General features: G+C 37.6%; 15 protein-coding genes across 16 annotated transcripts; 4 read left to right on the top strand and 11 right to left on the bottom strand.

The window, feature by feature from the left end:
- Window positions 1-25,768: 25,768 nt before the first annotated feature.
- LOC137728619 (arogenate dehydratase/prephenate dehydratase 1, chloroplastic-like) lies at window positions 25,769-27,156 on the bottom strand. The gene is made up of 5 exons (XM_068467350.1): window positions 27,061-27,156; window positions 26,408-26,473; window positions 26,248-26,312; window positions 26,013-26,094; window positions 25,769-25,825 (listed from the first exon to the last, which is right to left on the bottom strand). The coding sequence occupies exons 1-5, from the start codon at window positions 27,154-27,156 to the stop codon at window positions 25,769-25,771; spliced, it is 366 nt and encodes a 121-aa protein (XP_068323451.1).
- An 8,557-nt stretch (window positions 27,157-35,713) lies between these two features.
- Window positions 35,714-38,253, top strand: LOC137727641 (lactoylglutathione lyase GLX1-like). The gene is made up of 7 exons (XM_068466464.1): window positions 35,714-35,869; window positions 36,001-36,190; window positions 36,682-36,894; window positions 37,142-37,189; window positions 37,324-37,431; window positions 37,535-37,687; window positions 37,937-38,253. Exons 1-7 carry the CDS (start codon window positions 35,748-35,750, stop codon window positions 37,979-37,981), a joined length of 879 nt encoding a protein of 292 aa, XP_068322565.1. The 5' UTR covers window positions 35,714-35,747; the 3' UTR covers window positions 37,982-38,253.
- A 455-nt stretch (window positions 38,254-38,708) lies between these two features.
- LOC137727640 (arogenate dehydratase/prephenate dehydratase 1, chloroplastic-like) lies at window positions 38,709-43,409 on the bottom strand. Its single transcript, XM_068466463.1, has 11 exons — window positions 42,771-43,409; window positions 41,606-41,670; window positions 41,409-41,501; window positions 41,112-41,312; window positions 40,486-40,566; window positions 40,308-40,403; window positions 39,819-39,896; window positions 39,638-39,727; window positions 39,479-39,546; window positions 39,247-39,328; window positions 38,709-39,060 (listed from the first exon to the last, which is right to left on the bottom strand). The coding sequence occupies exons 1-11, from the start codon at window positions 43,048-43,050 to the stop codon at window positions 39,004-39,006; spliced, it is 1,191 nt and encodes a 396-aa protein (XP_068322564.1). The 5' UTR covers window positions 43,051-43,409; the 3' UTR covers window positions 38,709-39,003.
- A 3,417-nt stretch (window positions 43,410-46,826) lies between these two features.
- On the top strand, window positions 46,827-49,921 carry LOC137729338 (uncharacterized). The gene is made up of 2 exons (XM_068468264.1): window positions 46,827-48,426; window positions 49,297-49,921. Exons 1-2 carry the CDS (start codon window positions 46,927-46,929, stop codon window positions 49,687-49,689), a joined length of 1,893 nt encoding a protein of 630 aa, XP_068324365.1. The 5' UTR covers window positions 46,827-46,926; the 3' UTR covers window positions 49,690-49,921.
- A 9,701-nt stretch (window positions 49,922-59,622) lies between these two features.
- Window positions 59,623-61,724, bottom strand: LOC137727606 (autophagy-related protein 8C-like). The gene is made up of 6 exons (XM_068466437.1): window positions 61,580-61,724; window positions 61,404-61,466; window positions 60,660-60,715; window positions 60,526-60,578; window positions 59,932-60,050; window positions 59,623-59,846 (listed from the first exon to the last, which is right to left on the bottom strand). The coding sequence occupies exons 2-6, from the start codon at window positions 61,438-61,440 to the stop codon at window positions 59,752-59,754; spliced, it is 360 nt and encodes a 119-aa protein (XP_068322538.1). The 5' UTR covers window positions 61,441-61,466; window positions 61,580-61,724; the 3' UTR covers window positions 59,623-59,751.
- Window positions 61,725-62,752: 1,028 nt separating this feature from the next.
- LOC137727605 (probable beta-1,3-galactosyltransferase 1) lies at window positions 62,753-66,404 on the bottom strand. 2 transcript variants are annotated; one of them, XM_068466435.1, is made up of 12 exons: window positions 66,079-66,404; window positions 65,842-65,975; window positions 65,362-65,443; window positions 65,207-65,262; window positions 64,890-65,101; window positions 64,719-64,782; window positions 64,324-64,396; window positions 64,115-64,235; window positions 63,906-63,993; window positions 63,693-63,818; window positions 63,453-63,562; window positions 62,753-63,286 (listed from the first exon to the last, which is right to left on the bottom strand). In XM_068466435.1, the coding sequence occupies exons 2-12, from the start codon at window positions 65,958-65,960 to the stop codon at window positions 63,129-63,131; spliced, it is 1,209 nt and encodes a 402-aa protein (XP_068322536.1). In that variant the 5' UTR covers window positions 65,961-65,975; window positions 66,079-66,404; the 3' UTR covers window positions 62,753-63,128. The 2 variants fall into 2 exon arrangements, with proteins under 2 accessions (XP_068322536.1, XP_068322537.1); XM_068466436.1 differs by having other exon boundaries at window positions 62,753-63,283; window positions 66,079-66,403.
- Window positions 66,405-67,518: 1,114 nt separating this feature from the next.
- On the bottom strand, window positions 67,519-68,511 carry LOC137727604 (protein S40-4). Its single transcript, XM_068466434.1, has one exon. The coding sequence runs from the start codon at window positions 68,411-68,413 to the stop codon at window positions 67,844-67,846; it is 570 nt and encodes a 189-aa protein (XP_068322535.1). The 5' UTR covers window positions 68,414-68,511; the 3' UTR covers window positions 67,519-67,843.
- A 7,536-nt stretch (window positions 68,512-76,047) lies between these two features.
- LOC137729030 (starch synthase 3, chloroplastic/amyloplastic-like) lies at window positions 76,048-82,758 on the bottom strand. The gene is made up of 16 exons (XM_068467849.1): window positions 82,524-82,758; window positions 81,992-82,058; window positions 80,682-81,893; window positions 80,305-80,519; window positions 79,749-80,019; window positions 79,502-79,677; window positions 79,284-79,391; window positions 78,761-78,870; window positions 78,439-78,544; window positions 77,903-78,073; window positions 77,623-77,751; window positions 77,278-77,460; window positions 77,011-77,142; window positions 76,799-76,910; window positions 76,474-76,597; window positions 76,048-76,375 (listed from the first exon to the last, which is right to left on the bottom strand). Exons 1-16 carry the CDS (start codon window positions 82,632-82,634, stop codon window positions 76,243-76,245), a joined length of 3,360 nt encoding a protein of 1,119 aa, XP_068323950.1. The 5' UTR covers window positions 82,635-82,758; the 3' UTR covers window positions 76,048-76,242.
- A 2,618-nt stretch (window positions 82,759-85,376) lies between these two features.
- On the bottom strand, window positions 85,377-86,866 carry LOC137728766 (ATP synthase gamma chain, chloroplastic). Its single transcript, XM_068467524.1, has one exon. It carries the CDS (start codon window positions 86,691-86,693, stop codon window positions 85,569-85,571), a length of 1,125 nt encoding a protein of 374 aa, XP_068323625.1. The 5' UTR covers window positions 86,694-86,866; the 3' UTR covers window positions 85,377-85,568.
- A 327-nt stretch (window positions 86,867-87,193) lies between these two features.
- Window positions 87,194-94,222, bottom strand: LOC137729276 (uncharacterized). Its single transcript, XM_068468149.1, has 9 exons — window positions 93,863-94,222; window positions 91,992-93,633; window positions 91,523-91,883; window positions 91,283-91,367; window positions 90,973-91,029; window positions 90,594-90,653; window positions 90,146-90,367; window positions 88,093-89,562; window positions 87,194-87,888 (listed from the first exon to the last, which is right to left on the bottom strand). Exons 2-9 carry the CDS (start codon window positions 93,532-93,534, stop codon window positions 87,445-87,447), a joined length of 4,242 nt encoding a protein of 1,413 aa, XP_068324250.1. The 5' UTR covers window positions 93,535-93,633; window positions 93,863-94,222; the 3' UTR covers window positions 87,194-87,444.
- Window positions 94,223-96,681: 2,459 nt separating this feature from the next.
- Window positions 96,682-101,403, top strand: LOC137728739 (tRNA wybutosine-synthesizing protein 2/3/4). Its single transcript, XM_068467492.1, has 9 exons — window positions 96,682-97,432; window positions 97,646-98,048; window positions 98,139-99,326; window positions 99,522-99,651; window positions 99,789-100,024; window positions 100,397-100,532; window positions 100,686-100,762; window positions 100,907-101,013; window positions 101,102-101,403. The coding sequence occupies exons 1-9, from the start codon at window positions 96,736-96,738 to the stop codon at window positions 101,218-101,220; spliced, it is 3,093 nt and encodes a 1,030-aa protein (XP_068323593.1). The 5' UTR covers window positions 96,682-96,735; the 3' UTR covers window positions 101,221-101,403.
- A 2,574-nt stretch (window positions 101,404-103,977) lies between these two features.
- LOC137729439 (peroxidase 42-like) lies at window positions 103,978-106,280 on the top strand. Its single transcript, XM_068468385.1, has 4 exons — window positions 103,978-104,299; window positions 104,586-104,774; window positions 104,956-105,121; window positions 105,470-106,280. The coding sequence occupies exons 1-4, from the start codon at window positions 104,057-104,059 to the stop codon at window positions 105,880-105,882; spliced, it is 1,011 nt and encodes a 336-aa protein (XP_068324486.1). The 5' UTR covers window positions 103,978-104,056; the 3' UTR covers window positions 105,883-106,280.
- Window positions 106,281-113,550: 7,270 nt separating this feature from the next.
- Window positions 113,551-117,210, bottom strand: LOC137728969 (calcium-dependent protein kinase 2-like). The gene is made up of 8 exons (XM_068467785.1): window positions 116,438-117,210; window positions 115,808-115,951; window positions 115,563-115,715; window positions 115,026-115,141; window positions 114,729-114,896; window positions 114,522-114,649; window positions 114,076-114,175; window positions 113,551-113,996 (listed from the first exon to the last, which is right to left on the bottom strand). Exons 1-8 carry the CDS (start codon window positions 117,192-117,194, stop codon window positions 113,922-113,924), a joined length of 1,641 nt encoding a protein of 546 aa, XP_068323886.1. The 5' UTR covers window positions 117,195-117,210; the 3' UTR covers window positions 113,551-113,921.
- A 6,105-nt stretch (window positions 117,211-123,315) lies between these two features.
- On the bottom strand, window positions 123,316-124,516 carry LOC137728030 (protein S40-5-like). Its single transcript, XM_068466905.1, has one exon. The coding sequence runs from the start codon at window positions 124,365-124,367 to the stop codon at window positions 123,750-123,752; it is 618 nt and encodes a 205-aa protein (XP_068323006.1). The 5' UTR covers window positions 124,368-124,516; the 3' UTR covers window positions 123,316-123,749.
- A 13,711-nt stretch (window positions 124,517-138,227) lies between these two features.
- Window positions 138,228-139,718, bottom strand: LOC137728618 (uncharacterized). The gene is made up of 7 exons (XM_068467349.1): window positions 139,628-139,718; window positions 139,426-139,538; window positions 139,277-139,342; window positions 138,981-139,100; window positions 138,840-138,892; window positions 138,474-138,598; window positions 138,228-138,369 (listed from the first exon to the last, which is right to left on the bottom strand). The coding sequence occupies exons 1-7, from the start codon at window positions 139,716-139,718 to the stop codon at window positions 138,269-138,271; spliced, it is 669 nt and encodes a 222-aa protein (XP_068323450.1). The 3' UTR covers window positions 138,228-138,268.
- Window positions 139,719-140,629: the final 911 nt, after the last annotated feature.

The raw sequence follows: 140,629 nt of genomic DNA, 5'->3' as shown, positions 1-140,629 counted from the left end.
TGTTGCCACTTCAAAGTAGCATTCGAAAAAACTGCTTGTAACAATTAGCCACTAAATGGCCTTCTCTCCACACTGCCCTGAAAATGACATATACAAGACACTTGTGTAAAATTTAATTGTTCTTATGTACTGCAGAAACATGACATTATCAAAAAAATATTAGACCCCATGGAAATGTGATAGAATCAAGGCCATATGTTATTGGTGCACCGAAGGTGTTTGAACTACCATACGTCTCGGGTTTACAATTGAGTATTATATGATTAGTTTGAAAATTTTCTAATTTATTCAGTTTATAATTGGCCATAAATAAATAAGAGTTTATAATGTGCGTAGAAATCACTTTCCAAAAATATAACGTATGCATAAGATTCTTGTAGCGCCTTTGGTTGCTAGAGTTCAAACTTCTCCAGTCGTCATATGTATTTGTCCAATGTTCAATCCGGGTTAAGCAATTATATTTGCATTCAAATTTAAATTCGTTGGTTTTGTCCAATCAACTCTCATATCTTTTCCCACCACAACACTAACACTTGCAAATAGCAACATATATAGCAAAAATCAACAACAATGTTAGTTAGGTGATAATGTTTTAGCTCAACTTTCTGTATGTAAGCTAAAGAAGCTTCTAAGCCACACACGATTGATAATATATAATGTTACATGTTTCCTCCTTAAATTCATTTTTTCAGCATTTTTATTTAATATAAGAACACAATATTTGTATTAAGTTCATAGTTTTTATATGCATCAAATGAATGTCTATCTCATATACTATGACTACTTTCTGGTAGATAATTTCCTTAATTTTTGGTATTAATAGCATGGAAAGGATCCTAGAAATACTCATATGCTAAGAGCACTAGTAGAAACAAGGTTAGTAACACAATATTTTTCAAAGCACATTTACTAGTTAAAGTATTGTTGGAACTACCTGGTGTATAGAGAAAAAGAAAATGAACAAGATAGTTATCTCCCTTGATTTTACAATTTCAATTTCGTAAATGAATCACATGAAGGATCTACATATTATTAATTCAGTTTACATCATGTTTAAGAGCAAGGGAAGGATTGCAATCGAAAAAACATAAAGAATTAATATCAATTCAAACCTGATCTGGTAGACGATTTTGAAGAGAGAGATGGAAGACGGAGGTAGCTGCTGCAACTGGGTTTGCAGTTTTTGCCTCCCAAACTAATCAAATTAAATAAAAAAAGTCGTTGACTTTGCGCGACGCAGGTGGGCATGCGTCGCGCAAAGATGTTTTGCGCGACGCAGGTGGTCATACGTCGCGCAAAACATCTTTGCGCGACGCATACCCACCTGCGTCGCGCAAAGTCAACGAAAGAAGCGGTAAATCCTTTTTCGTTTGGCGCCAAAAGTTTGGCGACGAATGACGGCGTCGCGCAAAACTGCTTTGCGCGACGTATGTTCACCTATGTCGCGCAAAGGCGTTTTGTGTTATACGTCGCGCAAACAGACTTTGCGCGACAAAATTTTCTCCGTCGCGCAAGATTCCGTCGCGCAAACATGTTTTTCTACTAGTGCACGTACCACAAATTCACTCTTGAGTACTCTTGAACAAACCAAATCAATATTTTTCTTGCTGCAAATATTAAAGCCATGTTTCCGGTTGTGCCGCCGACAAAGGTGTGTTCTAATACGAGAAAAACAAAGCCAAAAACGTTGATGGACCTGCCTATTAGTATCCTTGTCGACATCCTTATGAAGATGCTGTTGGATTAATTGGCCAAGTGGCCAAGTGGACAAATGTCCAAGAAAACTTTAGATTAAACAAACCAAAAGTGAGGAACACCTTCCTTGTTTTAGGGAGGAAAAAAGGGAAATGTTTGGTTGCTTTTGAAAAAGGTTTTGAAACAACACCCGTGAGTTTTGGTTTTTTCATAATGAAGGGTTTGGTTGCTTTTCCATTCGGTTGTGTGGAAACAAGAGAGAAGGGAGAGTTGCAGAGAGTTTTGCAGAGAGAAAGAGGGCAGAGAACAAGGGGTGCCGCATCCCCCATTTGAAAAGAGCTCATCTCTTCGGTTAGTAATCATCCACCAAAGTAGTTGTTGTTGTAATAGCTTTGAACTATATGTATAGAGAAGAAATTATTCATTATATTTCTTTCTCTATTTGTTTCTTTGGTGTGTGAGAGTTATTGGGTGTATTGGGCTTTTGGGTTGTGAGATTGCCAACACTTTGTAAACTCCCATTTGGTTGATAGTGGATTATTGGGTGAGTTCCTACTGCTCCGAGGACGTACTCCAGTTACACTGACTGTGGAGGAACCTCGTTAAAATCTTTATGTCTTTTATATTTTGTTCTTGCATTTTATTTGATATATTTCCTGTGGGTTAGTTTGAGTTGGTTCCAAAAATTGATTTGGTGCTATCCTAGCACAACAATTAGTATCAGAGCACTGGTTGCTCTTGGGTACTGTCTAATTGCCAAAAATGTCAGACGGGCAAGATGAGAATCCTTTTGGAAGCAGCTCTGGATTTGCAAGAACTACGGTGCAAAATGCAAAGTTCGAAGTTGAAAAGTTTGATGGCACAAACAACTTTGGGATGTGGCAATGTGAGGTCAAAGATGTGTTGGCTCAACAAGATCTACTTGCCGCTTTGGGAGAGAAGCTGGAAGCTATGTCGAAGCCGGAATGGGAGAAATTAAATTTGTGGGCTTGCTCTTCAATTCGGTTGTGCCTTGCAAAAACTCAGAAGTATTTTGTGATGCGGGAGACATTGGCAAGTGTGTTGTGGCAAAAATTGGAAGACAAGTATATGACGAAGAGTGCAGAGAACCGGCTACACTTGAAGAAAAAGCTCTACCGCTTCCAATACAAAGAAGGTACAAAAATGATTAGACACCTTGATGCTTTTAATAAGTTGATTGCCGACTTGTTAAATTTAGATGAGGATATTAAGGATGAAGATAAAGCCTTAATATTGTTGAATTCCTTGCCGGACTCTTATGAGCATTTTGTTACCACTATTATGCATGGTAAAGAAACTGTGAAATTTGAAGATATGTCAAATGCCTTGATGAATTATGAAATAAGGCATAGAGATAAAAATCATGATAGTACCTCGGAAGCTTTATTTGTTAGAGGTAGATCATCGGAGAGAAGATCATCTTCTAGTAGGAAAAAATCACAGTCTCGACCTAGAGGAAACTCTAAAGGTAGAAAACCTTTGGAAAGGGATGAATGTGCCTTTTGTCGTAATAAGGGCCATTGGAAGAAAGATTGTCCTAAATTGAAGACCAAAGGTAAAGAAAGTTCTGAAGCTAATGTTGCTGAAGTTGAAACAGATTTTCCTGATTTTGCTTTAACCTCTTCTTCATCATTTGATTGTGCTACTAAGTGGGTGTTGGATACGGGTTGTACTCATCATATGACTCCTCACAAGGATTGGTTTTCAAGCTTGAAAGAGTTTGATGGCGGTGTTGTGTTCATGGGAGATGACAATCCTTGCACAACAAAAGGGATTGGTACAGTTCGTTTGAAGTTGCATGATGTCATGGTTAAAGAGTTGACAGGTGTTCGGTATGTACCGAATTTGAAGAAAAATCTTATTTCTTTGGGAACTTTGGAAGCCAAGGGCTTCAGGTTTCATTCAGATGGGCAGACATTGAAGGTGACTTATGGTGCACTTGTTGTGATGAAAGCTCCTCGATGTGGCCATTTGTATTTATTGCAAGGAAGCACTGTGACAGGTGAAGCATCTGTAGTCTCAGAAAATATGGGCACATCCGATTCTGATACTACTAGATTGTGGCATATGAGATTAGGCCATGCCGGTGAGAAAGCTCTACAAGGGCTTGTGAAACAAGGTCTTCTAAAAGGTGCCACGACTTGTAAGCTTGATTTCTGTGAGCATTGTGTCTTGGGGAAGCAAACTAGAGTGAAGTTTGGTACTGCTGTACATCAGACGAATGGCATTCTTGATTATGTGCATTCGGATGTTTGGGGTCCTACAAAGACTCCCTCTTTGAGTGGTAGACATTGGTTCGTGACCTTTGTTGATGATTATTCAAGAAGGTCTTGGGTCTACACTATGAAGCACAAGAGTGAGGTGTTGAGCATTTTCTTGGGTTGGAAGAAAATGGTTGAGAACCAGACTAGGAGAAAGATTAAGATTTTGAGATCGGATAATGGTGGTGAATACACATCCGACCCTTTCTTTAAAGTTTGCAAAGAGGAAGGGATTGTGAGACATTTTAGTGTCCGGGGAACTCCACAACAAAATGGAGTTGCAGAAAGATTGAATCGAACCTTGCTTGAGAAGGTTAGATGCATGTTGTCTCAGTCGGGTTTGAGCAAGTCGTTTTGGGCAGAGGCAGTTACTTATGCATGTCACATCATCAACCGATTACCCTCAGCTGCTGTTCAGGGTAAGACGCCAATGGAGGTATGGTTTGGAAAACCCTCTTCTGATTATGACTATATTCGTATTTTTGGTTCACCTGCTTATTTTCATGTAACTGAAAATAAACTTGATCCTAGAGCCAAAAAGGCTATCTTTCTTGGTTTTAGTAGTGGTGTCAAAGGTTACAGGTTGTGGTGCCCAGAGATGAAAAAACTTGTAATCAGCAGAGATGTGACATTTGATGAAGAAAATATGTTTAGAGACTCTGAAAAGAATGTGAAAGATGTCCAACAGGTGGAGCTTAAGAATGTTGCCTCTAGTACTTCAAATCCTAATTCCGCTGATGTCGAAGCCACTACAAGTGAAGAAGTGGGAGACCATGAGGATGTTGAAGAAGTTGAACTTGAAGATTCTATTCAAGTTGAAGAGCAAGTTTCACCTCAAGAGTCTATTGCTAAGAACAGAGGAAGAGAAATATTACCAAGCCAGCTCGGTATAGTGACTATGTTGCTTTTGCTCTTCCTATTATCACTGATGAGATTCCATCCAATTTTGAGGAAGCCATTGAGAGTGAGGAAAAGGAGAAGTGGTGCAATGCCATGGGTGATGAGATGAATTCTCTCATGAAAAACAAGACTTGGGAGTTAGCTAAATTGCCTAAGGGTAAGAAAGCTATTGGTTGCAAATGGGTGTATGCCAAGAAGGAAGATGCTGATGAGAAAAGCAATGTCAGATTCAAAGCAAGATTAGTTGCTAAAGGGTATGCACAAAAGGAGGGCATTGACTACAATGAAATCTTTTCTCCAGTTGTGAAGCACTCATCAATTCGCATTATGTTAGCTCTTGTTGCACAATATGATCTTGAACTTGTGCAACTTGATGTGAAGACGGCTTTCCTACATGGTGATTTGAATGAAGAGATCTATATGTGTCAACCGGATGGGTATAAAGTGAAAGGGAAAGAAAATTTGTTTTGCAAGTTGAAGAAATCACTTTATGGCTTGAAGCAATCTCCAAGACAATGGTATTTGAGGTTTGATAAATTTATGAGAGGCCAAAATTATTCTAGAAGTCAATATGATCATTGTGTTTACTTCAAGAAGTTGCAAGATGGGTTTTTCATTTATTTGTTGATATATGTTGATGATATGTTGATTGCCTCAAAGAATGTTGAAGAGATTGAGAAATTGAAGAAGCAAATGAAAAATGAGTTCGAAATGAAGGATCTTGGTGAAGCAAAGAAGATCCTTGGCATGGAGATCACTAGAGACAGAGAGAAAGGTTTGATATGCTTGAATCAAAAACACTACCTTGAGAAGTTGATTCAGAAGTTTGGAGTTCATGACTCAACCAAACCGGTTAGTACCTCTTTGGCTCCTCATTTTAAATTGAGTTTTCTACAATGTCCTAAAACGGATCAAGAGAAGCTACAAATGAAAAATATACCATATGCAAATTTGGTTGGTAGTTTGATGTATGCAATGGTATGCTCTAGACCGGATATTGCTCATGCAGTTGGCATGGTGAGTCGATATATGCATAATCCTGGTAAAGAGCATTGGAATGCAGCTAAGTGGATATTGAGGTATCTCCATGGTACTCGAGATGTTGGTTTATGCTTTGAGAGAGATGACTCTGGTATTGGTCATTTTGCTGTTGGTTATGTTGATTCAGATTATGCCGGTGATCTGGATGGAAGGAAGTCTACTACAGGCTATGTATTTACTATGGCTAAAGGGCCAGTTTGTTGGAGGTCCATTTTGCAGTCGTCTGTTGCCTTGTCTACTACAGAGGCTGAATATATGGCAGTTGCTGAAGCTATAAAGGAGGCCATTTGGATACATGGACTGATTAGAGATTTGGGGGTTGATCAGAAGCAGGTGGAGGTGCATTGTGATAGTCAGAGTGCCATTTATTTGGCTAAGTATTAGGTTCATCATGCGAGGACCAAGCACATAGATGTGCGTTATCACTTTGTTCGTGAAGTTGTTGGTGAAGGAGAAATCATTCTCCAAAAGATTCCAACTAAAGACAACCCCGCTGATATGTTGACTAAGGTTGTTGGTGTAGCCAAGTTTGTTCATTGCTTGAACTTGGCTCACATTTTGCCTATATAAAGAAGGCGTTAAGCAGTAGGAGTTTTGGAGCATTTGGCTCGGCATGAGTTGTTCTCTTGCTAGTGATTGGGAGTGATGTTGTGTGTTAATTGTGTTGTTTGGCTTATCATGGCGTTTTTCGGAACTTGGCCAAGGTGGAGATTGTTGGATTAATTGGCCAAGTGGCCAAGTGGACAAATGTCCAAGAAAACTTTAGATTAAACAAACCAAAAGTGAGGAACACCTTCCTTGTTTTAGGGAGGAAAAAAGGGAAATGTTTGGTTGCTTTTGAAAAAGGTTTTGAAACAACACCCGTGAGTTTTGGTTTTTTCATAATGAAGGGTTTGGTTGCTTTTCCATTCGGTTGTGTGGAAACAAGAGAGAAGGGAGAGTTGCAGAGAGTTTTGCAGAGATAAAGAGGGCAGAGAACAAGGGGTGCCGCATCCCCCATTTGAAAAGAGCTCCTCTCTTCGGTTAGTAATCATCCACCAAAGTAGTTGTTGTTGTAATAGCTTTGAGCTATATGTATAGAGAAGAAATTATTCATTATATTTTTTTCTCTATTTGTTTCTTTGGTGTGTGAGAGTTATTGGGTGTATTGGGCTTTTGGGTTGTGAGATTGCCAACACTTTGTAAATTCCCATTTGGTTGATAGTGGATTATTGGGTGAGCTCCTACTGCTCCGAGGACGTACTCCAGTTACACTGACTGTGGAGGAACCTCGTTAAAATCTTTGTGTCTTTTATATTTTGTTCTTGCATTTTATTTGATATATTTCCTGTGGGTTAGTTTGAGTTGGTTCCAAAAATTGATTTGGTGCTATCCTAGCACAACAGATGCAGCCGGCAATCGAATCACTCAGCCAGTTCCGATGAGTTTCCAAAACCGCCTTAAATTTCATTGATTCCCCCTTCTTTGCTCAACTGCATACTTCACGTTTGCTTAATTCTACTGCCTCTTGTGCTGCCACTGTCCAAGTACCCCAACTTATTCTTCTTGCTGAGTTTGATGGTCCCAACCTCAAACGCGAAATAGGCTTGCAGTTGCACCCATTCAAATACACTCCTGACGCTCGTCACGACGACGCTAGTGCTATTGTATTCAACACGCTCTTCCTAACTGGAAGATTTTCTGCGGGGCCTTTCTCTACGATGTTAGTTTTGTTTTCTGCAACTTGATTGGCTTTAAAGCCAGCCAATTCACAAGTTCATGCTATTTGTTTGATGCTCTTAGGGGTGAAGTTCTACAGCTCCCATTGCTCCCCTTGGTGTTGAGGAACCCCTCACCCTTCAACACGGGGTCATACACGTTTACGTGGTACGACATGGGATTTGACAATATATCTTGCACCTACAAGATTGTTTGTGTTTCCACATGGCGGAGAGGTGCGAATCTGGAGGCCCATATTTATACGTTAGGTACAAGTGCAACAACCTCATCATGGCGACAAATACACTCAGTTCCTACTCGTGATTTAAGTAAGAAGAAAGTATCTGCATATGGAGACATGCATTGGTTTATTGACCCATCTCAATCACAAAATAGAAGTTATAGTAACCATGCTGAGTCTTATATAATTTCTTTCGACTTTAAGAAGGAGGAATTCGTCTGGACACCTCATCCAAATTTACATGGCTTCGTTAATCGTTTATGTGACATGCATTTGCTTAACTTGAGAGGACCTTTAGCCATTGTGGATTTTTCTGATCATGGTCGTGGTTATAGAGGCGAAAAGTACGTTGATATATGGGTGTTAAAAGATCATTCGAAGAAAAAGAAAGAGTGGACAATGGATTACAAAATCAAGACCCCAAGGATTGTGACAAGGTGGATCTCAGCTATTGGTGAATGGGAGCATGGCATATTTTTCACGTGCTTCATCTTTCCTGATTGCTACTTTTTGGATCTCAGAAATAAATCCACGAAATGCATCCAAATGAAAGCGTTATTGCGGAGCTTCTCAAGATACAAACACAATTACTGGAGTGGGGAGATGAATACGAGGATGATCATGTACAGTTACACTAAAAGCCTGATTTCCTTAAAAAATTATGGCAATTTGCTTGAAAGAAAAAAAATGTGCAAGTGGGCAGTTTTTGAAGCAGCAAAAACAAGTATGTGGCACTTTGAAACTTTACGGCGGAATGAATACCAAAAAAAGAAAATTATGAAATAAAAAGGTCATAAGCCCAACTGTTCACTCTCTTATATATTATGAAAATTTTGTTTAATTTGTAGGTTGTTTGGTTATTCATATGTGTTGAACCACAAGTAAAAATGTGACTCATGTATTCATGAAAGACTCATACTATCTATTGGTGAATGAGGATAATACCTTAACATGCATGCTTGTAGAAAACTTCTTTATTCGTTGAGGGCCGGGGAGGAGGAGCTTCCTTCACCTAGCAAGTGTCACAAGTTCTAGCTCTATGCTAATTGACAAGTCAACTAACATGATGAACAATATATAAAAAGCTTAAGACTAGTCACAATATAGCAGTCTAATTGAATCTTGTAATAAACTCAAAAGGAATTATAGAATATTGTCGGTAGTCAAACTATTAGTATGTACTAGCAACAGTGACGGCATTTGTTGCAAGATTGAAAATTATATTTAAGATAATTCATTCACTTCATAAGCGATGTTTGAGTCAAGAACTAAGCATTACAATTGCAAAACAAAAAATGAAAATGAAAATTTAACTTGACAAAGAGATCTCAATAATCTGGCTTAATTTATCAATTCATCATTCAGCATCAAACAAGTAGCGTCGAAATGTGACAATCCGCATGCATAACCTATGAATCCATCGTCACGGGTTTCAGCAGAAATACTATATTTTCATAATCAAGGATGATTCAATGTTAACCTAAAAACCAAGACCATCTCCGGTTCTTGGCAGATCAAACTTCAATAAATAGTCACACATGTGAAATAACAAACAAACTTAAAAATTAAAAAAAAAATTAAAAAAAAAAAAAAAGGATCTCAGAGATTAATACTTACCGTCAACGAAGATCTCCGTGAGCAACGGCAGCCTAGACGCAGTTAATCATGCGACGGCTCCAAAATATCGACGGAGAGTACAGCACCAGCAACATCACTCAATCTCAGCTATTGGTGACTGGGAGCATGGCATATTTTTCACGTGCTTCACCTTTCCTGATTGCTACTTTTTGGATCTAAGAAATAAATCCACGAAATGCATCCAAAGGGAAGCATTATTGCCGAGCTTCTCAAGTTACAATTACAATTACAGGAGTGGGGAGAGGAAAACGAAGATGATCATGTACAGTTACACTAATTATGGCAATTTGCTTGAAAGAAAAAAAGTTTGCAAGAATGTGGCACTTTGAAACTTTATGTTGAAACATTATGGCGGAATGATTACCAACAAAAGAAAATTATGAAATAAAAAAGTCATAAGTGCAACTGTTCACTCTCTTATATATTATGAAAAATTTGTAACCACAAGTGAAAATGTGACTCTTGTACTCATGAAAGACTGAGATTATCTATTGGCGACCGAGCATGTGATTCATACTTTCGAGGGACAATGCGTGGCGCAGTCTCTGGTTTCGAAAGCGATTGCTTGCGGGTTCAAAATTCTCTGGTACTGACGATCAAAACACCATTGCCAGCTGAACCATGTTGGAGAGCGACAACAATTCGAATTTCACCCTGACCAAAAATACGAGTATTCGAAATCAAATTATACGCAACAATCTGTAATCGAGCATGCATCAATCCACATTAAATAAAAAAAATCCCAATAAAGATCTTGCAACGAAAGTGGTTACGAGCATTTGGATTTTTTTTTTCTTTTATTATCGCTTGTGTAGCAATAACTCGTATAATTTAAGAATGATTGCAATTTAGTACTTGGACGTGTATAAAAACTAGTTCACTGTCTGTTTTTGATAAAAATGAAAAATTAGCAATTGATAGGTAGTGAATATTCATTCTATCAGTCATCCAATCCACATACGTCTGTTTCTGTAGATTCGTAGAAGACCATCACATTACATTACATATAGAAGAATCCTAAGAAAAGTAACGTTCCAATCCTCTGAATGATGAAGCGACTCTAAGTATCACAAATAGGACCAATACTGCTTCACCGAAGCTGAGAATCTCAAAAAACAGCAGTGCCACAATAATAGCCACTATCGCCTGTTTCAAACCCCCGGGGACAAGGGAGAAAGGTGTCTCAGAAGGCACCGGAGGTAGCGGCTGCGGCACACGCCTTAAAGCTGCCCCAACACCAACACCACCACAGTTAGTTTCACTCCACATATGCATATAATCAATTAAACTTTCCACTTTGTATCTCGCTAAATGTTATTCCAATTTCTAATCCATCCTCTGGCCCGTGCTTGGTCTGGTTTGCTTATCCAGAATCAATGAAAAAACGAATTAATTGCTATCTTCTACTACACTAATGAATAATTAACTTCCTGAGCCAAACAGAATAATTATCTTGTTTCTTGCTGGCCAAACAAACAGGATACTTAAAACAGAACAAGGAGCCAAACAGGACAATTTTCTTAGCAGCCAAACAAACAAGATAATTAAAACAGAACAAGGAACCAAACAGGATAATTTTCTCAGCAGCCAAATTAACAACAAGATAACTAAAACAGAAGGATCCAAACACGATAATTTTCTAACCAGCCAAATTAACAAACATGATAATTAAAACAGAACCAGGAGCAAAACAAGATAATTTAGAAGATGATCAGAATACATACCAAGAGTCGAGTCGCTGCCCCATGCTCGGAGTCGGAGGTTGGATGAGAAATCCGAACCAGATCTGCCACCGCCACCGCCAACAGAGTAATCGGTGGTGTTGGTCGCAGCACCAGCTGAAACAGAGCCTGCATTAGAAATTAAACTAATTAAACGGTAGTTTTTTCCTAAATATTATTCCAATCCATCCTCCAGGACATGACTGGGTTAATAAGAAAAGAAATTACAAAAATCGATTTAATTGCTAATCTTCCTGATCCAAACAAACAATTTGACAGAACAAGAAGAAAAAATAAATGAAAGGTGCTTAATCAGATTACGTACCACAAGTCGTGTCGCACATACAGAAAGTGGTGCGTGCTCGGAGTTGGAGGTTGGATGCAAGATCCCAACCAGATGCGACGCCGTCATCAGAGTGGTGGTCGGTGTTGGTAGCAGCCGCAGTTGCCGCAGAGTGGCGTTCGGTGTTGGTCGCAGCACCAGCTGTAGCAGAGTAATCGGCGGTGTTAGTCACAACAGCAGCTGCAACAGAGACCACATCACGGTTAAACTAATTAAACGCTAGTTTTTCCCTAAATTTTATTCCAAATCATCCTCCAGGACATGACTAAATAAGAAAAGAAAATGCAACGCTATTTTCCCTAAATATTAAAATGCAAAAAACAATTTTACTATACTAAAGAATAATTAGCTTCCTGAGCCAAACAGAATAATTATCTTGTTTCTTGCCAGCCAAACAAACAAGATACCTGAAACATAACAAGGAGCCAAACAGGACAATTTTCTTACCAGCCAAACAAACAAGATAATTAAAAGAGAACAAGGAGCCAAACAGGATAATTTTCTTAGCAGCCAAATTAACAAACAAGATAACTCAAACAGAAGGATCCAAACACGATAAGTTTCTAACCAGCCAAATTAACAAACAAGATAATTAAAACAGAACGAGGAGCAAAACAAGATAATTTAGAAGATGATCAGAATACATACCAAGAGTCGAGTCGCTGCCCCATGCTCGGAGACGGAGGTTGGATGAGAAATCCGAACCAGATCTGCCGCCGCCTCCGCCAACAGAGTAATCGGTGGTGTTGGTCGCAGCACCAGCTGAAACAGAGACTGCATTAGAAATTAAACTAATTAAACGGTAGTTTTTTCCTAAATATTATTCCAATCCATCCTCCAGGACATGACTGGGTTAATAAGAAAAGAAATTGCACAAATCGATTTAATTGCTAATCTTCCTGATCCAAACAAACAATTTAACAGAACAAGAAGGAAAAAAAAATGAAAGGTGCGTAATCAGATTACGTACCACAAGTCGTGTTGCACATGCAGAAAGTGGTACGTGCTCGGAGTTGGAGGTTGGATGCAAGATCCCAACCAGATGCGACGCCGCCTTCGGAGTGGTGGTCGGTGTTGGTCGCAGCACCATGTGCAGCAGAGTAATCGGTGGTGCTGGTCACAGCAGTAGCTGCAGCGCCGCCATAGCTCAGGAAGGAGAGCACATATATAACCGAAACCAGTGCCTTCGCTTTGAATTCCATCGTCATTTTCCACTTTCTGAGAGACGAGTAGAAATTGATGGCATGGAATATGAGTGAGCCTACTTCTGCGGTATATAAACACCGCCACGAAATCCCAGGCTTTTCTGTTAATAAAAAAAAAAAAATGGCAGCCTTTTAATCCTAGAGAGAGAAAGAAGAGAGAGATTTTTGTTGCTGAAAAAATTAATTGCCCGACCGTACTACATGGTGGTGTGCGTGCACAAAAGGCCTCAATCTGTAAATCAACACCATCTTCAAATTTTTAGGACTTTTTTGGGGTGTGGTATTTTTTTTTTATAAAAAAAAAAGACTTATTAAATAATCTAAAACATCAAATGGATTAGGTAAAAAAAAAATTGCTTATTTAAAAAATTGTTATCAATAATAATAGAAAATCATAGAAAAGCAAAAATAGAACAACTTCTAAAAAAAAAAGTGTTTTTTTTCAAAGCATAGTGAGTAATGTCCCTTTAATGAAATTTTCAAATAATAATTATATCCCGCATATTTTACAAAATGACAGTATTTGGTTCATTATTTATTTTGGCAAATTATTATACAACATTAAATTTCATATCATTTTTAGTCATTTAACTTATTTGCAATTTAGCTCACGGCTTTTTATTTTGCAAATTCTATCTCCTTCTGAACATTAAAAGTTAGGATGTGCTATCCACTCTTTTTTTTTATTTCTCTCACACCTTTATAGTTATCAACCGTTGAATCAGATTAATTGAAAAATATCAACAAATAGAAATTAACAAGGGGTGTGTGGATAGCACACCTCTAAAAGTTTATAAAACTCCATCACTTTTCAACTCTCTCTTTTACCTTTGTAGTTCAGGTTTAGTTTTATAATGAAATGTGAGAGTTGCTTTGAGAGCTTGAAGAAAAATTCGTTAAACATAATTTGAGGTTGTACCCATAAAATAATTTTCTATTTTAAAATCTTATAAAGTCTATGTGACATCCCACATCGTCCAGGGGAGTGATCCTTAAATGTATATTCTCATCCCTACCTAGCACGAGGCCTTTTGGGAGTTCACTGGCTTCGGGTTCCGTAGGAACTCTGAAGTTAAGCGAGAAGGGGGCTAGAGCAATCCCATGATGGGTGACCCACTGGGAAGTTGCTCGTGAGTTCCCAAAAACAAAACCGTGAGGGAATGGTAAGCCCAAAGCGGACAATATCGTGCTACGGTGGTGGAGCGGGTCCGGAAAGTGATCCGCCCCGGACCGGGATGTGACAGTCTAAATAGTCATTTTATAGAACAATTTAAAACTAAAATTCAATAATATGTAGTCTGCTACTAATAAAATTATTCTCTTTGCTGCACTCTTCCCTCTCTATTTTATAATTGTCAACAAGAGATGCTCTAACTAATGTTCTACTGCTCTTTATTGTCCCATTTGCCACGTGTCGTCAAGTCCCACATATTTCATCCAGATGCTGATGTGGCATGCAAAGAACGTATTTATTTTCCGATTTAGAGCTCGTTGGTATCCGCATTATGAGAATCCTAAAGATCCTCATATCTTAGTCGTTTATGTACATTATGCGGTTAGAAATTATTTTAAATTTTTTATTTAAAATTAAACCAGAGCAAAACCTTCACACGATGATGATATTTGCTTGATTGAAATTGCCAGTCACCTTCAATATTTCAGTTATACTAAGATCCTTGATTTCATTGGTATTGACTGGGAATACTATGACATCACAAAATGTAGTGGCCTCTCATTTTTCCTAAATTCTGATCCAATAGGGTTTGTTATTTGGTTTTAATTGAGAGTATTTAGGTCTATTTAAAGGTTATATATATATATATATATATATATATAATAAAATAAAATAAAAACATTTATGAAATTAAGTATTAAATTATGGTAAAGACTCCTCTCCCTCTCTTCTTTCTCTCTCTCGGATTAGAAGCTGGCTGCGGGAAATTCAAAAGTGTTGGCGGTGTATATATAGTGCAAGCTATCAAATTTCTTCTCCTCCTCACATCGCAGCTCGCCTTCGAAGAATCAAGATCCCGAAGAGGTACGTGATGCTCTTCGTGTTGAAATCAATTCCTATTTTTTGTCTCTGCAAATTAACTGTTAAATCTGGTGGATGTGACTGTAGATTAATTTCTCTTCTTCGTTCTACGTAATTCCAGAGGTTTCTTTTCGTTATTAATCACTTTTCTCAGATTTTAATTTTATGTGATGTTAATTGTTTGATTGAAATACAGATGGCTTCAGCCCAACCCGCAGTCCGATCTCAACCCGAACCTTCACTTCGCCGTATCCTCGATACCCTCAAATCTGTCGACGACTGTCACGGCAAATTAACGGAAGTGAAGGAGGCCGGAGGATTGAAGAATATGGAGACCATACATGTTAGCCAAGCTCTAACAGGATTCGAGACCGGACGATCAGGACTCCTTTGTATCTTGAAGAGAAAGGCCTCTGAGGAACTGAAGACTAAGGGAGGAAATTTGGAAATGCTGCTTACTGGGAGTCTCCAGTCTGCCACTGACTGGGAGATGGTTGAGGCGGTGGTCGATGTCCTTGACCCACAGCAGCAGCACCAGCAGCAGAACGTCTCTGCCGGAACGACCTCTGCAGCTGCCGTCTCTGCCGGAACGACCTCCGCAGCTGTCGTCTCTGCCGGAACGACCTCCGCAGCTGCCGCAGGAAATCCGCGACCCCTGAAACGATGGTTTTTCGACAGGGCATTGGTACTTCTTGGGATCATTACTGTTATGCTGGACATATGGGTTGAAGATTTTGTTTTCTCAGGAATTGCTCGTCTGAAGCCCGGACTGGTGAACTTTTACAAGGAACGGAACTTCTCGCGCAATGGTGTGTTTGCGTGGACACCTAATTGCGGTAAGTAAACGTAGTTACATGTTCTAATTCAGTTGTATTTGCACGTTGCAGCACTAGCCATTGAGCTCATTATTTCGGTTCTTGACGTTGTGCTTGCAGGTCCTGGTTGACAACGAAGATTTCTTGAAGGAACTGCAGCCGGAAGCAAGAGTAGTTGCAATAAAGTGAGCGTAGTCAAGATGTGGATAGAGAGTCCATCACCCATGAATAACATGATCCAGTTTCCGTATTAGTATGGTATGCTTGTTCGTCTTTTGTAATAGGCACTTGTGTTACTTTGGTTGTAATGTTTGATGGGAATTCACGGCTATTACTCTGTTTGTCTAGTTTAACATTGTTGTTGGACTCATATGGTTAGAAATTGCGTCCGTGCGAATTTTGTGATCGCTGATATTTTATCACGCATATTATGAATATTAATTGACCTTCGCCATCTAGTGGTAGGAATTCTTACATGCGGCAGGCCCTTCTGTAAGTTCTCCATGACCCGGGTGAGGGTGAAGATCAAAGTAAGTTTAACAGCAAAAAAACCCAAATCATACTCCAGAAAATTCTCCTCTTACAGAAAAGATCAAACCGTTGTTAATTAATCCGATCCTATCATCACCACCACAGCGGCCGCTTCTTCCCTTGCCGGCTCTGCTGATTCTGATGCCTCTGAAGTTGTCCCTCTGGTGGTCGCCTCGTCCCCTAATCTGGCTTACCTGGTCTGGCATCACACAGATCGGACACTTACTAGCATGCTTGTACTGCTCTCACTGAACCAATCATTTCTCTGATAGTTGGGCTGTCCACTTCTCATGAAATGTGGGATCATCTTTCTCAACAGTTCTCTCAGCAGTCTCTCGCTGAGTCTACCCATTACTGTTTTCAGTTGGTCACGGATTTGCAACCTCGTTATCAATTACTATATTTCTCTAGTCGTATGAAATTTGTAGAGCTTCAGAATTTCAAATTTTCTGAATGGACGGGATTGCAGGGCGAACGCCTAAGAACCAAGTGTAAAATGATGACAGACACAAAGCAGAAAGCATCACAAACTGTCTTTAGTCTTAACACACATATCTGTCTTTCATGAATCCTGCGGTATTGTATACAGATTGTACTTTGGGTAGTTGGGAGGGGACCCTCCCGGTGTTGTATCCAGATATCATGACAGTCCAGAAACAGTAAAAACCCCCGTTTGGAGGAAATAAATAATGATATAGAGTCGAAAAGGAAAGAAAAATGAAGCTTTGCGAGGAATTATCTCTTCATTTGACGCTTGATCTGTGCTTGCGGCTTCAAGGCGCACAATTTCAGATATATACAACAATGAAACTTGATCAGTGTTTTCATGTCCGGATATCCAAAACCACTACGAAATTGAGCCCAAGAAACGACTGCCTTCTATGGAATTGTGTCCATTGGGTAGCTACCATGGACACGAAGAAATCTTGCAAATTCCTGCAAAGGAAAGCAATTCACCCTTAAATCACCAATGCTTTATACTGAGGGGGTGGAGAGGTTTCGGAAGACGTTGTAATTTCAAGCTTAAGTGTGTCACCATGTGGCAAAACCTCCGGCACAAAATAAAAGTTGAGAAAGTTGAGAAAATAAAGAACATGCATCTAAATGATACAAGACCGACCTGCAGATTTGTTAAAAAAACCTTTCTAGTTTTTCATATTTGTTAAAAAAACATTTAACAACATGAAACTTAAACAACATTTAAGTTGTACTTTTTAAATAATAAAATGTTTGGCCCCATGGCCCTCGGTTGGAGACGGTTTTTTGTGATAAGGCTAAAACGAGCCATTTGGCCCTCAGTTGGAGACGGAAGCAAATATGGTCATGTACTGTTCATTAAAATATTAATATCTTGGAGAATCTTGGAGGGCCAGAAGGCTAAAACGAACCCTCTGGCTAAAACGAACCCTCTGGCCAGCCATCGGTTGGAGATGGCCTGATCCCGACCGTACTACATGGTGGTGTGCGTGCACAAAAGGCCTATATCTGTAAGTCACCACCTCCTTCAAATTTTTAGCACTTATTTGGGGTGTGGTGCTTTTGAAAAAAAATAACTTATTAAATAATCTAAAACATCAAATGGACTAGGTAAAATAAAATAAAAATGTTTATTTAACAAATTGTTGACAATAACAGTAGAAAAGCAAAAACAGAACAACTTCTAGAACAAGTAATTTTTTTTAAAGCATATTGAATAATGCTCATTTAATGAAATTTTCAAATAGCAATTATACCCCTGCATATTTTACAAAATGATAATATTTGATTCATTATTATACCACATTAAATTTCATATCATTTTTTCGTCATTTAACATATTTACAATTTAGCGCAGGGCTTTTTATTTTGCAAATTCTATCTCCTCCTAAACATTAAAATTTTATAAAACTCCATCACTTTTCAACTCTCTCTTACCTTTCTAGTTCGGGTTTAGTTTATAATAAAATGTGAGAGTTGCTTGTGAGCTTGAAAAAAAATTGAAAAAACGTTAAACATAATTTGAGGGTGTATTCATAAAATAATTTTCTATTTTAAAATCTTATAAAGTCTAAATAGTCATTTTATATAACAATTTAAAAATAAAATTCAATAATATGTGCTAATAATGAAACTATTATTTTTAAGGAAAACTAATGAAAATGGCTTGAAAACTTTGAGTTTTAACGATAAGGACAAAATAAAGGATAAAGTGAATAGTATCAGGTTTGACTTTTTAGTGTACAAATGTGGTTTTTCATTAAAGTGAACAGTACCGCGGACTTTTCATTAAAATTCCATTCTTTTTACTGCACTTTTCACTCTCTATTTTATAATTTTCACTACGAGATGCTCTAACTCATTGCTCTCTATTGTCCCATTTGCCATGTGTCGTCAAGTCCCACCATATTTCATCTAGATGTTGATGTGGCATGCAGTGAGCGTATTTATTTTCGGATTTTGATTCCATTCGGATTTAAATTATGGGAATCTTAGAAATCTTCATATCTTAACTGTTTATGTACATTATGCGGTCAAAATTTATTTTGAATTTAAAATTAAACACAAATAATTTCTAACAAAAATTAAACGTACAATATATAATGAACAACTAGAATATGAGGATTTCTATGATTCTCACGTTGAGAATCCAGAGGGGATCAACTGGGCTCTACACGTGTAGCAATATAAATAAATAAAGTTATGAATATCCAAATACCACGTCAACGAGTGTGGGCTCAAAATTTGGCGGGAATAAAGTGGAAATACACTTTAAATTTATGAGGCAAATTGGGCCAAATATGGCATTCAGGGCCAAAAGTGGAATCATGATTCAGGAAGAAAATGGAGCCGAAATGACCTCTTGAAATAAAGTTGCCCAATTGATAGAACAATTAGGTGAAATTGGCCTAGGCGCTCGTTGGACTGCCCTTGCAACAATTTCCTGAGCTTGAGCCCGTTCGCAGCAAACAATTCCAGCAGAAACCTGCCCCCAGCGCAATGCTAGTCATTGGATTCCCCCCGGGGCGCAATGCTAGTCGTTGGATTTTCAACGTTAAAATAAAATTAACATGGCACGATCTGGTGCATTTTATTTAAACAAAATTTGGTAAATTAATAGCCTGAATTAATCCAAAAATAAAAAAATTCAAAAAAAAATTCAGCTTTAAATTAGAATATCGGAGTAGAGAATTTTATTTTCAACCATCTTCTTCATTCGCCTTTTATTTAATTAATTATGCTTGTTTCTAACGTTATGTTTTGTTTTGTATTTAAATTAGAATATCAGAGTAGAGAATTTTATTTTCAAAAAACAAACTTCCTAAGTACACACTTACAAGGCATCAAGCATAAATGAATATATTTGTGAATACTAATCATCATTGTCCTTGCCCTTTCACTTTATAAACGGATGAACTAGCACAAAGATAATTACTTTTTGAAATAAATAATAAAGGTAATTTCATTATCCTTGCCTTACTCTTGTCCTTCTAATACGGGTGAAGATGCTCTTGTATAAAAAGTAGAGTTACATCACATTTTCCTTTAGGAATATTGGGCCAAAACTTCATTTATTCAATTTTTTTTTTATAGCATTTGATGTTCGGCGCGTGGTTCTGAGACCAAAAGCTTGGGCTGCCTTGCTTTCTTTCTCTATTAGCTGCTCGGAGTCACTCTCTCCCTTTCTCAGTCACCCCAGCACCACCAACACCACCACAACACCGCCTTCTACTTCCTCCATTTCGTTAACAACACAACAAGATTTAAGGGTTGTTCAGTGGCCCCTTTTTATACTCCATTCCATTTTCCGAGTTCAAAAGCTCCGCAAATACGCCTTGTGCGGTTTCCATCGTTACACTATAATAGCAACCATCTAATTAAACCCATTCGACACCACATGAATCGTTATTTTGGATTCTTTGCTTTTGGTATATGTGGCATGACAAACATATATTGTGTTGCAGATCCTTTAACAAGAGGGATCCCATTTTTTTTTTCAAAAAAATAGTGATTAAGTGTGGGGTCCACTTCACATCGAATTAACGATCCGAACCTTCTATTTTTCAAGTTGCACCTCATAGATCATCCTTGCAAAATATTAGCCAAATCGGAAATGTTTAAGACATCTAATTGGTTCAAAGAAATTAACGAATACTTTGTTATATCAGAAACAATGAAATTTTATCTTGATAATTAAATAGGCAAATAGATTCGGATTGAATTGAATTTTTGCAAGGATGATCTATGAATCGAGACTTATAAAATAGACAATTTAGATCATTAAAGTTCGATGTGGAGTACCCCACACATAATCCTCATTAAAAAAAAAAAAAAAAAAAAAAAAAAGGATCCCTCTTGTTAAGGGATCTGTATTATGTTGTATTCCAAATGTGGGCCGGATCATCCTTTCTAACAAGGCGAAGACTTTCAACTTCTGCCAAGACTCTTGTATCAAGTGGAAGCGCATTGCCCTCCAATGAAATGCAATGTCAATGTTGCTGCACTTTAAGTACACGACCCAATGCTGTTTCAACATGGGAGTCCAATTCAAATGCAGTTCTTAAAATCTGTTCGTGCACCCACAATATTCTTGAATTATTTTGAGTTGATTACAAGATTCAATTAGACTGCTAGATTGTGACTAGTCTTAAGCTTTATATATTGTTCATCATGTTAGTTGACTTGCCAATTAACATGGAGCTAGAAGCGCCCGCCCGCCCCCGCGCCGCCCCCCCCCCCCCCCCCCCCCCCCCCCCAAAAAAAAAAACGACTAAAGAAGTTTTCTGCAAGCATGCTAAGGTATTATCCTCATTCGCCAATAGATAATCTCAATTTTTCATGAATACAAGAGTCACATTTTTACTTATGGTTCAACACATATGAATGACCAAATAGCTTTCAAATTAAACAAATTTTTCATAATAAAAGAGTGAACAATTGCGATTATTACCTTTTACTTCATAATTTTCTTTTGTTGGTAATCATTCCGCCATAAATTTTCAACATAAAGTTTCAAAGTGCCACATACTTGTTTTTGTGGCTTCAGAAAATGCCCGAGCATTTGTTTTTGCTGCTTCAAAAATTCCCCACGGACTTGTTTTTGCTGTTTCGAAAAATCTGGTTGCATTTGTTTTTGCTGCTTCAAAAATTGCCCACTTGCACGCTTTTTCTCTTTCAAGCAAATTGCCATAATTTCGTAAGGAAATCAGGCTTTTAGTGTAACTGTACATGATCATCTTCGTTTTCTTCTCCCCACTCCAGTAATTGTAATTGTAACCAGAGAGGCTCCGGAATAATGCTTCCCATTGGATGCATTCCGTGGATTTATTTCTTAGATCCAAAAAGTAGCAATCAGGCAAGGGGAAGCACGTGTAAAATATGCCATGCTCCCATTCACCAATAGCCGACTTCAAACTTGTCACAATAATTGGGGTCTCGATTTTGTAATCCATCGTCCACTCTTTCTTTTTCTTCGAATAATCTTTTAACACCCATATGTCAACGTACCTTTCCCCTCCATAACCGCCGTAACGATCATGATCAGAAAAATCCACAATGGCTAAAGATCCTCTCAAGTTAAGCAAATGCATGGCACGGAAATTATTAACGAAGCCAGGTAAATTTGGATTAGGTGTCCAAACGAATTCCTCCTTCTTGAAGTCGAAAGAAATAATACAAGAATCAGCATCGTAACTACAACTTCTTTGTGGTTGATATGGATCAATAAACCAATGCATATCTCCATATGCAGATACGTTCTTATTACTTAAAACGCGAGGAGGAACTGAGTGTATTTGTCGCCATGATGAGGTTGTTGCACTTGCACCTAACGTATAAACATGGGCCTCCAGATCCGCGTGTCTACACCATGTGGAAACACAAACAATCTTGTACGTGCAAGATAGATTGTCAAATCCCATGCCGTACCACGTAAACGTAATGTCGGACCCCATGTTGGACCCCATGTTGAAGGGTGAGCGGTTCCTCCACATCAATGGGAGCTGTAGAACTTCACCCCTAAGAGCATCAAACAAGAAGCATGAACTTGTTAATTTTCTGGCTTTAAAGCCAATCAAGTTACAGAAAACAAAATGTACATCGTACGGACAGCCGCCGCAGAAAATCTTCCAGTCAGGACGAGCGTGTTTAAATACAATCACACTAGCGTTGTCGTGACCAGCGCCAGTAGTGTATTTGATTGGGTGCAAGCCTATTTGGTGTTTGACGACGTCATGAGTCCCAAACTCAGTAAGAAGAATATGCTGGGGTAATTGGACAATGGCAGCACCAGAGGCAGCAGAATTAAGCAAACGTGAAGTATGCAGTTGAGCAAAGAACGGGGAATCAATGAAATTTAATGCGGTCTTGGAAACACACCGGAACTGGCTGAGTGATTCAATTGCCGGCTGCAGCCTCATAAGGATGTCGACGAGGATATCCATAGGCAGGTCCATCAACGTTTGTGGCTCTGTGTTTCTCTTATTAAAACACATCTTCTTCTTTGGCGGCGGCCCGACCGGAAACATGGCTTTAATATTTGCAGCAAGAATATTATCGATTTGATTTGTTCAAAGAGCAAGAGTGTGAATTTGTGGTACGTGCTTAATATATATGTATATACATTGTGCTAGGTTAGGTTTTTTTTTTTTTTGTTAGGGTTAGGGTTAACTTTCCTCTTTCCTTTTGCTAATCGGATGGGAAACGATTGATTGAACTATTCCCTGATTTTGTGTATAATGCTATATGGCACAGGGAACAAGGGAATCTTTGATCCTCTGAGGCCGTTGTTGACTTTGAGTCCTGTTCGAATAGGAATTTAAATATAAATATAAATATAATTATATTGCTGTATTCCCTTGTTAGTATAGGAGTCATTTACTTTCCTGGAAGATCACCTCTTTTCTCGATCCCGATTAGAGATGAGCAAAATAGCTATAAGTTTGGACAATTGCAGTTACCCGTTTATTTAAAGTTCACGGTTACAGTTATGGACCGTTTATCCGTGAAATTTAAATAAACGATTATGAGTATTATCCAAGGTTATAACAGATATCCATCGGTTATTGGTATTACCGGCGGTTATAACAGGTATCCATTTACCCATTTAATTTAATATATGTAAAATTAAAAAAAAATTAAAGATCCTAAATTTTCAATTTCTCCGTCAAACTCAGAGTCTCAAACGTCTCGTCCCCACTCATCTCTCCCTCCTCACTGCCCTCTCTCTCATCTCCGCCGCTCATCTGTTAAATTAACAAATTTCTCTAATTAATCTTTTACAAACATTGACATGCGAGAAGTTGTGTATATAAATATTCTTGCTATAATTAGCTCCTCCAAAGTGATTACCGGCCGTCCAACCTTCAATCTTTCTCTCATGGAAAAAGATAATTATGACCTCAGGTACGTTTCTTTTGTGTTGGCTTTAGTTCTTATATGTTTTTCTTCTAATCTTATGTTTGCATCTGTTGAAGATACAAATAGCTAGGGTTCTGCATAAATTTATGAGTTTAGGTACGTTTCTGGGTTCTACAGTTCTACGTAAAATTCGATCTTCAGGGAACGAAAGATGCAAATTAGGGTTTCAATTTTTTGGTTAGTAAGGGAGGGATTCTATGTGTGTGTATATATTGGGGGATTAGGATCAATTACTTATTGCATAAAACTATGTTTAGAAACGGGGACATATCTCCTTCTTCACTATTATAATTAAAGACTTACTTGGGTGTAGCAGAAAAATATCGTTCGCAAACTATTATTTCAATTATTGGAATTGTATGAGGACTTAAATGATTAAAATAGGGAAATGCATGCTAAATTATACCTATAACGGTGTTTAATTGTCAGAAAATGAAGAAAATGAAAATTATGGCAAAATTTTTTTTTGTAATTTTTAAGTTATTTAAAAAAAAACATGTAGACGGGTGAAAAAGGGGTAAATGGGTAAAAAAAAAATAATAAACGGGTTCAAAAACGGGTAAATGGTTATGGTTAAATGGGCACACGATTATGGGTATGGTTAACTATTTATAAACGGTTATGGGTATAGGTATAACAGTTTATGCAATTACCCAACAGATAAACGGTTATGCGAGTATGAACATAAATAGTTATATGTAAATAACCGCAGTTACCCATCCGTCATAACCGTTGCCCATCCCTAATCCCGATGGCTGGAAAACATAGAGTTTTCACTTGTTTACTTGTCACTCAACTTTCTATTTAGGTGTTTGATCTTTTATCATATGCATCATTGTTTTATTGTTACATTTCGTCTGATATTGGAACATTGAAGTGCAAAGAAAAAATGGAACGTGTTAATATGCTTCATCCCATTATAATCTCAATTTAGTTGATTTTATCGGGGACAAGGACAAGGAGTGGCATGTACGATGTAACTAATCTATAGTTGAAAGATTGAAGGCCCGAGCGCCGGTTTAACTTTTTCCACTTGTGAAAATGTTTGCACGTTGCAGCACTAGCCATTGAGCTCATTACTTCGGTTTTTGACATTGTGCTTGCAGGTCCTGGTTGACAACGAAGATTTCTTGAAGGAACTGCAGCCGTAAGCAAGAGTAGTTGCAATGAAGTGAGAGCAGTAAAGACGTGGATAGAGACTCCATCTCCCACGAATAAGATGATCCAGTTTCCGTATTAGTATGATATGCTTGTTCGTCTTTTGTAATAGGTTTACTTTGGTTGTAATGTTTAATGGGATTTCGCGGCTATTACTCTATTTGTCTAGTTTAACGTTGTTATTGGACTCATGGTTAGAAATTGCGCCCGCGCGAATTTTGTGATCACTGATATTTTACCACATATTATGAATGTTACTTGACCTTCACCATCTAGTGGTAGGAATTCTTACATGCGGCAGCCCTTGCCGGCTCTGCTGATGTGATGCCTCTGAAGTTGTCCCTCTGGTGGTGACCTCGTCCCCTAACAGACTTACCTGGTCTGGCATCAGACAGATCGGACACTTATTAGCATGCTTTGTGCTGCTCTCACTGAACCAATCATTTCTCTGATAGTTGGGCAGTCCACTTCTCATGAAATGTGGGAGCGTCTTTCCCAACAGTTCTCTCAGCAGTCTCTCGCTGAGTCTACTCATTACTGTTTTCAGTTGGTCACGGATTTGCAACCTCCCCACCATTACGATATTTCTTGTCTTATCGAATTTATAGAGCTTCAGAGTTCATATTTTCTGAACGGATTTTCTACTCTATAATCCCGAGGACGAGATTGCAGGGCGAACACCTAAGAACCAAGTGTAAAATGACGATAGACACAAAGCAGAGAGCATCACAAACTGTCTTTAGTCGTAAGTTACACACAAATCTCTGTCTTTCATGAATCCTGCGGTATTGTTTACAGATTGTACTTTGGGTAGTCGGGAGGGACCCTCCCGGTGTTGTATCAAGATATCATGACAGTCCTGAAACAGTAAAAACCCCCGTTCAGAGGAAATAAAGAATGATGTAGAGTCGAAAAGGAAAGAAAAATGAAGCTTTGCAAGGAATTGTCTCCTCATTTGAAGCTTGATCTGTGTATGCAGCTTCAGCGCATACAACATTGAAGGTTGAACTGTGTTTGCATGTCTGGAAACCAAAACCATTACGAAATTGAGCCCAAGAAACGACTGCCTTCTATGGAATCGTGTCCATTGGGTAGCTACCAAGGACACGAAGAAATCTTGCAAATTTCTGCAAAAGAAAGCAATTCACCCTTAAATCACCAATGCTTTATACTGAGGGGTGGAGAGGTTTCAGAGGAAGACATTGTAATTTCAAGCTTAAGTGTGTCACCATGTGGCAAAACCTCCGGCACAAAATAAAAGTTTTTGAAAGTTGAGAAAATAAAGAACATGCATCTAAATGATACAAGACCGACCTGCAGATGTCTCAAAGCATATTGGGCACGGGGCTCTGCCATAGAAGCCTCAAAGTCAATGTAAAAGAGGTAGTCGAAATACCTGCCAAAACAGATCGATCAATCAATCAATCTGTAGAATGTCATTTTTGTAGCGACCTTACCCATATTAAGAGTCATATCATGACATGTCTGTTCTGTATATACTCGCGCGGATATGTAAAACTTATCATGTTCTAAACTTATTACCACTCACTTGGCACTCCCTTCATTTGAATCATCCACAACCCTTAGTGGACGTTGCTTCTGTGGGCGACTCTTCTATCTGAAATTGCTCCAAAAGGAGAAGAATTGTCAAAAAGCTATACACAGTGAGTGAGCATGAAAGAAAACAGAAAATGATTACCTAACGTTACCTTTGTCAAGTTAATGCCCCTAAGAGCAAATACTGCTAAGGCTTTAAGAGTGAAAACAACGCTCGTCTATGAAGAAAATTTATAAATAAATACTCAGAAGAGTAAAGGAAAGCAAAGATACATAAAATAAAAAAACAAAACAAAGCAAAGGTTTACACCGTATATGGCCGGTCAGTCCCTGGAATTATCGGTTCTCTTACAAGTATCAAAAAGCGAGTGATATTATCGTCATCATCCTGGCCAGGGCAAAGTATTAGTAAATTAATCAAGCGGTGTCATTAGTAATCCCCAGCAGCCATCGTCTTCACGAAATAAAAAGAGGTGCAAAATAAGTTAAAACATCCAACATCTGAGAGAGTGATGCATCTTTGCAGTATCATATTGTAAAAGAAATGCAATACTCAAAGCAAGAAAATGTGACATGTAGAACTCTGTAATGCTTGGAAAGAATAGTGAATTTGCAAACACCCTACCGAACTAACAAGCATGCTGAGACAACAGTGAATTTGCACCTTCTGCTTTCTTAAGAAAGGAGAAGAGGTCAATTCTCAATCCATTTAGATATGTACCATATCAATACCCATCTGATGTTCAAACAAGCCGGTTAACTTATACATTAAACCTGAAAAAGGAATCTAAAAGAATAGCCTTACTTGAATTTTTTCTGCAAGAATTTCAAGCCCATAAATTTTTGCAGCGCGAGCACTTGCAACAGCACCAGTATTCCGTAGGCCAGTTGAGGCCACCATCTGTACAAAATTTCCTAACCCTTAGCATAAAAAAACCCTTAATGCCTATCACAGTTAACAATACTGAAGATATAGCATTGATTCTTACGCTACACTGCTTCGTGTCATCTCACATTGAGCAAGGGCCTGCAAGCGAAAATGTCCGCAAAAAATGTTTGAAGACCTAGTTCTTTCATTTGAAATCTTGTTGTGTTGTTAACAAAATGGAGGAAAGAGAAGGCGGGGCTGCAGCGTACCACATAAACCTGTTGATACATACATGACTCCATATGTTTGATACATTCTTATTACAATCTTTTATGTGCAAGATATATTTTCAAATCCCATGCCGTACCATGAAAACCTGTAGGGCATGTTGAAGGGTGAGCGCTGTTAGATGAAGTCAACCTCAGGATAATTCAACCGTGCATTAAGGAGTCCAGCGTACTTTCAGGAGTTTGTTTCTGTTTTGAACTCCTCACTGATTAGGTTTCCTTGTTTCTAGGATGTATCTCTGTAATCTTGTAATCCGTAGTTTTCTGTTATGGATTCCTTGAAGTTTGAATCTCCTTGTAAATAGGGTTTTCAAACCCTCAGTTGTTATCTTGTTGAGCTTATAAATACAGGCAACCCGTAGTTGAATGGGTATGCAAACAAAGTGAAATACCTACGATCTTAAGTTTTATATGGTCTCTAGAGCTTTTTTTGTCTAACGACAAAGATCCTAGTCCTGTCATCTTTCCCAACACCGCTTCCATGGCTGAAAACAATGTTCCAGTTGCTCCTGTGGTCCACCCCAACCCCCAAACTCCTACCTTCCAGCCATTCTCCACTGTCGTCAATATCAAATTAGATAGGACCAACTACCCACTGTGGTTGGCACAAATTCTTCCTATTCTGAAAAGCAAGGATCTGATAGACTACGTTGACGGCACGGTGCTATGTCCTGCAAAACATGTTGATGGTTCAGCTACTGTCAATCCTGCATACACAACTTGGGTGCAACAGAATCAAATGATTCTTAGCTGGATTAATGGCTCTCTCACTGCTTCTGTCTTGTCTGTGGTGGCAAGCAAAAGAACGGCTCGAGCTACCTGGGAAGCTCTTGAGCAAAGGTATGCATCCACGTCTCAAAATCGAATTTTGTTTCTGAGAAATGCGTTGTTGCAGACCAAAAAAGGTGATCTATCTGTGGCGGATTACCTGGATCGAATGAATGCACTAGCTGACAACCTTGCCCTTGCTGGGCAACCTGTGAGTGACGACGAACTGGTTCAGATCGTGTTGAATAATCTTGGGCCAGCGTTTGAGATGACTATGGGTGCTGCACAAGCTCGTGACACTCCTATCACTTATCCAACTCTTGAATCCTTGCTGCTGACTATGGAAAGAAGACTGGCAGAACACAACGTTCATTCGGTTGAAGGCACTGCTGCCAATTCCTTTGTGGCTTCACGAGGACGTGGTGGTGGATGTTCTCATGGTGGAGGACGCGGCAACTCCTCCAACCGTGGTGCAGCTCCGAGAGGAAATAACCCTCGCAACAACAATGCTCCGCAGAACAACCAAGGTAATGGAGACAGGTTTGTTTCTTGTGGAGAAAGAATAATTTGGTTCCTCCACGTCAATGGGAGCAATGGGAGCTGTAGAAGTTCACCCCTAAGAGCATCAAACAAGTAGCATGAACTTGTTAATCTGCTGGCGTTAGAGCCAATCAAGTTGCAAAAAACAAACTATACATCGTGCCAATAGCTGCCGCAGAAATTCATCCAGTTAGGAAGCGCGTGTTTAAATGCAATCGCATCAGTACCAGTAGGGTGTTTGAATGGGTGCAAGCCTATTTGCCGATTGCGGTTAAGAGCCGCAAACTCAGCAAGAAGAATAAGTTGAGGTACTTGGACAGTGGCAGCACAAGATATAGAGAAATAAGAACGATAAAACTTCCTTCACAAGCTTGTATTTACTCAATAAAGTTCAATTACACAGAAAGGAATATATATAGCCTTTTGGCTCTTTACAAATCTACCCTTGACTATTACAAACAAACTTATAACCATTCTAACTAATTACAGTTAATAATAAACTAACTACATTTAGCTTTCCTTAACTATCTAATATCAACAGAACTGGAAGATGTGTTATCTTCCTTAATACACCCCCTCAAGCGAGAGGAGGAATCAGAAAAGAGTCCAATGGGAAGCTTGGAACACAAGTATCTGAATTGAGGTTTAGACAGAGATTTAGTATGAAGATCAGCGAGTTGATCAGCACTACAAATAAACTGGACTTTGAGAAGATTGGCGAGAAAAAGTTCACGAATATAATGGTAATCAATCTCAACATGCTTCGTGCGAGCATGAAAAACAGGATTAGAGGCTAAGGAGATGGCGGAAATATTATCGCACCATAATGTAGGCAATTTGGGAAGATGACAGTGAAGGTCACGAAGGATTTTACAAACCCAGGTGAGTTCAGCTGCCGTATGAGCCAGAGACCGATATTCAGCTTCTGTGGATGAACGAGCAACAGTGTGTTGTTTCTTGGCACTCCAGCTGATGAGGTTGGGACCAAGAAAGACAGAGTAACCACTGGTGGAGCGTTGATCAATCGTGCTGCCAGCCCAATCAGCATCGGAATAGGCTGAGAGATCAACATAACCCTTGGTAAACTAGAGGCCTTGAGATGCAGAACCTTTGAGAAAGCGAAGAACACGTTTGGCAGCCTGTAAATGTTGGTCACGAGGAGAATGCATGAACTGGCAGAGTTGATTGACAGCAAAGGCAAGTTCTGGGCGAGTCCATGTGAGGTATTGAAGACCACCAACAATCGAACGATACTCAGTTGGATGGGGTAGAAGAGAACCAGTATGATCCAGTTTGTTGGAGCCAAGGGGTGTGGAACAAGGTTTTGCACCCTGCATATTAGTCCGGTGAAGAAGATCAAGGAGATATTTGGTTTGATGAAGGAAAATCCCCTGAGAAGAACGCTGAACCTCCAGCCCCAAGAAATAGTGTAAAGGACCAAGATCCTTTACTGGAAATCTGGCACTGAGCCGGTGAATGAAGTTGTGACAAAGCTGAGGATTAGGGCCAGTGACAAGGATATCATCAACATAAACGAGGACGATAACCAATTGAGGGCCAGGAAGTACAAACAGAGACGCATCAGATGAAGACTGATGAAAGCCAAAATCCTGCAGAGTTTGTTTTCAAACCAAGCGCGAGGGGCTTGCTTAAGGCCATACAACGATTTTTGAAGCTTGCACACATGACTAGGAAAGAGAGGATCAATAAAGCCCGAAGGTTGAACCATGTAGACATCCTCTTTTAAATCCCCATGAAGAAAAGCATTACTGATGTCTAATTGGTTTAGAAACCAATTATGTTGAACAGCAAGACTAAGAAGGATGCGAATGGTAACCGGTTTAGCAACCGGACTAAAAGTTTCTTGAAAATCAATACCAGCTTGTTGGTGAAAGCCCTTGGCAACAAGCCGGGCCTTGTAACGATCCACAGTACCATCAGGTTTCGTCTTGATACGAAACACCCACTTGCACCCAACAATGTTGTGAGAAGAATGGGAAGGAACTAAGGACCAAGTGCCTGTAGACAGTAAGGCATTGAACTCATCTTGCATCGCAGCTCGCCAGTGAGCAAACTTAGAGGCTTGTAAATACGTACTGGGAACAGAATCCAATGGGAGGGGCAGAAGATGCTTAGTTGCTGCATAAGCCTTAGGTTTATAGATGCCTGCTTTGGATCGGGTAACCATAGGGTGAGTGGTAACCAGAGAGGTAGAAGCAGGGTGAGAAGCATCCAGAGGTGAAGAATCAACTGGAGTAGGAGAAGCACCAGGAAGAGGAGAAGCATCAGGAGGAGAAGCATCAGGAGATGGGGAAGAATGAGGACGAGTAGAAGCAGCAGGAGGTGAAGAAGAAGCAGGATGAGTATACCTGCGAAAATATAGATCCATTGAAGAAGAATGAACTGAGGTAATACTGCCAGAGGAAGGAGGAGACAGGGGCAGATACTGAAAAGGATAGTAGGCTTCATTAAAGATCACATGGCGAGAGATATAAACACTATTACCAATCGGATCAAAGCACCGATAACCTTTGTGCTGAAGACTATAGCCCAAGAACACACAACACTTGCTTTTAGGATCCAATTTACTGTGAGTATAAGGTTTAAGCCATGGAAAGCATTGGCAACCAAAAACTTTGAGTGTGGAATAGTCCGGGTGTCGATGAAATAAAATCTCCCAAGTAGATTGTGAGAGACCAGAAATTGGAAGACGATTAATGAGATAAAGGGCAGTAGAGAAAGCCTCGACCCAAAACACATGAGGGACATGAGAAGCAGCAAGTAGTGTCCGAGCAGTCTCAACAAGATGACGGTGTTTTCTCTCAGCACAACCGTTCTGTTCAGGCGTGTGTGGACAACTGAATTGATGAAAAATACCATGTGCACTAAGAAAAGAAGCAAACAAATGACCAGTGAATTCACCCCCTGAATCGGAACGCAACACTTTGATTTTATTACCAAGCAGATTTTCTACATAGTTCTTGAATGCAACAAAGGTAGACAGTACATCCGACTTTGCTTTCAAAGGAAAAAACCAACTGTATTTACTGAAATCATCAACAAGAAGTAAGTAATAGCGAAAACCACTGCTAGATGTAACAGAAGCAGGTCCCCACAAATCACAGTGTACAATTTGAAGACTATGAGTGGTTGCTGAAGAAGACAAACCAAAAGGAAGCTTGTGGTTCTTTGCCAATGCACAATCTGAACAGAAAAAATCAACTGCAGATTTACCGTGCACTGCCAGGTTATTGGTAGAGATTACCCGACGGAAAATGGCAGAAGATGGATGACCCAAGCGCCTATGCCAGATCTTTATTGGAGCTTTAATACTAACCAAGGCTGAAGCAGCAAAAGAAGAAGGAGCATCACCAGATAGGGGACGAGGAGATGTGGTAGACTGCAGAGGATAGAAGCCGTCCTTAACTGAACCACGCAAAAGCGTCTTCCCCGTGGAACGATCCTTGACAACGGATCCATCAGAATCAAGAGTCAATGAACAAGAATTGTCCCGGAGAAATTGAAAAGCAGACAACAAATTGTGTTGTATGTGAGGGGCATGTAGGACATTTGACAATTGAAATGAAGAAGTAGGAGTTCGTAATGTAGAGGAACCAACATGAGAAATGGACAGACCTTTACCATCACCTATATAAACCTTGTCTTCACCAGTGTACGGAGTAGGAAAGTTGATGTTGGATATGTCATTAGTAATGTGCGAAGTAGCTCCGGAGTCAATTAACCAAGTGGGAGAGGACTTGGTATTAGAACGAGCACACATTGCTTGGAGTTTGGCAGGAGGGACACGACCATAAATTTCAGGATTCATACGATCAAAGCAGTCAAGTGCTTCATGACTTGAGTTACCACAAATCTGGCAAGGAGCCCTAGGACCAGAAGGAGAACCACGAGACTGAGCAATGAATTGGAGCGATGGAAGGTATTAGTGGAAGAATGACCACGATAAGAACCTCGATTGCCACGATAAGAACCACGATTGATCTTCCCACGGTTCGAATTATATCGAAAAGAATGCTAAAGAGGTGGATTCTGAGCAACATACACCTGAGGGGGATTGGGAAGCAATAGAGGTTGAGCTTGAATAGATAAAGCATGAAACGGTTCAGACATACTAGAAGAGGAACATTTCTTGCGGTGATTCAAAGAGAGCTCTTTGGTAAGAAGCAAGCCATGCAATTCATCCAAAGATGTAGAGGTTAACCGAAGCATGATGGAGTCGATGAATGATTCAAACTCATCAGGAAGGCCAGCCAGAGTAGCAGCGATGAGATCGCGATCCGAAATTGAAGATCCAGCAGCAGTGAGAGAGTCGGAGATCTCTTTGAGCTCTTGCAAATAATCAGACATAGAACGAGAACCTTTCTGAACACTTTGAAGGCGAGAACGAAGTTGATGAACATGTGCATCAGAAACACCCCCAAATCGTTGTTCGAGCTTAAGCCATAGATCACGAGAAGATGAAACGCCAATTGTGAAAGGAATGACCTCTTCAGACAACGTGGAATTAAACCAGATCAGCAGATTCTGATCTTTCTCATACCAAACCTCAAAATCCGGATTAAGAGTACGATCAGGCAGAAGAGGGGCAGGACAGGGTTCAGTGCCGTCGACAATACCAAGAAGACAATATCGCCGAAGAATCGGAGCAAACAGAGCACATCAGGGCAGATAATTAGTCCGCTTGAGCTTGATCGGCACCATGCTACTAATGTTTTGGATTGTGATAGAGGAATATGAAGAGGAATTAGGGTTAGAAGAGGGAGGGATACCAGGTACCGACTCAGATGAAGTCGCCATGAGAGAGCAAGAAACAGATCAAGATGAACAAGAGAAGAATAAGATCGCCACAAAGAACAATCAAATCAAAGTACAGAGAAGAAGATCAGAGGATCGGAGCGGAAGAGAAGAGGATCGAGAGCAGCCGTGAGGCAACCAGCGATGAAACCATATAGAGAAATAAGAACGATAAAACTTCCTTCACAAGCTTGTATTTACTCAATAAAGTTCAATTACACAGAAAGGAATATATATAGCCTTTTGGCTCTTTACAAATCTACCCTTGACTATTACAAACAAACTTATAACCATTCTAACTAATTACAGTTAATAATAAACTAACTACATTTAGCTTTCCTTAACTATCTAATATCAACAGAACTGGAAGATGTGTTATCTTCCTTAATACAAGAGGCAGCAGAATTAAGCATATGTCAAGTACGCAGTTGAGCAAAGAATGGGGAATCAATGAAATTTAAGGCGGTCTTGAAACACACCGAAACTGACAGAGTGATTCGATTGCCGGATGCAGCCTCATAATGATGTCGACGAGGATACTCATAGGCAGGTCCATCAACGTTTTTGGCTCTGTGTTTCTCGGCACCACCGGGTGATATTACTTCATGTCTATGCCCTTATTCATATAAGTAGAAGAGAGAATCACTTGCTCTCCAAGTAATTGAAGTTACACGAAAAAATAATTTTCTATTTACAAAAGAAATCCTACATAATCGTTACTTGAAATTTACACAATCAAACACCTGTTATATATGCCGGGGTGGTTTATCACGTTATAATTGCTTTGGCAATTTCTAAAGCCTCAAGTTCGAGTACTTGGCACACATGTGGAGAAAGGATTCGAGGCCTGGCCATATTTGTGACAAAAATCTCCAAAAAGAGGCTCATTGCTAACTACTACTTTTTATGTGCATGCTCCCCCTCCATCTTGATCATCTTAAAGGGTGCAAAAATGTGGTCCATTTGATATTTACAATACATAATACACAATACACTTCATTTTCAATGACATTTTATGCCATGCAAACACAATGTCAATGTTAAATGAATATATCATTTCATTGATTTAAACCAAAAAATTTAGTTCTTGTGCAATCTCATGAGTTAATTGTACACTTTTACGTGAGAAAATAATTGAGTGAGTAGTGAATTGTCCTAATTGATATTCTATTTCTCTTTAGTTCATTGCATTCTGGATTTAAATAGTCATTTTTGTAGTGATATTAATTATAGCACATGTGTGCTTGTATAAATCACTCGTAGATTCTATTTGGAATAGTAAATGATTTTCTCTCTTTATGATTGCAGTCATTGCAAGACAATAAATCATATACAATTTAGTATTAAAAAAAAGAAAAAAAAAAAAGCATTAGGCCAAATGAATGAACATTCGGATTTCTTATCTTTATATAATCTTAATAATTTTTTGGATAAGATTTCGAGTAACACATATCGCTAACGTGAGTAACTCTCTAGATTTCTTATCTTTATGTAATTTCAATACTTTTTTCGGATAGGATTTCGAGTGTCACGTGTCACTAAAGTGAGTAACTCTCCAGATTTCTTATCTCTATGTAATCTTAATAATTTTTCGGATAGTATTTCGAGTGTCATGTGTCGAGATATAATTGGTTGTGCAAATTTTAGATATAATTCTTATCTACGTGACACATTTTATCCTCAACTTTCAATGTTGTAGGAATGATATAGGTATTTATAGGAAGAAAATTATTATTATTATTATTATTTAAATTCGTCCAAAAAAAATTCAAATTCCAAAAGGTAACCTGACGGCAACATGACGTTAGCTAGTCGTTGCTATCTGACGTCATGCTAATGCTAGGTAGCCGTTGACATTCAAATGGGCTGGACTGGAGGGGTGGCAAAATGTCAAGCTTGACATTCTAACGCTAAAGGGCTAGTTGGCTTGCTGGAAATGGCCATTCCACTAGCCTGATTTAGGGGTTTGGACTCAATGGGATCCACAAGCCCTTTAACCTAGTCATTGGTTGGAGACGATTTTCATGTCATTCCAAGTTATTTTTAACCCCATGATCATTTAGCCTGATCAGTTCGAGATGGCCTAAGTCGGCAGATCACTGTGATTCCATATGTAACCATCTCTGATTGGTCCACGTGCGAATTTGAATTCAAGATAATATTAAATAAAGTAGCTCACTGATCACAAGATTCAGAACACTAGAACGCTCGAAAATGGCCGAAGCTGAGGGAAAAGCCGTCGCTCCAAACGCTGACGTTTTGGAATGGCCGAAGAAGGACAAGCGCCGGTTCCTCCATGCTGTGTACCGCGTCGGCGACCTCGATCGCACCATCAAGTACGTTAATTTTCAACATCAGCGATCATAAACGATGATCGATTCAATTTCCATGATTTCAGTTTTTCATTTTTTTTGGCGATTGATTTCAAATTTAATTTTTTATTTTTGGGAAAATAAAATAATTGCAGGTTTTATACGGAGGCTTTGGGGATGAAGCTGTTGAGGAAGAGGGACATCCCGGAGGAGAAATACTCGAATGCGTTTCTGGGGTTTGGGCCCGAAGAGTCTCACTTTGTGGTTGAATTGACCTACAATTATGGAGTTTCTTCTTATGATATCGGCACCGGTTTCGGGCACTTCGCCATCGCTACTCCCGATGTAAGTGTTCGAATGGCAGAATTTGAGATACTTATATCTGGAATGACAGTATGATTTACTTGACATATATGGAGTGACAATGTGACGTTACCTCGAGTAAATCAAATGCGACGTGCTTTTTTGGCTTTGTGGCATCTGTGATTCTGTATGATGGACATGAGAAACCGTCACTGTATCATCCGGAAGTTTTGGATTCGTTGTTGTTTCTGAATTTTGATGATTGTATGGAATTGGGATTTTGGACATTTCACCTTTGCTACTCCTGATAAGTCTGTTGGGCAGAGAAACCTGCTTAAATGACAATGTGACGGTATCCCAAGCCAATCGTTAGTGCCATGCAATTTAACTTTATAGAAGTGCATAATTGGCTTAGAATACCATTCCAGTGTTTTAAGTTCTTCTCGAGGGTATCGATTATTGGGAATTTGGAAATTCAGGATTTTGTTCTTGTTTCTCAGTTTGATGATTGTATGGAATTTGGGATTTTGTAGGTTCAAAAACTGGTTGAAGATGTTCGTGCTAAGGGTGGAACTGTGACGAGGGAGCCTGGACCTGTTAAAGGCGGGAAGAGCATCATTGCCTTCGTGAAGGATCCTGATGGTTACATGTTTGAGATTATTCAGCGACCCTCCACTCCTGAGCCACTTTGCCAAGTAATGCTCCGCGTTGGTGATCTTGAACGCTCAATCAAGTTCTATGAGAAGGTACTCATTTGATACCCTGCATATGGATTCAAAAATTATCGGGCTTTTTCATCTTGGGATTTTGCAAGCCACTTTTCATGTGGCAGTTTCAGTACATTAGATTAGACAAATACTAGGTTGCCGTTGAATTCTTGAACTAGTCGTGTTTGAATTATACAAGATGGTTTGGAACTTAGTATTTGTATTCTTCAAATACGTGATCATTTTTCTTAATTTTGTGCGATGTCATGGCTTTCCTTCTGTGCAGGCATTAGGGTTGAAGCTGTTGAGGACAATTGACAGGCCCGAATACAAGGTAGTGAATCCTCTCTTCACCAAGCATTATTATTATCTTGGTAGCATGCTTATAATTAAGTCCTTGGCCCATCATCTTTGTAAACAAAGGCTTGCTGAATCTTCCCGTGTTTTTGCATTGCATCCATTTTACAGTACACTATAGCCATTTTGGGATATAAAGAAGAAGACCAAACAACTATCTTGGAGTTGACCTATAACTATGGTGTGACCGAATACACCAAAGGAAATGCGTATGCACAGGTTGACTTGTTTTGCAACTTATTCCATACTTTGTCCTTTTAAAAAACGTTTAATTCGCAAACAACTTCTGCTGTCCTGATATGTTTGTGTCTACATATGCCAGATTGCTATCGGTACTGATGATGTCTACAAAAGTGCTGAGGCTGTCAATTTGGTTACACAAGAGCTTGGAGGAAAGATAACCAGACAGCCAGGACCGATTCCTGGACTCAACACCAAGATCACCTCTTTTCTCGATCCCGATGGCTGGAAAACTGTGAGTTTTCACTTGTTCACTTGTCGCTCAACTTTCTATTTAGGTGTTTGATCTTTTATCATATGCATCATTGTTTTATTGTTACATTTAGTACGATATTGGAGCATTGAAGTGCAAAGAAAAAATAGAACGTGTTAATATGCTTCATCCCAGAGCTCCGGTTTAACTTTTTCCATTTGTGAAAATGTTTGCACGTTGCAGCACTAGCCATTGAGCTCATTACTTCGGTTTTTGACGTTGTGCTTGCAGGTCCTGGTTGACAACGAAGATTTCTTGAAGGAACTGCAGCCGTAAGCAAGAGTAATTGCAATGAAGTGAGAGTAGTAAAGACGTGGATGGAGAGTCCGTCTCCCATGAATAAGATGATCCAGTTTCCGTATTAGTATGATATGCTTGTTCGTCTTTTGTAATAGGCACTTGTGTTACTTTGGTTGTAATGTTTAATGGGATTTCGCGGCTATTACTCTGTTTGTCTAGTTCAACGTTGTTGTTGGACTCATATGGTTAGAAATTGTGCCCACGCGAATTTTATCACGCATATTATGAATGTTACTTGACCTTCACCATCTAGTGGTAGGAATTCTTACATGCGGCAGCCCCTTGCCGGCTCTGCTGATTCTGATGCCCCTGAAGTTGTCCCTCAGGTGGTCACCTCGTCCCCTAACCAGCTTGCCTGGTCTGGCATCAGACAGATCGGACACTTGTTGGTATGCTTCATGCTGCTCTCACTGAAACAATCATTTCTCTGATAGTTGGGCTGTCCGCTTCTCATGAAATGTGGGAGCGTCTATTCAACACTTCTCTCAGCAGTCTCTCGCTGAGTCTATTCATTACTGTTTTCAGTTGGTCACGGATTTACAACCTTGTCATCAATTACGATATTTCTCTAGTCTTATCGAATTTATAGAGCTTCAAAGTTTCAAATTTTCTGAACGGATTTTCTACTCTATAATCCCGAGGACGAGATGCAGGGCGAACACCTAAGAATCAAGTGTAAAATGATGATAGACACAAAGCAGAAAGCATCACAAACTGTCTTTCATGAATCCTGCGGTATTGTTTACAGATTGGTGTTGTATCAAGATATCACGAGAGTCCTGAAACAGTAAAAACCCCCGTTCGGAGGAAATAAAGAATGATATAGAGTCGAAAAGGAAAGAAAAATGAAGTTTTGCGAGGAATTGTCTCCTCATTTGAAGCTTGATCTGTGTATGCAGCTTCAGCGCCCAGATATATACAGCATTGAAGGTTGAACTGTGTTTGCATGTCTGGAAACCAATACCATTACGAAATTGAGCCCAAGAAACGACTGGCTTCTATGGAATCGTGTCCATTGGGTAGCTACCAAGGACACGAAGAAATCTTGCAAATTCCTGCAAAAGAAAGCAATTCACCCTTAAATCACCAATGCTTTATACTGAGGGGTGGAGAGGTTTCAGAGGAAGACTTTGTAATTTCAAGTTAAGTGTGCCACCATGTGGCAAAACCTCCAGCACAAAATAAAAGTTTTCGAAAGTTGAGAAAATAAAGAACATGCATCTAAATGATACGAGACCGACCTGCAGATGTCCCAAAGCATATTGGGCACGGGGCTCTGCCATAGAAGCTTCAAAGTCAATGTAAAAGAGGTAGTCGAAATACCTGCCAAAACAGATTGATCAATCAATTCTGTAGAATGTAATTTTTGTAGCGACCTTACCAATATTAACGGTCATATCATGAACTGTCTGTTCAGTATATACTGGAGCGGATATGTAAAACTTATCATATTCTATACTTAGTACCACTCACTTGGCACTCCCTTCATTTGAATCATCCACAACCCTTAGTGGACGTTGCTTCTGTGGGCGACTCTCTATCTGAAATTGCTCCAAAAGGAGAACATTTGTCAAAAAGCTATACACAGTGGGTGAGCATGAAAGAAAACAAAAAATGATTACCTAAGGTTACCTTTGTCAAGTTAATGCCCCTAAGAGCAAATACTGCCAAGGCTTTAAATAGTACACCAGGACCTTCTTCAAGAGTGAAAACAACGCTTGTCTATGACGAAAATTTATAATAAATATTCAGAAGATTAAAGGAAAACAAAGATATGTAAAATAAAAAAACTAAACAAAGCAAAGGTTTATACCTTATATGACCGGTCAGTCCCTGGAATTATCGGTTCTCTTGCAAGTATCAAAAAGCGAGTGATATTATCGTCATCATCCTGGCCAGGGCAAAGTGTTAGTAAATTAATCAAGCGGTGTCATTAGTAATCCCCAGCAGCCATCGTCTTCATGAAATAAAAAAGGTGCAAAATAAGGTTAAAACATCCAACATCTAAGAGAGTGATGCATCTTTGCAGTATCATATTGTAAAATGCAAATACTCAAAGCAAGAAAATGTGACATGTAGAACACTGTAATGCTTGGAAAGAATAACTTGCAAACACCCTCCCAAACCAACTAGCATGCTGAGACAACAGTGAATTTGCACCTTCTGCTTTCTTAAGAAAGGAGAAGAGGTCAATTCTCAATCCATCCAGATGTGTACCATATCAATACCCAACTGATGTTCAAACAAGCCGGCTTAACTTATACATTAAACCTGAAAAAGGAATCTAAAAGAATAGCCTTACTTGAATTTTTTCTGCAAGAATTTCAAGCCCATAAATTTTTGCAGCTCGAGCACTTGCAACAGCACCAGTATTCCGTAGGCCAGTTGAGGCCACCATCTGTACAAAATTTCCCAACCCTTAGCATAAAAACACCCTTAATGCCTATCACAGTTAACAATACTGAAGATATATTGATAACCTGTGCAGCCAGAGCAGTGTCATCGGCATTGATTCTGACGATACCCAAACTGCTTAGTGTCATCTCACATTGAGCAAGGGCCTGCAAGCGAAAATGTCCGCAAAAAATGTTTGAAGACCTAGGTCTTTCATTTGAAAGACTAGATTGTATATGCATGCATGTATGCTACATTCAAAATTAATTCACTACTGCCCAAATTTTCTGCAGTCAAACCAAATAGAAGATATCTATAAAGTGCTAGCTCAAGACCTATGACCCATTTTGCTACAAGTTCCAGTGCCAAGAAAGTAATCACAATCTGCTAGTACTGTGTGGTGGTTGTGGAAACGCTGCTAGTAGACATTACACGAAAGACAAGCCAATTATGGAGGAGCTCCACGAAAGAGCATTTCAAAACTTGTTAGCTATCATATAACGATTCTCCTTTTTGGCTGTGGTCCAGAGCAATTAAGAATCTAAGATTACCTAATTGGGGAACATTCCCATTGTTGCAAATAGGCAATTTGAGGACACAATGATATGAGCGTTCATGCCATATGAACTAGACAGGTGGGACAATATATTCATCAGCTGTCCGCTTATGCAAATAGAAAAAAATTGAAAAAGAAAATAAGTGAAAGACCAACCTGAGGATGGCTTAAAACACGTTTTACTTCCTCTTTTCTTACACCAGGCAACCCCAAGAGACAATGGTTCACTTGCAATTGTACCTCTCCAACTATGTGCAGTCTATGGCGAAGTAGTAAGTCATAATTACGGTGGATGCTTCCGCCAACAGAATTCTCAATGGGAAGAACTGCTTTATCCACTAACCAAAGTTCAACTGCCTGTTAAATGAAAAAAAAAAAAAAAAACCTAATCAAGGTACCCAAACAGGTAAATATAATAAAAATAATATTAACTTTTAAAAACAATTATTCAACCTTGAATGCAGCTTCAAACTGGTCACATGGGACGGTCTCACACTTCGGATAAGCTTTTAATGCAGCAGCCTCACTATATGCCCCTGGCAACCCCTAAAATTGAAAATCCAACATACATAAGAGCAAATATATATATATATATATATATATATGTATGAACACCAAAAAGAATGCAAGTAATCAATGAGAAGATCTACCTGATAAGCAACTCTCACTCGTGAACCATTACCAGGAGAAGAAAGGTCATTTGCTGTCAATGGTTCTGCAATTAATTCATATTCAAGCTATGAGAAGTGAGCGTGAAAGAAACAATTGTAAGATAAAATTGAAAACAAAGGATCACTAGAATGAAGAAGTATAGTAGCACATTCGACAACAAGAAATACAAAAATCACCACTACAACCAAGCTATTCTTTTAAGTATTTGGATGTGAACACATTTACAAAATCTGACTGTTACATTGCCTTTTGAAATCAACCTGTTGGATTGGCCCAAAATATTTTCAGAGATTATATATTTAAGTGGGATTGTTAGGTCTTTGATCTCATTTTGGAACGCACCTGACCATGGGTTCATATTTGTAATCCAAGGTGAAATTTAGCATCCAGGATATTGCCGCTTTTTGAACCTACCAATATCAATAAGGAGGCGGAAAGATATGACCTATATTACAGCAACGTGCTGTTTAGATATCGACGGACTTTAGTATTAGTGTGAATTGTCAAGATATCTTCAAAAAGTATTTTTTTGGTGGATTTAAACCTAATTTTATTGCAAAATCTATTGGTTTCCCGACACGAGATACACCAAGAATTTGGTCAACTATAATAGACAGTACCCAAATTTGTCATTTCTGAAAAATATCAAAGTTTCCATCAATAATATTATTTCCACAAATACGAATTGCGTTATTTCCACCAACACCGGGCATCCGAAAGAGTAAGGTACTTACTAGTTCTCATTGTCAAGTCATAATGGAAATCCTCCTAGTCCTCACTGTTATGTCATAAATTTTGATGTAATTGTTTGCCTAATCTCATTCATTTGATCCTACCCTCATCTAAATATCTAGGCCAAATCAGATAAATGCCCCGATGCTACAGCAGTCAAACAAAATCTTCTCAATGATGAAAACCCAAGTACCAATAGCCATCACATAAAATAAAGCTACTAAACTTAACTTTGTTCTGCATTGCAGAGGAGCTAAACTATTCTGCATTGCCCAACAAGTAGTCAAAATCTAACTTTGTTCTTCACCTAACAAAGTTCTATTTGCTCAATCCCAACATACAAGAACCCAATTGAAAAACATATAGAAATTGAGCAAAACATAAAATTATCAGCTTGTGGAGTAAACTCACTAGGAAGAAGGTTCAAATCCTTGTGGAACCCCCTGGTCTCATTGTCCTCAATCCGTTCCATTGCACCGGAAGACTCAGCAGCGCCGCCGAGGCTCGGTTTTTCATCTTCCACCGGAGTGATAGCTCTCTGGGCGGAAGCAAAGGCCAAACAAGAACATTCCCATTTGCGGGAATTCGAATTCAAAGCCAACCCGGAGCGGTTCGTGCCCAAATCTGAGACACCCTGATGAGAATAATGGGGTTTAGCATAAACCCAGATGGATGCAGCCTTGGCAGCCATCAATCAATCAATCAGCTGAAATTTCCACTGAACCCAGAAATGCAAATTGCGAAAAGACCGAATCTTTGAGAAGAACCCGGGCTCATGAGAGAGGAGCAAGTTGGTGGGGGGTTTGTTGGATGAAACCCAGTAAGCACATTGTCAGGGTCGATGAAAATGGTGGCTGGCGATGGACCCCACAAAATTGTGTTTGAGTAAGAAAAATGTAAGAAAACGAGAAATCTTTTGGGGATTGAAAAGGTTGGAACTTTGAAGGTTTTAGAGAGAGAGAGAGAGGGACCGACAAGGCGAAGAAATTAGAGAGGAAAGGAGTTATGAGGGAGGTTAGGTGAGCAAGAACGTAGTTAGATACACGCTGCCTCTCGCAGCCTCGGGTAATATACAAACAAAGAAAAAAATGGAAGCTGAGAATATTTTCAGTGTATAATTATCCAATACTTGAATACAATATTTATGAAAATGATCTGGCTTTTGATGACACAGAGAGAGAGAGAGAGAGAGAGAGAGGCTAAACCTGTCACTATGCTTGTTGTGAGCTGTATCCAATGGATTAAAATTATCTTTCCTCCTAATCTCTTTTCCATTTCATCCTCTTCTATTTAAACGGTTGCGATTACGCTACATGTACATCTTGTTTTGAATTTTATATATAGAGAATAAGACAAAAAAAAAGAGTGTTAGATGAATGGATGGTAATAAGAGGGGAGAAAATCATACCCCCAATCATATAGATGTTTTGGATGCACAAGTAGAACCTAACATTTTTGGTGAGGAAAGGGAGATTCCACTTTACTTTTCAGCAACATTTCATGTTTTGACGTGTTTACTTAAGACGAATTGAGACGTGAAATTGATACCTAACTTTATTTTTGGTTTATTAACATATGATAAATCGGAAAAAAAAAAAAAAAAAAAAAACATAAGCTTTACCTTACAATGCAGAATTTAGTACTAGAAAAATTATGAATCAAATCAACTAAGAGAACTAGTTGATCTAATTCTCTTTAATTAGTGTATGCATAAGCTTCTTGACTCTTTGCTTCCCTCGCTTTTGTTAAGTAAACGAGTCATAAGTTATCGTACGATTAAAATTAAGTATCTCATTTGACCACTTTACAAAATAACAATTGAAGTCACTATCTTCTGTATAACTGGTCAACACCCAACAATGGGGCTATGGCTAGGGACTATGCCTTTGCATCAAGATTTGGACGTTGCTCCTAAAATCTTCAAACTGAAATTGGACGTTGTTTTTGTTTTAAATGAGAATTATTGTCCACCGTTTGAAGCTACTCAATAAGGATTAGTGATCGGAAATAGAGAACGTATAAACTACGAGAGTTAAAACTTTTATATTTGATGTACGAGTAGGTATTCTACAATCAAAGCTACTAAACGCGTTTTATTTTAGTATCTGAAAGAGAGAACGTATGGTATACAAAAGTTAAAACTTTTATATCTGATGTACAAGTAAGGCTCACAACGTAATTAAGAGAGTTAAATTTCTATCATAATTGTAGATGTTCTACCAATTACAGCTATCGAGAACTATCAAATTTGGGCTCTAGATGTCCTGTCTTAAACCCACTGGGCCTGGTCCTGGTGATTCACTAATATATCCTACTGTATGGCCCATTTCAGCATCATATTGCGGCCCGCTAAAACCTTTAAGATGGTTTCCTTCACTTCCAAAAACCAAGGCCCACAAAGCCCATGAAGGAACAAAAAGAATAGTTAGTTTCGAACATGTAAGAAATCATTTATTTTTACAGACAAATTGCAATTGAACAAGAATTCAAATCTTCTCAGCATTCAAAAAAGTGCCCTGTCTAAGTTTCGACACGAGTTGATCCTCTTAAAATACAGAAGTAAAAAAAGCGTATAGGTCTAATTTGGAGGCAAACAATGTTTAATCCATAATCGGAGTGTTGCAAAGTACATTCACTCTAATGAATTTTAGTTCGCGTTCGACACAAACAGGGTGAAATGCACTTTGCAACAAATTGGTCGTCTAAAATAAAGTGCGATGGTTTGAAATGGTCGGTCATGGAAAAATCAGAGAGGGTACTTTCACTTTATACAAGTGTATAATGTATGCATATTGCATGGGTTAGTGTGAAATGAAATCCGTTTGGAATCGGATTTGGTCGCGTTTAGGGCACACACGCTCCCTCTTTTTCCCCGTGTCATGTCACATACATACACATCCTTAGACGCTGACTAATCGCCCTCCCCCAACACCAAAACAATGGGCCCCTACACCCCGAATGCAGATCCTCTTCGGATTCTTTTTGTGAGAATCCTGGAGATCCTCAAATTATATATGTTCATCGTATATTGTGCAGTCAGAAATAATTTTAAATAATTTTATTTAAAATTAAATATGAATAGTATCTGACGAAAATTGACCGCACAATGTACGTTGAACAGACACGATTTGAGGATCCTCATTCCCACAAATCATTCTCTACTTTCTCAGTTTTTTAATTTAAGGTCATCTCCAACCGAAGGTTGGCCAGAGGGCTGGTTTTAGCCCTCTAGCCCTCCAAGATATTAATATTTTAATGAACAGTACAATGCCATATTTGCCTCCATCTCCAACCGAGGGTCATATGGCTCGTTTTAGCCCTGTCAAAAAAAATCATCTCCAACCGAGGGCCAAACCTACTTTATTATTTAATTCAAATCCAACGGCTAAGTACTGTACAAAAACTACAATATAATTTATTATTTAAAAACAACAACTTAAATTAAATTCAAATTTTGTAAAATAGAAGTTATAGGAAAAAAAATATAAAACAATTTTGTAAAATAGAAGTTATAGGAAGTAATACGAAAAAAATTGTGTAACAAAAAAAATAAAAAAAAATTAAAAAAATAACGGCTAGCTGACGTCAGCTAGCCATTACATTTGAAATTTGGCCTAGAATTCCTATCGGTTATATCTGACAGGAATGCTAGAATTTCTGGCCCAGCTCGGGGCTGGCTGACTGGATTGGGCCAGCCCTCTGGCCCTTTGGCCCTTTCAGATTTCGTGGGACCCATGAGCCCTCTAGCCTAGCCCTCGGTTGGAGACGGTTTTCGGGTTATTTTCGGCCCTCTGACCCTTTAGACCATTTGGTTGGAGATGGCCTAAGTGCGAGAAATGCTAGCAATCTTCTCATTTATGTTTTTTTATTTTAATTTTCTCTCTTTTCATCATGTCACATATATTCAACTAACACACAGAAATAAAAAAATTTAGTTTCAAGTCGAAGTGGAACACACATGACATGTGTAAAAGTGAAAAAATTTAAAATAGATAGGTAAATGAGGAATAAAATCTTCTCTGAATTCCTTCCATCCGAATCAGAAGAATCCTTCATTTCTGTCCAAAACGACATATAAAACGTTGAGACGACCTCGATTTTATCAAAATGAGAAGAAGCTGCGATGGTAACAACGGCCTTAGGATTCTCTATATCGAGATCCGTAGTAATAGTGTTGAGGGTTGAGAGGGGCGCGCATGTAGAGGATCCCTCTCATCCAGCTAATTCAAAATATCGAACACAAGCAATTCGCGTACCAACCATACGAATACAAGAAATGTAAAATATAAAACTAAAATCTTCAGTTTTATATTTGACATTTCTTTTCTTTTTATTTGTTTAAACAGTTTGTATCATTATTATTTTTAGAAAAAATAAAAATCAAACACAGAAAGGGAAAAGACAGAAATTCAAAGGACGACGAGGAAAAAACAAACAAAAGAAACGGAAGCAGAAAAAAGTACTCGGATGGAAAGAAACATCCCCGACGCCTTGCCTGACACCAACCCCAGAATTCCACCAAAAGTCGCGCCGATTAATTTACATTTACGTTTTGTAATAAAATTAAATGACGAAATTACCCCCGCATCACTCGTTCTCGTTCTCCCATAACATTCTTTCCTCCTCCTCTCAGTTAAAAACGCCCACACTGAACACACCCGACTCCCCCTACGCAGTAAAAACCATGGCCAAATCGTCGGCGACTTCGACGCCGTCGTTTCCGCCGCTCAAGCCCGACGACTATTCCCACAGCCCGGTACACTACGCCGTCGTTCTGGCTGACCACACCACGCTCTCCCGAATCGTCGCCACCCTTCCGCGACTCGCCGATCCGACTCAGATCCACACCGAGTCCGACTCCCTCTCTCAGGAACGGACCGCTGACCGGATCTCATCCGTGCTTGACCGCCGCGACGTTCCCTTCCGAGAAACCCCTCTCCACCTTGCCGTCCGGCTAAACGACGCAGCGTCCGCCAAAATTCTAGCCTCCGCGGGCGCCGACGTGTCCCTCCAGAACTCCGCCGGCTGGAATCCCCTGCAGGAAGCCTTATGTCGCCGGAGCTCCGACGTTGCTTTAATCCTTCTCCGGCTCCACCACCGCTCCGCTTGGGCGAAGTGGCGGCGCCGTCTTCCACGTGTCATCGCCGTGCTTCGAAGAATGCGAGATTTTTACATGGAGATCTCTTTCCACTTCGAAAGCTCCGTCATTCCCTTCGTCGGGAAGATCGCTCCCTCCGACACGTACAAGATCTGGAAGCGCGACGGCAACTTGCGCGCCGACACGTCGCTGGCCGGATTTGACGGATTGAAGATCCAGCGCGCCTATCAGAGCTTCCTCTTCCTCGGCGACGGCGATCAAAGCCACGACGTTCCCCCGGGATCGCTGCTCGTTTTGAACCGCGACGATCGGAAAATCTTCGACGCGTTCGAGAACGCCGGCTCGCCCATGAGTGAGTCGGACATCGCCGGATTCTGCTCCCAGACGAGTGTGTACCGCCCGGGCATGGACGTCACCAAAGCGGAGCTAGTCGGGCGGACCAATTGGAGGAGGCAGGATAAGACGGAGAGCGTCGGAGAGTGGAAAGCTCGAGTGTACGAAATTCACAATGTCGTGTTCAGCTTCCGCTCGAGAAAAGTCGCCAATGGCGACGCTGATGTGGCAGGGAGCGAGCAGGTGCTTCCTCTCGAGCTCGACGAGGACGACGACGGGTTTTTGGTGGCGGAGAATCCGAGCTTTGGAATTCCCGACGGCAGGAGGCACAGTAGCTTCGTGAGGGAGGAGAGGGAGTTCGTAGCATTGGGGAGAAAAAGCGTCGACGTTTCGTCAATTTCCGGGCCGCCGTCAAGGAGGTCCAAAACAGCTGCGATTGTGGCGGCGCCAGTGCAGACGAAAGAGAAAGAGTTCGTGAGGAGCTTGAGGCCGTGCGTTTGGCTGACGGAGCAGTTCCCGTTAAAGACGGAGGAGCTGCTGCCGTTACTGGACATCTTGGCGAACAAGGTGAAGGCCGTTAGGAGGATGAGGGAGTTGCTCACCACCAAGTTCCCGCCAGGGACTTTTCCGGTTAAGGTAAGGGCATTTTAGAAAATATCGCATTGGGGTCCCACTCGAGATTGGGTGGGCCCGGAGGGGCATGGGTGGTCGTGGAGCTTATTGTTTGGTCTGTTTTATTTGCTTTTTGGTGCTTTTTATGCTTGTGGCGTAAGCTGTTTTAAACGGGAGACAAAGAGAGCTGACTTTAACATGGTGACAAGTGATAAGTGACAAGTAAGAAACTGTGCGTTTTAGTGGATCCCACTAGTGAGGGTCGTCGTTTTCCAGAATCATACCATAGATGATATCATACCTTAGATTAGAAGCTTTTTGTGGGGCCTCCTTGGTCGGTGATTCGACGTGTAACGCTTTATTTGTCGCGTTCCTTATTTCCCGATCGAAAATCTTGAGTGAAAACAGCCCGACCACGTCATTCATGCGACATTGTGATCGCTCTCGTAAGAAAGGTAAATCTCTGAATTGGAGTTCAAAATCAGCTCTAAGCTGGTTTGACACACAATGCAAGAGTGTCTTTGTGCGAGAGCAATAGCACATAACACGTGGTTGGGCCGTTCAGACTCGGGTTTGAGTATCCTTGTCTTTACAATTAGGCATGGGTTGTGATCCCAATTTTTATCCTTTTATGATTCCTCATTTGTTGACCACCCACCACGTTATTTATGCAATGGCCAAACAAGTGAGTTTATTTAACTCTATAGACGTGAGTTAGCTCAGTTGCTATGATAGTGTGTCCGACTTGTTATACTCGAGTTAGTATCTTAAAAAAAATTAGAAAGCTTCTTTGACCTTGGATTTTACCACGTCATTAACGGTTAAACTGTCAACGTGAGGTCATTGTGAGATTATAGCTTTGTTTAGCTTATGGAGTTGTTTGGTGACGGACAGGTGGCAATACCGGTGGTCCCCACAGTGAGAGTGGTGATAACGTTCACAAAGTTCGTTGAGCTCCCGCCAACTGAGCAATTCTTCACTCCAATGTCAAGCCCCAGACAGTTTATTCATGAAGGACGAGGCCAGCAAGAAGAGGAACACAAGTACAAGGCGCAAAAACCACCATCCTTTTCGTCATCGTCGTGGCTGAGGCGGAACAGCAGCCAGTCGGGGTCTTCCGCGAGCAAGCAAAACCACCAACACCAACACCGTGCTCCTCCGGCAGTGACGGCGGCTCAAGACTCTTCTGACCCTTTCGCCATTCCTAGCGGTTATACCTGGACGAGCATCGAGGACAAGTCTCACAAAATGAAGAAATCCAAGTCCACGAGGAGATCATCCAAGTAATTAGCTTGTGTAATCTTTGACACCATGAAATTAAGGAAATTGATAGATTGATTGTACATATATTACCATATCAGTTCTTCAGTTATTTCTAGCAACGATTTTCCGGCAAGTGGGTTTTGACTCTCAAATGTTGTACTGATTTAGTAAAAGTTGATCCCCAATTTTTTGTTTCTCATTCATTTCTAATCATTTGTTTTCTTGATTGCGTACTTCTTTCTAATCAAAGAACTTCTCCGCGCTACTTAGCCAATCAAGAAAGTCCTCGGGATTCAATCGTCCATGGAAATCGAGAATGTCTACTTTGATCCCACGATCAATTACTCCATTGACTAGTTTTTCTTCGACAAGTGTATGTGTTTGGAGTGGTAGACGAAGTGTAATGACATGGGAAGTGTTCTTTTTTTTTAACAAACGATATTATCTTGGTTATAATCGAACCTAAGACTTCTTATTTACAAGTAAAAAGAAATACTACTAGATCGTAATACTAATTGGCTGAAAAGTGTTATTACGGGGTAAAAATTGTTTCTTATAATGAATGTGCGTAGGAAAAAAAATTATAAGTGCTTATGAGTCATAAATGGTTCTATAAAAAAAGCACCCATTAAATGCTTATTCAAGAATCACTAACAAGCGCTTTCAAAGAAGCACTTTGATTTTCAATAAAAAAATTCATGTCAATGTCAAAAATGTCACTCCTTGCATCCCTCTCGACACTCGCCGGCGTCGTAGAGGTTGAAATTAGGTACGATCATCATATCCATCGGAAGGAGCATATTTGATGCAATCAAAATCTTACCGGTATATGAGATGCTTCTCCCTCATTTCCCTAGCATTAGGGATGAGCAAATACCCATTGGTTATGGGTAACCGCAGTTATCCGCCCATTTAAATTTGACGGTTACGGTTATGGGTAACCGTTAAATTTAAATGGGTGGTTATGAATTTACCCGTGGTTATAAACGAGTACCTATTTAACCATTTATTTTAATATATGTAAGACTAAAAAAAGAAAAAAATAGTTTCTAACTAGGTTTAGTATCCCGAGATATAATTGGTTATAAAGGGCCATATAATATTGTTGATCCTAAAAATTACAAAGCCTACGTGGCGCGCAGGCCGAGTAACTAATAAGCTAACTACGTCCTTCGGTCGAATGCGGGGCGTGCCAACCCGTCGGCCGAGCCTGGCCGAGGAGTAAAATTTGTTGATGTTGCGTTGAGCGCGTTGCTGACTTCTTTATCTTGCGACTGCGGCCGAGGAAGGAACAAATCTCGGCCTTTAGATTCTCGAGCCTGAAGACAAGGCTGCTAGTTCTACGAAGTTCAATATTAAATTCGGCTCTCTGGGTGCCGAATGTAGTAACCTGGTAACACCTCACTTCGCCGAAAAGGCTAATGAGATGACCTCTGCCAATAAGGATTTGAAAATCCTTCTCGACCGAGACTTGGATAGATAACCAATCGGCCTCGACGCAGTGCTGTTTATCCAAACTGAAGGTGCTTCGAGAACGGCTGATTCTACGGCAACAGTGCTGTTTATCCAAACTGAAGATGTTCGCCGGTTGCCTTCACAGTGCTGTTTATCCAAACTGAAGATGTGTCGGCGGAAAAAAGAAAATAAAAAATCTCAAGGTGTTGAGAGGTTTTGCGCAGGGCATTTATGTGTTGAATTGGAGGTCCCCTGAATGGTGTTCGCCGCCTTGTATTTATAATGGCTGTATATCTACTCGCAACCTGATGATATTTGTAGAATTCAACCGCAACTCAACCTCTTGGAAGAGAGATTGATCCGCATATCATCTATCCTTTGTACGGCTACATGCATAACAACATTTATCCATCATCATTATCACCCACTTTTAAATGGATAATAACAAGCATACGTGGCTGACCAAATCCAATTTGGCATCCTCACCTTTATGAATGCCTAATGCATTAATCTATCTGCCAACCAATGCCACATTGTATTAGGACTCTTGATAAAATACTCTGATGCTGTAATCCACAACACGTCTAAATTTCAAGAACCCCAAATCAAATTGAACTGTACTGCTTACTTTCAAGTTGAAGATATAATCTGCACCTCATCTTTTTCAAGAAAATATAAAGATAATATCATGATTAAAACCACAATATATCCTTCAATTATCTTAACAATTATGTCATCCAACGGTTGAGAGTTATGTTCATTCAACGGTCTAGATTACTCGGGCCTATAGTGTAAAATTGGGTCCAAACAAATATATATATATATATATATATATATATATATATATATGCCTCAATTGAGAGAAAAATATAGTTGATAGAACGGGCTAATGTTTAATATATGTGATTGAATGTGCTAAAGCATTAAAGTGTTCGACAATTTTGTTTTGGAGTCTTTTGGAGCTTTGACCAATTCAAGATAATGATTACCTTGAGCATTTAGAAACATGTTATTATCAGATGATGCATTCCTATATATATTATCAGAGTTGTTAGAGATTGAAGTAAAACGGGAGTCATGTATTATTCTGTTTATTTTTTTCACTAGTATCAGATAAGAGAAATAAACGTAGAGAGAGACAAATGAGGAAAACATGATTATTACTTTCTGCTTTTCATCTTTTTGTACTACTCATATGATACAAGCATACGTCTCTTTTAATGCATGTAAAAGGCTTACACACCAAAACAATAAAAACCAAACTTCTACTATTTAAGCAATATAATTTTGACTTCTATTCTTCCACTTTCCACCCTTAGCCATATGTGGTTGTTTTCTTTGTGTGGGCATTCACACCAATTTCACAACAGAAATCCTTACTTGAGTATTTATAGTCTCAACAACTACTAATGTTAGTGAGAAACAATTCAAGAATTAATTAAAAAAAACAAAAAGGTACAACTTTGTATTACTTGTAGGGCAAGTAACCCCATTATTTTTCTTAAAAAAGGCACAAGGTACAGAGAAATATCATCACAGTAATTTCCAAGCCTATCTTTTCTCTTTATGCAACTGCACCCCTCTCTCTCTCTCCTTCAGTTAAATTTAGGCCAAAACGCATTATTAAACACGCTCCTAACACTAAGCTAAGGAACTGAATGCTTGTTTACTACAAAGTCGTTCACAATATTCATCAGTCAATCCAAGTAATCTATAAAACATGGTTTCAATTTCGATATTTTTTCAGCAATGATTGCATGAAATATTCACCATGAAGCATGAACTCTAATTTTACGTTTTTTTTTTTTTTTTTTTTTTCAAATTATAGATTCAGCTTAAATTTATTGTTCTTATAATTGTGGTGAATTGAATATGCGTGAATAAGAGAAGAAAAAAAATGGGATTTTTCAAACCCTACACGCATGGGAGCCGCAGCCTGAAGCCGCGCTGCCCGAGCCACCAAGTCGTTCCTACTCGAAAACTCTAAGGTCCAAAACAAAGCTGTTTTGCATCACCTTTCTTACGGACCTGAGTTGTCTGCAGTTGACCCGCAACCCAATTGGGCATATACACCAAACCGTCCCACTTGTTTTATTTTTGGTTCGCATGAAATAACTAGCCCATGGGTTAGGCCTTGTTTTTCACTTTTCCTTCTTAGCCCAATAATTGGGTATATAATCTATTAACCCATTTACTTCTCCTTTGTTGCCCAGCAACCACTCTTTTGGGCCTGCAAGCCACGACAACCCCATATTTTGGGTCATCACTCATTTTTTTCACACATAGGTCCGAAGCTATTCCCGTTCACTACATATGTATATTGTGTTTGTTTGCAAGTATCATGAACCTAGAGTTCGTACTTAAACTCGAACTTGAAGTTTTGAAAATAAGTGCCATAGAATTTCATAAAACAATACACCCATAAAAATCCGGAGTTCTTGTAGGTGATTTGTTAGGATTACATGTAGATGATACTTTTAAAAACAACTGTAAAATTTAGTTTGTGCAAATTACTTTATTGTCCATAATTTTATTTTGTGATAGAAGACAAAAGTGTTTTTTCACCCTCTTATAGTTGACAAAAAGAGTTTCATAAATATGTGGTTTAAATTAACTTCTTCCTTACAAATTTGTTATGTGTAAATAAACTAACTTGAAATAGGTCCAATTTTATGGAAAAGATCCTCTGTGGATCCCTTCCACCAAATCCACCCAATCAATCAATCCAGACCCTTGAAATTTGATCCAATGGCTACAAGCAGGGGGGCCTTTTAAAAGTTATAATAACTTTAGCCATTGGACTAAATTTCAAGGGTCTGAATTAGGTGATTGGTGGATTTGGTGGAAGAGATCCGGAAATGATCATTTCCCAATTTTATGGCCTAGCAATTAGATTAGTCCAATTTTTAGTTAGTTTTTTATTTAGGTCCATGAATAGGACTCCATGTGTCAGCACTTTTTGTTGTTAGGTTGATACTTTGCATTGTGATTACTATTTTACTCTACTATAGCTATTCAATGGAAAAAAAATAAAATAGAAAATGATACAATCGGTACTTTTCTAGCGATTCTCAGTGTTTATAATCGCTCCAAAGTTAGCGACTTATTTGAAAATAAGTCGCTATCCTCATACCGATCCATCCCTTTTCAATTTTTTTTCAGTTTTTTATTTTTATTTTTTATTTTGTTAATGTTTCTTTTATTTCTCTTACCATAACAACAAACTATTATATTCATGTTTTTCAAAATATATTTTTTTCGTGCAAAATATATTATAATTCATTTTTAAACACTTGTAATCAATGATTTAAAACCTAAATTTAAAGATATTTTTCTATTTTCTCACTTTAAAAATCAATAAAAAACAGTTTAAGGACCTAATAATCGGTAGGTTCACATCCAAAGGTTTTGCAATATTTTCCTTAACTCCAGCGCAAAATATTTCTTAAAGCTAAAAAATTCAATTTTTTTTTCACAAAAAACTGCGTGCTATAAGCCAAAGTTAGAGTCATTCTATTCGCACCACATATTTCCTAAAATTAATTTATGACATTTCCAAAATTTTGGACACCTATAAATCTCTTGGGGGGCCTCGCTATTAGTTATATTATTTTTCTATTTTTTTTTTCAACTCAGGTACCCTACACATAAACCCGGATTTCAGCTGATCTTTTACAATCTAAACTACCTATCATATAAGTACTTTTACAATCTAAACTACATGTCATATAAGTACTTGTACAAGCTAAACTACCTACCATATTATAATATTAGTCGGCATAAACTTAAATTTCAACTGATCCTTTATAATCTAAATTACCTATTATATAAGTACTTTTACAATCTGAACTACTGCCATATAAGTACTTGTACAAGCTAAACTACCTATCGTATTGTAACTACCTATCATGGTGGAATAAGTAATTTTACATGATTCTAACAATAAGATGTAGTCATCCATCTTGATAATGTTAAAATCCCCCGAAGCTAACACAATCAATGTCAAAAGCCTCTTGAGCGATTACTTACATAAGACAATTAATGTATAATGCTCGCGAATCATGTAATAAATACCAACAAAAATGAAGTTTACTGTTGTAAACAACTCAACGAAAACATGTAAAATTACTTGTAGTTCTCCTAGCTTCATGCGAGTTCAAATTCAAATTTGGATACTAATCTGCAGGAATCGCGAGGAAAATTCAAAACAGGAGTCAGATAGAGTTTTTGATGAAACGATGAGATTTGATGAGTAACTTTTATTTTATTTTAATACAACGATATATTTTACACTAAAAAAGATGAGAGTTTTTTATGAAATGATGAGATTTGATGTGTAACTTAAAGTTCCATGTTAATTCTAGAAAAGTCATGATAAAACATTCAATGGCAGTCGGTGCAATTTTGTTTTCAAATTGTGGACACTTTAATTGCTCTACTTATTAGACCCTACCTATAACTGTGCAATACATTAGACCCATATCAAAACATACGGATCAGGATCCTCTCCTAAGCAAAAGGTGAGGATTCTCCTGACCAAGCTTATCGGGCCGTTGAAATTTTATCCAACGGCTACAAACAGGGGCCCCTCTAAAAGTTATAATAATTGTAGCCGTTGAATAAAATTTCAACGGCCCGATGGGCTTGGTCAGGAGGATCCTCACTAGGGATGAGCAAATACCCATTGGTTATGGGTAACCGCGATTATCCGTCCATTTAAATTTGACGGTTACGGTTATAGGTAACCATTTAGATAAATAAACGGTTATGGGTATTTACCCGTGAAATTTAAATGGGCGGTTATGGGTATTATCCGCGGTTATAAATGGGTACCAATTTAACTGGAAAAAAAAAATTAGTTTCTAACTAGGTTTAGTATCCCGAGATATATTTGGTTATAAAGGGCCATATAATATATATATATATATATATATGCCTCACTTGAGAGAAAAATATAGTTGATATAACGGGCTAATGTTTAATATATGGGATTGAATGTGCTAAAACATTAAAGTGTTCGTCAGTTTTGTTTTGGAGTTTTTTGGAGCTTAGACCAATTCAAGATAATGATTACCTTGAGCATTTAGAAACATGTTATTATCAGATGATGCGTACCTATATATATATATATATATATATATATATATATAGTTTTCAATAAATATTTGACCCCAAAATTAGAAATCAATTAAATGGCTTGGATCGATGAACATATGTTTCTAAATAAAAATCCAAATATTTATCAAATTAGCTTATTAGCTGACTAATGCGTACTTACATACATATATATATATATATATATATATATATATGTATGCAAGAATATTAATTAACCTACAACCATGCATGATTCTTGTAATAGATTGACCGTCAAATAATTGGGAGATATCGCATATATTCATAAATAATATTGCCGTCAATATAAAAATACATGTTAAATGTACTTATAACGGTATTTAATAGTTAGAAAAAAGAAAATTATGACAAATTTCTTTTTAATTTTCAAGTTGTTAAAAAAATAGGTAGACGAGTAAAAAAAAAAAAAAAAAAAAAAGTAAACAAGTACGCGGTTATAGGTAAATGGGTGTGCAGTTATGGGTAAATGGGTATGCGGTTATGGGTATAGAACCGTTTATAAATGGTTATGGGTATGGGTATACCCGTTTATGTAAATACCCAACGGCTAAACGGTTATGCGGGTAAAAACTTAACGATTATGGGTAAATAACCGCGGTTACCCACCCACCATAACATTTGCCCATCTCTACCTAGCATCTAAAATAGTAGGTTTGCAGAGCTTCGACTTTTGCCAAGGCATATACCAAATGTATAGTCGAAGAAGTAACTATTTTATCCCATTCCAATTGTGCCAACAAGGGTTGGCTCAGTTGGTAAGGTCCTTGTCTTGTGTGTCATCTCACTAAAGTTTGAGTCCCGTTACCAACAATCATTGTTGGTGCATGACTTATAAATTCCTACTAAATTCATATCAGTGGCAGCTGGTAGTTAGGTGCCACGCATAAGTCATTCCGGCTCGAAATTATGGGTATGCCTTAACTCTGATGGTGAGAGTAACTGATGTCTTCCTAAACATTATTGTACCCAAAAGACAATCAAAGTATAAGGGAATTGACAACTTGAGAAACTTTCTCTTTCCCTTGTCTATGCCAGTCTTCTCCACAGTTACATGCATTGTAGCTAAAACTAGAGCAAAGTGTTGAATGTGTATTAGTAAAAGAAGTTCCCAATTGTTATAAATAGGCAAAAGTTAGAGAAATAACCTTTGCTAAGAGTAAGGGTGAAGCGGGTGCAAATATTACACTATTTACTTTTTTAATACTACCACAAAATTATTGCAAGTGTGAAAATAAGAGATACTGAAAGTAGTATATTTCTTTCCTTTCTCTTTTTGGTGTTCTTCACTTTGAACAATCGAAGTGCCATATTTATAGAGTCACTTCAAAGGAAACTTACAAAAAGGTTACTATTTAGCATATGAGTTTTTACTATACACATGTGGGCAAACATATCCACTATTTACAATACCAACGAATAATTCCTAGTAATAATTCTAGCTTAGCGCAACCATCGAATAATTCCTAAACTCCGCCATTGGTTATACAGTATCAAATGTTAGTTTGGCGTTTTACCTTGCTTGTTGAACTTAGAGTTGAGAGAGATGCCTTGGTTGTTAAGGAAAAGATGCTCAGTGCCTCTGCACGACCAGAAATCAACGATGATGATTAGGGGTTGCACAACGAAGGGCAAAATGCCAAACGGTGCTTTTGCTTCGCTGGATGGGAACCACTCATGACATGAGTTGGCAAACTACTTTTTCTTTCTATTTTCTTTTTAATCTTAAAGAAAAAAGTAAATACTAAAGTTACATTTCGGTAGTGCATCTACATACCTATTTGTACTTCTCACACATACCTTTTAATTTCTGATTCTACAACTATCTTTCGTCCAGCATGATCATGAACAAAGACAAAGAATTGCGTAGATAAAAGGACGAAACAAACCAATCCACTTGTTCTGATCGGAACGATTGAAGAAAGATAACGGTGGCCCTTTCGTCCACAAGATATTTGTCAGATCAAATGAATTAAAGAAAATTAGTAGACAAAAATTAATAAAGGTGCATAAGAGAAAAAACAGTGTGTAAATAGCATTAACTGTTAAATTTATAAAAAATGAGGTGAAGGTGATAGACAGAGAGAGACAGCCCATCCATCATCCACATGTGGTCTCTGAATATATACAACTAGGTTTTTTATGGTTAACTCCACCATCTTTCTAAATCTACACGCTAGCTAAGCTCTCTCCAGGTACTCTCTCTCTCTCTCTCTCTCATGTTCTTAATTTTGGTACAAAACCTTCTCATGATTTCTCATCTTCCATGCTGAGTTCAGATCCATCTCTCGAATGCGGTTACCGAGTAGTCATGATAAAGTCCATTCGGATATTGCTTCCATTAGTTGCGCGCTAAGATTGTTAAAATCGACGATGAATGTAAAGACTGCTTTCTGAAGAGCCACCTTCGGGAACAACTAAGATTGTTCAGATTGTTAAAATTGTCTAATAGGAAACTTTATGTTTGATTTTCGATGGTTGTTGTTAAATTCACACATCTTCTCAAATTATTTTGCCATGTTTTTATGGAAAACAGGGTGGTGGTTGGAGAATTCAAGAGAAGTGAGTGATGGCTGCCGAAGCACCGGGGTGGGCGGATCAATGGGGTGCCGGAGGCATCGGCGCACCGGAAGATGCAGACAACACCAGGACGGCAGAAAACGACAGCAACAACAAGAAGGCAGAGACCAAGTCTGGCATAGGCAAAGCCAAGGTGGTTGCAATGGCCGGCGCTGAAAAGATCAAAAGCGGCACGTCCAACGGCATCAAATGGATCAAAAATCAGTGCCAGAAGAAAAAACCAACCAAACCAGCAAACTAGAAATGTTCGACGTCCAGAAAATCCAATTGTTTGTTGTCGAAGTGTTGATTTGTGATTATTTTTGCCTATTTGGTGTGTAAGAATGTTGAAATACTTGAAGTATAGTTTATTTGGAATCTTAACGAAACACTTTTGGTACTGTTCATTTTTAACGGTAATGACAGTTTTACCTTCAAAAATCACTTTTAGTACTATTCACTTATATCTTTATTTTGTCATTTTGATTAAAACTAAAATTTTTGAGGACTTTTCGTTAGTTTCTTCTCTTTTAAGCAGATCGTAAAATGAACAAAAAAAGACCGTAATCAAACACCAATCATAAACTATGGATCAAAGGATTAGTAAGGGACGATATAAACAGAGGCGTGCGGAAATTATTCCGCAAACCTTTGATGCATTTGCGTATAGAACCGGAATCTGCACATTCATTTCCAACTAGAACAAAAAATCGACTGCCGTGGTGAAAGACCAGATCTATTTCATGCACAACTCATGAAAACTAAGCTCGATTCTACTAAACGACCGTGAGATGAAACGATAACCGGAAATAATCAAAATAGTTCAGCGATCATTAACATCCTTTGAAATTCCATAAAATGAAATGAAAACTAGTTCAACCACCATGTTTAAGCCAAGAATTTACATTTCATAGGTTCTATTTACAAGCATTCTCGCTCTTAAAAGGAACCAAAGACATTCTCTCCGCTGTATGTCAAGTAAAGAAATCCATCCTCGTCCTTGTTCTCCTCGTAAATTGTAGACATCAGGGCAGCTGTAACACAGGAAAAAATATTACGACCACAACTTTGGAGGAATATATATATATAGAATGCCTAATAGATGAATTTGCAACTGACCATTAGGAGGGAGAGCGTTATTGACAAAGATAAATATAGCCTTTTCTGCACCGAGCTTGATCCTCTTCCTTACAACGTAGACAAATTGCCCAACATTGAGATCAGAAGGGACAAGGTATCTGTGGAGAGAAACATAACAGCAAAACCATGTGAGAACACCTTGATTTTAAAGAAGCTATGAACACAAATGAACTCCGAGTTTGCCGTTGTAATAGGTACATTTTCTATCACATATACAAATCTTATATAATGAGAGTACGAAGTATATTTCGTGGGAACACTTGGTTACTAGGGTAACCAGTTCATGCAAACAATGATGATCAAGACCATTCCTAACCACTCCTAAAACATCAGTGAAGATATGAAATCATTCTTCCATCCAGAGTTCAAATTCTCAATGAGATAGACATGACTAGAACCCCCTCAGTGTAAATAAATCGCATGTGTATGTCAAAATGCACAACTTACACTACAAACTATTTACTATATAGTAAAGAGAATATGTCGGAAGCATAAATAAATATAGCACAATCCTATTACATAGTAGTAACACATATGAACAAGAACTAAAGCAGAAGGGAATTAGCTACTAACTTCTTCTTGTCAATGTCAGGAATGTCACTCCTTGCAGCCTTCTCCACAATCACCTGCATGGAAGCTCAAATTAGAACAGAGCACAACCCTGAAAACACGGGAAGTCAAAGTATTTGATTCAGTAAAACTCTTACTGGAATTCTGTCAGGATACTTCTCCCTGATACGACTAGCTTCTGCTTGCCTCCTTTCTGAAATTAGTAAGTCCAAGACCATCAGCAAAACAGAAGTTAATTCCATAAAGAATTAAGACAGTCTTTTCACCAAGATTATTCTCCCATCGGCCATCACGACAACGATAAACATTCCATGAAACAAAAGTCAACCTTTACCCACGAAAGGTCTATGATTTAATATTCCATCAAACAAACAAATCCGAGAGAAAAACTGAAACTAAAATCTAACAATACAAGATGAAGAAATTGATAATGATCACAATTGCATGGAAAAAAACTCAACCCTTAGCCAGTAAAAGTTCGATAGTCTAGAATCCCACGACTTAATTCTATCAAAAACAAGTTTGACAGAAAAACTCATGTCAAAGAAAGGCCGATGATTTATAATCCCACAACTTAAATCCATTGAACAAACATGTTTGTTATCAGAACAAGTTCGATCGAAAAACTCATACTAAAATTTAAACAATAACAAGCAGAAGCAATCGATAAAAACCCAAGATTTTGTTTTATCAAGCTAATAAAGACCTAAACTTTTATCTGCAAATCATCCTTCAATCCAAAAGGGTCACACATACAATCCATAATTCAGGTTCAAGAACAAGACATCAAAAACTACAATCAACCAATTAAAAGAAACCAACAAAGGCAGGTGGGTATTGCAGATCAAATAACCCAACAAAATTAAAAATTAAAGACATACCCAGAGTATGTTCAAGCTTGAACGAGCTTTTGGCCATGGCGGAACTCTCACTGCGTTTGCTCTCTGCAAATTTAAAACAACAAGACATCACAAAATTGAAAATTCCCTCCTACCCAAAAATCGTACTACAAGATCAGACACAAATATTACAAAAAACGTTGCGGGATTAAACTTACCAGACACGAAAAGGAACCGATTAGGGTCGCTGGGGTTTGGCAGATTGATTGGAGGAAAAGATCAAGAGGGTCAAAATCAATCAGAGACGGGAAGAATTATCGAAGGCGAATATATATTTATATACACACAAACACATAAATTATATAAATTGGAGAGACGAATTGTTAGGGTTCCTTTCCGATTCCAACACGAAATCTATTAACTTGCAAACTTCCTCTTTCTATATCTCTTTTCCGTTCGGCGTGTTGCAAGCAATCTCTCTCTCTCTCTCTCTCTCTCTCTCTCTCTCTCTCTCTTCGTGTCGCGTAACCAAGTTGTTAATACAACGACGTCGTTTCGTTTGTTCTCCTAAATTCACAAATTCCGGAAAAAAGGATGAGGAAATTTCGGTGATGATCCAAATAAATATCTTGTGGCCCAAGCGACTTATTGTGTGGTGCTCGAGCATTGACACACAAATTTAGTATCTATCCTTTTTCTTTTTGGGAATGATATATATGACGTGGACAAATGCACTAAAGCGAGCTTTGGATTTTTACTGAAACGTCATTTATCTTTGAAATATTCGTTGCATTGTAAATTTTTTTAAATTCATGCAAGGTGTTTTATTTGTCGAAAATCAAACATGAATAAAAGAAATCATTTATTGGCCTTGCAAGAGTTTCTATTATTATTGTTTTATGTCTTTACCATATGGGATCCAAAAATACGAGAAACTATACATGAAAACTCCACAATCGCATTTTTCACAAAATAATGAGCTACTCATGCTTTTAATCAATTTTCAATTTTCTACAAAAGCCATCATTAAAGCCTACTTTGTCTGCAAGTTTCTAAAAGATTCATAAAGGGCATTCCAAAGTTGTGAATAATCACACTCATGATAATAACTGAAGCCGAGTTTTAGCGCAATGAAAATGTTGTTTCTTTGTGACTAAAAGGTCAAAGGTTCAAGTTGTGGAAACAACCGCTTTATAAAGTAAGGATAAGGCTACGTATATAAATGTTCCCACCCGACCCTTGCAAAACGAGAAGCCTTGTTGGTTTGAAGTCGTCCATTTTCAATGGTAATAACCGTCGCAAAATAATGAGCCTTGTTGGTTTTGAGGCACCCACTTTCAATGGTAATACTAATAACCGTTTTACTAATACTAAACAGTAATCAATGTGAGTGAAGGCAACAAACAATTATAATATTAATTTGAAAGCAAAACACTGCAAATGCTGCAGACTTTGAAGGTTACTACATATTAAGAATCATAGTTTCTGTGGCATAGAACTTATAAGCTAGCTCCCCACCATCAAAAGAATGGGGTGTTAAAAATTTATCTCATCGTCTCTTTAGTTTTTTCACCTGCCGTCGGGGGTTGATTTCACCAGCAATAACGCAGATGGCACCCCGAACAACATTGTCATTCCCCTAAACTGTAAGCATTGTATATTTTTGGTCTCTACTAGCAACGAGCCGGAAAAAAGAATAAAACAAGTCTGCATGCCTTTTCCAGGCTATCCGCACATCCCTCGCGAGATTGGATGAGCATCAGCCGGTTACTGAGAAAATCTTCCACTCCAAATAGCATTCTTGTCTTCACCACAGCGCTCGTGAACGCCCATCATCCTCTCAACAGACTTGCAAATCCCGCTGCATCGCCAATCAAATGAAGCAGCGCAGGTGTTGCCTGTCATTGCCTTCCACATACAATCTGCTGTACATACTACACCGTCAACTCTATAGAGAATGCACGTAAGCAACATTTTATCTATTTTTTTACTGCTAGATTTCATGTTCTGTAATTACATCTCAAACGAGTACAGGGAAAACAACTCATTCAGGCTAGAACTACTAGAAAGACGAAAGAATTTTCAAATTACCTGGCGGGGTACCACAACATAGTCTTCTATCGTCCACCTGTTCTACGTCTAAACCAATAAACCAAGATCCCAACGAAACATCTTCATTGGCATATTTGTGCAGCACATCCCTTCATCAAGAGAGAAAAAGCAAGAAATAAGAATCAAATTAAAGGGTTAAAGGCATTTTTGAGAAGCAACTCTTTCCAAGCAGAGTTTTATTTAGCTCCGTAAATAAATAGAGACAAGGCGAGAACTTACTGGTTTCTTGATATGTAAGTTGCCAAATCTTTCGAGATAGCATATAACTGCCCTGTGGCATGCCGAAAATACTTGTTTCCTATCTCACCAAATTTCCAAAACTCTGGCTCATGGTATTTCACTCCCCTATTGCACAATAAAAACACCATGAAAACCATGTTCATCAATATCTGAATATACATCCAGCTAAAAATAAACAGAACACGCACTTACTTTCGAGCAAGGACCGGACCCGACTTCATGCAACCAATATAGACTCGGGGTTTCAGACGGTGTCTAGATAAAATCGTTCCAAGCGTTGCTGTGGTAAATGAAAGGCAAATCAACTCAACGAGATGGAAAAGGGGTTAAATCGAAATGCTGAGAAAAGTAATGTTAGCAAAACACCCGAGCAACTTAGGGAAAATGAACAGATGTGTTACCTAAATTTACATGGATGTCATCGTCAACTTTGATATAAAATTCAGCATCCCACAAGGCAACTGCTGTCGAAAAATACGTCTTTGTTTTGGCTGATAATTCCAGGTATCCCTCTACATGGTCCTGCATACATGGTATGAATTAGAAATTGTGTAAACTGGAGTGTTACATCGAATAATACATTTCTGGTTAAAATGGGCACGAAAATCACCAGCCTCAGGAAGTCTCCATGGGCGCGCTCCTCTGCTTCAACCGCTTTATCAAGAATACCACCAGCTGTCGGACTAGTAACAACAGGAAAATTGATAAATATTCATAATTTACCAGTTCATATTCAATAGCCTAGATGTACCGTTAGGAACCAGAACAAAAACAGATATCATGTGCAGGCTTATTCACCACAAGACTTCATTAGGCTAGCCTACCCGTTATACAGGCAGGGTACAGCGATTAACCCTTTAAACCTGTCTCAGTGCCGAAATGACTAGATATGTACATAACCTTTAACCAGATTAGCTACGAATTTAGTTTTGCTTAAACGTTGCGACTCAGGTGGAAGATGCTTTGTAACTCACAATGGGTGAAAGAAGGCATGGTAAACCTCACCTGTGACCTATGACAAACCGTATGATTATGCCCTTCTCTTCTTCCAGCTTCTTTCTATCCTCACCTGGCAAAGATTTATACAACGAGAAACCATTAATTATAGCCAGAACAAGAAAAACTCAAACATCCCATCAACATCGCAACTAAATTAAACCCAAATGTATAATGCACCTTGCGGCATCCAAGTTGCACGTACTGAATCTCTTCTTTTTCGGCTATTAAAAGCTGTATTGATCCCTACAACCATGAAGTACTTTTTCTTTGAAGTTGATTGAACAGTTTTCAAGTTTCCAGACGTAGGATATCCATTATGTACAGATTCATGCGCTGCCCTAACAGCGGCTAACTTCATCTCCAAATTTGAAACCGTTTTATTTATCTCCCTGCATGCATGAATAGAAATAAACTTTGTGTTTTAGTTCTTCGAAACACTGCAACATTTCTTGTAAGATAAATGTAGCTTCAAAAGAAGCATCAGCAGAGCTTACTGAATCACTTGATTAGTAGCTTCCCCTGAATTGTCATGAGTCGTGTGCTTTATAACCTTCAAAGAAATTATCCGAGCTATCAAAAGATGGCAACATTCTCAAGAACTATTTGCTATGCAAATTAAGACTAGAAAACATGTGACGAATACACTTACAAGCTTATGATCACACGCATCAGATTCGGAAAATATCTTTTCAGCTCCAATTCGCGATGGCCTTGATTCAGGAATCCACAACCTGTTGAAAATTTCTTGGATCATTATGACAAGCGTAACTTAAACCACTAATGCCGAGTTTTCTTGTCATGTAACCTTAAACAAATCAAACAATGTAACTGTACAAAACATGAACAAATAGAAAAACACACGCATTCGTCTTTGTCCATCATTCGCATCGATGACGCAAAGCGTTTTAAGCACTTAAATAATCACCCAACGAACATAAACAGGTCATCATTAAGCAGTAACACATAGAATTTTAAATAATTTCCTCAGATTCTTCCACAAAAGCCAACTAGTTATGGGGTTCCAAGCTTTTGGTAAAAAAAAATGCAAAACGTACTCAAAACAAGCACAAGAGTTTAATAAAAATTGCAAATTTACAGCAAACGGTAAAAAACCATCCGAGAAATTTACCTGTTGGTAAATAAAACTCCAGCACAGAAGCTGCAAAAGCAAAGCAAAAGTGCCCAGTTCCTTGACATCACATTCCTCACTGTTACCTCTCCTCCCCATCCTCTGCTCTTCACAGACATTTCCTTCCGGCAATGCTAAAACAAACAAAAAAATTCAGGGAAATTAGAAAATAATCCAAACCCAGAAAAATAAAAGACAAAAGGAGAGCTTTTTGGAAATTTGGAAGGAAAAGGCCACCTGCTTGAGACAGTGTTGGCCACTCTCTCTCTTCTCTCTCTCTCTCTCTCTCTCTTCCTTCTGTAAGAGACAGGAGAGGTGCACCGATAAAGACCCTCTAACTGCCCTCTTTAATATGCCAAATTACTGAAACGTCCCTCTGCCTGAAACGCTCATTCGCCATGGAAGTAACAGTAAACAGCTTCGTGTTGTTTGACCAGAAAAATGGTACGTCAAACCCACGGAATTAGAAAAATGGTAATTTATTTAATAAATTGCATGATCGTTTGTGTAAACATATTTAAATTACATTAAGTATGGTTTGATTATTCATGAACCAGACAAATGTTAGTGTGCAAATTCATGTTGTCGGTTTCAGTTTATGCAGTTTCCAATTTGTCAATCAGTTTCAAGACTGTTTCATGTCATATTAACTTAAGTTAATTATGTGTTTGAGTAACTTAAGTTTATCTAGTAACCATATGTAATGGTAGGCTTCAGATTTTCTGCTCAGCTTCATTTCGTATTCATTTTCTGTTTCTTATTTCCATTTGTTGTTTTTTAAGAGAAGACAAAGCAGTATGATTTAGTAGAATTTTATTCTTTAGCTGCCTTAGCGAACTCTTCACATCTAATACCATCATATTCATTTTCTGCTTGTTTTATTTTGCATTTATTTTCCGTTTCTTATTTCTATTTGTTCATCAAATTGAAATACTGTTTATATATTTAATCAATTTAAAGAGGAGATTAGCTGTTGAATTACGTTCTTTGGTCACTTAATCAAACTCGTTACCTCGAATATCATTGTATGAAAAAAAAAGAAAAAAAAAGGTTCAACTAGCTTCAATAGCACAATGATAGTTCGCTTCATAAGTGAATTATCACAAGTTTGATTTTGGGAGCTAGTTTTAGATTTGTTCTCACTTATTTTTTAAGAGATCTAACGACACAGTAGGCACCTTGAGGATTTGGGATCCAATGTTCCATTTGATAAAAAGGGCAACCCAAGTTTACCCAACACTAAAAATTTGCAAGATTTTTGTGGAATTTGAGTGGTTAGAAAACCTGCAAGCACCAATGAAATATGATAACCTAATATTGCCCCTGATTCTCAGATTTTTTTTGGGTCATAATTTCTCATAAATTACTGCAATCACATGTCGGCAAAAGATGAATAGCCAAAGTTTCCAAAAAAAAAAAAAAAAAAGAGGATGAATAGCCATTCATTTGTGGGAGCTGGCTGGCAATTACCGAGGGATGTCTTTGATCAAAATATTGTATCTTTCATTTACAGAGATCTCATAAGTCATAACATTTTTGTTAATGCCTATGAAATTTTCTTACGAAAACTCAATTCAATTAACAATGAGGATCGTTCATCGGTTTTGCAAATTTCTACCAAAATCAGCAATCGCATTTTGGTCGACTACAAATTAATGCCAAATTAAGCAGCATAAAGATTTACTAATTCCTTGTTTACTTGACAAGTAGTGACTACCATACAAAATCTCAGAGGCTGCCAAATGGTTTCCATCTTTTTCCTTCGTTTTTTTACTGGAAAATATCACACACCGTAAGAGGGCACCTCTAACTTTCTCTACCTAGTTCCACTTCCACCTACTATATTTGCTAACAGTATTTAAACAAAAGCAAAATAAATAAAAATATGGTAAAACTGTTGAGAAATGACTTTAAACTGGTGTACTAAAATCGTGACGTCACATTATATTAATTGGATTGAAACGTCAGCGATGAACTTGTTCCAAGTTGCTCTTTGAAATAATTACTCTAGGAAACCAGTTTTAGTCAAAACAGCATTCCTTACTTTGCTGAGATCTCTTCCTTTGAGTGTTCTTCCAATCCCTTCACACACAGAAAATGATGAAATCTGGCTTCTTGCAAGCTTTCTGGCAACCCATTCATGTGGAGGAACCATGTCATCATCATCACCATCACCAATGACACCACCATCACCATCGCCATCCCCATTGACACCATACACATCATCATCATCATGAACCCAAGAACCAATCTCGGCACTCTTGCCATAAATTTTTGACCAATCAGGGATTGCCACAGGAGCTGATTTTTGGACTTCATGGTCAGCTGGACGATTATTATGGGCCCATGGGATTGTTCTTGCAGCAGTAGGTAGGCGCCATGCAGATGCAGAGGAGGAAGAGGAAGAAGAAGAAGTAGAGGAGCTATTATTTTTGGAATTCCTCAGCTTCTTGGGACTTGAGTTTTCCCTCTCCTTTACAAAACCCCACACATCTTCTTCTTCAAAATCTTCACCATTTCTTTCCCCACCAAAACCACTGCTTTTGCTCATCATACCACTCCAATCTGCCATTGGTGGGTTGCTCTGATAACATCCAAAAATTGAAAGCTAAGTGCTTTTAGAAAAAAGCCAACCAGAAGAGAGGGAGAGAGATGAGTGAGAGCAAAAATGGACCTGCTTCCTGTATATATAAGGGGAGAATTATTTACATTTGGTTGGCATTTGGTAATGAGATAAAAACTTATTTATTTCTAGGGAAGCAAAAAGCTGAAAGGTACAAGAGAGAATAATATCAGGAATCTACCTTGCCTGTATATCAAATTATCAACACTAGCTAGAAATTAAAATTAAAAAAGAAAGAGTTGGAAGTGTGACCGAGAAAATGGAGGCATAAAATTATGGTTAATTATTGTTTTGTTTTTATATTTAGGGTGGTGTTATTTAGCCTTTTTATTTTTATTTTATTCACATCTTTCCATTTTTATTGTTGAATAAGTTGAAGGTGATCAAAGTAGAAATTATATTCATTAGTTTTCATGCAAACGCATGCAGAAGATATTGTTTGAATCATTGTATATTACGCACGATTTATACATTTAAAATGTATTTATATGTGTAAATTGATAAAAGGAAAGTTAAATATTTGAGGTAAATAAATAATCTTAGATCATGTTAGAAGAAACTCCTCATAAACCAATTAAAACAGCTGAATCTACGTAATAAAATCGATCTCTATTGAATTTATATTAAGAATAGAAAAAATAATATTTAATAAACAATTGATTTAATCATATTATTGTTAGTCTATTGTGAGGCTAAGCTCATCCTCCTTCTCCTTATTGTACATAATATCATTTGTTAAAAAAAAAAAAAAAAGGTTGACAACTAATTTAATCACATTATTATCCGCGTGCAAAATATATTTAATAATTTGCATTACACGCATCTTAAGATGTTTTAAACGTGTTTAAAAATAGAGAAAATAATATTTAATGAATAACTGATTGAATCACATTATTGTTAGTTTATTATGAGATACTATTTATTAAAAAAAACTGTACAAAAAAATTTAATTATTAAAAAATACTGTTAAAATGACAAAAACACTCTTGTCATTGATGCATTATTTTAGATTATTTTTGAAGTTTTTTATTTGAAAGGTATTTTTATTCAATTATTTTAAAAAATCACTGTGTATCCCTTGGCTTTATATATTAAGATTATAAAACTTGTCAAAAATAAAAAGGAAGTTGACAAGACACTCCGTTTATAGTGAGTGATTTTAGAAGAGTGGTGTTATTTATATTCTACACACACATTTTACTTCTTATACATCTTTCTTTATTTTGTTGTTGTCAGATTAAATAAATTAAAAAAATATTAACAATAAAAAATTAATAAATGTGCATGAGAGGTAAATATGAGTGGAAGAATATCACATTCATTTCAAAAAAAAAATAAAAAAAAAAAAAGAGGAAAGAAAATAACGAGAATCTCAGTTCTTACCTGAAAATGGTCAGTGTGGAGGTTGGTTTATCAAAAAACACCAAAAGCCCAGAGAGAGGAGTGGCCAGAAGTGGATAAAAGAGGAAACTTTGGGGATCGAGAAACTGGTGAGGTGTGTTGAGAAAACCCAGAAACCAGATCATGATATTATCAGAAGCATTTTTAGCTTTTAACCATCTATGGGAATAAGGCCAGTGCTGCATGCTGAGGAGACTTCTTCAGGTCACGTTTTTACCTTACACACATATATACACACAAATACATAAAAGTTGGTGTTAGAAATATTATATACTTAAATTATATTTTAAAAACTTATATAATGTGATGTTTAATGATTAAAAAATTTCGTTAAATCATTAAATAACTAATCCAGCCCATCAATATTATGTAATTTGCAAAATTTTATTAAAAAATATGGCATATCGCTAACATTTTTCATACATAAAATAAAATGTATTAAAAGAAGGATTGGTCTGAACCATAAAACTTGTCGCTGATTCCATTAAAAAACCTCATCCTCTCAACTTTTAACTCACTCACTCAGCTCATCATCAGGCATTACAACAAAGAAAAAAGGACAAGCTCTCTCATCAGCGACCGATTGTGGGAGATGGTGTGGGCGAGGGAACTTTTTTAAGGAGGTTGTCTAGTAGGGACAAGAATTCTCTTTTTTTTTTTTTTTTCTTCTTCTTCTTCTTTTGTTTGAATGTTCAAGATTTTATTTTTATAGAGGAAAAAAAAGAGACAAAATTAGAGAGAGAAGAAAAAAAAAAAATTGTAGAGAAGAGGGGAAATAAAAAAAGAGGAGAGATAATCCTTATCCATTTAGTAGTGGGTGCTTTTTTAAGAAGTTATTGCGTAGGGTTAATTTCAAGACCAAATTATTCTTATGATACTTCTTATAAAGTATAATATATTTATATTTTGGATTTTAGATACGTTAATTCTACTCGATAGCGGAAGATGTTCTAGTCAAACAATTGTTTAGGAAAATCACTAATAAGATAAGAAAAGCTTCGGTAAAATAGTACGACTACATAATTATAATTTATAGGACCACTCATCGCATATAATTTTAGGAATTGTTATTAGTATTTCAAAAATCTTATTTTGCATTTCAAACTTTCTATATTAGGAAAAAAAATACACTTATAGGAAGTGTAGAATGAGAATTTTAGAGTGTCAATAATACTTCCTATAATTTTACTTGAAGATGGAAAATGACCTAATCAAGTAACCTTAACAAAGTTTATCTCGTAACAAGAACTAGAGTAGGATTCTCTTCCTTCTTTTTTTCTCTCTCTTTCCGTCCCCTCTTATTTGAACGGTCACTATTAAGCTACGTCAACATCTTTATATTAATTTTTTATAGAAATAGAAAGACAAAATAGAGAATGTTAGATGAGGGGATAGAAAAAGAAGGGAATGGAAGATGATAGAAAGAGGATAGGAGAGAATCATAGTCCCAAAAACTAAGCACTTGGTTGACTGTGGGTCTGTAACTTCTACTTTTCGGACATGGCTTCTTTGTCCTCACAGTTCTCATATACTTTTATCCATTCTTATTTGTGCGATTACGGTTAAGCTACGTCAATATTTTATATTTTTATTGTTTTTTATCTTATTATCTTTATAAAAAAATTTAATATAAAATGTTAACGTAGCTTAATCGTGATCGAATAAAATAAGAAGGGATGAAAGTGTATGGAACCGGCAGGCAGAGAAGCCGGATCCCTACTTTTCTCTGTCTTCTGGTTTACTTCTTTCGATGCTTCCTGGGTTTTGGTCTGTCTTCTGGTTTACTTCTTTCGATGCTTCCTGGGTTTTGGGGATTATTGCAATGGTGAATAGCTAGAGAGAGAGAGAGAGAGAGAGAGAGAGAGAGAGAGAGAGAGAGAGAAAGCAAATAAAGGCACTGTAGGTGCTGTCAAGGTGAAGGGTCTTCTCAAACTCAAATCAGTATGATCTGTTGGACAATGACCAAAGAGAAGTCCATCTGTGGAACGTCAATTAATAATTTCACGCTTGGAGTTTGCAATCACATCCTTCATCCGTATGTGCACATCTGACTTTGCTATTTTACCCTCAGTTGTATACTAACTTAACTGGATAGGAGAGGTAATCTTTGGATGCCAATGAGCAAAAATTGTGTCTCTTCATGCTTTGATTCTATCACGTTCGCATTTTAACTTTGCCATGCAACTGAGATGTTATATTTACATGTTCAAGTGACCGCTTTTGTTTAGAAATAAAATTACATATAACTGAAATGTTATATTTACATGTATTTTAAGTCTATCACATTCATATTTTCACTTTGTCATAGTGCATGATGGTGAAGCATCACCATCTTTGCATGTAACTTTTTCTTCCTTTTTCAGTTTTACAAGTCTTGTTATTTCTCATCATGTTCATAAGTTATTGCGATCCTATATATAATTTAAGTGTTTTTTTTATACGAGATATATCTTCATAGCTGATCCAATATGAATCTTTATTCAATTTTTTGACCTACAAATACAAGAGGATTTTGTATGAAATAGCTACATACGTTGTTGCTGTAATAATTATATGTCATGTGTAATGAGGATCGTATACTTGTACATGCAAGCATCTCTCTTCGAACATAGAACCGTGCTTCTGAGAGACTTTTCAATGTACCCGACACAAAGAGTTAAGTGCTACTATAAAAGTGGTGAGATACTTGTGTTAAAAAAATTAACAACTTAAAAAATAAAACTTGGGATGGGAACTGTTAGTACTCGAAAAATCTCATTCAACACTCTTCACAAATATATTTTTATTTATGTTTAGAAAAAGTTAGAATTGCATAATAAGATTTTTAAAGTACCGATAATAATTTCCATTGAACTTCCCTCCACTTAAACAATGACACATAGTTTACCACATGTGTTCTAGTCAGACTGAAAATTTTCTTTTTGCTTCCAATGCACACCCCTTCTGTTCATAAAATATGGGGTGTCATATCCCCACACATTTTTTATTTCTCATACATTATTTTAATTTTCAACTGTAGAATTGGATAAATTGAAAAAAATTAAAATACATAAATTAATAAGGTGAAGGAGAAGTAAAAATAATATTCGGTAGTAATAATGTCAATCTCAATCTGCATGTTGATTTATGTCAAAACTATGCTACTCTAAGTCTCTAATCAAACTGATAGTCTATGTCTAATTCAGCACAGCTGACAAGACTTTTGCAGTTTTGAGAACTTGACAATACGCATACCAGATTTGGTTCACTTCTGGTTCTTTTTAAAGTAGAAGCATTTGTAGGGAAAAGAATTACAAGGTCTGCCAGCCTTGAGTGATATGACTCACCATGTTAGTAGAAAACTTGCTTGCAACGTGTCGTAGCGACGTTTTGTATGCATTATTATCGTTTATGGACCAGGATCCTCTCCTAATCTAAGGATGAGGATCCTCATGACCAAGAGATGTGAAGCGTTGGATGAAAATCTAAGGATTACAAATAAGGAGGTTTTTTTTAAATTATAATAATTATAACCGTTGGATTTTCACCTAACAGTCCACATTCCTTAATCATGAGGATCCTCATCCTTAGATTAGGAGAGGATCCTGATCCATCGTTTATCTCTTCCATCACAAGCAATCGTATAAACTAATATTTCATATAAGACGTTGCAAATTAAGAGTTTCGCTTTAGCTATTTCTGCTAACTCCATGCTGAAACTTAGCCTCTTTAAGCAAGGAAGTATACAATGAATTAATCACGAGACGTGACGTTTGGTGAAATTCTTTACTTTTCGTTAGTGTAATAATTATACTAATTAATTAGCTTTTGTTTAACTGAAGTTGAAGGTTTTTTTATATTCTTCATCAATTAATCATGCTTGAAGATCATCAAACATAATTATTAAAATATCATTAAGCTTCTTGATCCTTTAAATCATCTTAGATAACAGCAAGTCTAGTTGTCATCGAGTGTACACAATTATGTCATTATCTCTCGTCTCAAGATATACACATATATAGATCTGACGACACAGTAAAATATCTACCAAGATAGATCACCGATCACGTACAATGCATGGCAATATATAACTAGTGGTGAAAGAGCTCAAGTCATATTTTGCTTTGCTTACTTGGATTTCAATTCCAAGAGTACAATCATGTACATGGAATCCTAGCAAGAAGCATTTAGTGGAGAAAATCGACTTTATCAGAGTTTTTTTTATATGGAATAGGATCATTTCCTGATTTTTTTGTGGAGATTCGGGAAATCAATTAATTGTGTCCATTCATCGTATATCGTGCGATTAGAAATAATTTAAATTTTAAAATTGAATATAAATAGTACCTAACGAAAATTGACCGCACGATATACGATGAATGGACACGATTGATTGATTATCCGGATCACCACAAAGAGGATCAGGAGAGAATCCATGTCTCTTTTTTTTAGACCAACTCCAATGATGGGCTAAAAGCTAAATTACCCCCCAAAATTTCCCCCCAAACGCACTCCAACCCAAGGGGAAATTTTGAGCTAAATGCTAAATGCTAAACCAATGCCAAATTCCCTCCGACATTTAACCCAGAAATCGGGGTGGACTCTACCTAATATTTATCGGAATTTAAATTTTTTTAGATTAAAATGTTCATAAAATTAATTTACAATAGTCTACATATTTATTTTTTTTAAAAAAAAATTAATTTAACAAGAAAAATAGCCTAAATTCATTTTTTAATAATCCCGGGCTAAAATTTTAGGGTAGAATAGTTGGAGTATAAAAACTATTTTTGGGCTAAAAGCTAAATTTTTCGGGCTAAAAAATTTGACTTTTAGCCCAACCATTGGAGATGGTCTTAGGGAGTTTTAACGAAACACTCATGATACTGTTCATTTTTAACAAAAAATCATATTTTTACCTTTTTCTAATACTATTCATTATATCTTTATTTATTATTTTTAATTAAAACTATTTTTTTTTTAACTTTTCGTTAGTTAGTTTTTTTTTTTTCCTTCCCTAATGATTGAAGAGAGAACTCAACTTCTACCATCCAAAGAGGATCTGCTTGATTTGAAGGTACTTATAAGATGAGCACACCGAGACCTGCTTATTCTCCATCTCTTTTCCTTTGAGGAAGAAAAAAGTGAAAGTGGGACATAAAGCGACCACTAATATTGCATGCGTTCTAAATCAGTCTCAATTTTAGTCCATCACCAGTCCTATATGGAATGAGATCTACTGCAGATTTCTGTGTCCGAGTCTGTGGAACGAGATATTTGGACCATTTAAGAGAGAGAAAGATATTCGGACCGTTAAAATTTTTAGTTTTTTATAAAATAGACCAAAAAAATAGGCTAATGAAAATCAGATAATTGAAATTGAGTGGTCCAGATGTCTCATCCGAACCCTTATATATTCTCACGTCATAAGACTTATCATTTCCACAAGGTTGGTCGCTTCAATGCTTGAAAGTAATGAAAGCAAATTTGATGGCCAATAAGAAAAAAATTTAAATGCTTTCGCACCTTGGGGATTTTTTTCTGCACTATCAAGATCAAGTATGAATACTCATAGCAAGTACCACTCGCTTGCAGTTTCTATTAACTTTTTTTTTATATTAATTTTTAAAGTCTTTTTTTTTTCTTTGGCATGTGATATATATACAGATGTGATTCAAGTAATAATCTTGAAATTTCTTTATAAATTAGTTTTATTAAAAAGGCTCGATTGATGCATCTACAAAAAGTGTTTGCAAATTCCACTTTGCTACTGAAATAAATTTTTCACCTATTTTAACCTCTAAATCAATTTTTTTTTTTGCATGTGTCACTGTTTACCTGAGCATGCATATTTAACAGAAAATTTGACGGACTTAACAATAAGGGTTAAAGTGCATGAAAACATGATTTAGGAGAGAAATTACGTCAAAATGGCATTCGGAAGGCAAAGGTTGAATTTGCAAAAAATAACTTCACATTTTTGTTTTGGCCTTGGTAGAATTTACGTGAACTCACTCATAACTTGTAGATCTCCATGTTTCGAACTTTTCTCTGTACCTCTAAATCACCTTTTTATGGTACATTGAACTAACAATGATCAAGGTTCGATAGGTTCAATTCCTGACACTAGTGAATTACACAATAGTGGCTAGGAAGAAGTTAAAATGTCTCTGTGAGTTTTGTGAGACCCCAAAAAGGTGGACTGCCTTGGCAAAGCCATCAACTGGCTTCTTATTTTTAAAGAAAAACTAATGATCATCAAATACCCTATTGACATATGGATCATATCCCCTTTGCATTATTTATGCAGCTAGTTAAAGCTATCGAACGAAAAAAATTATCGGAGATCTACTGCTGAAATCTATACAAATCCATCCGAGTTATCTGATTTCTTATATTCACTCCTTCCGTGCTGCGTGGTAAAGCTCCATATAGTCGAGAGCTGGTTTGTTCCAAGACCAATCTTGCTCCATCACCGTCTTGCACAACGAGTTAAACCAATCCCGACCATCATACCAAGCGGAGATTGCCCTGAAAAACACCATTTATGAGTACATGAACATTTTTTAAACTTCAATTTTTGAAAAAAGTACAGTTCTCCAATCATCTACGAAAGAAAATGTACGCACCTATTAAGAGCATAATCGACACCAGCAGCATCAGCTCCATCGAAGCTGAAACCATTTGGCTCGACACCCTCGGCGTCTGCTCTCTCTTTATCATGGTCAACATCAAATACCGTATCATAAAGTCCTATAAAAGATACAAAAAGAAATTGACAGTCAAACTTCACACCGAAGTAACTTTAGTTTACCAGAAAAAATGTCCAAGGTAGTTTTTAACTCGAGTGTCATAGCAGAGGACTATAAACATGTCAAATGGCTAGTCAAGACAAAATATAAACACCCTATTAAAGCACACTCCTTGTCAGAAACTGATAAGCTAGGTACACACCTCCAGTTTTTCGAACAACAGGTATAGAACCATATCTCATTGCTATGAGTTGGGTGAGACCGCACGGCTCAAAAATTGAAGGAACTAAGATGAAATCAGCACCAGCGTATATCTGTAGGAAAATCCAATTAGTAAGTCATCATCACAGTGCAGATGTAAGAGGTGCATTTACATAATAAATAAAACAAAATATGAATTTCACAAGAACAGACCAAATGCGACAGTGGCTCATCATAAGTCAAACAAAGGCGAGCACGATCAGCATGAGAAGAATGTAACTGATTTGCCAAATTTACAAAATCATTTTGGATACGAGGATCTGGAGCTGAACCAAGCAATACAACCTGCATCAGTGGTCCAATTTGATTCAGATTTGGCTTTGGTACACTAAGAAATGAGAGGGGATATGTAAGCCCATAAAGAACAATGTTTATGGTAATAATTGACCCGCAGAAAGAGGGAGAGAGATGAAAAGTAACCTGTCCATTGCGTTCCAAGGTGCGCTTAATGGCATGCTTGATGAGATGGATTCCTTTCTGGCGAGTTAAGCGCGTAATAATACCTACTACAGGGAGATCAGCTGTTTTCAGACCAAGCCTTTGTTGCAAGGCTTCCTTGGCAGCTTGTTTGCCTTCAACAACATTTTCAGAAGTATATGATATCTGAATGATAAGCATCGTATGTATTAGATGCAGTTGTACTGCAAGTAGTTACGAGAATTTGGCAAACAGCAGAATACTTATTCCAAGAAACATAAATGGAAAAAACTTTAATATAAGTTTAGAATTACTAGAGCGAGGAACACAGAAATATTATTTACTTACAGGAATGAACTTATCATCGTATGGATCCCATATATCTTGGTCAATTCCATTTATTATACCATGAAACTTGTAAAGATGAGAAGCGATTGCAGGATTTCCAGATACCTCCTTAGCGTAAGTGTTGGATACCTGAAGATATAGAGACGAGTGAAACAGTTGACAAGATAGAGTTGGTTATTAGAGTTGAAAGGCCTGATACTAATATTCACAATGGCAAGTATGCTCTAGGACATCAAAAACTGATAACATGAGACAGTTTCAGCAATTTGTAAGTACTTACTGTTGTGGATTTGTCTGAGTATGCCACAGCTTTACCAATGAAGTGCGTTCCAAACTCAAGGTTATGAATTGTGAAGACAACCCGAGCTTTACTGAGACCATAATGCATGTAATGATCTTTAAATAACCAGGCAACAGGTGCACTAGACCAATCATGGCAATGAATGATATCCTGCCATCATAAAGCACGAGTTTCAAATAGATATCCTAAAAATCCATTAACTGAAATCTTCCGTCTGAAAAAAGCACAATCAAATTCTTCCTTCATATACAAGTGTCTAGAAAAATCTTCCTTCATATTTTTTTTTGTAATCTACTTTACTTGTTTTGCATAGGTAAGAGTAGGCAGAAGCACCACTACCGCTACAAATATGAATTAAGTTACTTGTAGTACTAGCACGCATATAAACTGCACAAACGTTTCGCAATGTTTTCTCCTTTCTTCTACCGAATAAGTAGGCCACTTATGTGAAGACATCTGGTGTTGTGTGAAATTAATAAACTTCTAAAATAAGCAATTGGATGATGAGTACTCACAGGATGAAATCCACTTTGAAGTAGAAATTCTAGCGCAGCATGGCAAAAGAAACCAAATCTCTCTGCATCATTTTTACAGCCATATACGCAACCTGTATCAAAGAATCTGCAAAGAGAAACAGAAATAGAAAAGATTCGTAGTAAATAACAAATTGCTGCATCTGGCACAATGGCATTATTGTTTACAAATTACAGTAGGATCAATGGCCAGATATAAAAAGAATAATGCCTATCAACCCATTACAAAAGAAAACAAAAATTAGTAAACTTGATAAGTACATTTGAAACACAAAATTTTGAAGGAAGTGAAAGAGGAAAGTACCTGTTTTGAGGTTCCAAAAAGTACACTGAAACGCCTTCCACTTTCCCAAACCAAACTTTTATTTCAGTTCCACCCCAAGAGAAGCTTCTGTTATACTGAAACTCCTTCACCTGTATCAGAACATCGAGATTTCACAATTTAGAAACCAAAGTATTATGAAGGTAATGTTGAATAAGAACAAATACATGAATAGGTCCAAACAGCAGATTATATGAATCATAAACAATAGAATGTAAAAAGAAGAGAAGAAATCTATGTTTTTAAGAAAACCTGGTAATCAAAGAACATGGACTCACAAAAACCCAAGAGAAGCAAATTGTATTTCATTATTTCCATGAATGTACCTCCAAGATAGGCAGTCAAATGCCACATATAAGACCTAGAACAAGCATTCTTTTATTTACTAGAAATACAGAATAAAAAAAAGAAAAGAAACAAAAGACCAAATCTCAATGGCATAAAGAAAAAAAGAAGTAAAGAGCAGATGAGGTGTATGGAAATAAGCAACAGCAGAGAAGCTTACATTGCTAAAGTTCAAACAATCATATTTTGGAAGAATGATGTCAACGTGGTGATTTAAGTCTTGCACAGCTCGTGAGAGACTGGTAACAACGTCACCAAGGCCTCCAACCTAGAATAGATGTTATGAATAATTGAATGGAAATAAAGGAAATAAACAAAATCATCATGGCCCTTATATGCAAGCAAGTACATACTGACAATATATGTTCACAAGCTTGCCTTTGCAATGGGGGCCATTTCAACAGCAATATGTACAATGTTCATTGGTGGCTCCTTCGCAACTCCTCTAAACACCGGAATGTGGTAATCCATGCCATTATTGTTGTCAAAAAGTCCACCATCTTCCGTCTCAGAGAAAACAAAGTCCATCATGTATGCATCGAGTGGGACTGGAACTGTAGAGACACAAATACACATGTCAACAAGAAAATTTAACCATGAAAGATATATATATACTCAAACTCACCAATTGTTTTGACACGAGAACCATTCTCTGCAGGTAACATCTTCTGTGGTTGCAATGGACCCTTGCGGTGGGTCCAACGGTTAAATGATCCTCTGAACCAAACCTCAGGCTTTCCATTCAGAACTGTGTTGGCAGGATTGTAGAAAACTGTCGCCTTGTTTCCAGCTTGAACATCAAGAGGCTCAGTGTATACTATATGCTTCTGAGACAGCAAAAACCTTTTCAAAGTTCTTTCCTTCATTTCTGCTTTCATACGAGCTGTTCTTTCGACCTGCGACAAGAGAAGGGAAATGGTACTGGGATCAGTAATGCCATAAGATAACTGTGAGAAGTTGAATCCCAAATTTTCCAAGATAAGATAAATAAACATATATAGAGATAGGAAATCTCAAGTACCCATTGACAACAATTTAAGGGTAATCCAGAAACTCCACACTTTGCATAAATTACAAGCACTAGACGGACCAACCAGTCAAAAACCCTAAGAAGGTGGTCCCAATCTCACGTCAAGCCCCTCAATCTAATCGTTCTTGGCGTACTTTTCAGTAAGACTCACCTTGGCACGGATTGCCTCCTCCTTTAATCTCCTCTCCTCCTGGAGCTTCTTATATATCTGGTGTTCTTCCTCAACCCAATCTAGTTCCTCAGGAATGGATTTTGGAACCATAGCATGGAAATCATGACGGTGGTTGTTATCATATAGAACGGCATTCTGAGGTGGTCCATCAGCAAAAACCCAATCCAAGACAACAGCTTGTTCAGGTACAACAACTACAAGAATAAAGTTGACAAAAATGATGTTTTTTTACAACATGCCATACAGGCAACAAACAGAAAATTATCTCAGAAATTTCAGATAAGGTAAAGGAATGAAAACAAACAAAATAAGTATGCTAGAGAAAGAACGGACAAGAATAAAGAAAATGAACATACCATTGGCATACCACCAGTCACCATCCTTTCTCTCAGAGCTAACAAGTCTTTCAACAATTGACAATCCATCTGTCCAACCATTATGCCCCCCATGAATCCATAGTTCCTTAGCATGAGCAAGAGGACCCGAGCTTCGGTTATAGTAAAACTTCACCAAGTCCTCACCTTTAAACTCTCTAGGCTCTATGTGCCAAACGTCTTCTACAGACCTTACAGCCTTTTTGATCAACTCTTGCACCATTTGTCGTCTCTTTACAATCTCTGCCTTTGCCTGTGCTCTGTCAGCTTCACTTGCTGCCTTCTCTGCTTCGATTCGCCTCTGCTCTTCTGCTTGCCTTTCCCTCTCAGCTTGCTCCTTTGCAAGTTTCTCTTGTTCTTTACGCTTCTCCTCAAGTAAGAAATCTTCAAATGCCAAGAGGTCCATTCCACCTTCCACAGTTATCCAGAAATTTTTCGCATCATTATTGTCATAAACATTTTGCCCATTGAAGAACACAAAGTCTATCTTATAAGATTCTTTAGGAACATGAAACTGGCAAGACCACCAATCCCCTTTGAGTTGTGTTTTGTTCAACCTGAAGTTAAAAGATTTCCAACGCCAGTCGTTAAAGGCACCCATCATCTGAACCTCTGGCTCATTGCTTAGGGTTGATATACTTCTATTAAGGAACACTTCTATGTCTTGATCAGGTTTCACCACCTGAGGATAGACAAAGATTTTGTTCCCTCTTGAGAAGTTCTCCTCAGCAAGCCTCGCAATTTCCTCTTTACGCAATTTTTCTTCCCTCTCCAACTTTAACTTTAAAGAAACTTCATTCGTTAACTTTTCACTAGCATCAATGCCTTTATCAGTGTCTGCCAAGTCATCAAGGACCTTACCTACACTCCCATTTTTTATCCCTTGAATTCCCCTACTTGATGGCTTGCTAACTGAAGATGATTCCTCAACCTTACTACTCGTTTCATCAATTCTTTTTTCCTCAACATCGCTCTCTTCTGAAGGTTCAACTACCAATTCTCTTCTGGTGTCAACTCTTGATTCAAGTGTTTTCTTATTTTTCCCATCAAGTTCACTGGATGTCAAAGATGTAATACCCTTTTTGTCCCCAATATTCCTTTGATTCGTCTTCTGGCCGCTAGTTCCTACTGGGTTTTTCGGCACTAATCCCTTTGAACCCGGAGACACTTTTCTTTCTCTCCTCCTTGAAAAATCTACCAAGTTACAAAGTCAGATTAAGTTAACAAAAACAAAGAAAACTAAGGTCAATTAATCAACTTCAAACTAGAAGAGAACAACACGGCCAACTCACCGGCTGAACGGGCAGTAATTTGGTATGAAACCCCATTTGCCAGGTTTCCTTTGAACCATGAAGAATACTGAAATAAAATGCATTATTAAGAGAAGTTTAGTTTGAGATACAACACTCATTAAAAACTTAAATCCACCACAGTTCAGTAATTGTATTCAGAAAAACTGACTGGAAAAGCAAAACCATCACTGCCCAAAAAGTAAAATTTCTTATAATTCAGTCATATCTACAGTAAAATTAAACAAATAGTGAGTGCCCACCAAGAAAAAGAACATGATTTCATCGAAAAAGCTTCCACCTTTACAAAATCTCCAATCAATACCCCACCAAAAGTGTTGGTAAACAAATATTCAACCACAAAGATCAATGAATCCCACAATCCATCTCTCCATAAAAACACAGATTCCTACATGCTTGTGATCAAATTCAATACCAAATCACCAAAAAAACCCAATGAGAGAAATATCACAAGAAGAAGAAAATGCATATATATACACACACATGTAAATATATGTCTATAAATTTGACTAACTCTTCCATGGGGAGGGAATCCAGTGAAAGGTTTGAGCTTTAAGTTGCTTCCTCTCTGTTGGAAAATTCCTCTGCAACTGAGTGGCCTCTGTGCTTGTATAGAAACCTCCATGGCAGAAGAATGTTTGTTTGTTTGTTCTGCTGCTTCCTTCTTGCTCCTTCAATCACACACAAAATATGATCCCCACTGATTAGCAACCCATCTCGAAGGCTCGAAGACTGAGCTTATCAGTTAATTAATTAATTAATTAAATATCAAAGATCTTGATTTACATTTTTATATCAATATTCTAAAAGACGTTAGGCGGTGAGTTGGGGCTAGGTCCTAGGTGACTAGACGGGTCTAGGCGGGAGCCCAGACAGACTAAACGGATTTAAGTAAATTTATTATATATATTTAGTATTTTGGTGAATTTTATGGTATGAAATAAAACTTCAAATTTTACAAGTCCATAGTAATTTACAAAATATTTTTTAGAGATCATATTAATTTAGGAAATCTTAACGAAATATTCTTAGTACTGTTTACTTTTATTTTTAAGGTTAAAGACATTTTTAGCCTAAAATGTCACTCCTGATAGTATTTACTTACATTTTTATTTTGTCATTTTAGTTAAAAATTAAAATTTTCAAACTTTTTTAGTTACTTTTCTTATTAATTTATGTTGAATTTAAAAAAAAAATAAAGGTGTCAAATATGTGGATGTAGAAAGCAAAGTGGCACACTAGGACGGATAAAGATGAGACTCTACACCAATACTTAATGGTAAAGACATTTTCAGCCCAACACCCCATCATTTTTTATGAGAAAAATCAATATGTTAGGCACTGACGGCCTATGGCTTTTTACAAAAAGCAAGCAACTTGATTACTTAGGAAGACCACTTTAAGGTTATGTAGAGAAGACCGCCTTAAGTTGCTAAAAACTTAATCACTAGTGCTACAATTTATTGTTTATTTTTATTTGTAAGTGAGATATCTTAAGTTTGAATCATGTAAATGATGAACTCATAACTAATTTACTTTTCCCATCAATTAGTGTAATATGTCAATGAAATAAGAAAATATACGTATAACTCACATTCTCTAGAGAACAATGATTGTATGTAATAATGGTTTTAACTATGAATTTTCTCTAGATGACCTAACAAACATGGGAAAAGAAGATGATACGATAAACACTTGCATGTCTTTCGTGTGTAGCAAGAGAGAGAAAGAAATAGGGCACTTCGTCCCGGACAAGAGAGTTTCTCTCAACATACAAAAATGCATTTTTACACATGCACATCAAAATCAATTACCATAAAAACATCAAATATCATGCATCACTTATTTTTCACATCTTAATAACAAAATTAAAATCACAAGAAATTATTTATACATGCAATCATGATTCATTAACAAATGTGTGTAACAATAAGACGTGATGGGGAGAAAGAAGAAATTAAAGATTAGAGATATGAATATTACCTTAATTAATTAGAGAGAAAAAAAATGAAATTAGAGATGATGATGATCTGGTTTTGGAGAGGAGAGAGGGAAGAAGCCAAGAAGGAATGGCCAAATGGGAATTGAAACCGAACAATGGGGGAGGTGATGAGAAGTGCTTTTTCTTTGGTTGATATTCAATTCAAAGATTAAAAGTGGCTTTTTTCCATTGGGCTTTTTCTAAAAGCTGTAATTAATCAATGGTCTAATCTCAAGTGGGCTTAATTTGTGAGGGACCCCTAATTCGAGTTTGAATTCTCACAAATACATTATTTGGAGTCACCGCTTTGCTTTGATGTACCATTTAACCTAGAACCAAAGATGTTTACTTATATTCGAAGAGTAATGCTAATGAGATTAAATTTATAGACTAAATTTGCAAACTAAATAATGTGTCATCAATAAAAATAAGCACGTCCATCAACGTTTAAATAACAAACCAATCATCAATTTAAATATCATTTAGTTTTCAAAATTTATTTTCTAAATTCGGCCTTCTTAATATTCCTCATATTCGAAACCTATTTTTCCTTAAACGTCAAAAGACCGTTGCTTCCCGCCACAAAAATCATGCAGGTGCCATAAACAACACACAAATCCTCCTCCACACCAAACTCTCAATCGATCCCAAATTTCTCAAAGTCCCAGAACCTGAAGCAAAATCTTGAAGGAACAACGACGACGGACGAGGGCAAAAAGACATGAAGACTTTCAGAAATACCCAAAACCACGAACACATCGCCAAACTTCCCAAAGACATCTTTGTGACAACCTTGCCAAACTTCTCAAAGACTTTCAGAAGTACGTAAAACTGAGAGCTCTCTCTACCAACTTCTTCTATCTTCGAGTTCTATAGCCACCTCCTCTTTCGGTTCATCTTCGCAGAATCGAACCTATGTTCTAAACCAAAGTGATCACGGGGATGGGGTTCCTCATTTTCCTCTCCCAACTGTTAACGGGCATTTGCAGCGAAAGAAATTCATCGCATTGAACCCAGTTTTTCTCGGATAACTAATGAGCGCTTGTAGTCAGAGTATTGTAACATGCCTGTCAATCTTCATGGTTTTAGTAGACAGAGCTCGTGATTAAGTTCGTAATTGTTTATCAGATTTTCAAGAGAGTTGATAAGTTGTCGAGACGAACTCCCTATACCCATTCGATCAGTCTTACCGGGAAAGAAAGACGGAATTAGTTTCGATTATGATAGGTTCAGTTTCGATTCACTTCAATATAACCAAAAAAAAGAACCAAGGGCGCAACGCAATTGGTAATTCAAGAGCAAGAGAAGATATGCGAAGAACGAGAATTCAGATCCTTAATTACATGATTAGCAGTATTGTTAACTATGATGGAAAAAAAAAATAACATACAATATATATATATATATATTTATGTGGAATGCTCTCTTTTGTTCCAAAATACATTGCCCTCTCATTTGTGCGCACAAAGTTTATTGGCAGCTGAGAATTACAATGGAAGTGTCAAGTCTGCAAATTTAAGACGATTGGCACAACTCAATGTGGAGGAGAAAACAAGTACCATGTTGTTCTTTAATCGTCTAGACCAAAGCGTTGGCACCCGAAACAATCTCCAAAATCTCTCCGGTGATTTTTGCCTGGCGCTGCCGATTGTAGGCCTGCGACAAGGTTTTCTTCAACTCAACAGCGTTATCGGTTGCATTGCTCATAGCGGTCATCCTAGCAGCAAGCTCACTGGCTAGAGACTCCTGCAATGCCCTCAAAATCTGACTGTTGAGGTACAAGGGCAGCAAAGCGTCGAGAATCTGAACCGGATCCTGCTCAAACTGTAAAACCGGAGTGAAATCCACGGTCTGCGTCTTGATGACATCTCTCTCCACTGTCAATTTCCCTTCCTTTGTTGTCAGCCTGAAGAACTCATCATCCACGGCGTCCACACAAACGCCATTGATGTCGCAAATCTCTCCTTTTGGCGAGAGTGGAAGCAGGGTGTGAATCACAGGGTCGGATTTAACCAGCGACACGAATTTCGTGTACAAAAGCTCGACTTTGTCGACCTCTTCGCTCACGAAAAGGGAGAAAACATCATCGGCGATGGCCTGCGCTTCTTTGGCGGTTGGGAGGTTGGTTCCCTCGAGAAACTTATCAACCGGAATGTAAGGCCGGCGGAGGAAATACGAGTTACCCTTTTTACCGACGCTGATGATGGTGAATTCGAGACCAAGAGCCTTCAATTCCGCTATTCTTCTCTCTGCTTTTTTGATGATCATATTGTTGAACCCTCCGCAAAGACCGCGATCCCCGGTTATGACAACGAGAGCAACTTTCTTGACTGGCCTAACTTTGGTCAGAGGAGCATCAATGTCTTCCACTTGGAGCTGCTCATTGATGTTGTAAAGAACTTCAACTAGGGTTTCCGAGAAGGGTCTGCCATTAACGACAGCCTCTTGAGCTCGGCGGACTTTGGCGGCTGCCACAAGCTTCATAGCCTCAGTGATCTTCTGCGTGTTCTTCACTGATGAAATACGCTCTCGAAGCTCGCGTAGACCGCATTGAACCGGTGTCACAGATGACGATCGCGAGGCGGGAAGGGAGTTTTGGGAGGGAAGCTGAAGAGGGGCGATGAAGGAGCGGCAGGAGAGGGCGGAGGCGTCGGAAAGGGAGGGTTTTGAGGACACCCACATTGTCAAATTCGAGCAAGACATGGCGGTTCTAAATTGTAACGGAGTTTTCGGAGCTCGGAAATGGAGGAACAGGGAAGAAGAAAGAGGGTCTGCAATGTGAGGCTTGGTTTGTGAAGAAGTCTTATCTTCATGTGTGTAGGACTTCAGGTGAATGGAGGCAAAGAGCGGGGGAATGAGTGGAGGGAGAGGGGAGCTTTTGGATCAGGTTTTGGGATAAGGATTTTGACCGTTGGTGATCATTTGGGGAGGACATTTGATTCTCAATTTATCGTAGGTGGGTCCTATCCTACGTGGTATGATCTGGGTGGGCGCTGGATCAATGGATTTCAGACACTTGAGAAACTCCTATATCTCTTGGTACCTGAAGGGGATATGCGGCTAAGCGGGTGAGGATTCCCTCTGGATTAAAACTTTGGTTCCAAAGATAAATTTAGTGAATGCAACGATGACGGTATTTTAAACCAATTACATATTGCCAAGCGTTTTAAACTTTCTCACGTTGCAATGCGTGACTGGCATAGAAAACGGCCAGAGTGTCATCGGTATAGGAGAGAATATCAATTGACCCAATGACACAAGTTGTCTAGTTTGTACAAATAACATCAAAATTTGGTGCCTTGGAAAGATAACTACATACCTTGACATGAACAAAATGTTGGACGCCACTTGGCTGAAATGGGTTGGCGTCCAAGAAGTAAGAGATCATTTATACACTAATCAAACTAGAAACTAGGGTTAGTAAGGGTGCATAAACATTTGAAAATCTTTTATGTTAGCCATCACTGCCGGAGTTTTCTACAGTCAATCCTATGTTCAAACATGTACTGGCTCTCGATACACGCTTCTTGGGTTTCCTCGCAGTTGGATTTGATGGAGGACCCAGGCTCAGTTGGTGCGTCATGTCCACAGCTTGTTTCGGTGTTGCACCTTCCCTTGTGCTTAGTTTCGCTTTCTTACAAGAGCGAAGAGGACGAGATGACTGCGAGTCATTGGCAGAAAAACTGCTGTCCATTGTACCTTCATCGTACTTAGACATCATGTGCAGAGGGCGATCTGGTGCACACGAATCCAAACTTAGCCAGGAAGAATTACTGGCATCGTCCAAGTTAGGAATTCTGTGAATATTGTCCTGAGGATGATAAGTGGCATTTGGTTCACACTCCTTGCCATCAGGATCTGTTGTTGCAGGTCTTTTCATCGCATACGTTGGAACATCCTATAAACAAGAAAACACCAAGTCAGAAAAAGGAACAACTGAAAACTCCCCTCCCGAACAAGATTGGCGGGAACCCGTGACAATAATAGATGGATGTCGCGAGTAGAATTTATAACTTGGGACAAAAGTAAGAATATGTGGTTCCACAGGGCCACAGCCAATAGAATCTTGCAGCCGGCTGGAAAAAGAGAAAAGAATAGTCACCTTATTTTGCATCTCAGCAACTTCTTCACATGCCGATCCCCCCTCTCCTTCAGAATCAGTCATCTCCTCACACTCAAACTCAACATTTTCTTCGTTTTCTTCATTTTCTTCATCAGAGTCGCTCAACTCTTCCTGTTCCATCTGGATATCATGTTGAGACTGGTCACCTATATCATCTATACTGTACCTGCTGATATCATTACTTGGTATAACAAGTTCGCTGCCACTTGCTGAAGAATTTTCAGCATGCCGAAGCAATGGACGATTAGCACATTGAGTTATCATCTCTGGCGCCATTATTCTTGATCTAATGGAATTATTTGCAGCGACATCTCTCCTTTTTGAAGGTTTTTCCTTTTTGGATGTAGAACTTAGGTGGATCTCCAAGTCCAGTTCATTAGCTTTCTCATTAGTGGCCATAGACTGTGAATCAGCATTGACCGGCAAATGAAGTCGACCAGTATCGGAAGGATATTGATCTTGAGAATGGTTTCCTCCTGAACCGACAGACAGGGGTGCGGTTGAGCATGTTGTTACTGTGGCACTACTTACACAGTCAGTTCTTTGCATAAGTGGATGGAAATCAATGGCACGAGATGTTGAGTTGGGTGTCTTCAGTGACTTGTCAAAACCATCAACATGGTTTCCTTGATGAGGATTATGAAAAAGGCTTAAATGTAGCTGAGGCTGATTTGCTGAAAGAAAACTGAAAGTACTGGAATTGCTGTTTCTGCAGTTCAACGGGAAATAGGGCAGACGTCCATCTTCAGGGGCCTGGAACAGCAGAGGATGCATCTGAAGATCAGAATCAACATCTCTTCCTTCCTCTACACATTTATCCTTGATAATTCTAGAATCTTCTGGACACAACGTTGAAACAGTGTCTTTCAGAGAACTACTTTTAGCATGTGAAGCTGTTATGACATCAGAGGTCCCAAACCTTCCAGCTTTAGAAGGTTGAGAAAAAAGATTGTGTGTTGCAGCAGCACCACAACCACCTCCAGAAGCAGAAACTGTGGAAGATGCCCCACGTAAAGAACCTCTGAAGGCAGATTGTGAGACTACACGAACAGACGGTGGAAGATTCACAGGAGGCAATTGCGGTGCTAGCTTAACTAGTTGTGCACCATTGGTTCTACGAGCTCGATACGGCCGATAATAGAGTTGAGAAACAGAATGATTCGCTGGTGTGGTACCGGATGCAAAATGTCTAACACCAGTGATTTGAGATTGACCATGCGGATACTGTGACACGGTCTGGGTTCGAGGAGCTTCCTTCTGCCCAAAAACATTTACCCATTCATGGATAGCACCTTGTGATAGGGTACCACTATGAGGGTTTCTTTCTTCACAGGAAGTACCCGGTCTCCAATCTGCTAAAAACGCCTCATGAACATAAGTTTCACCTGCATTATTGTCGGTCAAACCATCTGCGCTGTTCTCTCCACCAGACTTTTCAGCTTGGCAGTCCTGCAGCCAATACCAAACTCTAAATAAAATCACCATCATTTTAATGGGCTTTCAATCATCTATACTCCAGGCTCAGCTAGGCAATAGGTGTGTGCAAAGAAAAGTTCCATATGAATCATTTGCAATATTCTGAAAAGTTAGTAAAATTGGACTTTGGCACAGACTCCCCACACATCCTAAACTGGGAAACTTAAAGGCTCTATAATGCACTTTAATGTAACTTTTAGAAACAAATCGTACCGAACCACTTATTTCTTTTACAATCGCAGGCCGAACCTAAAAACCTTATATTTCTTACATTTTGTAATTACTTTTTATTCCTAAAGTTCAGAAAATTCTACATAACCTGCAACTCTTAAGCCTCACTACATTCATCAACATTTAGGAAGCATATGACATCATTAGCAATGATTAAGTCCGAACGGAAGCTAATTTGAAGCCTAGCCGCGCCCTTTTCTCTAATATGAGCAGTTCATTTAGCCAACAATGTTTTATTTTTATACCCATCATAAAATAATTTCTCAAAACTACAAACTCAAAGCAAATAGAATAGCCAATGTTCTAAGTTCAAAGGAAATCATACCTCTTTCTCGGATGAATTTTGCCAACTTGTCAAATCTGCATTCTTTTCCTTCCTTCTTTTTGATTCATATAATCGTCTCTTCTCCTTTTTTGACTCGTCAACCTTATATGACTTCTGAGTCCCAATAGCAATACGCCACTGCCGAGGCAACAAGGATGGATCTCTATGTGGGACAATGTATTTCCATATGGACAACCAATCATATTTACAAGCCTTAAGTCCCTGAGTTTGGAGTCACAATAAACAATATCTCTAAATGAGAATCTGACAGATAAAAATGAATGCTTAGTTGTCAATGATTCAATATTTTATCCAACAACCGACAATTGGAACCTAATTTGAGAAAAAAGTCAACTTTTGTATATACATGTCTATACAAACACGCTCACGACAGTAATGCTCTCAAAGCTTTTATACACAAACATAAATGTACGAATCAAGAAATTACCTCCTGAATACATGCTATCTCTTCCGCAGTCAAAGGTGAGTTTTTCATCCTCCTTACTGCCTGCATGAAGAAATAGACAGCGATATGAATTACTGATAAAAGACACAGGGTTACAAATTTACAACAGCATTATGATCTAAAATTCAACAATTAAAATCCCCAAACCATAACTTCCTTTCGACCATTAAAACATGAATAGATGTTTGATCAAGCATTTGACTTGTCATGCCTACCAATTAATTGAACTCTAAAAGACGACTACAGACAGGAAATTCCTTTCTACCAATTTATCTTGTCATCTCATTCCACCAACAAAACACGTGTTTCAAAGTAATACTAATAAATAAATAATAACATTTAATCATAAGTTCTTTCATACCTTTATGGGATTTTCTGGTGCTTTTGATGAGCAGCGGTTTTTCTGCCTAACAAAAATCTGTAAAACAAACATTAGCAAGCTGACATTCTGGCTCAAGCATAAATTACTCAAAAATTCTGTGGTTGTTACCTAGTAGTGGGCTTTTATTGAATTTTTTTCCTATGCTAGTAATGATGATTTGACTAGAATGACCTATGTATGAAAACATGTTGTCTCCTGATAAGCAGAGGGTGCACAACGGAAAGCCTTTGCAAAAAAGACATAATCAGATAATTTGCTGTTCACAATACATAGTCTAGAAAAAGATTACCTGGTGCTTAGTTTTGCAAGGAAGAAAGCGTTGTTGAATTGCCTTCCAATCCGTATTATGTTCCATCATCCCCAATGCTAATAATCTGTATTGCAGTTCCAATAATAAACACATGAACCCATAAACTATAATAAAGGAATACTATAGATTGATATTGATCACAATCTCCAAAGTCTGACAACAAAAACAAATCAGGATAAGCCACCAACTCAACAATAAAGAAGAAAGTGTGCAACTCACTCGTCTTCTGCATCAGTGAAAAGTATCCGGTTTGCGACTGCTCCTGTGGGTGGTTTATAGGGAAATAATGCTGGATTGAACAAAGGAAAAAACCTCTGGGCTAACTTTGATATGTCCTTTGGAACTAAAGCAAGTGATTGCTTCTTGGTGCTTTCAACAATGGTAGCAGCCAGTGACTTCTTGGGTGGTCGTTGACTAGATGAAGATGGAGCCACATTGGAAGCCGAGGAACCAGTTCCACTTACAGATTCGCAATTGGCCAGACCACCTAATTGAAAGCTAGAAAAGGGAAACAAAGGCTCCTTTTCGAGGCGAGTATCGGAACTAGTTTCCACATAACACCGTCGATTTTCCTGAACAGCTGTGAAAATAATTCCAAATCAATGGCAGATAAATAAAGGGCAAAATTATTGATACAGATACGTAAGCAAAAGCATGAAAAACACTTGTGACATTATTCATGGTATACCTGTATTGACTTCATCCATGTATCTTCCAACTAAACTAAGTGTACCTACATCCAAGACAGATAGCACAGGACCACTTACAGAGGGCACCCAGAAAGAACCCCCAATATTCTGGGAAATGCCCACCTGCCCATTAGGAACACCTTCACGTCTACCATTGGAAGGAGAAATATTTGGGGAAACTGCCATATGATTATTCAAGGAACACTCTCTAAGTGCATCAAATGTGAGGGATGATGCTAAGGAACTTTGTGTTGTGTAGGAATTAGGGAATTCAGTTGGTACTGATGGGAAAAAGCAAACAGTAGGATACGGTACATTTTTCCATGTCAGTACTTCGTCACGCTTCTGGAGCATCTCAGAGATCAATTTTTTAACCTGGGAGGCAATATGTTGCCGAGAGTAATCAAGGGCACATAGAGAAAATACTTGAATAAGTAGCTGCACATGTTCATGGATCAAGCAGTGCAACTGGCCAATCTGGTGGGCAGTGAATCCATTTATAGAACGTTCTGATACTGTGGAAGACAAACAGCTTGAAGCTGTTCCACGCATTAAAGTTCTGCCGGCCTGATTAGAGAAACAGGACATTGGTCCCTTTGGCAAAACCGGTAGAAGGGGGCGCAATGGCCTTTTTGTCTGTCCTAAATTCTTCTTCTTACACTGGGCAGGTTCTTTTTGACACTTATTCTGCCTAGTCTTTGGTCGTCTTCCAGCTTCCCCATTCTCATCTACACTTTTGTCCCTAGAATTCTCATCCCCGTCACTCTCAAGTAACTCTTCAAGTTCTATCTCAAAGTCTGCATCATTATCCTCATCTTCGTCATCAGCATTTTCATTTTCTTTAGTTGACTGCTCGTCACCTTCACCCTGTAAAACAGCAGTGAGGAATTTCCTGTATTCTTCTTCATCGTTAACATTTTGGAGGTCGTCCTCATCATCTGTTTCTTGAAGAAAAGTCTCAAGTTCATCAAGTGTGAAACTTGCTAATGAATAGCGGGCCCTGGTGCGTTTACAGATAGCATCTTCATCCTCATCATCTAAGTCCACAGTAAGCTTTGGGACGTCTTCTGTGTTACTCAACTCTCCTACTATAGCATCATTAGCATCAGCTTCCCTGCTTGAGACTTCATCCTTTTCTTGAACAGCTTCACTGTTAAAATTTCTGGCAGTCTTTTCAAACTCATTTGCAGATGCACCGTCAGGAGAAACAGTAGTTTGCATCACAGTTTCTTCCTCCCCATGCTCTGGGTCCCCGACAGAACACTTTTGTGCCTCACAAGCCACAATCAACGAATTAATCCTGGCAGTTTCAACAGTGTTTCTGCTGCTGTCAACAACTTCACCATCTAAACCTTCAACATCAGAGCTCAGACTAGAAGAAGCTTCTGGCGAAAGAGTTCCTTTTAAAAAAGGATTGAAATCTACATCTTCTTCTTCGTCCTCATCTTCACCCTCATCCTCCTCAAGTCTCAATACACTCTCATGCTGCTCACTCAAGCTCTCAGTAGCAGGAGAAGGCTTTTCGCGAGGAGATGAAGACATTTCGGACAAACAATATCCAATGCAGCTGACCCTTCGAGTTCTAATCAAATCTAGAAGTCATAACAGGCCCGAAAATCTCCGTGACGACAATCAAAACACCTTTGCCACCATAACCATGCCAGAGAGCGGAAATAGTTCAAATTTTAATATAAATTAAATTAAAAAAATCACAATTTTACATTCATTGACTCTCCAATCAAATTACTTAGCTCAGTGCTACAGCTACTCATGAATTCTTCAACATTTAAAATATAAAAAAAAAACTCAAAATTCAAAGAAAACAAGCAAACAAATACGATATCATGTGGATACAAAGCAAAGCGCTCACCTTTGAAAGGAAAAAGAAAAAAAATCAGATGGAAGTGTTGCGGCGGCAATAATTCGACTCCTGAATGCGAAAGCTACGAAGATTGCAATTGGAAAGGAGAAGAAGAAGGCGCCAGAACCCAATGCAGCTTGAGATTTTGGGATCAAAATCCGAAATCGACTGCAATTTATTCAATCTAATTTCGCTCCCTCCCAAAAACCCTAAGCCCCAAATTGTCAAAAACGACGATTGAATGCGAAAGTTTCGCCTCCTGAAACGTCCAGTGATTTACCAATCGGTGTGCGTTGCCCACGGCCCCCTGGAACGTACGAAACGTAGCGTTTCGGATATTTGCGGCTTTTCTTTTTGCGTCTGGCGAGATTGGCAAATTATAGGGGCACGGAGCCTGTAATTTTTTTTTACCAGAAATAGCATGAATATCATTATTTTATTTATTTTTTGTAGATCTAAAGTTATTTGGAAATGTATAATGCACATATGTTAATACCTCATTAGTGAGAGTAACTAACATATTCCAAGACTGCTTCCATATGATTGCTTGATAAAAAAACACACTAACAATGTTTGATATCATTTCATCCCGTCAATATGTTTGTCCAAGAATGATGATGATTTGTTATTCACTGAGATCACCATTTCATTCACTCTTCTTTCAAACCTTTTATCATGTATGAAGCCAATTCTAATCTTCAAAAGGACAACACCTAAGGTATCCATGGACATTCATCGAAGTTCGGAAGGTCAGCACTTAAGGTATCCATGAACGTTCACCGAAGTTCAGGAGGTCAGCTAACCCCCTGCCCCTCAATACATCCGCCACTGATTGTGGAACGGAGAATATTCCAATTAATTATTCTAACACCATATTTGAGAAATTTTGGTGTTCAATAATCAGATGAGCAAAACGAGCAATTCACATGACAAGATTGCTAAATTAGCAAATAAAATTCATATAGGTCAACATGCCATTCACGTTACATTCATACACAGCAAAGTAGCAAATAACATCTAGACAGATCGAAGAATTCCTTAATATTCATTCGACAATACTAGTGCTTTGACAAAAAAAAAAAAAGAAGAATTAACAATACTGATGGAATTCACGAAATGCTGAACCGACACGATAGAAGAGATAGAGAATGATTACGGCTTCACCGAAGCTAAGAAACTTGTAAGTCATGAGTAGTGCTAGTATTGTAGTGAGTGCTCGTGTCAAGCCACCGGGCACAAGAGCAAATGGCGAGTCAGAAGTGGTCTTCGTTGTCTTCTTCATTGTGTTTGGGTCTCACAAACCATTGTAAAAATATGACTCTATTGTATGTCTATGTGAATAATTGTAATATATATTGGGAAATTTTATTTAGACTCATTTATCTTATCTTTACATTTAACTAACAAATTTTATCTACCAAACCTCCAAGTTTACCCTAAGTGGGCGATATGTAGAGGTTAGAGCTTGAAATAAGAATAAGAAAATAAAATAAAATAAAATAAACATTGGTGTTTTTATCTCTATACCCGATAACTCCAAATCCTCCATTATTTACAGCAAAAGCCACCCAAATAACAACAAAATATTATCTCGAGTTCATCAACAAGTCAGCTTGCTAGAAACCCTTATCAGCCCTCATTTATAATTTTAGTGTAGGTTTTCGGCTATATGTTTGCATGTTTGAACAATTATCTGAGGAGTTGGTTATTTGCATAAATTATGAAAACTAACAAGTCAGCTTGCTATAAACCCTTATTGCTCTCTCTTCTAAATAGACACTGACATGGAAGCTTTTTTCTCATATTGCAGGAATTTGTTTCATGTCCAACGAATTGATAAGAAGTTTTTACACTTAAATTATAAATGAGGCCCACTAAGGGTTTCATGCAACACATGTTTCTAGCAAACTTACTTGTTGATGAATTCAGGAGAATATTTTGTTGTCATTTGGGTGCGTTTTGTGGGAAATAATGGAAGAGTGCAGATGTGTGCCATTTTTTTGAGTTATTGGCTGTAGAGATAAAAACACCAATGTTTATTTTCTTATTCTTATTTATTTAAGGGCAAACTTGAAAGTCTAGTACATAAATTTTTTTAGTTAGGTGTAAAGATAGGATAGCTAGGTCCAAGTAAAATTTCTATATATATGGGTGTATCAAACCCATAATGGGAAGAATCTTATCCTAATTATAATAGAAAATTACCAGGGGTGTATTCAATTGGGATTTTGAGGGATTTTAATTCTTTTAATGAATCTAGGGGTATTCAATTGGAATTTTAAGTAATTCTCTAAAATTCAATGTGTATTCAATCAGGATTTTAAGATAGTTTATTAAAATCCTTAAAATCCGGATGCATTCAATTATAATTTTAAAGAAGTTTATAACATTGCATGTGTATTCAATTAGAATTAGAATTTAAAGAATTTGGAAAAGTTGAGGAATTATAGGGAACTGAAGAGATTTTGTAGTGTATTTTAAGCATCTACATATCTCACCTCTCCCCATGAGATTTCGAGGAAATTAAATTAAAATTTTACATAAAATCTCTATAAATTGGTTAAACTCCATAAAAATTCATTGAAATCTCTCAAATTTTCAATTGAATACACCCCTACATTCCTAATAAGAAAACGAACTTTGGGCAACGTTGGGTATGCGAAAAAGAGAAACAAAAAATAATATTACCCAGACAGGCCTGACCGGACTTGTAAGTTAGGATTTGGTCCGGCCCAGTCTTGATTTTAACGGGCCACATAGAGCCCAAGAATTAAACAATTAATATTCCCAAACGACCCCTCCCTCCTTGCTCCCGAAACTGCTCTTCTGCTTCAGGAGCTGGGCCGAGACTTTTGGAGGGTTTTACAGAAGCTGCAAAAGAGATGGAGTTCGAGAAACGAAAGGCGGCGACGCTAGCGTCACTGCGGTCGGAGGAGACAGACAAATCACCGAAGGGCACGGTGGACGCCCCGATCATACCCCTCCTCGACGCCATCAACAGCCACCCCAATTATTTCACCACCAGCTCCTGCTCCGGCCGTATTTCTATCCTCTCCCAGCCCACGCACGTGACAAATCAGCCCAAGACCAAGAAGAAAGCTCTAGGTGGCACGTGGATCTTCATCTCCCACGACCCGGCGGATGCCGACTCTATCCTCGGCCTCCTCTTCCGCCCCGACCCGAATGACCAGAACGACGCACAGGACCAAAACGACCTCGTTTTCAGATTTGAGCCGCTTATTGTGGCGGTGGAGTGCAGGGACGTGGCGTCGGCGCAGTCGTTGGTTTCGAAGGCGATTGCTTGCGGGTTCAGAGAGTCCGGCATTACGAATTCGAACCGGCGCGTGATTATCGCGATTCGGTGCTCAATTCGGATGGAGGTGCCGCTGGGGAGCAGCCGGGAGGTGATGGTGTCGAGAGAGTACGTGAGGTTCCTTGTCGGGGTGGCGAACGAGAAAATGGAGGCCAACAGGAAGAGGACTGAGGCATTTTTCCAGGCTCTGCAGAGTGAGGGTGAAGGGTTTGTGGGTCCCACCGTTGCTAATGGCGAGATTGCGGCAGATGGGCTTTCGGATTCTGGTATGTTTAGTAGTTGGATTTTGAATCTTTGATGTTTTTGAGTTGTCAAGTTATTGGGTTTTTTGTGTTTTTGGATTCTGTGGTGTAGTTTTTTGAAAGTTGCAAGCTTTATTTTTGGTGGGAAATGAAAGTGGATTGCAAATGTGTATTTTGCAGGACACCTTTCGGTTTCATGTGAATGCAAAAGTCTGAATTTTTGAAAAACATTGGCAGGGTCCAAGGAAGTTCCTGGTGGTTGTAGTCTGTCTGTTGTTGAGATGGAAATTGCCGGTGAACCCGAAGAGAATCTTTTCCTCTGGGGTCATTCGTCTTGTGCATTGGAAATCAAAAACCGGAATGGTGTTCTTGTGTTTGGTGGCTTTGGAGGCATGGGAAGACATGGGAGAAGAAGTAGTTCTTGGCTGGTTGATCCATTGTTTGGCACTTTGAGAGCAATTGATGCAGCCAGCACTCCGTCTCCACGGTTGGGTCACACTTCGTCTCTGGTTGGAGATTGTGTGTTTGTCATTGGAGGCAGGGCTGATCCTGAGAAAATTTTGAGTGATGTTTGGGTCCTCAATACGGCAAAGAATGAATGGAAGTTATTGGATTGTTCTGGGGACAAATTTCCTCCCAGGTGACACTTTTAACTGCATAATCTAATCAAAAGAACATTATTTTTGCTTCTAAAGTATGCACCTAAGTTATCTATATGTGTGTTAAACAGGCATCGGCATGCTGCAGCTGTTGTAGGCTCAAAGATATATGTGTTTGGTGGACTTAACAACGATACCATCAGTTCTTCCTTACATGTTCTCGATACCGATAATCTGCAGTGGAAAGAGTTGATTGTCAGTGGCGAGCATCCATGTGCCAGACATTCTCACTCAATGGTGGCATATAGATCTCAACTTTATATTTTTGGAGGATATAGTGGTGAGAAAACACTTGCAGACTTGTATGTTTTTGATATCCAAACATGTAAATGGAAGAATGAAAAGGCAGCTGGGAGAAGTCCACATGCAAGGTTCTCCCACTCAATGTTTGTCTACAAGAATTATCTTGGGGTTGTTGGTGGTTGTCCAGTTAAACAACGTTGCCAGGAGTTAGCACTACTTGATTTGAAGGTCCGTGTGTGGAGGCATGTGAAACTTGAATCCAATGGTGAAGATTTATTTGTGCGTAGCACAGCCAATGTTGTTGGCGACAATCTTATTATGATTGGTGGTGGGGCATCTTGTTATGCATTTGGGACAAAGTTTAGCAAGCCCATGAAAATCAACTTGCTTCCTCTTATGAGTTTAGATGATAATATTAAGCCAGATGACAGAGAAGTGCATGCTCAACATTATGAAATGGTGAATAATGAGAAAGGTAGACAATTCCAGGATCCACGGGCTGAAGGTGTGCAGAGCTTAAGTGAACCTTGTGATCTGAATTTTGAGAGTGACTTGCCCATGGAAAATGGCATAAGTCAGCAGGTAGAATCATATTGGATTCTACAACTTGAAAGAAAATATGCAAAAGTAGGCAAGGACATATTGAAGAAGTTTGGATGGTTAGATCTTGGAAGGAAGGTGTACTCCAGGAAGAGTGGTTCACATATATGTTTTCCTGTGAACGAAAAATTTTCAAGCGTGTTTAAAGAAAACAAGCATTCTTTGACAGATTTATCTGAAGGACAGAGTAATCACTTTGTTAAACCAGTTATAGGAGAAGAATTCTCGGTTAATGAGGTGAACTGTTCAAAAGCCTTGGACATTCTAAAGGAATGTGGTGCTACTAAGCTGGCAGCTGAAGAAGTTGAAGTCAAGAGAGCTGCCAAATCTCCCGCGAAAGTAATGAATGAAATTGTGGGCTTGCTGATAAAGGAGAAGGGACTGCCTGCAGAACTCTTAGAGGAGCTACCTGCAAGGTTTGTGTTTGTGTTTTTGCTTCTGTGCAAGCATGTAAATACATTTTCTTTTTAAACTAAGCTGATTATAGAAGATTTTTTACCTAACACATTTTCAGTTAAAACCTATAGATGAGGGATGCACTAGAATTTACTGGTTAGTAGATTCAATGACCATGTATGATAATGATATATTAAATGTTTTGTCTTTTGTAGATGGGAGCGACTTGGAGATATAGTTGTCCTTCCGGCGACATCGTTCAAGGATCCAATATGGGACTCACTAGGGATGGAGCTTTGGCATGTTATTTCCAAATCACTTAACGCTCATCGCCTTGCACGCCAAGTAAGTAATGTACCCAAACACTTCGAAGGTTCTTTAGTAGTTATTTGGGTTACTCATGTTCATGAGTAGTTATTTGATCTATGCATTGCTCATGCGACTATCGGTTGTGTATTCATGACTTGAATCTGTTTCAACAGGGCCGAGTTGCGTCAACCGCTACAAGGGACAGTACATTGGAGATTCTTGTAGGAGATAATGGATGGGTTGAGCATCGCGAAAATGGCATTCTCTATTCTTTCGATGCTACTAAATGTATGTTCTCCTGGGGCAACCTATCTGAGAAGCTCCGCATGGCCTCAATGAATTGCAGAAATGAGATTATTGTGGATTTGTTTGCTGGAATTGGATATTTTGTTCTGCCATTTCTTGTCAGGTACATCTCTCTGGTTCTAGAAATTTATAGATTTTGTTTCTTGGTCCTCCGAATTGCAGATTTCTTCAAGATTTATCAAATCTTGAAGTACATAGGACATAGAAATAGTCAGCCTACTGCAGTCTGTTTCAGTCAGCAATACATATTTTATTAGAAGTAGGATAAGAATAAGAAAACATTTATGACATTTATTGGACGACTTAAATGCTTGGATTTAACCCTTGCAATGGTGATTCCATCAATGAATCTCATTGATACATATTCTTGATCATGCTTTTACATAAGCTGCACTTGATTGCTGCTGATGTTGTTTTCTTCCCTTCCAATTGCCTTCATTGATTCTGTTTCTAAGTGAAAATGTTGGTTGACCAGGGCCAACGCAAAACTAGTTTATGCTTGTGAATGGAATCCCCATGCTGTTGAGGCACTCCGGCGAAATGTGCAAGCCAATTCAGTTAGTGACCGATGCATTGTTCTTGAAGGAGATAACCGGATAGTGGCACCCAAAGTATGTCCAAAGACTCGCATCATCTGCTTTGCTTACTGATATAAATATCATTTGACTTGTGCATTCACTTTATGTATTGTACTATGCAAGTTAGGCACTTTGTCAAACGCAAGGCTCTGGTGAGGTTGCTATAACTTGATTGTTTTCTCACAGGGAGTGGCTGATCGGGTCTGTCTCGGTCTCATTCCAACAAGTGAAGGTAGCTGGGTCACTGCTGTTAGGGCATTAAGGTGATAAACCCTATAAACCTACTGTTCAAATGCTTTCTGCAAATATTTTCACTTATGAGCATTATAAGAAGCTGAAGCTCTCTCACTCTCTCACTCACACGACAAATCAATGTACACATTTTGATGGCAATTCTGATAATGCAGGAGCGAGGGCGGGATGCTACACGTGCATGGGAACGTCAAGGACTCAGAGGAGGATTCATGGGCTAAACATGTATCAGAATCAATAAGTGAAATTGCCAAATCTGAAGGTATTATCTTCTCAACTCAGAACACATGAATATTCATTGCTGCATTAGGTTGCAGGGTGTAAAACTGTAAATTGTGTGTTGTTTGCAGGTCATTGTTGGGAAGTAAGAGTAGAACATGTCGAGAGAGTGAAATGGTACGCCCCACACATCCGTCATCTTGTTGCAGACGTTAGATGTCGACAGAGTATCCGAACATGGCCAAATTAGTCCTTTGTGTTTTTGTCTTGTAAAACCTGTAACGTATAGGCTAGAACAACATCCACATTTCATGGGGCCCACCTGGATTGGCCTGCTTCTTGATATCTGAGTTTTGTTTTGAATTTTTCCTTTTGTTTTTGATGATGAAACTATGTAAAATTATTGTCAATGAAAATTTGAATTGCACTTGTATTTCACTGTATTAAACTTAATGGAGAAATTAGTATGTTCGGATAACTGGATCGTATGACTATCCGGCCTAAGACACGCACTCTCACCCCATGAATAGTGTTTTTGGCCGGATGGCCACACGGTCCTGCCATTCCATTTACTTCTTGTTTCGTGTTTCTAAATTTCATTTGATGGAAAAATTAGTAGGACCGAATGACGTGATCGCATGGTTGTCCACCCTAACAAAAAGCATCCTTGCCGCTTATTTTTCGATCCCTCAGTCTCACCCTTAGAGTAGTGTCTTAAGCCGGACGGCCACAAGGTCATGCCATTCCATCTACTTTTCGTTTGTAAATTTCAGCTAAGCCTATCCATCAACTCCTATTAATGTAGATAATATCGTTTGTTAAAAAAAAAAAAAAAAAATCAATTGAACTTAAAATTGGAAAGCCAGCTGATTTGTGTATGGTATAAGGAAGCTCACCTGTAAATGGCGAATGTAGGGCATCATGTTGTAATACTTGAAAACTCTTAAAAAAAATTAAAAAAAAAGTAATTCACTCGTCTCCTATTCAATTTCAAGCGTTTAAATTCAACTTTGAAATCAAACTTGAAACGTGTTAATGAATTGGCTTGGTTTGGTATTGATGTGCTTTGAAAAAAAAAATTGTTTCTGCTCTGTTGTGAGAATAAGCTCATTTTTGCTGCACGTTTTCAGCTTTTTTTTCACCAAAAATTATTAAAATAAGCTGTTTTTAAGTGTAAATCAAACAACTTTTTGAGCTCAACTTTTTTTTATGCTCACTTTTTATAGAAACACCTCAGTATATGTACTTGATTTGTGAATTTCCTACACGATTCCTTTTCTATAAAATATAGAATAAAGAATACACACAGAGGTGGATAAAATGCTCATTGCGGATCTCTATACATTTGGTCAGAGTCAATACTCAGTAGTTAGGATTCTTTATGTTATTAATAAACAAGTGATTGATTATCTTTAATCATTCTAACAGCTAGATCTATACGTAATTAAGATAGATAATTAATCCATGTGGCTGTGTGTCATTTTTGGGGCTCCACCGATCATCTTTAGTTCATGTATTATTAATGACACGAATGCTGTTCATTGAGAGTGAAAGTGAAAGTGTCGGTGGCCTTGTCACTGTTCAGCAGACTTAATTAGGTTTCCTTGATTTAGGTATCACGCAATTTTATTTAATTCAATTTGCATTTTAACGTTATATTTTAGTGATATTTTTCTTTTTAGACTCAACTTATAAAAATGAATAACGAGTTGGATACTCAATTAAGGTGTGATCTCGTCATGCTATGCTGATGTATAATAGAAACTTTTCGTACATCGAGTTTAAGATAATTTAATAAAACACGAGCTTGTGAACTTCCTCAAAGAAATTAAAAACTGAATATCGCTATTTGAAATTATCGTTTCCTCTAATAGTTTCTTCTTTCGTTTGTGTTGTGGTGAAATTGGAAGGTCACTTTCTTGTACAAGTTTGCTTACAAGGATTGCATTATCATTCTATAATCTCAATCTCAAATCATTCAAACCTAAACTATAACGTTTTATTATTAATTTCGATATGAATAATTTGATTTCAAAGTTCTTTTCTTTTTCCAAAAGATAATGCTGGACTTCTTTTTCCCTTTTCTTTTCTTCCTATGAGGAGGCATGCAATCATCATAGTTTTTGTGATGATGCCATTGCTTTTCCTCATTGCATTTGGCTTCAACGGCATCGAGGAACGCATTATTGTAAGTATTTTTACAGCAATTATATATAATACAAGTTGGATAAAAGAAATAGAAGAGTGCATGAGTGTGTTGTGCTATCCACGTATGCTACTAAATTTTGAGGGAAAATTTTATAGGACAATAAGGCAACAATACTTTATAGCATGGAATGTTGGACGGTCAAAAAGCAACACGTGTAAAAAAATGAGTGTTGCGGAAATGAGAATGTTCCAATGGATTTGTGGGCACATGAGAAATGATAGGATTAAGAACGAAGATATCCGACATAAAGTAGGAGTGACCGCAATTGAAGATAAAATGAAAGAAAATGGGTTAGGGTGGTTTGGACATTGAACTATAGATCTATAGATGCTCTGGTTAGAATAAGCGAGTATGAGACGGAGACTCAAGTCAAAGTAGTCAGAGGAAGACCTAGGAAGACTTGGAAAGAAACTTTAAGAAAATATACTAAGTACTTGTAGCTAACAGAAAACTTAATGCAAAAACAGTGAAATTCTAAAATTCATATAACTGACCTTACTTAGAAGAATAAAATTTTAGTTTTGATTGTTCCGATGGAGCTATTTTGTGAACGGATAGATTACCGCATACAGATTCAATATTTTACTAAAACATTGCATCAGTCCAATCGGTGCATTGTAAAATTTTTTAAGGCCAAATTTCAGCAGAAAATGTGAGTATTAAAGTTTGAGCTGGTGGTCGTTTAATTAGAGCGGTGAATGCTGCGGTGAATCCAAGGCTGAAAAAGGTCAAAAGCATTGTATGTAACATAACCCTTAGTCGCAACAAGTGTCATATTTTAATACCATTTTTCTCCATATCTCCTTTTATTTAAAGATCCTCTCAGCTCAGTGGACTTCACTGATATCACCACCAGCAGAAGCAGAAGCAGAAAGCCATGGCTTCTTCTTCTTCTTCCAGAGCTCTCTTGTTCTTCTTTGCTTTGCTTTCTCTCTCAGCAGTTTCTTGCTTTGCTGCTGAGAGAAATGAGGAGGACCCAGGCCTTGTCATGGACTTCTATAGAGACACATGTCCTCAGGCTGAAGAGGTCATCAGAGAACAAGTCAAGCTTCTCTACAAGCGCCACAAGAACACCGCATTCTCTTGGCTCAGGAACATCTTTCATGACTGTGCTGTCCAGGTATATTCATTCATACGGCGCACTTTTTCTCATAAAGATTTTTCGGAGAAACTTACCTACACTGGAAATGTCATTATGTCGATCAAGCCCTCTCACACACTATCGTGCGTTTTAAGACTCGTTTGTGACTGTTTTTGTAGAAAACGCTTATGCTTAAAAGTGCTTCTACTAGAAGTGCTTTTATTGTAAACATGACAAACGTAATCATAACCGTTTTTAGCCAATCAGAAAGAACTTTTAGCCATTTTTTGAGATACCTTCACAATAACCTTTTAATTTCTTGCAGTCATGTGATGCATCTCTGCTGCTGGACTCAACAAGGAGATCATTGTCTGAGAAGGAGATGGACAGAAGCTTTGGGATGAGAAACTTTAGGTACATTGAAGAGATTAAAGAAGCTTTGGAGAGAGAGTGCCCTGGTGTTGTTTCCTGCTCAGATATTCTCGTCTTGTCTGCCAGAGAGGGTGTTGTTAGGGTATATTTTCTCTTCATCTAATTTAGTAATTTACCTTTTTAATATATCGGTAAAAATTAAGATGAATTAGTATAGATTTATTTACTTTTTTTTTTTTTACCTTTTTAATGTGGTTTTGGTATATTTTTAAAGTAAATTATTTCTCTAAACCGTGTTTTGAACTTAATTACTGTGTTCTCAGCTTGGAGGCCCATTCATTCCTCTTAAAACTGGAAGAAGAGATGGAAGGAGAAGCAGAGCTGAAATCCTTGAGCAATACCTTCCTGACCACAATGAGAGCATGTCCGTTGTCCTTGAGAAGTTTGCTGACATGGGCATTGACACCCCCGGTTTGGTTGCCCTTCTAGGTATATATGCTCTAGAAGCTGCTTTTACTAGAGGCACGTTTAAAGGTTAAAATAAAAATATAAGTGCTATTTCGAGAACAAGCGTCAAGGAAACACTTCTAAGTGTTATTTCAGCCCCAAAACACTTCTAGGCCTTGTTTGAGATTTGCTTTTTCGGAAAACGCTTCTGCTAGAAGTGCTTCTATGTGATAAAAAGAACTTTTCAAAGAAACATATAAGTCGTAAGTGATTTTGTTGTCGTAAAACACTTTTAACTCTTTCAAATACAATTTTGCTTCTCTAGGAATTTGTTATATCAAACGCTATCAGAAACACTAATTTGGTCGTATTTGTTGGAACCAATTACAGGAGCTCACAGTGTTGGAAGAACACATTGTGTGAAGCTGGTGCACCGGTTGTACCCAGAAGTTGACCCTCAGCTCAACCCTGACCATGTCCCTCACATGCTCAAGAAGTGCCCTGATGCAATCCCCGACCCCAAAGCCGTTCAATACGTGAGAAATGACCGTGGTACCCCCATGATCTTCGATAATAACTACTACAGAAACATCTTGGACAACAAGGGTTTGATGATGGTGGATCACCAGCTAGCCACAGACAAGAGGACAAAACCCTACGTCAAGAAAATGGCCAAGAGCCAAGACTACTTCTTCAAGGAGTTTTCGAGAGCCTTCACCATTCTCTCCGAGAACAACCCTCTCACCGGAAACAAGGGCGAGATCCGACAGCAGTGCAATGTTGCCAATAAAATCCGGGACTAGAGCAAAAAGCAGCTTTGTCAGGAAGCACTTTTCTTCTTTAGTTATGTAATTAGTGGAGAAAATGTGTGTGGGACAAGTTGCTGGATAATAAAAGGGGTTTTTATTTTTATTTTTATTTTTATAACCAATATGTTTGTTTTGTTTTTATGGAAGTTGGTCAGTGCTAGGGTTAAAAGGCATGCATGTGGTCAGTTGTTCAAGTGGCCCTTGTTCATGATGCACTGTGTCTGATTTAGGGTTTCGATTTTATCTTTTGGCTTCTTCTCTTTGGGTGAGATGGGCATGGTGGATATGTCGGGATGTGTGTATGTATGGATGGATGGTTTGAACTTTGAACATGTATGCTGATTTGTGGATTTCAACGATGATGGTTATGTATGATATATGCTTGCATATCATGCCCATGTTGTGCAACTAGTTATAGTTATAAGAACCGAGACGGCTGCCTGGTGTGTAGTTATGCTTGACTAGTGTTTTATTGTCTATAAGTGATAGATTGCCTTAGTGATTACCGCGTTTTTCTTCAACTCCTTACATGATTCATAGGTTTAATCCTCTTCTTATCGGATTGTAGTTAATCTTCTCCTTGTTAAAAATTATTAAAAAAAAAAAAACTCTTACCAAGTAGTGGTGGATTATAAGTAGTCAATGATATGTCAATGCATAAAGTAACTAAAGCTAAAGTGGAAACTAAAGAGAAAGAAAGGATATGATTCTGATTAATACAAAATTAAGCGAATAAATGCACTAATTAAGTACCGGTTGGTAAGTTGGGCACTCAGATAGTAAAGAGAATAAAGAAATGAACTTTAGAAGCAATAATTAATTAAACCATTAGAGGAAGGTTCCAAAAGCTTTCCATAATTGATATTAAATAATTAGAAAATGCCAAGACAAGCAAATTAAGAGAGAAAAAGGAAGGAATAGCATAAGAAAAGTGCACATGACCACACATGGCCACACATGGCATTGGATCCAATGTCTTTAGATGTGAATCCTAGAGAGAGATTGTTACACATGTCATAAGCTAAGGTGGTTCTCTTAGATGAGAAAAACTTGGGGATATCGATGTGGAGTTGAGTCCATATAACACGTTATTTAGGAGCACATTTTACAAAAGCATGAGACTCTTATGTATTTTAGTCTCACTTAACTCTATAATTTATACACATGTCTCACATGTTGTGTCCTAATAAGTAAATTTACTGAAGTTTCTTGCGTTTTCATATAGTTCATTATTACTTTGTGCACTATTGCTTGAGAAATTTTTCAGTATGTTGGGAAATAGCTCGATTTGATTGAAATTTTTTTTTCAAGTTTCCAACAAATTGTATTATTACACTTGGTGTAACGGAAATTTTCAACAAATTATATTATTACATTTAATATGTACCGAGCCATATTTCTAACACACTGAAAAATCTCCCCTATTGCTCATCCACATTTGCTACTCCTATCAAGTTAATTGTATATCTAGCTAATGAAGACATTAAACTTAAGATTGTCAAATGGTTACCCATTGGACCTAAATAAGGCCCATTTGGCTTGGTTGTGAGTTTTGGTGTCAATTCGTGCACGGCTACGCCCATGAGCCTAATTTGGACCCGTGGCCGACGAAAAATGCCCCGATCAATTAGCTGTTAAGGTTTCTTCTTCCCGAGTGAGAAAATCCAGGACTCTTGCTATGGATTCGGGTCTCGGAAAATGGCGGGACGCTTGCCTGCACTGCGGCAAATGAGGACACGTCAGCCAGAGTTTCAGGCTCAAGAAGCACACCGTTGGGCCGCCAACACCATCGAAGTGATCAACGAAGCATTGTTTTTGACCGTCGATTCCTCGCTGGAGTCGGGGATCACCACCCCCGGCGTCGCCTTCCACTGCTCGCCGCACCAGGGAATCATAGAGAAGTACACCGCCGGAAACTAAGGAAAGGTGTACGTGGCCATGCCGCATTGGACATTGTTGGGAGAGGTGACGTGCGTGTCAAGTTACTGAGTGGGGCTCCGTGGATGCTGCACAATGTGATGCACGTCCCGGGTTTGAAGCGGAATTTGATTTCGGTAAGTCAGCTGACTAAGGAGGGCTACCAGGTTGCGACAGGGTCCGAGGGCATCGTGGTTATGAATTGACATGTAATTGTGCAAATGAAACCTTTTGAGTTGAAAATGTTATTGTTACTGGGTGGAAATGCACTGATTAGTTCATGCAGATTTGGATTTTTTTCAAAGATGTGTGATTTCCCAAGTGAAAGAGAAAGATATCTGACTTCGATTGGCATGCCTCGAAGAAGGATTGTGAGAATCTTGATGATACTTGGGTAATCGCAGAGTATTGGTTCATGGTTGCAGGGCAGGCTAATGAGGCAGCGCGGTCACTTGGAACTTGCTGCCTCGTAAGCCTGTCCTGCATAAAATCTTGGTGCTTGGTTGTTCTGTTCTGGATGTTCGGAGTTAAAATGATGACAAGATCTGCCATGAAAACCGAAAAGAGGCTCATTTTCTTACATTGAGTACAAGATAGCGGAATTGAACAAAGCCTTTATTAAGAATAAGGTAAGTTACGATAATTATGAGGAAGGCAGATATTCTATTTCTTCTTTGGTTCAATACTGCTTGAACTGCCATCGTAGCCACTATCAGCTTCCTCCGAGGCCACGTCATTTTTTCCTGCTGGTTCCACCATTTTGGGGTTCAAAGGACTGCAAGACGGATGGTTGTAATAGGGCTGTGGATGAATGAAGTGGTTTCCAGTAGAAGGGAAAGACCGGTAGCCATATGTAGATTGATAGGGTCCAGGAGAAAATGTGTTTGGGGGAGGCCAATATACCATAGGCACAAAGGTGTTAGGTGGTTGTGGGGGAAAAATGTGATACGGTGTTTGACTAGAGCAGGAGATATTCGTACCAGCATTCGCAATTGCAGCGTTTGAGATTGGTTGAGCATCTAATGGCGTATGAGATGATAATGTTGCCATTGCTTGAGTGTGAAGAATAGAAATCTGATGACCTACCAGTCCAAATTGTGTAGAAGGTGCAGAGCTCAAAAGTGTAGTCCGTGTTAATGGAGATATCTGCATATTGCGAGGCTTGCTATTCGAGTGAGGTTGTTTTTTCGCCTTTGTTTTTGTTGAACAAGATTTTCCACTGAACTGCTGAGAACTTGGACCGGCCTGCTGAGAGAAAACAAGATCAGTATTCAGAAACTCGAATTTTTATTTGTCAATATTAAATCGAAACTAGGAAGTTAAATCGAAACTAGGATGTACTCAGATATATGAACTGGGAACTTGATCTTACAGTATCACTAGTCATAGGATGTGGAAGAAATAATTCCTCCCCTTCAGCATCCTCATCCGTCCTACAAGGAAAAACACGTCGTGCTTCAATTATATTAGAGATTACATTAAGGTGCAAAACTATCCGAATAGCTTTTTTTTCAGAAACATTCATTTCCTACTAGTATATTAGATTGAAATACCTATAATATTTCTGAAGCAAGTCTAAGTTCTGGTATTTAGTTTCTCGTTGAACAAGATCATCAGGAAAACCAGCCATGAAAAGAAGAGTGATGCCCAAGGCCTTGAAGAAGAAGTTCCCACCGCGAACATGAACTAGCATTGCCATTCGACACATTAGTGGCCCAAAAGACTTCAGCTTCTTTCTTCCCATACGCTGCCTTACATATCTGAAACACATTTATGCAGATAGAATTTTAAATTAAGCTGCAAACCTCGGTAAATTAAAAGTTAATTACTCCAATAATACTTACTCATTTTGGGGAAGATTTCGTGTTCTTCCGCCATACTTTATGCAGAGAAATAGCCATGATGGGCAGCTAGAATCCGATGGTCGCATGGCCTTCTCTTCTTCGAGTATTTTAACTGGACATAATGTCGGATTCTGTTGATTCGGGTAAAATACCTTCCTCCGAACACCAGGATTCTCATACAGAACATGCTCCTGGTAAGGAACAAAAATTAAATTGCTTTTTTGCTGATGAACGAAGAAACATTAAGATCGACAACTTCTTTAAATGCAAAACTTATCACAATACTAACTTCCTTACCCCGGGATCTTTCGTAGACATGTATGGCTCTCCCTTCCTTAAAATGCTAAAATGATTGAAGTCTAATTCGTAGATATCTTCGCAACCATGCCTTATTCCAATTGATGCAAAAACTATGATCTTTCTTATTGTATGGGATTGAGCATTTTTCTGCAGCAGGGCTTCTGAATCAATTATTCTCTTCACTTCTTTCGGGCAGAATGCCACCTTCGGAGGTTTTTTCTGTTGCGATGTGCTTGCAGATCCTGCACGAATAAACTCCTTGAAATTGAGGGTATCAGATGGCACCTTGCACTTCCAAAATCACTAGGTTCTTTCTTGTTTTGGGTTCGAAGTTGCATCTCATCACAAACTGGTCCTGTATCAGGTGGTTCATTCGTTTTTTGGTTTGCATTTGAAATCACTGGCTCGATCCCACCTGCGAAAACGTTTTCACATTGCGCGTCCAATCCCTTATCAACAACTTCACATTTCAGCTCACTACAAATTCTCGAAACATTATCAGCTACTTCACCTTCTTTACAGTCATTATTAACACAATCCTCTTCACGGTAATCATCATCTTCATCATCGCTATCATCAGAGTCATTGCAGTCAGCTGAATCGCCGCCATCTCCTTTTTCTAGATGCAAAAACTGAGTTTCCTCCGTGCTCATGCAGTTGACTAGACGGTCAAGAGCCAAGCATTGCGTGTGATGCTTCTTCTTCGATGCCATTTCGGTTGGGATAACATTTCCATCTTCGATTCCATTGTCATCTAGTTCTGTCTTCAGTCGCTTGAACTTCTTGAAGCTTCTTATCATTGCATTCAAAGAACTTCCCTGAAGTCCAATATTAAGAGGTTGGCATAAACATGATCATTCAAAACCAGAAGTGCTTTTAGTTGTCAAAAAAAGTGCTTTTAGCCATTTTCAGAGCGGTCTCAATCATCGCTATTCGTTGAAAAGCAAAGAAACCACCAAAAAAGTGAAGGTCTTACTTGTCCATCTGCTGGATGAGGAGGCTGCTTAGCCTCTCGTTCTTGTAATTGAGCTTCAAGAAATAGTATCCTCTCCATGAGCTTTGCATTCTTCTTTCGCTCCTTCTTGAGTTCGGCCGAAATCTCAGCAACGACAACATTAACACTCTCTCCTCTCATCCTGTCCTCTATAACGCACAGTGCAGAAGAATTGACCAGAGGAGCACAAGAGTGAAGCTCCATCATTAATTAGGACGAACACCAATATGATGAAAAATGTAATAATCTTTGAACACCAGTAAGAATATCATATGAAATGGAAAATACCATCTAAAGAATTCTCAGAGAAAATGCATCCTGCCGGAAGAAAATCTTGAGATAAAGTTCAACATATTTAAGCAAGATTAGGGCTATTTTTGTGCTTGGCTTTTGTTTCAGTTTTCTAAATTGGAAAAGTAGAGCGGCGACCGGCGAGGGGGCAGACATGCAACTGCACGTGCACATCACTCTTTCTCTCTCTCGTTGGACTTCAGTATTAAAGCGATTCTCGCACATCCATTTTTTTTTTTTTTTACATACTTCTCTTTATGTAGGGTTTAGACCGAATAAAGAAAAGAAAAACCAAATAACATAAACAAACACATATACAAAAGAAAAGAGCAGTGTGGAGATCATTTTTCTTTGCCAACATGATTATCGTGTGATGTTACTGCATGATTGGGAATATAATATTCGACATATTTATCTTGAGATAAATTTTGTTGCAGATGAGTTGGCTGAGCTTCTCTCATGCTTTATGTCCAATCTATTTTGAGCAAACTCCATCTTCTTGTAAGCAGTTATTATTATCTGATATTTTTGAAGTCTCTCGACCTCGTAGCATTATTTTGTAATTTCTCTTATGTCATGCCATTAGCCCCTTTGTTAAACAAATTAAAAAAATAATAATTAAAAAAAAAAAAAAAACAGTTTATGTTCTTATGGGAAAGTTTACATTTTTGGAAATTGCTTGATGCCAATCCATAAATTTTCATTAATAAGAATCCAACAAGGCCTCACCTTTTGTTTATTTAGTATTTTTTTTTTTAAGAGCTTTGAGTCTCACAATTTGGTGACAATTCACAGTTGTGAATTAACATTAATTAATAAAAAAATTGTATTAACATATAAAACAGTTGTGAATTAATTAATTAATTAATTAATCAGCAATGCAGGATTAGAGAGCATCCTATGCACCTTTCCTATATTATATTACCATATAAAAAATAATAAATAGTTTGTAGACTATGTTAATGATACTCTTAAGCTAAATCCGAACGAATTCTACAAGCGTACATAAGGATGGAAATCGAGCTGTATCGTGTTGTGTTCTTGTATCATTTCGTGTTAGCGTGGAGTACTAATTAATCCTAATCCAAACCGGAGCAGGTTTATCTTCGTGTTTAACTTAATCATTTCTATAATTTTGTAGTTAATGAAAATTAGCAATCAAGGGAGTGGTGATTTGAGGTTATATATATATATGGTAAGTGGGCAGCATCATAGAATATTACAACCTCACGTGGGAATGCTTTGTCTCTTGAAAATGCAATTTGTGTCAGGGAATATGAAGGCTAAAAACCTTGGATACCATCCTTCTAATTTTAAACAAAAATCCTGTCATTCGATTTGGGCACCTTCATTTGCTCTTTCCTAATTTAGTGTTCATGTAACAAGGAGTTTGTATATTAAAAGAGTTTATTACAGCATTCGAAGTTCTGCGTTCAGTTTGCCTCTCATAATATCACTTGTATAAAAAAACTTTAGCGTTACGGATAATCCCATGACAATGTCGCTTTGATGCTAAAGGAGCAAAAGAGTAAGTAATTCAAATGAGTAACAGTATTTATTACTGTATCAGAGGTCCTAAATTTGGAAGAATTATATGTTTTTGTGAGATATGCCCTACAAACACGAGATGTATGTGATAGAAACCTGTGGGCGCCCAAAATAGTAGCTATAAATAAAGAAATGTTTCTTCAGGGTTTGTATGGAAACTGTGCTGCAGTGCTGGAGAGGGGAAGGGAAAGTCCTACAATAATGGGTACACACCTCTCTTGATTACTGCCTTTTTAATTTTCAAGTAAATAGTACATTCTAATAAGAAATCCTGGGATTGAAGGGTATCTGTCAAGTGGGTGTCCTTCCGAAGGACTCCTTCGTATATATACTTTGTTTTTTTTTCTCGTAAAGTGTGCAAAAAAATAGAAGGATTAATTGAAGTTTAAGAATTGAGACACTTGGTTAGGTACTATCATAGCCGTCGTACCGTGAACTTATAAATGTTGGGACTAAACTTGTTAAATTGGACGTCGGTCTAACATGTTGGGTCTTAAGTCTCATCTCGAAGAATGAGACTTAATAAAATTGCCTGGACCCAACTTCAATCATATTCGATCCCAGACACCAAACGGATTGAGCACTTATCTGAAGCTAGAGAGATTCTATCGTTCTAGTGTGCGCTCGATTCAAGGCTTGTGGGTGACTGACCGTAACACAACTCCTCGTGGAAGAAATCACAGTGAAAGAAGAACATAGCAAGAAAAGAGAGGTTGAGTTGAGTTGGATGCAAAAGTGATATCAATATAGCATACAGAGCAAAATTCCTATCATCGGCAGTACTTTTGTTCAGCATTTATTTCACAACGAAATATTTTTAAATTAATTAAAATCGAAGTATACTCGGGAAAAGGTTCATAACAAGATTGAACAGGAACTTCAAAAAAAAAGAAGAAAAGATAACAAGTAAATAGATGCACAGAAACACAGCCTAATTAATCAAACACCAAACTCTAGCTTCACATGCTCAAACTGCCCGTTTCCGATCAAGATTAGTCTAGTTTACTTCATACCTCCCGGAAATAATGCTCTGATACGAGCACACGAGTCATACGATCCAACAGTCAAACTCACTTAAGCAGCTCAAATCCATAACGATTCACTTGTGCTTGTAAGTTCTGAAATGCCTGTTAGTGGAATTAAAAGAGCATTGCTGGTTGTTGAGTCCCACTTCTCATCATTGCACAGAATTCCGTATAGTTGATCTTCCCATCCTATTTGGTTCAAAGTAAATCAGTACAAAACACGACGGAGACAAAGTTGCAGATATTTGAAAGTCGTGAGCAAACTTACATTATCGGCATCAACCTCAGAAATTATTTCTCTGATGGTGTTGTCGTCACCCATTCCATGCTCCTTCATAGCAGCCTCTAATTCGTCTCTTGTAATGTACCTGTTAGTGGAAATTGACAAAGGAACTTCATTAACATTCACTTTATGACTGAATGATAAAAAGAAATAAACAGTTTCTTTCCTTGCAAATTATGATATTACAAGCTAATAAATATAGTAATTCGTAACTACTTATGCCTGACAAAGTTCACAAGTTGAGACTAAATTTATGAATCAATACGCGGAAAGTTGTTTGAGCACACATCTAGCAAGATCATAACGAGAAATTTATCCAAAGTTATTTATTTCCCCCAGTAGGATCAAGTAGTTGAATTTCACTTGATCAAAAACAGAAATCCAGTACGACATATGTATACAGAAGCATTGCACAAAATTTGTCAACTCACCCACTGCTATCCTTGTCAAAATACTGGAACGCTTTGTAGAGATGCTCATCTCTTTCTAATCTTTGTCTATGCATAGTCGCAGATATAAATTCTATGTAATCAATAGATCCATTTCCATCCACATCAGCCTGAAATGTGTTCCACGGAAATCAAAAAAATAGCCAGAAGCAACATAATTGAGTTCCTGGGGAATTGATAGTCACTTACAGCGTCCATGAGTTGCCTAACTTCGGTTTCAGACAGCCGCGACCCAATACGCGCTAAACCTGTCTTCAGTTCTTCGTAAGTTATTGTGCCACTGTTGTCAGTGTCCATATTGGCGAACATTGTTTTAAGGCCTTTAATTTCTTCTTCAGATAGATTCTCTGCTATGACCTGGGGGAAATTTTCAAAATGTACAAAAATTATTAAGGGAAAAAGACAAATATGGTAAGAAGAAATTCTCGGGAAACTTTGCCAATATTGGGTAAAGATAGGAGCTTCGGAACATAGTCCCAAAATTACCTTCAAAGCAAGTTGCTTGAGCTTATTCATTGCCCTGAATTGCTTCATTCTAGAGAGTACTGCACTATCTATTGGCTTGTCTGATGCTACTCCGCCTACTCTGAGCCACGGGTGCTCTGAGCACACAGAATATTAAATATCAGTCAAAAGCACACGCATAAAACAAGAGCTGGTGGTAACAAGGGCCGTGTGGCTAAAAGTTGGTTATTGTAATGCTGTATATTTATCCTTTCAGCTTCTATTTAACTGCTAAATTTGGCTCGTTGATTTGGAAGCAACAGATTACTACATGGGGCAAAAAACTAAACATAGGATTATCCCTTGAACGCCAGCACAAGGCATAATTCTATCATGTCATTTCATAGGCAAATGAAAAAGATGTCGTTTCAAAAGAGATTATAACAAAGAAACATTTAAGGAGAATGGTCCATAAATCATACAAATGGAAATAATCGACGGAAATTATATCTTATACAGCATGTGTTGCTTCATTGTAACTTTCAATCCATCCAAAATAGTATTTGAGAGGTAACATACCGAGAACTTCTGCAGAAGTAATTCTCTTTGTTGGGTCCTGTGTCAGCATCCTTCTAATCAAATCTTTAGCACTGTCTGATATTGATGGCCATGGTTGACTATCAAAGTCTATTACTCCTTCCAATATGGCATCGAATATGCCCCTCTCAGTTTCTGCAATATAAAGAACGAGATATAACGATAAGATAACTACAACCTAAGAGAACAGTGAATGTTTAGCAAGAATACACTGAATTCATATTTACCAGCCCAAAATGGAGGTACACCACTGAGTAGGATATACAGAATAACCCCTGCACTCCAAATATCTATTTCCTTTCCATAACTACGCCGCAAGACTTCAGGGGCAACATAGTAAGCACTGCCGACTATATCACGGTACACCTTTCCTGAGATGAGGACAAAGTAGGTATCGCTACACATTAGAATGTATCCACTAGATTAAAAGTTCAGATTATATATACTTAACTGAAGCAATAAAATGAAAATGAATTTTTTCGGAAAGCTTTACAAAGGAATAAAGTAGTTTATAAACATCATAATTCGATTAGCTACACTGCATAAGGTAGGAAATGGCGCAGGCTGACCACTCTTACTACTTAAACCTTCACTACAATGTATAAACAATCATATTATCGGTTCCCAGTAAACTACACAACTTTCAGTTCACAATATAACTTCTTGCCATTATAACATCTGCAACTGAACTAGATGAATAACAATTTGTAGCAAACTATTACTGGTATTTTTAGAACACATTTGGCATATATCAACAAATAGGGAATTACAAAAGCAAACTCAAAACGTTCAAGCTCAAAATTCTACAACTTGTAACAGGAAATATGAACATATATCATAAAAATCAATGCACTCACCTTCCTCAATGAAAACAGACAACCCGAAATCCGTTGCCTTCAGCATTGCCTTCGCATCCTTGCTAGACAGCAAGAAATTCTCCGGCTTGAGATCGCGGTGCAGCACGCCCATGAAGTGACAAATGTGCACAACATTCACAATGTCACGCAGAATTGCAGCGGCAGCCCTCTCCGAATACTGTCCCTGCGCTATGATCCGATCGAAAAGCTCCCCTCCGGCGCAGAGCTCCATCACCAAATGCACAGAGTACCTGTCCTCATAAGCTCCCTTGATCTCCACAATGTTTGGCTGCCCAGACAAATGCTGCATAATCTGAATCTCTCTCTTGATGTCTTCCCTGTCGTTTTTGCTAACGAGTTTTCGCTTCAGGATCGACTTGCAAGCGTAACTGTGGCCGGTGGAGTTCTCAGTACACAAGTATGTGATGCCGAATTGGCCTCTGCCCAGTTCTTTTCCGAGTGTGTAGTACTGCTTAATGTCGTCAAAGGGCTTCCCGAGAATGCTATTCGGCGGCGGCGCCGGTTTTACTGGAGAAGGGTTTGGCTGCTGGGGCTGTGCTCTTGGTTGGGGCGGCGGCTGTGCAGCCTGTGCCCTCTGCTGGGGCTGTGGTCTGGGTGGTGGTGGTGGGTTGTGGGGTTGTTGGGATGAGACTTTCAGAGGCTGAGCCGCCGTCTGCTGCTGCTGATAAGGCTGGGATGACCCAAACCCATTTGAACCGCGTTTCGGAGCATTCTGTTTGCTGCTACAGCAACCCATTTTCCGATCAGGATTCTGGGATTTCAATCGAAAAACAAAAGGGTAAGGATGAAACGCTGAATCGAAGAAACCCCAAAAATCAGATCTTTGAGGAATTTAAGCGAAAACCCAGATCAAGATTAGATGGTAATTGACGAAGGTGCAACCATAGTCATCGTCTACATGGAAAAGGTTTGAATTTTGCGTGTTGACGGGGAGCTGAAATTCAGCAGTCCAAACCAAGTAAATTAAATTTGGTTGGTTTTCTTTCCGGGGATTTGGAGATGTGGTGGATTTGTCGGGATATCCGAAATTTCTCCAAAATCCAAATATAAACACAAATAAAGTTTTGCTGATCAATAAATGAATTAGTTGAAAATTTAGAAACGTGTGAAAATCATGACTACAAATGTGGCAATCAATAAGGGTAAGGTGTGTGATATCCACACATTTTATTTTATTTTTTACACATTTTTTGATAATTTCTGTTCATTGATCTTTTTCAATTCATCCGATCCAAATGCCCAAAATTAAAAAGATGTGTGAGAAGTAAAATAGGGTGGGTAGATATCACACCCCTAAGGGCAAAACTAAAAGGGACCAACATGTGATTGTTTTTGTTGGTGAGAATTGCCTCTGTAAGTCTTTCCGGTTCCCGAATAAGTGAATAATCGTGACTTGCCACCAATTGTCTCTATTTAAAATAAAAAAAAAAACTATAATTTATTCTTAGAAAAATTATTTCTATAAAATGCAGTAAAAAAATCTTCATATAAACTCTCTAAATTTAAAGTGTAGCTATTTACTTGTTAAATATAGAATTGAAAAGGAAGGTCTCGATTAACACTGTTCACTTGGTAGTTTAACAAAAAAATAGAAATTTTCTTGGAAATTTTTAACACTATGTTTGGATGAGAAAAATAAACTTGAAATTTTGACAAAAGTTAAAATTTATAAATTGACATGCACCAAATCTCTTGTTTGGATTCATAAACATAGAAATTTATAATTTCCGCTTGAAAAAAGATTTAGAACTTGGGATCTCCAATTCCCAAGTTTAAATTCTATGTAAATATGTGTCATTTTCAAATTTCTATGAGTGAGAGTAAATATAATTATTGTATTTTTGTAAATATAATTATTAAATCTTAGGCCCCATATTGTAAATTACCATATCTTAAATGGCCAATGTCTTAAACTACATATCCAATTAACATGCAAATTAGTGCTTTAGGCCCACTTGGTATTTTCTTTGGTGTGATTAGCTCGTATCATTGATTTTTTGGAAAATAATCATAATTATAATTTGAACACATTAACATGACAAATTCTTAATTATAAAATATCGTTCTAAATATCCCAATTGCATGCCAGATTTTTTCTATAATTACAATTGATAAGTTAGAGTGCTGTCACTATTAACTATTGGATTATTAGATGTCAAGTATTGTATTTGATAAAAATTTGTTTTCTGGTGCAAGCGATAATGAGGGAGGGGAATCGAAACTAAAGAAACTTCGGATATATAGATATTTTTTTTTTTATACAAACATAAAGTCTCGAATACATGAGTAATATCATAAACTATTTGAGTTACGAAACTCTTAAGGAAGCAGTAAGCAACGATGTCGATAAAAAAAATTAAATTCTTCTGTCTCTTGTGTATTTTATTGCCTCCATTTGTTTATGTTCTGCTATGTTTAACGTTTTTTTCATCACTTTTTTTTTTTAATAGAACGATATATTACATTAAGAGGTGTTATAAATAAATTAGTATTGAACTTGCCGTTTATGAGATTCGAACTTAATTGTAGTAGTGACTTTCTCATCACTTATTAACAATATACTGTGAAAAATGATATCAACACACATATGTTATTTTTTGTCATTGATCTTCTTAAATTCATTTGATTCAATAATCGAAAATTAAAAGAAGTGTGTGACAAATAAAAATGGATTTTTGAATAGAACTAATTTTTCTTAATACATGCATGATCCATGATCCATGATTCCAGGACAAAATACCAAATGCCAAAAGGAAGTGGATAGAATCATGTGGACTTTACCTGCTCAAGCCATACAGGTGTGTGGATTCCAGGTGGTTTTATGTGCTGGATAGGAGTTGACCTAAAATCACAAATACGTGTGATGGATAATATAATTTGGAAACTAAAATTCAATGGGAAACATAAAAATTGTAGACTACTGGATGAACTGCTAATTGGATTTTGATTAGCATGGGGTTTGTGACAGTTTCTTAGACCTCAAATCTTGAATCTTTAATATGAGTGTCGCGTGATCAGACTTGTAAGGTTATTTAATATGAATTTGTTGTATTTAAAGTTCGATTAACCAAATGGCATTTGGAGTATGTTTTTGAGAGAAGTTGGGGCTAGAAAAGGATCTCCGTAAACAACCAAATCAATGACTTGGCAAATATTTTTGCTACTCGTAAAAGTCTGCTAGAGAAGCATATATGGATTAAATCAATTCGCTAGAACAATGTGTTTATTCTCTCCTTTACACCAAGTCAAATTTTTATTTATAAATCTCGGTAGTTTAAAATATCGTATCATTATTCATTAGAAAAATTGAGACGGTAAAATGGTGGCATAGTTACGCAAAAGAAACATGGTGACGGACTGAATTAGGGGTGGTTCGGTATGGGATACCATACCGAAACTAGTATCCCGAATCCCAAACCGAAATTTTTCGGAACAGAAATTTGAAGACCAATCCCAAACCAAATTTTCGGGAATCCCGAAATATTTTCTGGATTTTGGGACAAATCGGGAATCCCAAATTGAAATATGAAATTATGAATTGTTCTTCAAATATATAATTCAAGAACACATTCATGAACTAGGAATTTCATTTCATTCACACTACCATTTAATTGAACACTGGCATGCCTGACTGTTTTTATCATAGTCAAAATTCAAATTAATTAAACCTTTTTTGCAATCTGTTGAGAGACAAAAGAATCAAGATTTCTGAAATCATCAGTCATGGCAGCAGCAATAATAAAATCCACATGAATATCAAACAGAACATGAAAAATATGCAAGGTGTAGGGCATTCTAGGTTGTAGAGCATGAATTAGAAACTACTAGCATCAATTATAAAAGAATAATATATATATGTGTATATATATATACATAATAATTAATATTATATATTTTCGGTTTGGTATGGGATTCCCGAAATATTGAGAAGCCAACCCCGAATCTCATACCAAAATTTTGGGATTGGTTCGGGATAGCATCCTGAAAATTTCGGGAATTTAGGTTTGGGATCGGGATTTTTTCGATTCGGTTTGGGATTTTCGGAAAATTTTTCCACCCCTAGTCTGAATGACGATTTGGGCTTTTCCCCATGATTTTCTCACTATAGGCCATACAAGATAACCCATTAGGGCTATTGTCTCAAATTAGTAAGACCACTGAGCATTGGGCTTTATTTTGCACCTCAAATTAGATTTTTAATGTTAGGGATTAATGTTGGTATTTTCTGCTTAAAAAAAAAAATCATTTTCTTTTAAGAAAAGTACGAAGAACATTTTATTGAATTAGAAGAAAAAAAAATTGCACTAGTTATGAGGGGACAAAATCTTACACCTAATTAGTAAGGACATAAACCTTACCTCTTATAATACAAAGCGAAAGAATAAACGGTACTTTGATCTAGAAAACAAATAAAAATACAAGGAGGGGAGGGGCATAAAGCCTAAACTCCTCTAAAGAAAATCTAGAAGGTCTAAATCGCAAAACACCAAAAGCAATGGGTTAGGAAAAAAGGAAAAATACACATCATGAAGGATGACAAACCTATAAACTGAGATGCACATTAATTTTAAAATTAAAACCTAGAAAGGCCAAATCTGAATGTAAGGAAGCACAAAACGCCGAGAGAGAGAGAGAGAGAGAGAGTCATCACAAACCAACGCATATGGACGTGGAATATAACTGCCGAAAATGGATATTAAAATAGGAAAACTAATGAAAATGACTTGAAAACTTTGAGTTTTAACAATAAGTACAAAATAAAGGATAAAGTGAATAATACCATGTTTGACTTTTTTGTGTAAAAATGTAGTTTTTTATTAAAATGAACAGTACCGCAGACTTTTCGTTAAAACTTCCTATTAAAATCAGTCCAAAATTATAAAAATATGGACAAGAATGAGGTGAGGTCCATTCCAAGCAACGAGCAAAACCACCAACATACGGCCCCCTAGTGACGCTTGTTGACAAGGTCCGAGATCAACAAAAGTTAATTCCATAGAGCAACAATATCAAAGTAAATTAGAAACTCCAAGATGGTGGTCTAGTGAATGGCACAATGACAGGTTAGAAATGTTGAAATATCTTTGTAAGTCTTTCATGTTTTTGAAAGGGTAACTTGCCGCGATGAAACCACCAACATATTCATTTAAAAAAAATGGTGGTCTAGTGAAAAACGAGCAAAAGTTTAGAATTATCAATTCAAGTTTGAACACTTACATATGTATTTATTGGGGATATTGAAACTGGTTAAGCTTACCTTTTAATTGCATGGAGGAATAAACTAATTTTCCACCAATTTGTGGCTAGATACCTCTTATAATAAATTATAGTAAAATTAGAGCAACTTAGATACTAATTTTAATTGGTTTTTTTTTTTTGGTCAAATTTAGTTACCAAATTTGTAGATTTTCAATTCATCCAACACCTTTATTCAAATAGAACTTTGGGATGAAGAAACGTTAAGTTAATAAGAGTATTTCAGCAAACTATCCATTGATATGTACCTCATTATGGATTTGTCTTTAAAAAAATTGTACTCAAAATCTCATACTAATGAATTAGTCAATGACTTGAATTATGAATTTTCATGTGACGAGAAATATACTAATGTGAGATACTGAAATTACTCAAATCTTGACTAGTAAAGATGAAATATTCTTATAACTTCATGTGGCCATAACGACATATGTAACAATATTGTTGGAGGTAAAGATATTGGATTAATATTATTGGCCATCAAATCTAGATATTTTAATTTCCAAAGATAAAATGAAGGCACATGGATCATAAACTTTTTCAAGAAAGGGACGCAACTGCGGAGTCACAACTCCCAAGGAATGAGAGCCATTGCTTTTACTTTGTCTTCCCGCCATTAAAATCTCGACACTACCTAATAAGTGACTCGACTTCCGAATTTTTGGATTCAACACTACGCTTTGGATATCTCACACACACACACACACACACACATATGTATATGTATCTGTGGCTGAAATCAAACCACACATCATTGATATTTTCTTTCAAAAAAGAGAGATTAGCTGGTGTCACTGTTTGGAGAGCCAAGAAAATTGATTGAGGTGTTTCAGTATTTCTCTTATTATTATAGTGTGATTTGTCATTGTTAGGAGTCAAACTCAAGATGTATCATGTGATTCATCATTAATCTAAAGTTAATTAATCATGTTAATTAACAATACCTAATTTTAATCAATTTTCATTTAACAGGGTAAATAAGAAGTTGAAGTTAGCGAAGTATAGTTTAGGTTTATAAGTGTTGGAGACACTAATCAACTAATAAAGTATAATTTAAGTCTTAAGATTAGGTTTTTGTTAAGAGTTTAAGAAAGGTTTTTATAGGTGTTAGTTAGCAAGTGTAGATGGTGTGAACTTTGATTCTCTATACACAAATATGTAATTGGCCGCATTTCAATTCACTAGTATTTGATAAGCTTAAACAGTTGAACGAAGATCGAGCAACTTTTAGTGTAATGATTACAAGATCTCAATGGTATTATTTCTTCTTAACTCAATTGATGTTAAAAAATTCAAGGAATAAAATAAACATGTTTAGGTCGGATATTTTTTTTTTCATGAAAACATGTTTTGATAGAAAAAGAAATAAGGAATTTACAAAAATAATCAAGACTTCTATTGTAATTAACCAATTTTTGAGAACTGAGGTTCATAAGACTAGAGTAATGTTATTTAGTTGCACAAAATTGATATATTTATTCAGGCATTTTGACACGTGGACTCGACATACGACAATGAAATTCATTTCTATTGGACAGTGTATGTTAACAAGTATGTTAATTTCTGTGTTCAAACAACGTTATCCAAAATAAAATACTTCTGAGTGCAAAATGAGAGTACCAATTTTGTTTTACTTAACACAAATTGATTTCGAAAATTCAACTCATTACAGAAAAAAGAGCAATAAGGGTCTAACTTCCCACATTAAAAATTCAATGTTTTGGGCAAATTGGGCTCACTCGCAGCCAAGTCCGACTAGATCCGACGCAGCTGAATCATTGCCCATCGAAACTTACCAATTCACAACAATAATTATACTCCTCTACATCTGAAATCCATAATTTTTCACAATATTAAACCTCCTTAAGTTTCTATGACAAGGGTAGTACTATTTATACACCTATTTTTACTTTCCATACATGTTTGGTGATTATTGATCATTGATCTTCTTCAATTTATTCGATCTGACGACCAAAATTGAGAGAAGTGTGTGAGAAGTAAAAATGGGTAAGTGGATAACACTATCCACCGCAGATTATCCATCAAACCCGGTCCGGCTCCACACCGCATCCCTGACCCGCCTCATGTCCCGTCCCTTCAAGGTTCGCCCTATGCCTTCGAAAACCGACGTTGCCCCGCGCGTGGACTCTCGCGCCAGGTACTCGTGTGGGGGAATCATCTCCGAGTCATTGCCATCTAAGCCGTCGCCCATTTCATACAGCGAGTCCACTGAGTCGACCCGGAGAATCTTGCTCCAGTCCGGCACGTTCACGGGAGCTGACGTGGCCACGTGGTGCCCACGTGGGGACGCCACGCTGTCGTGTCCGCGGAACTGGTGCACGACCCGAGGCGACGACACCGTCTTGCCAGAATCGTCAAACGCCAATGACAGCCCGCCCACGTTGCGATCGTCTCTGGCAATTCGGCGGCCCCTCCTTGCCTGAATACCACCGTTGCTCTCCGGGAAGGCGTGTGGGCTCCACTCGCCCTGCGAGTCCTCGTTTTCGTGGTCCTCCCTCTCGTCGACGCTGTTGACCATCGACCAGACATCGTCCTCGCCGAGCTCCGGCGAGTCATGGGCGTGGCTGTAGCTGCTGTAGGTCCCGAGCAACCGTTCGCTGCGGCTCTGCGTCAGTTTCCGGCCCTTCGCCATATGTCATAATCAATCGGATTCAGGTCCCGGAATCGAGAATTTCCGGCGACCCAATTGAGGAAAGGAGAGACGCCACGAAACCAATTCACAATTCCATCGGCCCTCAATATATTATAGGCTTACGCATAAGCTGGGAACTGGAGGGGTTGACATGTATATATATAGTAGATATATAGCATTCCCCAGAAAATCACACACAAACAAATAATTCATTTCATTTGAATTTGGGCGTCATTTTGTACGCAATTTCTTTATGATAACCTCTCAAATGCGGTAGAATTTTCTCTTTTCCAATATTTTGTTTTGTTTTTTTTTAATTTATTTTTATTTAAACGGTCAAGATTAAGTTACATAAATATTTAATTATTACTGTTGTAGAGGAAGAAAATAATAGTAAAAGAAGGACCCGAAAAAGACAAAATTTGAAAAAGAGAGAATTCTACTCGAAAATTTATGACGGTGATGTTAAAAAAGAGAAAGGATCCTCTCCAAAGCTAAGCAGTCGAAGCTTTTCATCAAACAATCTGGATCGTTGATTGATGTGCAAGTCAAATCAAGATCGTCAGTTGTGTGTAATGAGCCAGTAAAATGAATTAATAAAAACTTTTGAATTCAATTTATGCGGCCCTGATTATTTGATTAGCTCTGGAGAGGATCCGTTCTAGTTTAAAAATAGCAACAGGTTCAGGAAACATTAAAAAATAGGAAAATTTCAATGGGGGTAATTCTTCCAATATACGCGCTCCCGCCAACACGTGGGGAGGTGTTGATCTTTACTTTCCCCGAGTTAAAATGGAAACCAATTTCTTATGTTCATGTAAAATCATAACAACTAATTACTAAATACACCTATGAGGTATGAGGCCGCTGCAATTTTTTAACTTATCGATATGAAGTATTAAAACTTTAACAATTCCAGTTATTTTTGTGCTTGATCAAAATTCGACCAGAAACAATTGTTTTAGTGTGATTTGTTTGCTAAGTGGTTGTCGACGAATTTTAGGTTCATATTTTATACGTCACGTTTTTATTTTTGTTTTCTAGCATTGGAGAATCACACGATGGTGGCTAAAAGAAAGTTGAAATACCTCTGTGAGTCTTTTCGATTATCAAAATAATGGACTGTTGTAACGAAATCATCAGTTGGTTTTTTTTGTTTTTAAGTAGTAGTGAATTGTAACCTCATTAAAGATAATGAACAATAGCCTAAACAAAATACGAAAGTAATAATTCAGATTGCTAATATTTAAAATAAATAAATAACAGTGTTCAACTTTAAATGGACTACCAATTTTTTAAGGGGTAAATTACAGCTTGAACATTGACAACTGAAGTAAGGAAAATAGAGATACAGAAGCGATGGGAGGGAAGGAGAAAATGAAATTGGTTGTAAGATTGATGGCTATGTCAGTAAACATGTTGGATTGTGACATCATCAATTAACGGTTAAATTAATGAATACTTTAATAGATATATGGCATTGCAGCTAATATCTTATTGGATAGGGTATTAGATTTTCACCTATGCCTCCCGAATTCAAAATTATTGTAATAATTTTGAACCCGTTCCCATAACAATAAATTAAAAAATAAAATAAAAGAATGATGTGTGAAGTTCCAATTCAACTAAATACAAGTGTGCAAATTATAATTTACCCTTTAATTAATTTAATCTTAATTTTTTGTTTAAGCAAAAGTTTAATCTAAATTAAGACAGAAAGATTTTAATGCAGATGAGCAACTTATTCTCAATTTAGTTAGACCTGGTTTGGTACTGAGGTGATTCTGATAAAAGCTGCTATCAAAAAAAGCTAGGAGCTGTTTTTGTGTTTGGTAAACACTCAACTTCAGCTTTTTTACACAGTTTTGGATGAAAAAAAGCCAAAAACAAGAAGCTGCAAAACCCAGCTTTGAAAAACCGGTTTTTTTTCACATCTGTTTTACATAAAAGTTTACCAAACACTCTAATACTGTTTTTTTTTTTCAAAAGCACTTTTACAAAAAAGTTTACCAAACACTCTGCTGCTTTATTTCACAGCTGCTTATTCTCACAGCACAGCAGAAGCAGTTATTTTTCAAAGCACAGCAATACCAAACCAGCCTTAAATATCGGCATGTATACAAATAATAAATAAATAATCTCGTTCCGCGCTCTCGTATGCGAAGCTACAAACCGTCCACTTCGGTATTCCCTCTACACTAGCGAGCGGGTCCAGCTTTCGGGGTTTCGTCCATGCCACGTGGATGGACAGTGACCAGCCAAATAATATCTTCAGTAAAAAATAAGTAAATAAATGGTTGAGGATGTTAGTGGGGGATGGCTACTGATGGTGAACAGAAGATTAGCGTATGCATAATTGATGGTTAAGGGGTTTTAATCAAGTTTAGTGTTGGGGTTAAATTAATTAAATCTCCACTTAGGATAGAAATGCAAAGTGTTTGTGAAGGCCACATTGGACGGTCCAAAATACAATAGTGGGGTCCAACAAGGACTTGTCGTTTTTGGAAGGCCCATATTTGATGGAGCTGATCAAATCACATCCAATTATATAAGGGTTTTTCATTTTTTATTTTATTTTATAAATAATTCCTTTGAAATTTCGGTTTACTTTAAGAAACATAAAGTTTCCGTTTTAAAGAATGGAAATTTGTGTTTGCGTGGGTAATGATAGAGAGATTAAACTTGTAAATAAAATTTTATAAATTAAATGACATGAAATGTGATGATTGGATCATTACTTAAGAGTTGGTAAATCTGTTCATTCTTATTTGTAACACATCATTTAGTTTGTAAATTTTGTCTGCAAATTTAGTCTCCCTAGTATTACCCGTTTGCGATTGTTATTGAACTAATATTATCAGTTGTCAAGAGACAAAACTGATTAAATATTATGCAAGCACTTTCGGAGGTTAGAAAGACATACATAGACATTTCTCTCCTAATCATCATCGTATGATTCACTAACGCCAATAATCGAATTTAGAACATACCATATAAGATACAAACCTAAAATTTGTTCCCAACTACTAAACCACCTTATGGTTAGTTTATCACGAAGTTGGAAATATACTAATAAAGTAATCATGCTCGAATCACTAATTTGTGCAATTTGACTGAAAAGAAGTGTACTTATGCTCGATATTATAATAAAACAATTCTAGAACCTGTTGACCATATTGTATTCTTAAAAATATTATGACTTATGATTATGAGTGTATGGTGCACATTGCAACGAAGAATGTCCAAAATTTTATCATGGCTTTGTGCTGTGCATATGTTAGCACATATCCATCAATTCCACCAAAGTTATAATACAAATATTATAAAACGCGTGAGAAAATTTTTTATAAGGCAATATGATCATGTAGCTGATTGTATCACTCTCACACATGCCTTGTGAGTTGCATGTTGTACTTACATGGGCTAGATGATACTCAAATGTAAGAGGACACGTTCCTTTGTAAGAGTAGCATGTGCATCCACATTATCAGACAATCATAATGTAAATTTTTTTTCTCAAATGATTAACAAATGAAAATTGCATAGAAAGTACGGCATCAATCAAGTTTATTGTTAAAGTACCATTTTTGTTTTGTAAAAGGAGACTAGTTAGTGGCTTCGTAACGACAGTTCATCATTTCGAGAGTCTGGAAGACTCACAAAAGCATTTCAGTCTCCCTCTGGCCACCATCATATGATTTATTAGCGTTAAGAATTGAACTAAAAATATACCGTGTGAAATACGGACCTGAAATTCATTTCCAACCACTAACTACCCGTAGTAGTTTATTGTTAAGTATCATGGCTATGTTAACTTTCTATACACACTCATTTTCATGATAACATCATTGATTTATCTTATTATATTTAAAATATATTTATATTAAAAAAATTAAAAAAATAAATTAACATCAAACTCGCTATTTATAAAATTTAATAAATCACGTCATTTGATTTTTAACATAAAAAGTTGCATTTGTTATCCACTTGGGTTATGGGAGGATAAGGATTGATGATGTTCCATATATATCAAATGGAGGACCCCCTGCCCTTTTGTAAGGTACTATTGAGGATCCCTCTCCCTTATACCGGCCTTATTGTGTGGGATTCTTCTGCGGTGAGGGACCCCTGGGTTATCAATGACCCGACCTTGTCCGGGACCCGCTAGCCATGTCCCATGGCCCGTGGAGATGGGTTCACTTGTGATGCACCCCGTCCCCAAGTACCTGAAAGGCTAAAACTGCCTTGTGATGGACCTCCCATTGCAATCAAGTATCCTATGCTGCTTAGCTTCACTTGGAAATGAAATTGTTACAACGGTAAATAATTAAGATTTCGCTAAATAGTTTCAAACAAACTCAAATTAAGATTTTGCTACACTCTATCGTGAGTGCACGATTGTACAGTTTTTTAATGGTTGATGTATGCAAACTTCACGTTTTATCCTCCGAAAAAAGAAACATTACTGCTCGTTCGCAACTGACCCTAACATTTTCAGGCAATCTAAGCATGTACCGCAGTACCATGTAGTTTATAAGCCATCCAATGACGGTAATAAAATTGGAATATTTGACAAGTACAAAAAAGACTAAAACTTGCATTTCCCCCCGCCAATGGTTTCCTTTTTATATCGAGCATGACAACACACATCACAACCGTCCATATCACGTCATGCATTGCAACATTTGTTTTGGTGCGTGTGAGTGTGTCAATTATGTAAGAAAATAAGAATCAGAATCCCACCTGCCACTAATTAATCAGCCACCACCACCCCTTTCATAAACAAAATGAATTAAAACAAATAATTGAAAACCCTAATGAGTGTCGAGATGGAGAGAATATTTCCTAGGGATACATCTTGAAGTGTTTACTACAACACTCGTCATATAATTTAAAAACGCTTATCATGTGATTTGGTAACGCAATAAGTGCTTTAGCCACATAAATATAACATAATCTCACGTAACAATAATATATCTTGTCAAGTTGGTTTTGTTTAAATTCAATTTTAGGAGAGATTTTATCAATCTTTCATGTAACTGTTGTATTATCTCCCTTTCACAACTTAAAAGAGTGAAAAAATAAAATAGTGAAACGGTTACATCTAAGATTTTTCTTGATTCGGTATTTAAATTATTATGTGATGAGGCCATGCTCATATATATTTGATTTGTTAATTAGATCTAGAGGATCAAATGGTTGAGGAATCATTGTACTAGGGAGCAGGGATAAGAATCATGGATATTATATTGTTAAGGTAGGAAAACGTCACGCCTTTAGGATTAATATAACATGAGATTCTTGCACTAACACAAAATTATAAAAGAGAAGAATCAGAAAGGTTTTGTTGGAGGTTTGTCGGGAAGTAGAGGAGGCTTTGCGTTGTCAGGTTGGAATTTGAATCCTCACCAGATGTTAGTGTCCGAACCTGAGTGTTAGGTTGGAATTTGAATAATTTGAATTGCCTGTTTTGTTTACTCCGGACAAAAATTCAGAGTAAATTTCTGTCTGTCGTCAAGACATGTTATTCGTGCACAAGAGATACTATGTAATAATATTGTAGTTGCAGCGCCATCAAACTTTTGTTGCTCAAGTTAAAATTATCAAAGTTATTAACTTATCCTTTGTCTTAACTTGGAGCTTTACGATGAATCAAACCTCAAACTAGTATCTCAAGCTAATAGTATACTATTATGCATTTTAAATTTCTCGCATAACATTGTATGATTATATTTAAATACCATTACAATGACTTATATGTTGTGAAAAGTTAAAAAAGATAACATATTTGATCGTCCCTTCTGTTTTCTTGCAGGATCAAAATTGTATCATCATGCACACTTGAAAGCTGTAAATCTAAGAAGAAGATCAGCGTAAATTATGTTCCCTTTTTACAAGATGCTTGGTTTGTTTTGTTGGCTTTTAGCCTGTTACATCCCTTCATCGTTGTGACGTTTGGCCAACTGGTGCGCCAAGTTGAATGACAAGTTGCATGAAGTACCAGATAATTTTGCTGCCAAGTTGCCAACTATTGGAGCAAAATTACCATATCCACTTGAGATGTTCAACTGGGTTGTAAGATTTTTCAATCAAGGTTCTGTGTTAGTTTAGTAACGAAATCGCAACTTAATTATTAAATGAAAACACATGAAGATAAGGTGTAGTTAAGATTAAGATATATATAGGTACGAGTTCGATTCCTCACATGCATGTAAAGAAAAAAACCAGGGAAAGCGAGCGAATCGAAATAGAAAGATTTTTGCAACGAAAATTATGGAGGCAAAGTTTGGAAGATAATCCATCAAATATCTCCGTCACAACTTTTTTCAACCTGCAGAGATAGAAGGAAATAGAGGTCACACTCTACCATTTTTCAAGAGGGAGTTTACCACAAAAATTTAATGCTGAGAAAATTTTATAGTGAACATTATTATTGTTGATTGATTGGCAGCAAGCTGAGGTGGTAGGCTGTTTTTTACGTATATGCCTCAAACGATTAAGAGGAGCGATCGTTTTCTATTGTTTGAGTTGTTACAATCATGAATGTTGATGTTGGGGCTAGCCAAGTCATTGCTTCTCTCTTTAGAAATAAATTCGGCACACCATTTTTCTCTTTTTGAACACTGGTTATGCTAAATAATTATCCAAGGCCAAAAATAAACAACATTATGCATGTAGATTAAATAGTGTACGAAATCATTTCCCCCTAATTTTTCCACGTGATCAAGATCGATGATTTCAAGTGAAAAATATTGTATATTTGGTGTGTGCAGTTTGCCAGTTTTGTAACGACAGTTGAAAGAAAGTATACCTATACTTTTAGGAGGTTGTCGGTGATGAAAATGCTCGATCGGTCGTCCCACTTGCATGACATGATCGATGCCAGATGCCAAAGCCTTGTGGTTGTGACAATGCTGGCAAGTGGCAAGTGGCAAGTGGCAAGTCCTTTTTTCTTGATCATCAGCTGGTGGGATCATTGTTTGTACAATCATGAACCGTAGACCACGGCTCTTGTTCTTCCAAAACGAATGATTGATCGAGTTTTCCTGGGCATCGATCGTAGTCTTCTCTCGATCCACAAAATGTCAATCATCAGAGGATGAACCAAACCCTACCCATGCTCAATTTGTTTATGATCATAATCTCAACTAAATTCTTAATTTGTATTTTATTTTTAAGTAGAGCCACAGCATAAGTGTGTGTGTGTGTGTGTGTGGGGAGGTAGTATTATAATCAAGGGCAAAGGAACGCCAGTACAAACAATAGTCCCACGACAAGCTCAAAACGAGGGTCTCTGAAAAACCTTACCTGGAAATAACCATTTGGGAAAATTTTCAGTGAAGGAAAAGAGATCGAGCAAGCCAACAAAGACTATTTATTAGGAGGGAAGGGAATAAGTGGAAATCTTACATGCGATTAGTGCATAAACATGATTACTTTCCGCCACTACGATAAAGCGCCAACCTGCCTTATTTTGTGTTTTTAGCAAGTAGTTTGGCATGAATATCAGCTAGCTAATTATATTTGTCACGACTAATTCTTTTTATTTTGATAACTTCTATTCTTTACAAAGTGGTGCACAAATTAAATGGTTTCGATTATCAAGTTTAATTATAGGATTTTTTTTTAATACATACAATATTATATTATGAGTTTGGTTCTATTTCATCTTCAACAAAAATCGGACATAAAACCTCTCATTTACAAATGAAGAAGAAACCATTAGACCGTAGTATAGTATTAAGTAACAATTTAATTATATGATCTTAAAAATAAATATAAAATGTAAAAAGCAAAGGTGCAAAAAGATAAAGTTGCTGATATTCCTCTTCTATGCAATTATTCACCATCGTCAATATATAACCCTAATGTTTCAACATATGAAATTAAATTATAAGTTAATTAAGAAGTCTACATAAACAAGCCATTTTCATTTAAAACTAATCTCCGTTATAAAGTTTTAGAGGCTTTAAATTTCAAGATAATTAACATCTTAGAGTGTGCCCAACTTTTTGCAAACAAAACCAATACAAAGTATACTACTAAGTGAATACAGTACAATTAAAGTAAGTTGAACCACTCTAATTTCTTGTACGTATATGAATACAATCTTAACACGCCTAGTAGTTCTGGCTTTAACCCACGGAAGTCCTCTTTGTTGACTGATAAGCTCATATTTATATATATTTTATATCAAATTCACTTGTCTTTTCTTAGTTAGTTCCTTATATTTTTGTGTTATTTCCTTTGTTTTTGTGTTTTGTAGGATTTGTCAAGTAAAGAAAAGAAAAATAACACAAGTGGAATTCTAAGTAATAAATTCTTCAAAACTGCCTGTGCAGGTCAGCTGACTTTGGAAGAAAGTTGCGGACAGCTCAGAATGAATTAGAGAATGAGCCTTATATGCTTGGAAAGCTACGGATGTCTATTTTCTGGAGCATTTCGCGGATTGTTAATATCATTTTTCTAGAAAAAGTTATGGTCGTTCTAACACTGAAAGGTTCCCAGGAGGCTGAGCAGTTTGTAACTGACAATAAAGCATTGAAAGCAATAAATCCCATAAAACTAACAGCCAAAACTGATGCAGCCAAGAACAAGCCAGCTAACACCTATTCAAATATCAGAGGAAATGAAAAATTAAGTGAGAGTAATGGGCATAAAGGCTGCCCAAAGAGTTACAATTGTTTTAGCATTTCCTCCCACTTATTGTCATCACTAAATGACTGTTAGTGGGGGGAGTTATGGAGAAAAAACTGTGGCAGCAGAAAAGAAGAAAAGACCTACAGGTTTAGGGGTAGTTGGGAGGCATTCCCGGTGCTGGCTCGGGTTAAACAACTTGGGGGGAAGTTCTTTGATTGCCGATGGTCTTGGGTGCCCCGTTCTGCTAATGGCGTGGCTCACAAGATTGCATCGGGTGGTTTTACGGAGATGAGTGATGTCGTTTGGGTCGTTAGGCCCCCATCTTCGTTGGTCTTTGTATTGAATAATGACGGACTACCTTGTCCTCATTAATTTGATTTGGTGGTGCTAGGGGTGACACCTCTACTTGGTGGAGGGGTCTCTGTGGTTTACCCATTGTCACTGCCTGTTTATTGTATGTATGATTGCCTCTCTGTAGGCCTTTTATGATATGGTATCTGGTGTTCAAAAAAAAAAAAAAAGACCTACAGGTTGCAGCAGCAAAGGGGGAGAAAAAGGGTGAAAAAAAAATATAGAAAAACAAGGAAGGAAGCAAGGAAAAAAGAAAAGGCTGCTGCGTTGGGGAAGGAAGGAAAGGAAGAATGAAATCTTGGCTGCTGCGTTGGGGTAGGAAGGAAAGGAAGAAGGAAATCTTGGCATTCTCTTCTCTCGGTTTTATCTTCTCAAACTCATATCTTTCTTTTGGTTTAATTTGAGAATTATGTGTAACTAATTTTTAGTAGTTAGGGGCTGTTTTGAAGCCCCGAATATGATTGCAAGTTTGTTATGACATTTCGTTTGAATTACTTTTACGAATGGATGAAAATTGGTTCACTACTTGTCTCATTGATGAATTCTTTTTGTGTTTTCTACGGATGCATACTTAGTAAGCATATCTAGGATTCTAATGCTATGAATATGTGTGTGCCTGCCCTTGTCAAATGAGGACCTACATATGTTCTAGAGTAGTACTTGTTAATTGCGATTAACATGTGAATCAATTTCTAGGATAAGTAAGACAACGCTAGTACTTACGATGCTTTGTGATGACTCAAACTCTTTTCGTTCTTAATGATTTCTACTTGTTAAATCTATGAACACACCATTCTAGATTGCATGTTAGGGACTAAGTTAAGTTGAAAACGCCATTCTCTTAACATATTACATAAGAAAGAGTAATAGGTTGGGTTCTAACATTGAGCCAACTTGAGCATCTTCATCCGGAAATGAAAGGAATTTGAATGAAATATAACATGTTTGCACGATTATTTGGTGGTGGATAGCAATTCCCCTAACTCGTTTTTCTTAATTTGCGAACTACTCAAAAATCTGTCTCTGTTCTGTTTTTGTTCGATTTAATTTAAACAGCAAATCAACTCCAAAAATCCCAAAAATTTGTGTGAGTGTAGCTCTGTGTGTCTAGTATCTGTATATAAAATTTCGTAGACTTTAGATAAGTGTAATTCAGTCTAATAATTATTTTTCGGTGGCTGGTCAGTGGGGACAGCAGCCCAGTTTTTGTGACATTTTAAGTAGTTAGATAAAACGATCTTCTGCGGGAAAGACCCTTATTTTCATATGCTACAATTGACAAATCTTAGTGTTAATAAGGAAAATCAATAGGACATTTGTGTGCGACTTTGTGGTGTGCTTTTAACCCGCGCGAAGTCCTCTTTGTTGACCATGCTAAACACACGTCAATTATCATGATCAAGCAGAAAGATGAGAGGAGGTCCAGATCCATGGCCAGGGAGGGCCCATGGCCATATGAGAAGAAAGGGTTGGCGCCTCTGGAGAAGTGACAACCTCATCTTCTCCAATGGTCATGGCCCCTTCTGGTCATAGGCATGGCCATTTGGCTGGCTCTTGAATTGCCGTGACTGAAACTGAAGGTGACAAAATACAAATTGATCAAACTTAGAATTGAATCATCTACATTCATCAGATTCATAAAAACTATTCAACTTTCTTTTATAAAAAGCAGGGGTAAATGGTGCATAAAAATCATCACATATCAGAAGAAGATTTTTGAGCATCCTCTTAGCCTAATATGAAATAAATAATAAATAAAAAAAGCTCAGATCATGAACAAGGAAGGACACATTAATATAATGCCAAAATGTAATGTAAAAGGGTCCTTTTAATAGTACAAGCAAAGGTGACGCTACAGCCCCTTGCGTGACAATTTGAGTCAATCTTACATATTATTAAGTTGTTTTCTGAGATGCTAGTATTTGCTGGAATTAGGTGACAAAAACAATTACAAAGTAGAAGAATTCTGGAGATATGTATGAAGCACCTGATGTAATATTTATGTGAATAAATATGTAATTTTTCATAAGAATGCAAGTGTATCCAGTATAAAAGATAAAAAATAAATGGAATATTCTAACTATTCTAATTTAAAGGAAGACTCTGAACAATGACAGAGATTAGCTTGGCAGTAGAATAACTAAAAGAATGTTCAATCACACAAACATCAACTTATCTAAAAAAAAACACAAGCATGGATTGCAACAAACTCTATATGGCCCCCCATAAACAGTTTTGAGCACTCTTTCACTTGATATCTTTGCTCTTCAAAAATGGGGCTGCAGTTCCATATATCCCATTTTCTGAAGAAGATCAAGAATCAAGTTTATCAGAGCTTGACTAAGGGCCACACCAGCACCTTTCAGGTAAAATCCATGGATTGTTTGCAAACATTCAACGACACCATGGCAGGATTTCGTTTCATACAAGGAAAATGGAATGGAGAAACTATGATGAATGATGTGATAGATATATAGAGACCTCTTTTTAAATTGAGAGGATAAAAAGATGAATGAAAATCTGAGGGTGAGATTAAGATAAGAAAATCTGACACTTGCAAAGAGTTGAAATCTTATATGGATCATAAATAACGGATTATAACATAGTCCAATAATGGAGCCATGACATAGGCATGATATAATCCAATAATGTAGTAATTCTAGTTACGATTCTTTGTGAAGAAAATAATTTAGTATCATAATTTGAATTATTTTTGGTCAAAATATTCACAAAATATTTTCAACAACGAAATGTTAAAAAGAAGTTAACACAAACAAAAAATTTAGTCCCAAACTCATAACTCCTAGTAATAAGTTGATCACAACAAAACAAAACAACTCATATACTATTTAACTTCTTGACAGAAAAAAAAAAAGTACCAAACTCTTACTAAGTTTCGTTGCACTCGCATTTGGTCGCATAAGAAGTTCCAAGAAGCAATTCAAAATCGAAGTTGACGATGAGGAGGTATAAGTTAATTTGCTAGCTAGTTTTTTAGTACTCTTGCATGCCATTAATGTTGTTTCATATTTATCGAACGTGTTCTAGCTGTTTTTAACCCGGAGATGTAACGGCAAAGCAAACAAAATTTGCTAATTAAAACTTCAAAGTACAAACAATCAACCAAGCTTCAATACACGCATCAACGAAACTTCAACATATAAACTAACCAACTAAATTTCAATAAACACACCAATCAAACTTTAATACACATATCAACCAAACTTCAATATCCATCAGTTAAAACGATCTAAATAACCAACCAAACTTCAATACACACACAATCAAACTTCAATATACAAATCAACCAACCAAACTTCAATATCCACCAGTCAAAATTACCTAAACAACCAATTAAACTTCAATACAAACACCAACAAAACTTCAATGTACAAACCAACCAACCAAACTTCAATACACACATTAACCAAACTTCAATATCTATCGTCAAAGCTACATAAGCAATCACCAAACAACAATAAATGCTTTCCATTGGATTTAAATTTCAATCGTGGGATTTTTTTTTTTTTTTTGACTGCTAGATTTGGAAAAAGAAAAAGCAAATATACCGTTAGGTCAAAATCTAGAGATTGCAAGAAAAATAAAATTTTAATCTAGACCATTGATCACCAACTGCCCATAAATCAAACAGCTCGTAATCCCTTAAAATATTATTGTTTTGCAGCTGTTGCCTAGTTGTTGGGCACTTAATCACATCCTCCACCCATTGCTTTTTTTTTTTTAAAGGAAAGGGATCATCTTCGGATCCCTTCCTCCTAATCTACCAAATTAGGAAATTCGGATCATTAAAATTTAATCCAACGATTGAAGTTATTACAATTTTAAAATGTAGACCCTTGTTTGTAGCCATTTAATTAAATTTCAATCACACGGATTCTCTGATTTAATGAATTAGAAAAAAAGAATTTGGAGAGAATCCCTTTCCTTATAAAAAATGAGTGGCCTAAAAAAAAGTTTAGGTCAGCTAAATACAAACCCAAATTTAGGTTCTAGTTTGGGTCCAAATTTAAACTTTTTGGATTTTAAGTCACTCCATTGAATTGCATTTCTTTTAAACCCAAATATCTGAGTTTGAGTCTTGTACATGGAGTTGGTCTTACGATGAATTAAATGCAAAACTCCTCCCCTCCCCTCTCACCAAATGCAATATGTGTATATTATGTGAGTTTTATTCGTATCATTGAAAAATGTGAAATTTGAAAAGATGTGAAATGTACATATGTGTGTATACTATGTTTATGTATAGTAGGTTGATGTTTTAAAAATAAATAATATCGATATGTGTACATCAGATATAAGTGTACATCAGATATAAGTGTCTTAAAATACGAATGTAGTACACGAATTTACATACTAGAATTTATCCTTGATATACAAATGTAAGATGTTACTATATGTCGATGGTAGGTACTAATGTTGTATTCCTCTCACGCAACCAAGTTAGAGTGCCCTCTTCGCATTGGACTAATTAGGATATCCAATGGTGAGATCAAATTTGAGATGCAAAAATTACATTTACATTTTATTTTACTTATCAAAGAATGTAAATATGAGTTCCGCTCCAGTAAAAAAGAAATTTAGGATTACATTATTTTTCTCCATTTGACTAGTGTAACCCACTTTGTGAGAAAATTTTTTGTTGTTGTTGTTGTTGTTTGACTAGTGTAACTCACCATCTAAAAATGTAAAATCAAAAGGCAAATATACATTTTTTTATATCTTTTGTTGAAGATGAATTATTAACATTCCGCGGTTGAAGAGCTTTCCAGCAAAGATAAATGTATATGTTTCATAGAATATCACTTGTAATGAGAAAACAATTTAGGATTTGTATTGCGATGGCCGAAGTTATTAGCTACGAGGCCGAATAGCGACTGTCTCAGAGCTCTTCAATGGGTCCAGCCTCCTCTCTCTTTTCCACTGTAGGTGATGCGAACAAACCCGTCTTCGTCCCTGTTTTTCTTATCAACTTCAGACATCAAGGAGGTACCTGTGCAACAGCAATGGAACAATTAGAGTCACTACATCTGCACCAAACTCGGGACAAACACGGATATCATTACTGCCGCCATAAAACAAAAATGTGTTACTCACCAATGGGAGGCTCGGTGTTCTTGAAGTAGACAAACAAAGACTTCTTCCATGGAGATTCATGCTGAATCCTTAACCGAATAAAATCAACAAATTCTCTGAGAGGCATATCGCGATGGACGTTGTATCTGCAGTAAAAGAAAAAACAAAGGACCTGCAACAACATGTGAGATGTGAACCCCTTCATCCAAGACAAGCTATACATCTTAATTCTTCTCTTCCTCCTTTTTGTTTCTGATAGCTCACGTAACATATGATATACCAAAAGCATATGTACAAGTGTGTGTGTGTAAAGGAGGAGGTCAAACCCTATTCAATTATTGCAATAAATTTCATGATAATTAAAGCAAAATGGAATCGGAAACAAACTTCTTCATGTCAATGTCAGCAATGTCACTGCTTGCATCCTTCCCCACCCACACCTGCATCGAGGCTTAAATTACAGCATGTTTTATCTCATATGAAATGCATAGAAGGAAATAAACATATTCGATGCAGCGGAATTCTAACCGGTATATGATCTGGTCCCCTCTCCCTCACTTTCCAAGCATCTACGTCATGTGGTTTCAGCTTCTCCAAAAAAGGCCTGAGAATACAAATCAAATCAAGATAATTAAAGCACAAGGGAAGGGGTAATTAGTTAACTACCTGTGTGCATAATGGTTCCAGGGGTCTAACAGACCAATCGACTTTGAAAACTGAATTATTCCGATTCTCCTACAAGCATAAAGGAAAAGAAAGGAAACAATCTTTTTTCCATTGCTGCGAACAAATTTAAGACAAATAAAGCACTAGGGATCGACAACCAGCTTCCTCCTCTTGATCCTGCCAGGAATTATGTCACTCCTTGCAGCAGCTCTACTCTTAGTCCTCTGCGTAGAGGCGCAAATTAAAACAGAGGCATGTCCACCTACTGACTAGGAAGTAAAAGTATCTAATTTAGCGGAACTCTTACTGGTAACACATCAACGAATTCAGCGTCGTCTCCTTTCTCATTGCCAGTGTAGGTTATGTGAAGAAATCCATCTTTGCCCTTGTTCTCTGCATCAAATTCAGACATCAAGGCCTCTGCAACAGTGCAAGAATTAAAATTACTACATCACAAGGTTGACAAATAATTTGGGAAACAAAAGAACAAAAAATGCAGCTCTGCTTACCATTAGGAGGTACAGCGTTCTTGAAATACAGTTGAGCATGAACTTTATCGAGTTGACGCCCTATAAACTTGGCAAAAGCTCCGAGAGGCATGTCATCACGAACAAGGAATCTGCAGTCAGGAGCACAGGGTAGGCGATACAACCATGAGAGAACCCTTTCATATAAGACAAGCAATGAACAAAAAAAGTTTCACTTTGCAGTAGAAGGTGTGTTCTCCTCTCCTTTCTGTATGCAAATCTAAAATATAGATACGGAGTGCGAAAATTGTTTGGAATGTAGGCTTCACAACAAAGGCAACCAATCGTACAACACATGACTATATCCTATATGTTGGGATGGCATACAGATTGCATATAAACTTCAACCGACACATAAAAAAAAAAAAAAAACGCAAGCACGCATCAAGTATGGGTCTTTCCTGATGGATTTCGGAACATATGATATACCAAAAGCATAAATGGAAAAAGGTGAAATCGTGCACCTATTTTGTTATGACTTTAAACTATGGAATCGTGCAACGCGCTTTCAATTGTCTACACCTGAAGGCAAAACACTACGATATAGGAAAACTCAATGGTTCCCGTCATGTAATTCCCTTTTCGGAAGCAGTTAATTTTCCTTCTGTCAATGTTGTTTTCTTTGTTAATCAGTGTCTAAAAGGAAGATGCCATTCTCCTTGATAAAGTAATCATATATGATCCCCCTCGGCATCCCGCATTACATTCATTCTTTTAACGATAAGAATAAAATAAAGGATAAAGTGAATAGTATCAGAATTGACATTTTAGTAGAAAAATATGATTTTTTGTTAAAGTTAACCATACTGAAATTTTTTTGTTAAAAGTTTATTTTTTTAATGGCATAACAAGATGTGAATGTAAAATTGTAACCAATGAGTACTAATAGTAATTATAGCCGCTTTGTTTGACCAAAAAAAATGGTAAATATAGTTGCCTTTTGCTTTAACCTAAATCTTTATTTTTAGACAATGCTCATATATG

The sequence above is a fragment of the Pyrus communis genome, chromosome 3 (assembly GCF_963583255.1).
Source record: "Pyrus communis chromosome 3, drPyrComm1.1, whole genome shotgun sequence".
Lineage (NCBI taxonomy): Eukaryota > Viridiplantae > Streptophyta > Magnoliopsida > Rosales > Rosaceae > Pyrus > Pyrus communis.
Note: the sequence above shows the minus strand (reverse complement) of the source record. Positions and strands in the feature narration are given on the sequence as shown.

What these genes read in the sequence shown, in the direction of transcription:
- LOC137728619 (XM_068467350.1), bottom strand. Translation starts at nt 27,156, where the DNA reads ATGGTGGCCTCAACTGGCCTACGGAATACTGGTGCTGTTGCAAGTGCT. An exon ending in GGGGCATTAACTTGACAAAG is followed by an intron (nt 26,313 to 26,407) that starts GTAACGTTAGGT and finishes AATTTCAGATAG; the next exon opens with AAGAGTCGCCCACAGAAGCA. An exon ending in TCAAATGAAGGGAGTGCCAA is followed by an intron (nt 26,095 to 26,247) that starts GTGAGTGGTAAT and finishes CTGTTTTGGCAG; the next exon opens with GTATTTCGACTACCTCTTTT.
- LOC137727641 (XM_068466464.1), top strand. Translation starts at nt 35,748, where the DNA reads ATGGCCGAAGCTGAGGGAAAAGCCGTCGCTCCAAACGCTGACGTTTTG. An exon ending in TCGCCATCGCTACTCCCGAT is followed by an intron (nt 36,191 to 36,681) that starts GTAAGTGTTCGA and finishes GGGATTTTGTAG; the next exon opens with GTTCAAAAACTGGTTGAAGA. An exon ending in CAATCAAGTTCTATGAGAAG is followed by an intron (nt 36,895 to 37,141) that starts GTACTCATTTGA and finishes CCTTCTGTGCAG; the next exon opens with GCATTAGGGTTGAAGCTGTT.
- LOC137727640 (XM_068466463.1), bottom strand. Translation starts at nt 43,050, where the DNA reads ATGGCTGCCAAGGCTGCATCCATCTGGGTTTATGCTAAACCCCATTAT. An exon ending in GGACTGACCGGTCATATAAG is followed by an intron (nt 39,728 to 39,818) that starts GTATAAACCTTT and finishes TTTTCGTCATAG; the next exon opens with ACAAGCGTTGTTTTCACTCT. An exon ending in TCAAATGAAGGGAGTGCCAA is followed by an intron (nt 39,329 to 39,478) that starts GTGAGTGGTACT and finishes CTGTTTTGGCAG; the next exon opens with GTATTTCGACTACCTCTTTT.
- LOC137729338 (XM_068468264.1), top strand. Translation starts at nt 46,927, where the DNA reads ATGACGAAATTACCCCCGCATCACTCGTTCTCGTTCTCCCATAACATT. An exon ending in CAGGGACTTTTCCGGTTAAG is followed by an intron (nt 48,427 to 49,296) that starts GTAAGGGCATTT and finishes GGTGACGGACAG; the next exon opens with GTGGCAATACCGGTGGTCCC.
- LOC137727606 (XM_068466437.1), bottom strand. Translation starts at nt 61,440, where the DNA reads ATGGCCAAAAGCTCGTTCAAGCTTGAACATACTCTGG. An exon ending in CAAGCTTGAACATACTCTGG is followed by an intron (nt 60,716 to 61,403) that starts GTATGTCTTTAA and finishes TACTAATTTCAG; the next exon opens with AAAGGAGGCAAGCAGAAGCT. An exon ending in CCTGACATTGACAAGAAGAA is followed by an intron (nt 60,051 to 60,525) that starts GTTAGTAGCTAA and finishes TTCTCTCCACAG; the next exon opens with ATACCTTGTCCCTTCTGATC.
- LOC137727605 (XM_068466435.1), bottom strand. Translation starts at nt 65,960, where the DNA reads ATGTCTGTGAAGAGCAGAGGATGGGGAGGAGAGGTAACAGTGAGGAAT. An exon ending in GGAGTTTTATTTACCAACAG is followed by an intron (nt 65,444 to 65,841) that starts GTAAATTTCTCG and finishes AATTTTCAACAG; the next exon opens with GTTGTGGATTCCTGAATCAA. An exon ending in ACTTACATATCAAGAAACCA is followed by an intron (nt 63,563 to 63,692) that starts GTAAGTTCTCGC and finishes CTCTTGATGAAG; the next exon opens with GGATGTGCTGCACAAATATG.
- LOC137727604 (XM_068466434.1), bottom strand. Translation starts at nt 68,413, where the DNA reads ATGGCAGATTGGAGTGGTATGATGAGCAAAAGCAGTGGTTTTGGTGGG.
- LOC137729030 (XM_068467849.1), bottom strand. Translation starts at nt 82,634, where the DNA reads ATGGAGGTTTCTATACAAGCACAGAGGCCACTCAGTTGCAGAGGAATT. An exon ending in TTCTCGTGTCAAAACAATTG is followed by an intron (nt 79,678 to 79,748) that starts GTGAGTTTGAGT and finishes GTGTCTCTACAG; the next exon opens with TTCCAGTCCCACTCGATGCA. An exon ending in ACGATGATAAGTTCATTCCT is followed by an intron (nt 77,461 to 77,622) that starts GTAAGTAAATAA and finishes CTTATCATTCAG; the next exon opens with ATATCATATACTTCTGAAAA.
- LOC137728766 (XM_068467524.1), bottom strand. Translation starts at nt 86,693, where the DNA reads ATGTCTTGCTCGAATTTGACAATGTGGGTGTCCTCAAAACCCTCCCTT.
- LOC137729276 (XM_068468149.1), bottom strand. Translation starts at nt 93,534, where the DNA reads ATGTCTTCATCTCCTCGCGAAAAGCCTTCTCCTGCTACTGAGAGCTTG. An exon ending in CATGGATGAAGTCAATACAG is followed by an intron (nt 91,884 to 91,991) that starts GTATACCATGAA and finishes TTATTTTCACAG; the next exon opens with CTGTTCAGGAAAATCGACGG. An exon ending in TTGCTGAGATGCAAAATAAG is followed by an intron (nt 87,889 to 88,092) that starts GTGACTATTCTT and finishes TCTTGTTTATAG; the next exon opens with GATGTTCCAACGTATGCGAT.
- LOC137728739 (XM_068467492.1), top strand. Translation starts at nt 96,736, where the DNA reads ATGGAGTTCGAGAAACGAAAGGCGGCGACGCTAGCGTCACTGCGGTCG. An exon ending in TTAGAGGAGCTACCTGCAAG is followed by an intron (nt 99,327 to 99,521) that starts GTTTGTGTTTGT and finishes TGTCTTTTGTAG; the next exon opens with ATGGGAGCGACTTGGAGATA. An exon ending in ACTGCTGTTAGGGCATTAAG is followed by an intron (nt 100,763 to 100,906) that starts GTGATAAACCCT and finishes CTGATAATGCAG; the next exon opens with GAGCGAGGGCGGGATGCTAC.
- LOC137729439 (XM_068468385.1), top strand. Translation starts at nt 104,057, where the DNA reads ATGGCTTCTTCTTCTTCTTCCAGAGCTCTCTTGTTCTTCTTTGCTTTG. An exon ending in TTCATGACTGTGCTGTCCAG is followed by an intron (nt 104,300 to 104,585) that starts GTATATTCATTC and finishes AATTTCTTGCAG; the next exon opens with TCATGTGATGCATCTCTGCT. An exon ending in CGGTTTGGTTGCCCTTCTAG is followed by an intron (nt 105,122 to 105,469) that starts GTATATATGCTC and finishes AACCAATTACAG; the next exon opens with GAGCTCACAGTGTTGGAAGA.
- LOC137728969 (XM_068467785.1), bottom strand. Translation starts at nt 117,194, where the DNA reads ATGGGTTGCTGTAGCAGCAAACAGAATGCTCCGAAACGCGGTTCAAAT. An exon ending in TACTTCTGCAGAAGTTCTCG is followed by an intron (nt 115,142 to 115,562) that starts GTATGTTACCTC and finishes CTGTGTGCTCAG; the next exon opens with AGCACCCGTGGCTCAGAGTA. An exon ending in TTAGGCAACTCATGGACGCT is followed by an intron (nt 114,650 to 114,728) that starts GTAAGTGACTAT and finishes AACACATTTCAG; the next exon opens with GCTGATGTGGATGGAAATGG.
- LOC137728030 (XM_068466905.1), bottom strand. Translation starts at nt 124,367, where the DNA reads ATGGCGAAGGGCCGGAAACTGACGCAGAGCCGCAGCGAACGGTTGCTC.
- LOC137728618 (XM_068467349.1), bottom strand. Translation starts at nt 139,718, where the DNA reads ATGCCTCTCGGAGCTTTTGCCAAGTTTATAGGGCGTCAACTCGATAAA. An exon ending in GAACGCTGTACCTCCTAATG is followed by an intron (nt 139,539 to 139,627) that starts GTAAGCAGAGCT and finishes GCACTGTTGCAG; the next exon opens with AGGCCTTGATGTCTGAATTT. An exon ending in GGGGACCAGATCATATACCG is followed by an intron (nt 138,893 to 138,980) that starts GTTAGAATTCCG and finishes GCCTCGATGCAG; the next exon opens with GTGTGGGTGGGGAAGGATGC.